Source organism: Numenius arquata, chromosome 12, assembly GCF_964106895.1.
Source record: "Numenius arquata chromosome 12, bNumArq3.hap1.1, whole genome shotgun sequence".
Lineage (NCBI taxonomy): Eukaryota > Metazoa > Chordata > Aves > Charadriiformes > Scolopacidae > Numenius > Numenius arquata.
Window position 1 is genome coordinate 34,426,876 of NC_133587.1, and position 133,573 is coordinate 34,560,448.

General features: G+C 38.5%; 1 protein-coding gene across 1 annotated transcript; it reads left to right on the plus strand.

The window, feature by feature from the left end:
* Positions 1-62,366: 62,366 nt before the first annotated feature.
* Positions 62,367-119,488, plus strand: VIPR2 (vasoactive intestinal peptide receptor 2). The gene is made up of 13 exons (XM_074157011.1): positions 62,367-62,417; positions 65,506-65,608; positions 81,326-81,433; positions 85,141-85,238; positions 98,652-98,749; positions 103,126-103,267; positions 106,223-106,373; positions 107,279-107,339; positions 108,670-108,739; positions 114,092-114,183; positions 117,383-117,512; positions 117,599-117,640; positions 119,315-119,488. The coding sequence occupies exons 1-13, from the start codon at positions 62,367-62,369 to the stop codon at positions 119,486-119,488; spliced, it is 1,320 nt and encodes a 439-aa protein (XP_074013112.1).
* The last annotated feature ends 14,085 nt before the right edge of the window (positions 119,489-133,573 follow it).

Below are 133,573 nucleotides of genomic sequence, written 5' to 3' on the forward strand. Positions count from 1 at the left end.
CTTACATCTGTGGCTGGGGACTTGACAGTTGGCATTTCATCTAGGCATCATTTCATCTTTTGGTTCCTTGCTTCGGTGATAGTGTATCTCCAAAGGAGCTTAGGTGCAATTCATGCATATGTGCACGACTGGGTGGTCCACCAAGAAACCATGTAATTCCTCAGACCTCTTGGTTCCTGAGGGCATCCTTAATTTTTGCCCTTACACATAAAAGTGTCTTTGCCACAGGAGAGACAAAAGGGTGTGTAGGTCTTTCCCTGCTGGATGCCTGTCTAATCTGTAGGGCACACGTCTGGGCACCAGGGGGCTTTTGTAGATAGCACCCTCCTGCTTAATTCCCTCAAATTACCCTGAATTTGATCATGATCTGCAGGAACAAAACCTTACTCATTCAAAACAGAATTAGGACTCAGAGCTCACACATCTCCTTGGCTCTAATTTTGACAAAGGGCTGCAGTGCCGATACACAGGACAAGAAACAGCAATAGCTGAGCAGCCTTTGTGCGGAAGGTCAGAAGAGGGTAAGTTACGTTTGCTCTTCTTGACTGAGATGTCCTCAAGTTACTGCTGCACTGTGTGGTTCTCACCATTACTTCTGTATAGTCACTACTTAACATCTTCCCAGCTGCTTTTGCAGCTCAGCTCAGAGCTGGGCTGATGTCTCCAGATTCAAACTGTCCAGGGAATTTAGTTAGATTTCAGTACTTGTACATGAACAACAAGAATGACAAAAAGGATAGTAAGAAAAAAGAGTGGGATAGTAATTACACTACTTTACAAAAATTACATTAAACCTCGGTGTTTCTTTCTGAGCTACTAGATTCAGAAGGTTGCCTTCCATTTCAAATAGTTGTAACTGATTTCCCTCTTTGAAAATTATTGTCCTATTCATACCATTCTGTGATATCAGAACCGAATTCATCTTCCCATTTGGTTCTCTTTGAACTTGCGTATTGTGTACCTTTTTACATCTCTTGTAGGACTCTTAAAGCACTGATGCTCACATTATTACTCATGTCCAACCTATATTTTAAGTGACGCTAAATTTGAGAACATGGACCTTGTATGTGTAACAAAAACATTTATCACTATTTAGCTCAGCTTTAAAAGCTCAGAAAGGTAAGAATTACCATAAGGAGAAATCCAAACAAGTTAAATCTGAAAACAGCATCTAGTGTACTAGGACATCTGTAAACCTATGCCACTGTGACAATATGCAATGACCCTATTCTCATGACTAAAGCATTTTATTATTATTTCTTCTAAATTACCTTAAACATTTTAAAAAGAATAGATGTTTCCTCTTTGTGATTTCCCTTCCAGGCATACATATGGTTATTTTAGTTCTACATTTTGCTGTCTATGTTTGGTGCCTTAATATGTTTTGACTTCTTTTAAGATGAACTTTATTTAATTTCTTCTATATAGCAGCCTTCATCTTATAATCACTTCAGTCTATCATCTGTGTTTCATTTGTGGAGCAGAACAGGATGCCTCTTTCTTTTGAATTCATCTTGTTTTGAATAAGTCTTGGGATAAAGTGGAAGTAATGAGGTTGAAAGCATCATTGTACCTGTATAGACATGTTGTAGAACCAAGGGAAAGAGAAATCATTAACAATACAGTCTATTTGGTCCTCAGGTCTTTCCAAGTAGCACAGGAGGAGACATACACCAGAGATAACAAGTCATAGTGCTTTTGAAGTAGACAGAGGAGGGAATGAAGCACAGTCTCTCCCTTGTGCCAATATGACACACATTTCTTTTTAGTCTCCTACTAATTTTTTTTAATTGTTTGAACCAGTATTTTGAATAGTTGGTTCAAACAATATCTATCAATTGCTAAGCAATGGATAGTTGAATTTTTTACATCATCTGGTTTGCCTTTAATTAGCACATTTTACTAACCTTTTCAGCAATTATTGTTAACCACTTTTGTAGCACCTTAATGATCTTGTGTGAGGACTTTATATTTTTCAGAACTAATTGCTGCCTTACAACAGGAGAGGAAAGTAGGACTCCAGCTCCCCAAGGTAAGGTTGAATGACAGCTTTTGCACAGCTTCTGATAAATAACACTCTGAGTCTCTATTGTGTTACAAAGGCCATTTGTCCACTTAAGAAACACTTTAAGAGCATCTGTCACTGTCTTTGTTTTGCTTCAGTGCACTATGCACTAAAAGCATTATTTCCACAAGGGAAATTAGAAGATCCACATGCAAAATTATCCCTATACCCCCAAGCTAGCTGGGGAATATTCACAGCGGCTTCTTGTTGTTGTTGGATTTGGTTAATCACAAATGTAAAATAAATCCAAGTAAAAATAATTAAATAAACTTGTGCAGTTTTCTTTCCTTCCTCTGTGCCCGACAGTTGCATTAACACTTAAACTTCCATTTCTTTAATGCCTATTGCATTAGGACAAATCATTTACACTTTTATAACTATGCTCAAAATTTACAGTTTTTATGCACTGTCAGTGCAAATTATTTTCTGCTGGGAAAAGAAATAAATATAAATAAATAAATTCTGACATAGTGTAGATACTTTATAAACATGTTGGTCAAAAACCTCATGTCTGTTTGATCTTTCCACTAGGAAAATTTTATGACATCCAGTACCTTTGCTGGGTTAGAGGAGATAACATGGTCTACTTGAACACATGTTCTGTGACCTTGGTGTTTCAGGAGCTGTACAGAAAACAAAACAAAGCCATGGTCAAAGCCCTGAGGATTTGGAGTCTAATATCCAAGAAGAGGCAGCAGATCAATAAAAGTAGCATAAGTGCTTGTCAACAGGAGAGAGGACAGTTGTCCCATGAAAGTACCAAACGAGTCAAGGGGTTGTTGAAGCATTATGGAAAAGGAAAATTTAGGGAAGAGATTAAAGACAGACTGAAAAGTTTTGCACATATTTGTAAGCGGTTGCTCTCAAACATTAGCAGCAGCTGGAAAGAAAGGATAAAGCTCCTTTTTGAAAATCTAGCAATCTAAAAGCGAGGCACATGCTCTGAAAAAGCCTGAAGCTGCCTTCAGAGCCAAATCAGAAGATAAAAAACTGTTATGTGATGGGAAGATCCTCAAAAGCCTTTATTTGATATGAAAGAGAGGGGGAACCTCAGAGAGAGAGAAGGAGACTAACAGCATGGATAAAGTAACAGACTTGGAAAATTATCATTGCAAAGGTCTTCTGGATATATGGGGGAAACAAGGGATTTACTCAGGTCCAAGAAAGCATGCCACATGCATGAGTTGGAAGCCTGGATAACAGTTTGAACTGCATGAAGGAAACCGAAACAGTGTATTTTAGAGATGGTAGACAGAAAGATGCTGTGTGTCAGGAATTCAAGAACATGAAGATCATATTATGTTCCTGTGTGATCAGATGCTTGATAGTTCTTTCCACAAGAAATAAGCAGAAAAATACTATGGAGAATGTTAGTTTTATATTAGCTATGTTGAGCCTAAATGTCTACGAAGAAGTGCTAGAGATAGACTAGGATTTTAGTTCGGACAAGAGAGTAGGATTTATCTCACCTAACCTTATCTAGCTACAATGCAGATATTACCCTTCATAGTGAAAGGAAAGAAGCACAGTTAAATCATTGTTCAGCTACCTTATTTTAGAGATCTTCTTTAGCAGTTGGATTAATTGCACCCTACAGTTCTTTAAATATTATTGGCTTGATTTTCAGACTGCAGAAAGAGCCTACAATGCGTGGTTCAGTAATAAATACTACCATTCAGACATGAATCCCACACACAGGGACAGAATACAAGAGTTAGAAGGGAGGCACAGAAGGAGAGGGAGAATTTATGCTTGCAGATGACATTTACTTAAAAAAGATGTACACAGAAAAGACAGAGCTGTAAAAGATCCCCAAAGACGAATGGAGAAAGACAAGGACTCACTGAAGGGACCATTAGAGAGGTAGGAAGGTTTATTTACTGGGGTCAGTGACTAGGGGCTGGGGAGAAACATAGGAAAGAGGGCTAAAGATGGTGAGTTGAGCATACATGGAAAAACATACCAGAATTTCTCAGTTTTCTTTTGGAATAAGTAAATGTTTTTTGGGAAGTGACAGCAGAAGCAGGCATAAGAGTTTGAGGAATGGGTCAAGTTTGTGAGAAAATTCTTCATTTTTTTCCAGAACTCAGTCTCCATACCTGTAAAATGGGACCATAGTAAATATTGCATCCTGAATCATCATGCAGAGCATGGAGATACTCTTCCTGAAGGCAAACGACAGCAGGAGCCAGAGCCACTCTGGGTCTTCAGCAGAACTTTCTAATTCTTTTTCTTCTCACTGCACTGTCCCAGCTGCTCTGTTATGACGAATCGACGTACTCTGTTTCCTCCAAGACCACACATTGTAGAGTGTGATGCTTCTTCATGAAGTGTAATATGGCAAGACAAAATTTCATTCATTCACTTTATGCCACAGTTCACATATGGTGCACATGAGCGATCGTGTTTCCGTGAAGGCTCTCCTCACTTTGTTTCTTTTCCATCCTCTCTGTCTTTCATATCTTCCATCTCTGCCTTTAGGGCAACAGCCTAGAAAGAAAAAACAGAAAAATGTGCTATTGCTTAACTATTCATTGGATGCAGTTAAAAAGTCCTGCAAAAAGTGAGCTGGATGATATCACAGATACATCAGGAATAAAATGAGTTAGGGCAAATTGTTGCCCATATATTACTGTTCTGGAACAAAAACGTCACAAGCAATGAGGAATGATTTTCCAGTAGGAAAAAGTAAACTGCTCAGCTTGAAACAGGCAGCACAGGTTACAAATCAGGATTCTCTATTTTCAGCATAATAATTAATAAATTGAAATTAAGTTTTACAGCAATGACAGTTGCTGATTCAAAGGAACATCCCACCACTAATGTCTGGGGTGGGAGGGGTTTTTTTTGTTTGACTTCTAGCACACAGCACTAGTATTTCATAACACTGTAATCTTCATCACTGCAAGATGATTAAATCTTTCTGTTTCAGTTTGATCCAGACACTTAAGCAAACCAGTGTTTTTGTACTACAGGAAGAATGAAAAATCCAGAGCAAAACTATAGGTACACTTTAACATGGGGAAAACTCAGGCTTACGTTGCTTCTTTGTCTGCTAAAAATAACATGTAGTTGGCTGTAAGCCTACTTGGCAGGGGACTTGTGAGGTTTTTCAGGTATGAAACTCTGCTTCAGGTGTTGATTGTCACCTGTTATCCTTTTGGCAAAAAATGGATACATGGAACTTGAGTTTTAGGCTAAAAGGGCTTCATGGAATTGCAGTAATAGCAAATTTACTTGTACATGCAGCTCTATTGAAACTTCAGAAAACCATTTAAAAGACTCCTGCCACTTCAGGGGTTACATTTACAGTGTATTTTAGTTCCAGCAAGGTTCATGTGTCTCTTAAAATAGAAATACTTGTTTTTCTTCCTTAGTTCAACAGTGAACTCTCTGGCTGGATTACTGGTAGTAACATGGACACTGATAAGAGAAATTTCAGGCAATGCTGAGGCCAGAGTTTTAGATTTTCTACTAAAATGGACTAATCAGGATAAAAAAGCAGGGAACTACTGGAAAGAGTCCAGTGAAGGGCAACGAAGATGATTCAAGGATTGGAGCATCTCCCTTATGAAGAAAGGCTGAGAGAGTTGGGACTCTTTAGTCTGGAGAAGAGAAGGCTGAGGGGAGACCTTATCAATGCTTATAAGTATCTAAAGGGTGGGTTGAAGGAGGATGGAGCCAGACTCTTTTCAGTGGTTGCCAGTGAGAGGACGACGGGCAATGGGCACAAGTTGGAACATAGGAGGTTCCACTCAAATATGAGAAAAAAACTTCTTCACAGTGAGGGTGACAGAGCCCTGGAACAGGCTGCCCAGGGAGGTTGTAGAGTCCCCTTCTTTGAAGATTTTCAAGAGCTGCCTGGATGCAGTCCTGAGTAACATGCTCTGACATGCTCTGGGCAATCCTGCTTCAGCAGGGGAGTTGGACTAGATGATCTCTATGGTCCCTTCCAACTCTAAAAAGAAAATATTCAGTGAAAAAAAATTCAGTGGAAACGCCAGTGAAAACAATAATATTTTTTGAAATTAAACCGATTTCTGCCATGCTGGATACATGTACCTCAGAGTATCACGCAAGTGCATGAGAACTACAGATTGACTTACATCACTTTGTGTTGTAAGATGAAGGCATAAGTTGCTTAGAAAGCCAAAAGGCATTTATTTTTAGACTCATGACTGCTCATGACATAAAGTAAGGTAATTTCAAAATGTTTTCCTAATTATAAAGGAATGGACTATTTTTCTGCATTAAATAGCATTTTCCTCCAAAATTTTCATGCGCTCTAATATATAATACTGAATTACTTTTATTTCTAAGAAAAACGTTTGAACACCTTTGAATCCAGGTCTGTGGACTTGGAATGCTAACATTTAGCACAGTAATCTTTTTTTTTAATATATCTTGCAGTTTATTTACATTACTGTGCTTTTGTGGGATTATAAATACATAATGTTATTACGTGTACAATAGTTTGTGGCATATGAGGATAAAACACCATAATAAATTGCACATTGTGACTTTTACTATATATAACACTCATCGGTCTATTTTCTTGTGCACAGTCTTCACCTTCAGTCTGCTTTGCATTTCTGTGTAGGGTGGCTGCAGTCATCACTGGCGTCCTCAGGTTTTTAACTGTGTTTTTTTTTTTTCAGTGCTGAAGCAGCAAATTTGGGAGCAGATATGATGCACTGTACATGGATAATACAGATAATTCAAACTAGTTCACTGGCCATTGATGCTTATTTCCCCTACACTGAAATAAGAAATCTCACTGAATTAGTTGATCACAGAATGACCTTGATCTGTTGTTATGGTGCACCCATCAGAAATGAAAGACAGTAGTAGGATTGCTGTAGCCTGGGTACTTTCTTTAGAGAAAGAGTAGTTTTAATGACATTATACAAGGGCATGGCTGGGACCATGCTGGAATACTGCATGCAAATTTAATCACCTGTGTTCTAGTCTCCATGAAAAAAGAGAAGCTAATGTTGAGAGTGAATATAATGGTTTTGGAAATGTAAGAGAGTTGAGAAAAAGCAAAGTTCTATAAATACAACTTAATCTAATTGACAAGACAGATAATGCAGACTATCTAGGAATATAAGTAAGCTGGAAGTCAGGATGGGTTTTATCCATCAAAACAGTGCAGTCTGGAACAACTTTCCAGTATAACAAATGTAGCAAAAACCATATATAGTTTAAATCTTAATCACTTTTTAAAAAATCGTTGTATATACTGAGCGTTCCCAAGCAATGTTTTATACAAAGGTATGAATCTTAAAAATGTGAGTTGAGGCTGCTACACAACTGTCATTGCAGACATTTACTAAAAGTTTTTGAGTTAGAAGAAACACCACTGTTTTATCTCAGGCTCAGAAAGCCCTTTCTGTCCAATGATAAGGAGAAAATGAAATCTTACCACAAGCTATGTCACTTAAGAATGGTAAATATGTATCAGAATTTAGAAGGTTTGGTAAAATCCTATGGCTACACATGTTTATAGTATTGCAGGATTCATAAACATTTTGTGCTAATTTGTTCAGCTACTGAGGCAGTTACTCCATTTATAATATTTATAGCTTCATTTATAACTTGAAAACCTTTGCCAAACAAATACTTCTGAAATGATCTGTGTTACTAGAAGTCTAAGATTTCTCTTTTATTTTTTTTTCTTGTGGAATACTAGCTTCTAAACACAATTCATAAATGTTTTCTTCTAACACTTCTTTTTACTCTCAGTATCTGAATGTGTATTACTGTTGATATTTTTTTTAAATTTTAACTTTTGCGCCAAGATATGTCTGACATGAAGATGTATGGAATGTTGGAGTTGAAATCAGGGTCTCTGAATAAACAGTATGCTTGATTCCATGAAACCACATGGAGAAATCAGCAATCCAACTTATAATGGTACCAAAAGGATTTTTTTGCAGATTGAAAAGGTCTCTGATTAGTGTCCCATCAGTGATTTCAAGTGAAAGGATGAAGACTCTTTATTAGTGAACACATCTATTCTGTGAAAAACAGTATTGCAAATACTGTACAAAAAAACCCTTATTGTTTGAATTATATTGTCCTGAGCAATAAGCACCCGGGCATTCTAGTCTCAGGTTCCAAAATATTCATGCACACATACTGGGATGGTCTGAAACAACAAACAGTATTTGAATCATACAAGTCATTTTAAAGGAGTAATGGAGAAAAGTGCAATTGAAACCGCAGTTATCAATAGATCTGTAAAAACAGAACATTTTGCCACAAAAGAAGTGATTGAAACTGAGCTTTATGCTCACTTCAATGGATTCAGCCTCTCTTCCACTCCTCCTTCTCCTGAGAATCAAAAATGCTGGCACAGCCCAGTCAGCAAAGCTACCAGGCAAAGCACTTCATCGTTTACTGGAAATATTTGAGAAAAGAGATTTATAGAGCTTTCTCTGTTTTCTGGCTGGTGCGGAGCTGGGTAGCCGAGGAAGTAACTTAGAGACTGGTGGAAGCAGTTGTGGTCAGCAAAACAGCAGCGACTCACAGACCTGTAGCAAAGACTTGCTGGGTCTGCGATTACCCCTGTGCTCTTTGAGGCTGCCACCAGCTCTGCAGCTCAGAGTATGCAGATGGTATAAAACCAGGAGGAGGCAAGCTGAAAACAACATCTTTTTTTTGGCTTATACCCTGCTGCGATTGTGATAATTTTGAGCATAAATTACTTTGCACTTTCCTCTTAACCCTTAACAGATATTTAATGCCTGCAGAAGCATGTGCCACTGTACAGCTTCCAGGCACTCCACAATTTGGCTGTTTTAAGATGTATAATTTATTTCCATTGATTCTTCTTGATATGCTGTCAAATTTTCCAAGCAGATTAGGACTCTGGTAGGAAAAGTCTTAGGATAAAATTCAGGACTTCTCATTCAACTTAAAACAACAAATTTCCATCATACCACTTCGTGTGTATTTTCTGTTCGTGATTGAACAGAAAGATTTTATATATAAGAAAAGATTTTTATATATATATATATATTTATTTTATATATATTTTTATATATAAGATTTATATATATAAGAAAGACTTTTTTATAGATTTTGTTACAGGAAGACTTCCTAAAGAAAGCAAACAACTAGTGAGTATTTCTTTGAGTGAGTTCTTTGAGTGAGTTAATGTGCAATTTTTCCTTAAGTACTTAATGTTCTTTAAAAGGTGTAAAATTTTGTCACCTTAGTAAAAGCAGAAACTCCTGCATGTGTCTTAAGTGATCAGTATTCAGGTGGCTAGTATTAGTTACTGTAGAGTCTAATCTGTGCGCAGTGTTAGGTAACCTGAATTAAAAATTACCTTATTAAGAATTTGCCATCTAACTCTATGAGATTGATTCGGTGCAATGACATTTAAAGCTCTGGAGCTCACTAGGAAAATTAGGTCCTGTCAGATGCAGGCAGTTGGTGCAAGGCGGGCTGGGAGGAGGGTGGGCTGAGCGGGATGCTTGTTGTCCACTTGCCTGCAGGACACATGGGGCAGATGGATGGACCCATGTCACCAGGAGCTGGGGACTTAATGCAGGGGCTGCACACTGGGTAGCTCTGTGTCCCTCTGTCCTACTGTCCAGCTCTTCTTCCGGTTGCAAAGGTGGAGATGGAGGCTTGCCAGTCTTTTAAAGACATTGACAGCAGCTGAAAACTGCCTTTTGGAGTATGAACCTGATGATTTGTAGTTTCTGGAATGGGCACTCTACATGATAATTTTGAATACGACCACCTTGACTCTGCCCAGTCCCTTTCTCTACTTCACTGTAGAGACTTTGCCACAACACTCTGTGTAATTCTAGTCCCAAACCACCCTCATTTTTTTTTGCAGTTTGAATGTTATCTCTTCAACATAGCGAAACTGAGTTTCTCAAGTATGCTTTGCAACTGATTAAGCCTTTGACCTGGTGCTGCCAATATTTTCTGGGCCGACTGCTTTAAAACAGGTCACTTTAACTTGATGATTTTTTCTAAGCTAATTTTCCCTACATTACAATTGCATAATAGTCTCAGATTGAACTGTCTTTAAACTTGGTGCTGCTGCTTTAATTTGAAATAAATAGATTTTATTTACATCTTTCAGTTCCTTAATTTATTTGATCTCAGGAGAATCAGTTATTCTTGGGCATTGATTCACATTTAAATTATCTACAAGAAATGCATTATTGAATATTAGGATAATAACACAATAATACTCAGATTAAGGTGGTAGTTTTAAATCTCAAATATAAATTTTGTCTTCAGCCTGAGGTTAATTTTCTGGAGAACATGTAGTTAGCACAGCCAGACTGGCTCCTTAACATAAAATGTTATTAGCATATAAAACGTAGAGTGAAAGCGCTAAGTATTTTATAAATATTATTGATGGGGTTTTGCATCCAAGAAAGTTCGTAATCATAGAATCATAGAATGGTTTGGGTTGGAAGGGACCTTAAAGATCATCTTGTTCCAACCCCTTTGCCATTGGGGATATACTAAGTCTTTACATTCACTAATGCATTCATTAATGCATGTGATTAGACACAGATATTTGCTTATAATAGAATCTTACTGAAGAGCTGTGAAAGAGTGTTTGTCTGGATGCACAACAGTTTAAATAATTCAAGGACAGAGGAAAATGTAGTTACTTGAATAATAGATAAATCAGCTGACTGTGAGGAAGAGAACTAAAATAAAACTAGTTATCTGACAAACCCTGTTCAGTGACAGGAGAAATAGTTTTGATGACTCAGAGGTTGTCTGTCTTCAGAAATTTAGTGAAATGGCTGTCTCAGAAAATAGTGGCCATTTGAGGATTTACAATGAAACAGTTATTCTGGCTATTTCACCACATTTTCAAATGTAAACAAGACTTGACTGCTGACGTATTTATGAATTTAGCTGCTTGTGTTTATTTTAAGTTGAGGATTGCAAAAGTTGGATGACTTAAATGATTAATAGTGGAGGCAGAGATTGGTAACTACAGCCATCCCAAATGTTTCCATGTAGCCACTATACTTTCCACAGTTGAGGTGTCAGCATGGGAGACTAGATAGTAAAATTATTCTTGTTATAAAGGTAAAAGAAATTAATTGCCTTCTTCTGACATAGACTTTACTAGCAGAAATCTAATTTAATCATGCATGTTAACACAGCTGAATAAAGTTGCCACTATATTTCAAGCTATAAATTGATAATGGAGAAGCATTTGGTGTATTCTTCAATGTGTTGCTGGATACCAGCCCAGGGACCTACAGTGCTGGGCTGTCTGTTTTGCTGCTGCTTAGTGCAGGTGATATTAAAGGAAATATTGGGAAATGTAGGTCTTAATATGAGAATATTGGGAGTGAAGGATTTTTGGATTCTCCATCCAATAAAACAAAGTACAGTTCTTAGAGCTGTTAACCAAATTCTGCTGGAAGGAGACATGTAAAATGAGGTTTATTTTCAAAAAAAGCTTCCACTGACAGGTAAAAGCCCAAAGTGTTTGGGTTGTGAAGGCTGGAAAATTTGGTCATGTATTTTCACAAGAACCTCCACACCCCCAACCCCTGCCCCCAAGCAATTAGTATGGTGATACATACTAGTTACTTTGTACTTTAGTGAAGCAGTCCAATTTGTTCTCTCTTCTAAGTGTATCTTGAATAACTCATTATTCTTGATAGAATGTTGTAGATATGTTTATCCAAACTTTAAACAGGTAGCCCAATACTGATTCTTGTGGGACATCACTGGTCAATTTCTCTCTCCTTAATGAATTATTTATAATTTTCCATTGTCAGTAGCTCACAAGCCAGCTTTTGATTGGACTAATTGTATTGTGGTCTAAGCCAAATTGATTTAATTTTCTCCCTAGACCTCCTTATCAAATGCCTGTCTAAAATCCAAGTATATCCATGGCACTCTCTCACTTTGGTTTCCTGCCTAAAAACTATCAAGCTTGTCTGGCCGGCTTTATTTTTAGTATTTCCATGTAGTTGTGTTTCCATGACAACAGTCCCATCTATGGACTAGACAGTGACAGCCCATCATCTGTCACACAGGGAGTACAAGGGCTCTGGGACACCTCCTCATAATATTTCTGAGCCTCACCTAGGTGCTCACCCAGGCCATGAGAGTGGGCGCAAGGACTGCTCTCCCCAAAGTCCTCTGAAAGAGAAGGGCCAGGAATCAACAAAAAGCAACGTTGGCTATGGCCCCCGCTCCAGCTATCAACCCTAAATGGACAGTAAATGCTTCCACTGAAACAGGCACAAAAAGAAATTCTCACCGAACATGGGGAAAGCATTTAGAGAATTAGGATTGGGAACATCAGAGGCACAATATTCCCACCCGGAATGTATGACCCAGCACGTTGCTGCTGTCAGGAGCTAAAGGATCCCCTGGGGACAGGACACAACCCACAGTAAGGCAGGTTGTGTTAATTTTGCTGCAGTCCAAGGTGATGTTGGTGGTGTTTGCTACAAGATGACCGGAAACTTTACCTGAAATCCAGGATGCGTGATGAGCCTGGATGACCATTCCTTGGTCTTTCAAGGAATTCAGGTTTGGCTAGAGGTAAAGCAAAGGTTCCTTTATGAGAGGTTATGCATTTGGGAAAAATAATGAATACATTCATGGTACATTTCCTATCATGAGTGCTAAAATGCAATAAGTTGTCACTCTATATAGTAAGGGAGGACTTGTTTATCAGATTAGTACAAGGTAATTTATATTATTACTAGATACATATTACCAGATATATATTACTAGATATATATATCTAGTATATTTTCTGAGTTTCAAATCTGACTCATTCTTTCTGACAAAGTCTTTTAAAAAGGAACCAAACATTGCGTGAATGACATTCAAAGAATGTGTTTTGTGTTTTGAAGCATGATAAAACTTTCTGTGTTAACTGATTAGATATAACAAACTATCTGTCCTGCAACAACTGCTTGTTTTCTTCATTGAAACAACTTCAGATTTTTCCCTTTACCTGCCCCATCAACATAATTTTAAAAGTGTCAAACACACATACTGAAAGGAAATTTAAAATAAAGATAACAACAATCAATAAATAAAATATAAGATGTTTTTTAAAACAGCTTGAAAAGCTCCTACTATATCACTCAAGGAAAAATGAAGGGAGATTTCTTTCCATGGATTGGGGTAATATGCTTTTCTCTTGAACCTTAATGCCCAACTTTAGCCATATGAGCACTGATCATTACATTTCAGTAGGGTTTTTTTTCATGTTGTTGAGGTCTTGAAGGAATTTTAGATGCAATGTTGACTTAATTTGAGTATTTTATACTTCTATGCCACTTGGTATGCAATAAGGCCAACTCTACCAGTGTAGTAGACAAGGTAGCTTATCTCTTCAGTGAAAGGACAAATTATAAGAGGAAAAAAAGTTGGGGCCCAGTACAGTCTCTTAAACATTTAGTAGCAACAACATTGTAAAGTGGAAGAGGAAAAAGTCCAAGGAGAGAAAAATAAGTGACATCACTGTTTTTTAACACAAAGTGAAGCAGAAACCAAGTCCTGTGTCTTCTGGCCCACATATGTGTCTTCACCCTCTGTGGGTAAAGTGCTCTCCAAGTACCCTCCAAGTGGTCTCCGATCAGTACATTCTCAACTCTTCTCTGACCAGCAGTCATTTAGGTGTTTTGTGAAAGAACAGATTCAGTGGGACTGAAGCAAATATATGAGTGTTTATGGGACTCACCTGCAAGGTGGGAGATGTTGGTTCAAGTTTCTATTCCAGTCAAGTGAAGGGAGACAGCTACCCCAGGTCTCCATTTTTTAGACAAAGTATCCATCCCACTGTGCCAGCCTCATCATCAGGTGAGTGTCTGTCTTAACAGAAAGAAAGGACTAAACAGATACAGATGGATGACTGCAGGAGACAGGTGCTGGCTGTGAACCTCAAAGTAGCTGTGATGCTTCATACTGTTGGGGAACAGCACAGGCCAACAGCTCCTGGCCAACAGCTCCACAGGGGAGCTTGGTCTGTACGTTGTATAGGGGATCCTGAATTTTGAATTCCCCTGTAATCAGGGTTCTCGCAAGATTAAATCTCTGTCCTTTGTCATAGCTGAATAACGGATAAACAAGTAAAATCAGTTTTGTTACCTCCACGTAGTATCTCATCATACACTTCTATACTGCTATTTATACAGCTCTACTTCATCACCTTTATGCTTTAGAAGAAGGCAATGTTTGTACTAGAAGAGGTATTCTCTTGGATATGTCCGAACAGTAACACTGAACATTCTTACATGACTACAAGTAGGTTTCTTCATCTGGACTCCTGGTTTCTGCTGGCCTTCAGTCAATGTGAGGGTCTTCTCTCTCAACATTTCATCTACGTCATTACTTTGTTCCAAAGCTATGATACTTGAATAATAGAGGCAAAGGTGAATCACATTACACTTCTTATCTTCCACAGAATTACCTGAGATACGTCAGACTTTTATGTAAATGAAATATTTGGTGTGCAGAATAATCTAGTAAGAGTTAACTCAGATGATATGTTTACAAGAATTATTTGCACTGAAGAGTAATCAGGTATGCTCTCATAATCCTCCTCTAACTCAGCTTTTATTTAACTAATTTGTTGTGTCCAAGTTGTGTCTTTTTATCTGTACTTGCTGCTATTAGCTCTGCTACGACTTCTACCTTTTTATTATGTTTGAAAGCTACTTTTTTCAGGCTACTAGTTAGAAGCCATGGGTCAGACACATTGATATACAAAACCACCACATGTGGGATGGATAATGGCAATGAAATTACCATGAAAATCATTTAGTCTGAAAGAGTGAAATTACATCTATTGTGCTCCCAAGGAGACAATACATGAAGTGCTAAGGGAAGGGTTATAATCAGATACTTTGATTCAGTTTATCAAGAGGAACACGAAAAGCTGCTATTATGAGTACCCATTCCCACAGTCATTGACAATTTTCATATTTAAGTTTTCAAACAAACAAACAAAACAAAATAGCAACCCCTCAATTCCTCCCCTAAATTATAAGAACAAGTAGTACCAGTTTAGGTCAAAGATAATGTTTGTTTCCAGTACTTGTAGTGAGTTAGGTATCAAAATTTTGGCTGTTAATTTCAGCTTAGATTAATCTAAAATCTCAATGTCTTTACTGAACTTCTTCAATCTTTAAAGCAGATCAGAAAAGACTGAAAGAATATGAAAGTATGCATGTCCTCCTTTTTTTTCAAACCTGCAATTCTGCCTCTTTCTAGTCAAATTGAGAATGTAGGTATGTCAAATAGATTTATCTAACTGTTTGGCTATCCATACCTTTTTCTCTTATGTTTTGATGTGAAAGACCTTCCTATTTCCAACCTGCTCCAAAGTGCCACTGTCAAAAACAAACCCTTTTTTTTCCTGAAAACTCTTTGCTCCCAAAAAGTATGAAGCTGTGCTGTCTCCTGAGTCCATTAAATCTCTTTCTGGATGAAAGCTCAGGAACTAAGTTAAGACAAACTTTCATGGCCTCTGTATTTTTTCCAACATGTCCAGAGAATGAGTACAGCTTGATAGTCCCAATGAAAGTGGCAGCACTCACTTCTGGAGCACAGTAGGCTCTCTTCTGAACATTGTTCAACATGGGAAACCTCTGCTTTGCACCGAAAAATCAAATTTATTTTGAAATTGAAATGTTGGAGATGAGCAGCCAGGACCAATGGGGGAGTCGCATGCTGAATTCTGTAGTTTTAAGACTTATTGGAGTGCTATATTACAAATGGATTGCATTTCCTTTCTAAATTCTACTTCGGTGTCTGGCTAAGTAAAATCTATGTAATTCATCTGATAATCCAGACCTAAAATCCCCCCTACTTTGGAAAAGCCAATTCCCCAGGTAAACTGTCTTGAAGATAAAATGAAAAAGTACAAGCTTTCTAATAATGTCTAATATTGTATTTTTATGCTATTTTTGTATAACTCAGAAACTAAGTGAACTTTTCTGCTTTTGTGCTGTATAGGATAAAAAACATTTGCCAGTTTATTGCAGGTCTGTCTCTAACCTGTTCTGCAATTAGGATTTTCAAATTATGTTATTTCTGCTATGTATAATACCCACCTGATCTCAATAAAGCTGTTTCCAGGTAATTGAAATAAAATGTAGTCCCTCTTGTTCTGCCTTTTAGAAGAACAAACCTATCTGAGCAACAGTAAGGTATAATTACATTGAATAGGTTGATTGCAAAGAGACTGTCAGTCCGCTGCTCTCTGTTTTGTGAGGCCTTTTACTGCTGGGAGCCTACAACCAAATTTACATGTTTAAAATGTTCATCTGGAAAGCACCAGATGAAATTTCAGCGACAATAGGCTGATTTTTCCTTTGCAGGTCCTTCCACTCTACAACTGGAAAAGTCACATTAGCAATATATAGATAACATTCTTATATAGAATCCTATAGATTCTTATCAGCCTACTTGGCTCAAATGTTTGATGCAATAAAGTAATTTGGCTTAATATAGAACTAATCAAGGCTCTCTCTTGACATGACCCAAGAAAATAACTATCTTCTAACAATCAGCTCCACTGGCAGTAGACAATTATGCTTTCTCTCTTGTAAAAATGTGTATTTATAGTGTAGAGATAACTGCACTGGATATATTCTTGGAAGCCAAGATAAAGCTCTTACTTTTCTGCACAAATAATCTGGTTTTGAAATGTTTTCCAATGTAAAAATGATATTAATAAGTATGCTGCAGTAACCTCCAGCAGCAATCCCACTGAAATTTATCAAGTAGGAGTTTAAAATGCCTACATCTTCATTTTCGTGATTTTCAAAAGGTCCATTTTGACCTCAAAGTGTTACTCTTGACTAAAATAACAACCTGTCCTTGAGGTTTGCTGAGTCTTCAGAAACTGATGAAAATTTTCTTCTGAACTGAGACAGCTTTCTTAAATCATGCAACTGGTTTGTCTGTCCATTCCCTATAAACAGATAATCTCCTGCAAATGCAGTTCATCATCTAGACTGGAAACTAAAACATTCGTAGGGTCTGCAGTTGTTTATTTCAGCTGCCAGGAGATCAAAAGAACTGAGAGGTTTGCTGCTTTGAGAGTTTCGTTCCTTTTGAGGCTTCTTTAAAGAATAAACTGTTACAAATTCTCCTTGCTGACAGAAAAATAAAACTTAACCTATGATATTTTTTTTTTTCATACTGTATTATAGTGCTGTGACATTCAGGAGCTAACTATGGTTACATATACTACTAAGCCCTCATTCATAGGAACAATATAGTGTTCAAAATTATAAAATATTTGAAAATAACATGGTTATGGTAATGGTTTTGTTTTTCTTCCTGACAGTGGAACTATTCTTTGCCTAAAAGCTTTAATTTCTTATGCAGGAGGGAATTTCTCCAGGGAAAATCACACACATTAGTTAGAGGGAAGGAAAAATTTGTACTCATAAATTTTAATGTGTAATTTATTTGCTTGTTTCTGTGGATTAGTCTGAAGAAAAATGTGAAGGGCAAAAGCCAGCATGGCATGATTAATGGTCCAAAAGGCCTTTCAGGGATTAGGAATCTGGATGAATTGTTTAAAAGGATCTAGAGTTTTAAGAAGGCCCTTCTAAATGTTTTAACTTAAACCAATACCTTTGTAAATTGCATAACAATAATTCTTACCATATGGTGAACATAACATAACTAAATTCCAAAGCCTCATTCCAATTTCACTTGCTCTGGTTTAACTCTCTGTTGAATACATGGCAGTTTATTCTTGTCATGTATAGCAGTAGATGAAATACAGATTGGTCACTAGAGATAAGAGAAACAAAAACATGTGCTACTGACCCCTAGTTCATATCAACAGTACAGAACTAAAAAAAGTCATAAAATATTTGAAGTTAACATGGTTATGGTAATGGCACCTCTGCTGTCTACCTCTGTTTAAAACAACTAGCTAGGTCCCTAAGAGGTCACTAGTTAGAAAGAAAGTAAGATCTAACTCTAAATTCAAATCAAATACTACATTTTAGTTGAAGAATTGGCAGCATTGGTTACTCCTACAAGTAGAGATTAAAGTTTATTTTGCAGACTTAAGTAAAACTTGATAGAGTGAGAATATGCAGTGAGGCTCTATTGGAAACAAACACCAGGTAGCTAGCTGGTACTCTTAACTAGACATGCCACCTCTTACTAGCACATAGTGTTGTGGCATGAGGACATCCTGATTACAAAAATTATGTTTTTTGCAGCTATATTAAAAAAAGTTATCGATAAATAAATATCTACCGTCAAAGACATTGTGAGAGAATAATTAATTTAAATAAATATTTACTGACTGACTATCTCATTCCATTCCTGTAATAGTATCTAAATCTAACTGTGGGGAGCTTTTTTTAGGTTAGAAAAAATTTAACAAACAAATAAAAAGAAAGAAAAAACAAATCTGAACGAAAGAAAAAATCTAGGCAAGAACTTTTCCCGTTTTCACATAAACTTGGACCCCACCTTATTTAGATAAGCGTACAGAAAGTAGGTTAATGAGGAACTTCAGACCCAGTGGCTGGGAAAACAACTCAGAATAAATGTACAAATATAGTATGAATTTCCAAACTAGAATGATGCATAGATGTCTGAATTGTTTCTGGCATGGGAGCTCATGAATTATATTTCGTCATGAAGAAATCCATGAAGTAATTTGGAATTCTCCCAACAGAGCTGTCAGGTACCATATATGTATTGGAAAAAACTTACATGAATATCTGGATATGCCGTGATCCCAATCCTCAAAACAAAAGATAACAACCTATATATGATAAGAAAGCAGATGAACCATAAGAAAACAAACCTCTGAGAAAGAAAAGAGAAAGATGACCATAACAGCCTAAGAATAGTCCTATTTACTGTAGCATTTTCAGACTAAAGTAAAGATTTCACATGCAGCAAGGCTTGACTCATTGAAAGACATCAACACTGACATCTTGAAGCCCTTTCTGTATGACAGTATCATAAATTCTTCCAGAGCAGCAATCCTTCAGCATGGGTAAATGAGAAAATACAGGGTTCTATCAACAAAAAGAAATCAGCCAAAATAAACTTTTTCAAAAAATATTTTAAAAAACTCCAACAAGCCCACAACTCTTCCACATGAAGCAAAGTCAATAAAAATCACATTCATGAAAACAGTACGGAAAAATCCAAGAGGATTTACATGAATAGTAAGGAAATTGATACAAATGTTGAAAGAGGTGTTAGTAAATCACAAGGCCTGCTTGCATTCATCTATAATATTCTTAAATTGTAAGGACTAAGTAAATTATGAAGTTCAACCTGAGAAAAGTTCAAAGATGGAATTAATAAGGCAAATATGCTACAAAAGCATCTTGAAGAGAATAAGGACAAAGCTTAGCAGCAGCAGGGTACATCGTAACCAGTCTTCAACAACATTTTCAGCCACAGAAGACTCTGTCAAAGATGCATCAAAAAACAACAAATACTGAAAATATGCACTACAGCTTTTAAGAAAGTATTTGTTAGCCTCTTTCTTGGAATACTATATAAACCAAAAGAAAATAAATAAAAGTTGGGTTTATACCAGGGTATAGCTTGCAGAGATGAAGTAGACACAGACAATGACAGACAACTTTAGCACTGATGTCAGAGATGTTCTCTCAACATGTCATTTGGCACTGAATTTATAAGTATTTAAGATGGAGTCGGACAGATAAAGTGAGAACAGAGTGATCTGATAGCAGAACTAAAATACAGTTCTTACATAAAAGATTCAGCTAACAGGCAAGCAACACAGAACATTGTAAAAAAAGACAGGTTAATGAGCAGTCATAAAACCAATACAGAGCACCAAAAATTTTCTAATTTTGGCATTGTATTAGATGGCAATGAGTATTAAGAAAATTTGCTGTCATGTAGATCTGAGAGATAATCAGATGGAAACTCTGTTGGAAGCCAGTTGTATCATTCATTCAATCAAATAAAATTTAGTGACCGAAAATTTAGGAACTCAAGACCAAACTAACTTTTGTTTCAAACATAATTTACAAATGTGCACCTAGATCTCTCCATAATTTTAAAAGCAAGTGCTTTGGGAAAGTAGTAAATATTGAGCAGAGATTAACTTGTCACAAATCCATAGGTTTATCCTAATATTCAATATTTCCAGTATGTTCTAAGACTGAAGCTAAGGGGTGTATCACTGCTTGACAGGAAAATGTGGAAAGGGGCCAATGAAAGTAACTTGTGGTGCAGCAAGACTTGGGGAGACTTAGAGAACATAAATGAGATGAAGAAATGGGAATAGAAAAGCTTTTCTTTTTTACTTTTTTTTCCCTAGCTTTTGTTTGACTGTATGGGAGAATCCAAATTCAGACAAAAACCAAACCATTGACTATTTTGACACTGATCTCTGCGCTGTTACTGTTACCTTTCATGCACTGCAGAAAAAGTTATTTCTGAAAGAAGCCGCTACCTCTCGCAAGATCCCTCATTATAGCTCCAAAGTTATGGCTGATTTTCATGAATGCAGTTTCCTTTCACTTTTATAACTGAGAAATATTGACCTTGGGTATTTTGAACCTACATTTATAAAGCTGATGATGCTGACAGAATGAATCACACACACTTGCATTTCCATTTCATTCATATATCTTTTGAATTGGGTCTTTTTTACACATCAAATCCTGAATGTAGACTTTGGAAAATTGAATTGCTAGTTGAATTATAGTGCTAAGTGGCACTTTGGAATGCCTACTGAAAGTTCTTCATTTTTTTCTGTTTGCTATATGCAGTACCAATTTTTGAAAGTCATTAGGGTTAGATTATCCTTCTGATGAACTATTTCTGGAAATGAAGAACTCCTCCTCCCTCCCCTCTCCCTGTGTGCAGCCCAGAAGGGTTGTTTTTGCTGGTGAAGCAATAGATGCAGAGCACATGAGTGTCGGAGCCACAGTGACCCTCCGCTGGTGGACAGGATCAGTCGGGGAATGCCGCCCAGGTCATTGCAGAATTGGCCTTGCAGGTAACCCACCAGGCAGGGGAGTTCCTAGGTGCAGGCGAAACAAGCAGTTCTCTAAAGCCAGTGTGGGCCCACAAATTATTTCTTTTGCCTTTGAGTGCTGAAAAGCTACAGTATTGCTGCATTGACAGGAGGCCACTAGGTACATAGCAGAAGGAAGGGCCTTCTTCCACCAGGAGCAGAACCAATGCTCCCACCTTGTCTTCCTGGCAGACAACTCTTTGTGGCTGTTCTTTAGCTCACCCCTGATCTCTGGCTTGGATTTTATCATGCTTCCTTCCCTATTTTTTTTCAGCAGGAACAGGCAGATCTGAGCCCTGGATCTTTAGCCTTGGAGCAGGAAAATGAAAATAAAATGGTGTCCACACTGCTGAGAGGCCCTGAGCTGGCACTGTGGACTGAAAGTACGTCCGTGCATGTAATGCAGAGCAGCCCCAGCAGACCTGGCTTTGGTCATTATGGGCTAGCATTACAGGCCTGATGGAAAATGCTCCCCTAAAATGATTTCCAGCCTGAAGGAAGCTTATGCCCAGCCAGGTCAGAGCAGCAACAGAGGAACTTCAGAAAGTCCAATTTGTCTACACTAGCACACTGCTATTTCATGAAATAATTGCACTGTATTTCGCACAGAGCAAAGTAGATGAGCACAAGACCTGCTTTTAATTACATTGGAGTAAGCTCAGTGTGGTACCACAGCCTCTTCTGAAGCCACTCAAGCGTTATGCCTGTATGAGACCTGTGCCAAGAGCTGGGACTGAATCACTTGAGCGTGGTGAACGGAAAGCTAGAAAGCTTGTAACCACTTTCTTTTGGGGCTTTCTGTCTCTATAGTACTGCTGCCAGCCCTAAGGGCATCAGTTCTTGCTTTGCTAATATAGCAAGCAGTTTAGTGTTCACTTAGTACTGGATGAGTCTATGGAATATCTATAAATATATATACCTTGCTCCAGGGCTAAGTCCCTTCTGAATGTGATTATCCTTGATAAATGTGGAAATTCCCAGTTCCAATCTGTCAGGATGCATCCCTTTTTTCACTTTGTGCTATACGGCTTGAATATGAAAGGATTGTTTTTTCATTCTTTTTCCAATCTGGAAAGACATGATATGTATTTATTTATTTATTTGAGTGAGTGACAATTTATTTTCCCATTCTTTTTATTACTATGTTTATTTTATGATTGAGGTCATCATAAAGGGCATCCTTGAAATGTTTTTCTTTCTTCCTGATAGCTTTTTGATACCTTTTTTCTGTGTGAAAATATTGCTTTTTAGTTGAGTGAATTCTGTCATTTCTATTGTCTTTTCCATTAGGTTTCCTTAAAGTGAAGTGAGGGAGGAGGAATTGGAAAGAAGAAATGGCAGTTCAGCCATCAAAAGAATATTCAGCAGCACGTTTGAGCTACCATGACTGTATCTACCATATTTCTATTGTGATCTGTTTATAAATGCCTGATCTGTTTATAAATTCCTGATCAGCCTCTCTGATTCTCTGAAGATTGTGGCTTTAACAGGTATGACCTGGCTCAGGTATGGTCCTTAGAGATAAACAAGTCAATCTTTTTCCCTTAGCTGCAACCTGTTCATTCTCTTTGTTCATGTATTAATTCAGATATAGATGAGAAAAAGGAGAAAGGTGATAGCTTGCTTCAAATAAATTACTTCTAAGGGCAAATTTAAGTTATAATTCCAGGAAAAAAACACTCTTTTTTTTTTTTTTTAACCTTACAGTAGGTATTCTAGATCTGTATGAGGAAATTAAAATAAGAATAAAGTCTTATATTTCTTAATTTTTAAAATGAGATTAACCAATACTAGAATTTCTCAACCAAAAGTTTGTTATATGCTCCAAAACTGAAGGCTCACAGAAGATCAGAAGTAAGTTTGTGTTTGTGTTGCTTTGCAATATCAAGTCATGTGGCTTTGGGCTATCTCTAATGTACATCATACAGGGCTTCCTTTTCAGCAAAAAATCTGCAAAAGGATTGTGTCATAGTTCTGTATGTATCATATCCTAGGTTTTCTGAAAGAAAAGCGTGTTGTTCTTAAAAAAAAACAACAAAAGCATCTAAATCAAAACCGGAAACAAAACAACAAAAGCATCTAAATCAAAACCGGAAAAAAGAAATTAAGTGTATGTAATAGATTATTTGTACAATATTTTTATGTATAGACTTTATTGCATAGGACAAAGGAATTCTGAACTACTTAGCTTGGGAAATCAATGAAGTCCCAGTCAACAAAGCAAACCATGCCAGTGGGATCTCATGAGTTGGTATAAGATCTCCTTGTGCAGCTCTCTGAGGGAGTTTGATCATAATAACTATATGATGAACTTCAGAGTAGTTCTCGCATGCAAGCAAACAACAAACAAAAAAAGTATAACAAATATCTAATATCTGCTTCCTAAATTGCTGATTAGATATGCTTTAAGCATAGTCTCATAGCAATCATATTTTGGTGGGGAGACTAGCCCATCTCCTGTGTAATATGATTTTGACAATAATAGATGAGACTAAACAATAACAAAAGAAATGGGGAAGTAAATATTTTCAAATGTGCCAGCTCTGGAGTTGGTATGGAGCATTTGTTGTGATGAATGGTTAAATGGGCACAAAAAAGCAACTAAACAAGCTAAAGTTAGTCATAGGCAGCTGCAGGCTGAAAGCTTGCCCAGTTTTTGAAGAGTGGAAAGATGAAAGGTAGTAGAAACTTTACTTGTGTTCTGTGTGTTTGTGTTTCCCTCAGAGAGTTATGAAGACTGTTAAGAGGAAGAAATACATTCATGCATTCTATATTGTCCACAGTTCTGTTGACAGTCTGGACAGTTTGCAGAAATCAAGAGCTTTAGGAGTTTTTTGTCTTTGATGTGTCCCAGAACTGTGACTTTCTGCATTTGCATCAATGTGACAAAATCTGTGCTCTTATTAAACCTTCTTCAAAGAAAATTTTGGCTATGCATCTCAAAACATAGCACCCAAATGATATTTACCCACTGTTAAGTGAAAGAAAAGTCTGTACTTGTTCTCTTTGGTTTACATCACGGTAATTCAGAGCAAAATTCAGCCAGTGTTCTGGGTACTTATTTTGCTTATTTTTCCTGCATTTTGGCAAGGTAGATCATAGTCTGTTTAGTTAATGAAGTCTTGTAACAGAAAATCTTGCTTCATCCATTTGCCGTTGAAAGTTGGTGATGTTCAGGGATTTGGACATTGATGGATTTACCATGAAGCATTAATGGATTTGTAAAAAAGCAAAATGAGAACTGGCTACCCTGCTTCTCCAATAGAGAGAAAAGTAATGAAAATCCGCTGGAGTGGTCCTGCCCCAATAGCAAAGACCTGAGTTATATTATTACTTGCGTGATCAGAGATTTTGTGAGTCCCAAGGCACACAGTCCCATATACTGGAAAATGTAGCCCTAGGGGAATGTAGCAGCACAAGATGTCCACAGTCTTTGTGCTCACAAAATAAAGTCAAATAATTAAATCTAAAAAAAAAAAAAAAAAAAGTTTTCAGGGTTTTGCTTCAGTAACCGAATTTCCCATGTAATCAGAATGTCCAGAAACTCTTCCCAGGGGTATTCAGGCTGCTTCTTCCTTCCTTAAACAGGGCATTAGTTGAAGTATAGTTGTGGCTTGGTGCATGGGCAACAGAGTAATTTGTATTAATGCCATTGTTGTAGATTGTGATTGGAATCCCTTTGCTGCTTTGTCTTTTGCAGATAGGAAGTTTGCTCCCCTAAATGCAATGGAACAAGAAAATGAAAGCTTCCTCTGTCATGCAACAGAGTGAGGTCCCAGAGTGTCAGTGCTGAGGTCTGTGTAGATGTAGAGTCCAGTGCTCCTGCCATTGCAGAACTGCTCAGATTTACATGAGCATTGTCACCAGAGAAGATTTTTGGGTGGTAAGAAAATCTCTGACTTTTTTAACCAGTTTTGCTCAGATAGAGAGCATAATTTTAATTTTCCATTGCCTTGAATGGAATTCTACTTCATTTGCTTGTCTGTTCCTTCTTACTGTGTCCAACATTTGTTCTAATACTCCTCCTGTGCAGACAAAGATTCTGTTGTTATCCAAAATACCTAGATTTCTGCACAGGCATTTTCACATTTAAAAACAGAGGAATAGAGCACACTGACAGCACTGTGAATGGGAATTCAGCACAGTTAATGCCAGAACCCAAACCTAGATAACAACTGCATAGACTTCTGATATTCTTATTATCTGTTTCTGCAACTAAATTAAAGTCACTGTGTGAACCCATTATTTTCATTAGCTCTGGAATTGACTAGTTTTTTTCCTTATATTAAAATATTTTTGTTACAAAAATTGAATTCTCATATCCAAAATTTTCTGAATCGTTTTCTGTTTTTCAGAAAAAGTAGGTTAAATCTTTTTAATCAGAAGATAAATGATTTTGATACGGTCAGAATACTACCTAGAATGTGTGAAGCATTTTTGCAAATAAACAGTCTAGGATTCATCTCATTTCGGAATCACCATTTAAAAGGTAGGCATGATATCTAGCACCCTTCACCTCAGTCATGGGACAAAGGCACCTCCTGAAGAGATTCAGACATCCCAGGCAGTTGGGATGAATTGCTTCTTCTCAAGTGCCTGTTTCTATAAATTGACAGTAGAAGGTGACTCTCAAATAGTAGAAGGTTTCACTCAAATACTCTGCTCTTAGGTGAAGTGAATCCCATCTAAGATTAATAAATTCAGAGAAATATTGGAGGGGAAAAAAGCCCAAACCAGACATTCTGCAATGCAGGGCATTTGTGTGCCTTCCCACAAGTAAAATTATGCTTTGGATAATAAATGTGCCTATAAATATCAGGTAGCTATGGGAATTTTTAAAGATTGTATGTTGCTGGAAGGATAAATAGAGACTGGCTGCCAGTGCTAGCAGGATGGTAATCTTTCTCTCAACAAAAAAAATTATAAGTTGCTATTCACACATGAAACATTCTAGAGGACAACACTTAAGAATCAGATATAATAGAAACTGAATTGAAGTGATATGCTTAACACTCTGGGTAAATTTTGATAGTGAACAAAAACTAGAGCCCACCAGACCCTGGGAATCCCTGAATATTCTGTAAATAAAGTTCATTTTCACCACATAGCAAATTATTACAACCTTAAAAGGAAGTTTAATTTTTACCTCAGTCTCAAATGACCCTTTTCCCCCCAGCTAGCCCATTGGGCAGCCTTATTTTTTCACATCTTCTGGGATAAGTAAACATTTAGAAACTCAAGCTTTAGGCACACATCTAAAGATTCAGGAACTTTATAGTTATGTGCTTTGATGTTGAACTGCTAAAGACTGGTCCCTGAACAGAGACCACTGCGCTCATCCTCACAGCGCCCCTGAGAATGGATACCCAGCTCTTGCCATACTCACCATACAGACCCCTCGAGCAAACGAAGAGTAAGCTCTGAGGTTACAGCTGAAACAAAGCCCACCTTGCAGTGCTTTTCACAGGGCTGTACGGAGGCACTGCTATATACTCAAGTTTTATAGTCTGTAACCATTCTTTGAAGAGGTATGCATAGTTCTCTCTTCCATTTTTCTTGCCTGAGTAAAACCCTTTTTCCCTCTCAAAACATAGGTACTTTCCCTACTTTAACACCTTTGTACTTTAGAGCACACAGCCCAAAGTGAGAAAGAAATTAAAGTGTGTGAACTTTGGATCCCATTAAACCAGTCTTTAATAAATACATTGTTTCTAGAAGACTGAGAAAATATCATCGGATGTTAAGGAGTTTCCTCAACAATTACTTGTTGATATTGATATCACTGTCCTAACTTTGTCCCGTGTGACTTAGAAGTCCTTATGCCAAGTGATCTTCTCTTTCCTTACCACAATTTTTGCAGAAGAAAGCAAAGATAAATACCATTTTCCTTCCATTTCCTTTGTGAGCATGAACCTTATAAAGGGATCAGAGGAAATATTAAAAGAAGACTATTGTCCCAGTGTTTGCTGTGTGTTATTGGGAGCTAAATGGAATAAACTGAGGAAAAAAACACGGCTTTGACACTCTGCTCTCTCAAGGCGTATACTCAAGAGTATTGCTTCTCTCCAAGAAAGATTACAATTTTCCCATTCACATTCCCTGATTCCTAAGAGTTGCTCATGCTGAGGCTCTAGTGAGACATCTCAGCCCCTGAGGGCAAGCTCCATGTTCAGTGAGATTATTTCTTTTTCCTCTTACTCTGGTCTATGACATGAAATTTCAATACCAAGCATACAGCTCTAAATTTTCAATTACACTAAATCAATCTGAATACCTGCAGCCAAGAATCGTTGTATCAGCAGCATGAATGCACCATCGATTTCTGGTATCCAACATTCAACACTTTTGCAGAGTAAGAGTGTACTCTTCACTGACAGTTCAATAAAAGAAAAAAAACCCACCAAATGTAAAACACAAGTTGTTTTGGAGTAAAGTATCATTTATTTTTTTTTTACAGAGTGAATTACTGAATTAAATTCATAAGCAACTTCAAAGTCTAGCGAGGTAAATTCTCTTCAGGCACAAATGAAGAATGGACAGTAGCAGCAAAAAAAAGAAAACCTTCCCCTAAAACGCTTGGGAAAATAAAGGTCCCTGATGTTCTGTTAAATATAAAGAATACTAATAGGTACCTGCTAAAATAAGCTTCCCATGTAATCTGGTCAATCACACCAATGATTTGGGCGTGACTTTGGGAAAATGGCAAATGGGTTTGATTAATGGACAATTTATGCTCCATTTTCTTGAGTGAGTCCAGCAGGAGCACATCCTCTACATTCACATGGTTTCTGTCCCCCTCTTACCAACGTATTATTCCACAAATCATGAATGTCAGTATGCTTATGACTATAAAGACTTTACAGTAAAGAAGACTAGTTATTTTCTAGATAGTTACCATCTACACTTTGAACAGATGTTACTAGCGATCTTCGTTTTAGCTTACAGATTGGGGCTTTGGGGAGGTCTACTCTCAAATGTCTGCACAAATTAATTTGTGTAGTAGCATTGGAGTAGCATTGTGGAGTAGCAACGAACACTGCTAGTTTGTGGATTATGAGATTATGAGATCAGATATATAAATGGAGAAATTTTGTTTCACTCTTGCCCCATTTAAGTAATTCCTTATCCTAGGAATGAGTCCACTCTTTGCTCCATGGTCTTTTGTGCCAGAGATTACTTCTGATCCTGCCATTCCTGTCTGCAGGAACTCTCCTAACACACAGCTGGGCCCTGTTCATGTAGTGTCACAAAAAATGAATTTCCATGGCACCCAGAAACAAGTGGGATAAATGCAGCTGAAGATCAAAAGCTAGGGTGTCTTTTTTTTTGATCACATTATTAAAATGAGCTGTTGTGCACAACAAGTAGGAGGATGTCAGACTTCACCTGTTTTTCAAAATCCTGGAGTTGATGATGAGTTTCCTTCCCAGCTTTTCTCTAGTTGTACACCCAGAGTGACTATAGGTGTGACTACTATCCTGAGCTCTTCAGACTCTGCCGATGTCAGACTTCAATGCAGTTTAAACCAATTTCTAATCAGAATACAACTGTTATATTTAAATATGAATCACTACATTTGGGCAGAATGAGCGTGGAAATCAGTTCATTTATATTTTCCAGGCTGCGCAAAAGTCAGTAGACAAGAGCACTATTTGTGTAGAGATTCTTGAATTAAATGAATGTGTTAGTCAGCATGTTCCTTCCATGGCATTCAAAAAGTTATTTCTTAGACTGTCTTCCAGCTGTTGTATAATATTCTGATCTCATTTATAATATGTGCAGTCACACAAATTCTGTTGACGTCAGTTGTAGTTCACTCCTTATAATTAGTGCATAATACTCTTCTTGTGTTTAACACAGAGAAGTGGAGGAACCATTAATTTTTCTAAAATAATTAAGTTGTCATCAAAATATAATGAAGATAAGAAAATTAAACAAACTCTCTTATGAGTCTGAATGAAATTTAAACTGAAAAAAATAGATGACTGTCTACATCTGGGTTTTTTTCCAAAAGTAAATAACCTTATTTAAAAAAAAGACAGTTCAGCTGGTGCCTTGACAAGTGTGTACATCTGTCACATTAAGAGCACCCCCAAACAAATAAATGTATAATTAAGGATATCATAAATCTTATGCCACCCACATAATTATGTCACTTTGGTAATGTGTCACTGCAGAAAACAATAGACTTGGAACAGATTCCTCTGGTGCAGAAGTAAGAGAGTGCTGACATCCAGCTTCAAGCTACCTTTGCCCCCCATCAGCCCTTCTCCTGAGCCAAAAATCAATGAAATTCACATTGAAATCGATGGAAAAACGCCCACTGATGCTAAAAAGCCTCAAAATAGTGCAGATCTCTTCATAGATGAAAGACAGGATCTAGCTTATTATTCTTATTCATGGCTAGTCTAAGCTTGAACTAGTAATTTTAATGTCTCAAGTAAAAACAAAACAAAAGTCTAGTCTGCTAGATTGTTATTACAGTAAAAAATGAAATTAAGCCTGGAAAAAAGAAGGTATGAAGGTAGTAAGTTAATTCTTGAGAAGGGGATCAGAAACAGCACGATCAATGCGTCCCTCATCATGCATAAGCTTCCACTAGTCATTCATTTAAACCTTTTGCAAAAGTACTTTGATAAAACTGTGCTTTAGGAAGAAATTTAAGTGCTAATGCCAAGATTAAACCACAGATGCTTCTTTTCTGAGCCTGCTGGAGGACTGAAAAATTTCTATTTTGCAGACAAGAATTTGAAAAAGTTTTCAAATTTCCTCTTCTTCTGGTTCTTCCTCCAATTTAAAAAAAAAAAAAAAAGACTACTTTTCATTGTTGAAGACCAAATTTGTATCTTTTGGCATGACCACAGGGATGGTTACATCTTGCAGATAACATCTCTGAGAGCTGCCAAACCTTGTAAGGACAGAAAATCCAATGACTAGAAGCATTATTTGTTTGACTGACTTTGAAGAACTCAATGATCCATGAGCAGACAGAAACAAAAAACTCATTTGCAAGGTATAGCCTTGGGTATGTGGGGCTTTCCTGTGCACTTAGTTTCAGGCCCAGTTAGCCCAGCATATACAGCTGAGAAATTGCAGCCTATTTTCCAACTTCTAAATAGGGAAAGACCTGGGACCTGATCCAAATCTCAGTGAAGTCAATGGGCATCTTTCCACAGACTCCAATGGACTTTGAACTGGGCTCTTTGTTCCGAACACTGCTAGTAAGCAAAGCTGTGAGAAAGTATTATGAGTGGTTGCTCTACTGAGCCTCTTTAGGAAAAAAACTTGTCTGTGAGATGTGGCTATGTACATGTGAGTGTGTGGGTGTGTGCACAAATTATATACAAACAGGAAAAAAACATTTTCATAAGCAAACCGCTTTCCTTACATGACTCCCTCCTGTCCCAGCTATTTTTAACTGAAAGTACTATAAACAGAGCAGGACAGATATTTGTATCATTTAGGCAAGGATTTCTCTTGGGTCAGCGTAAGAGCAAACATAATTAGGTCTCCTCTTGAGTGAGACATGGGATGTGTCTTGCTCTCCTCATAAGTGCACGCAAAGCTTTCCTTGTTTTTGTTGCCATCTTTTCACAACTACTTGACATCACCACACTGGCCATATATTCCCTCCCCACCTCCAAATGGCTGGTGGCTCCTTGCCATTCCTCCCTTCCACACCACTGCACCCAGATCCCACCTACTCTTCGGAAAATCCTGCCTGTATCCTCAATAAACTGTCTGTTTCTCCAGGTCAATTCTTAATGACCGAGAAGGAGAAACAAAAAAAAAAATGTTAAAAAAAAAAAGCAAAAAAAGCCAATGGGACTTTTCCATTAATTCTCAATGAATTTCCATTGAATCTGCCCATCTCTCCCTTCCAGGCTTCAACTCACTCTTTTTTAGCTGCATCTGCAATGGAAGATCTTTGCAAATGCGGATTTAAGCTTGTCCAGCCTATTTACTCTATCTTTTACTGCCAGGCTCCTTTGATTCTTGCACAGTCTAATTAATTTTTGCTCCACATATTGGTAGTATGCAAAGGGACAGTTTGAGGACTTTGCATTAACTTAGCTCAGAAATTAATTTTACTATGCCATAAACAAAAAAAAAGAAACATTATCCACACAAATGATAGGTGAAGAGAGCAGGTCCCCAAATTTGATGCTGAAAAAACCAGCGCTAACCTCCTTGTGTTTGTCTTGCTGAGCTAGTTGGTAGCTACAGTGTTAGCTGCAAACACACAAGTTCTGAGTTGTAACCTAAAAGGAGATTTTGTTTCAGCCTGAGTTTTGGCTGTAGGACATAATGCACTGCACTCCACCAAGTATCTTGTAATTCATCCTGAAATCCCCAATATTCACCAGCTTCACTGCTGTTTCTTATTCCATCCTTTTGTCGTAGAGTTACAGACTGCTCCCATACTGTTAATAGTCCATTCAATTCTTCTTCCTAATCACTTGTAGATACGTGATTGAAGGTGATAGGTATGACTCCAATGCAGGCTGCTTCTCAATATGATAAATCAGTCTTTGTTAAGATCTTCCATACCAGATCTTCCATACCAGTCACGGGTACCACAACCCTATTGAGTAGGCAGCAATCCCCCTGCTCAAAACTTGGGAGCAAAAGCTCATTTTTTTATAATATTCAGGGTTTTGGGTAGATTGTCTGGGGGGGGGGGGGGGGGGGGCGGTGTTGGACTCTTCTTGTACTCATGTCACTGCTCCAAATTTCTGTAACATAAGTTTTGTTTGTTCTTTAAGGGCACATCAAGGAAAAAGTTCTTTCTTGACAAAAAGAGAAATCTGGATCCAGCTAAAGCCAATGGGAGATTTGCCAGTGAAATTACTGAGACCAGTGTTGCACCTTGAGAACTGTAGATATCTTACAACCCTGTTGGATCTGTTCTTGTTACATCTGATCAGAAATTTCTTGTTAGGGAAAACATAGGAGCTAAAGCACTTATCCGTACTGGATCCTCTCCAGTATCAATTCCCTTCTAGCTTCCAAGCAAGGCATGAAATATTTAAAATGAGCACTCTTCTCACCTTCTGGACAGCCTCTCAGCCATCTGTCTGAAAAGCCACTATGTAGAAGCTTGAAAAATATCTTTTTCTTTTTTTTTCATAGGTGGCTTTTCTTACGGCCTGAAAAGCAAGTTTCACTTGTTGAGTGGAACCACAGTATTGAGACTTTCCACAGTGACTTCTCCTGTTTGGGGGCAAGACTTCTTTTAAACATGGAAGCTGAAGGGAATATTCAACACTCTAAACCTTAGGCATGCAGCAAGTGCCTGAATCAGGAGCCTGAGTCCAATGTGTCACCTCTGATGGCTCTAGAAGAGGGTGCAATGCGCATAAGTAAGGCACCTACTTCTCTTCATTGATTGTAAAATTCTCTGTGTTCAAAGAGAGGGGTAAAATTTACTTCCATGCAAGCAACCCAAGCTAGAAACAAATCTTGATCTCCTAACAGTGATATTTAATACAGATTGTGATCAGTAAACCATAAATGGTTGAAAAAGGTCAGGACTGAGAACCACCCAAAAGTCTGAATAGTTCTCAAAGCTACTCAGATCCCTTTTATCTGCTAAATTGGGTTGGACAGTCTTGTGAGAACTGGTTTTTTTATGAGTTTTTTTTAGTTCTTTCTGCTTCTGGATAAGCTGTAAATAGCCTGAGAAAAGGCTTTCTCATAGTATTTCGACTATTCCCACTCTAGTCCCAAGAGACCTGAGGCAGTGTGAAAACAAAGATGGAAAATAATTTTTAGGATTGCCTAAAAGCTTGAAGTTGAAAGAGAGGTGCATGGTAAGAGGGTTGAGGAGAGACGAGTAAGGTACATGATAAGGCCATTTTTTTGTTCTGAGATGGCTCCCCTAATAGAAGAAGTGATTGTCTTGACAGTTGACAAGAACATGAAAATGCAAGAACAGCTCTACTCAGACCAGATTTGTCCAGCCTGGTATCTGACCAGCAGCAGATGCCAAGTTAAAGGTATGAGAACAGCAGAAGCGTATATTCATACCTCCCTGGAGCTGCTCCCAGTGGCTTATGTTTTATGGCTTTCTTGAGCCAGTGACAGCATCCCAGTGCCAAGCTCTGCTTATTCAGGAGATGGGCTGTGCAACCCCTTCCCACGGGGTGCAGGGAGATTGTAGTTCCTGCACATCATCTTTCTACCTGCGAATTCACTGCCCGCCTACCAGCAGTTTTGCTCATAAGGCACAAACAACCTCTGTTGCTCCGAGCTGATCTTTTCCCGTACAGCAGACCATTCACAGAGTGTGAGCATCTTACCAGCAAAGAATATTGTGAGAAAATTTGTCTTCTTTATACCAGTTTAGAAACAATTCAAAACCACTGTGGGAAATGAGGGAAGGGTAGATGGAAAGATGGGCAAAGAACTTTCCTTCCATTGACTGCTACTGTCAACAACAGCTAATTTCTCCCTGTATTCAGGTCCTGGCTTGTGTGAACAAAAGCAGGAGAGCTCTGTCTCCCAGGAGACAGGCATCAACACAGAGAGAGGAAGCTATGGCAATTGGGAGGCAGAATTACCTGTCAGGAAAGCATTCAGTCAGACACACGTGTGTGCATTTCCTGTGAACATGCTAGCCCCGCAGCATCCATCAGCACAGCTCACCCCAGCCCTACAGCCATCGCTCGCTGCTCCCTGGGAGCGGAAGCGCCAGCCTGAGGACAGCAGAGCATCCATGCCTAGGGCTGAGGGTGACATGGAAAGTGAAAATTGCATAGAGCACTGTGTTAACAGCAAATCCCAATGTCATAAGAAGCAATTACAGTATTTTAAATCAGGATTAAGCCTCGTGAGGCAGAGAGGAAGGGAGAAAAGCAGTTGATCTTAATCCAAAGTTTTTATTACTGAAATGTGTTTATTACTGTGTAATATATCTGCATATTATAACAGATTATCTTACTACTAAAACAGAAATCACAAGAAGTCCTGTCAGTAAAAAGGAGGCAACTTTTAACTGACTTGTGCTACAAGTGCACTTTCTATCCTGACACGTCAAGTGGTCCCCTGGTAGAGAATGGGGTGGGAAAGGACTGGCTCAGTTGCTGTAAGTGTTAATTGGATGAAACAGAATATCTAGCCATAAGAGGTATGACTTCTATCCTTGCATAGCTGACTCAAGAAGGTAAGGCTAGCAGTATTAAGAAACAGAATAAACCCTGTGGCATTTATAAAATCCCGCTCAGCAACACAGTAGGGTGTAGGAATATTCTCCTTACAGACAAATTGTCCTTCCTTTAATGGCTAGGCAGCTGGCCAGCAGGGATTACTAACCTCATTAATATCTCATGTTTAGTTCTAGCTTATAAATAGAGCTGCAATTATGCATGTACATGGTCTATGCAACTAAGTGTTCTTATCGCTGTTTCCCTCTTGTCCTCTTCTCCAGTCTCTCCATTTATTTTATTTGCTTATTGTGTCTGAATTTAGACTGTTAGCTCTGCAGATCAGAAACATTTGTTTGTACAGTTAGCATGACAAGATGATCTTGTTCTGTTGGGAGCTGTTGTTATACAAATATAATACAAATGCTGCTAATTTGTTAATATTGTTAATCTCTTTGACAAAATCCTTTTGCAGATATTTTCCTAACAAAGGAATAAACGCTCTGGTGAGCAGTATCTGGATTAGAGCACTGGAGACTTGGGCCAGAAGCTACAGCACACCCTCACCTTTTCCTCCTACCTTCTTTAGATGATTGACACTGCAATCTCAGCTGCCCTTGTGGCTGTCTCTAAGTTCCTTGTGATCTTGGACTAAAGGCAATTGCTGGTTCCTGAAACCAGCTCACTTTATGATCATTCCCCCTGCTGTATGTTGGGGAACACAACCATGATACAAACGCTTACTGTGAACATTATCCTTTTTGGTAGATGTGCCAAAATTTAACAAACATTTAGGGAAAAATAATGCAGAAAGTTTTTTCCTTTTGTAGTAAGAAAAAATTAAGCTAAATTATGTCAGCTGTCCATCAACAAAATGTTTCATTTGAATATCAGGCATTTCCCTCAACCGTGAAGCAATGAAAACACGAGAGTGACTTTAACCTCTGTAAAACTGGGGGTAGGTCATTGCACTTGGTTCGAGTCCTTAGGTTGACTTCTCTGCTTTTTTTAAAAGGTTCCCACATTCCCTAACATGTTCTTGTCCTGCCCTGTATTAAGTATAAAATACCAATATTGTTACTGAGACAAAGACTGACTTTATAGGATGGCTGTTGCCCCTTCCCGTGTGCAGTCGTGCTTCAGTGACTTCATTTCTGTGATCAGTATTTTAGAGTTAGTGTTAGGCTGTCAACAGGGGAGTGAGATTATTGGAAAGCGGGAATGGTGGATGCAGATCTCTTACGGAGAAAGGGGAATTTGATGTATGTTTGGGTAAAAGCCTAACTGCTGTATCAAAGGATACAACTTCTTCCAGCATTTTGTGAATCTAACTGATGACTTCTCTTTCACTGCTTTGATCAGGTTAGGTCTAAAATAAATAGAAAATAAGTTATTAATAACTTTTTACAACATGCATTGTAAGTGTATAAAAAATAATAATTTTCTTTAGCAACTTTTCTCTGAATTCAATCTGCAATTACAAGTGGCTTGGGGTTGTTCAAAAGCATATTTTCTAATTAATAGATGGCTCATGGGAAAAATCATCCAGTGATAACATTAGCTATAGACAAACACAGTTCTCCCTTAGCTAAGATCTTTTCAGACTGTTGTTGGACTCTTGATGATTTCAGGTTGCAGATGAAACATGATGGTGACTGTGCTACAGAAAAGTAGTTAAACAAACATCTTGTAGCTGTGAATTTACACAGGACAGTAAAACTCAGCTGCATTGACTTCTTTTATAGTATCACAGCGCAATCCTAAGACTTTGCAGAAGTTTGTTGATATAGTCCACATTAATATTTCAGAGCATCTGAAAATGTTGTTTACTCTGTACAACATGACTATCATTGTATGCAACTCATGAAACAGCAACCAATAACCTCTAGCAGTCAGCAATCCAGCAAATCAGTTATTTATTTTTGTTTTAAGGAGGATTACTATAGCCTGAAGTTGTGAAAATAAGTCTTGCCACAAAATCTTCTCATATTACTTCAGGATATCTATTTAATTTCCTTTTTGCCAGTTTGTCTTTTTCCTACGCCCTTTCTTTTGATTTTAGACAGGCTGTGTGAGCAAAATTTTAGGGCCAGCTAACAGATGTCTTCATATAAACCTTCACTTAGGGAAAAAAACAAAACACACTGGCTGTGTCCATACAAACAGCTCGGCCTATTCTTGAACTCCAGAAAATGCTTCAAAATGATTTGTAGTCTTTCATAAAAGTCATCAATTCACTCAAAACTTCACTCCACCACTTGAGCTCTGCTTTTCGGTATTACTGGGCCAATGATGAAGACTAAAGTCTTGGCTTGCCATCTAGACATAAAAAGCAGTCAGGATGCTGGCTTTCATGTGAAGAATACACTTCTCACTGACAGCACGTATTAGTCCTGCTCCTCTGCATCCTCCTCTTCTTCCATCCCTGATTGCACTCTCACCCCAGGACTCCGGACTTGGACAAGTAGTGAAAGAAAGTGCTTGAAGTCCTGGCGGTTTGTACCTGGATCCGCAGAAAGTGCTGCCCCATTGTGCTTATAAATAGCACAATTTCTTATTTGTTGCATCTGTGTTCTGCCACAACACTGCAGACACATTTTTTTTTCTGTATATATTTACAAGTATTCCATCAGCTTAAAACAAATAATCAAAATCCTCCATCAGGCATACATATGTTTCTCGGCGTTAATGTAGATGTGGAAAGGGTGAAGGAAGTGGATTACTGAACGTAGAATAACACTGGCCAGGCTGTTACTCTTATAGTGAGTGATAAGTTAGAAATGTATGGTTCCTCTATAACAATGTGCCTGAAGTCAGTTATTTAAGGCTGTGGTTTTGTTAGCTTAACTACAGGTTAAAAAGCATTTTTACTTCCTCAAAGAAATTTTTAGGAATTAGCACAATAACCGTTATGGAAAAATTCCATGGAATTTAATTGCAATTTTAAAAATCAGAGGGGTGGATATATGAATTAAAAAGCTTTATAAAAAAGTATTTAAACTATAGAATTTGAAAAGAATAAAATAATTTTTTCATGATTTCAAATTTTTACAAAATTAATTAGATAATCATATCTCTATTTAAGAGTTCTCTGGGAAGTTTAAAATAAATTTAGAAATATTATTATTCTCTGTTTATAAAGGATAGAAATACTCAGTATGGATTTTTTTACTGACCAACAATGCTGTCTGTTTGGCAACCTCCTTGAGTTCATCGGCAATGCACAGATTTGATGACGATCATTTGAAACTCAGAAATATCAGCTAGAGACTAAACCAGAACAGAGCGAAAACAAAGGAGAGTTCTCTGTGCAATAACTTTGAAACAGTAAAATGCCTGCTTTCTTGAAGGCTTTAGTGATGTTGGTTTTCCAGATTCAAAACAGAAAAACTTATTTTGCTCTCACTGAGAGCTGGCGTCTAATTTGGGTTCACCACTGCAGTCTTTGCAAGGCATTGAACATGTTTAATCATTTATGGAATAAATTTATGTATAACTGTAAAGCTCTTAACATCTAGAGTGCAATTTTTTTTGGTTTTCATTTTATTCTACCTCAAAAAGTACTTACTGTTTCCAGTTCTGTGTAACTCACCAATTTCAGATTAAACAGGAGTACAAAGAAAGCAGATAAAACTCACTCAATATTGTTTTGTAACACTCTAAGAAACAGTTCCAGCACTTTCTGTGCCATACACATCCACAATTATTAACTGATAATAAAAGGTGCAAATATACTGCAGTTGAACTGGTTCGCTTGCTTGCTAAAAGCTCATCAGTGATGATGGTAAGGCTAAAGTAGCATTACTAAACATTTTTTTCTATATAGCTGTTCTGGCAGAAATTAATGTAGTCGTAGTTGATTAACGTCGACCAGCATTTTCCATTTAAGACTCTATTTGCAGTTGCCTATGATGTTTTGAGGAGAGGAGAGGAGAGGAGAGGAGAGGAGAGGAGAGGAGAGGAGAGGAGAGGAGAGGAGAGGAGAGGAGAGGAGAGGAGAGGAGAGGAGAGGAGAGGAGAGGAGAGGAGAGGAGAGGAGAGGAGAGGAGGGGAGACAAGGAGAGGAGAGGAGGGGAGAGGAGGGGAGAGGAGGGGAGAGGAGAGGAGAGGAGAGGAGAGGAGAGGAGAGGAGAGAAGAGAAGAGAAGAGAAGAGAAGAGAAGAGAAGAGAAGAGAAGAGAAGAGAAGAGAAGAGAAGAGAAGAGAAGAGAAGAGAAGAGAAGAGAAGAGAAGAGAAGAGAAGAGAAGAGAAGAGAAGAGAAGAGAAGAGAAGAGAAGAGAAGAGAAGAGAAGAGAAGAAGAATTCAAAAGGACCTACAACGACTAGAATTTGACTGCCTGACCGCGTCAGGGCGGACCAAAAGTTAAAGCATGTTATGAAGGGCATTGCCCAAATGCCTCTTAAACACCGACCGGCATGGCGGGGGCCAGGGCTGGTGGCAGAGGGTGTTGCTTAGTAGCAACTGCACATTAAAAATCCCACTGAGAAATTAGGGGACTCTGTGGTTTGGAGGATTGACCTGGCTTCATTCCTAAGTAAATCTTCCAGAATTTTGGTATGTTGCAAAGCTCTGAAAAATCAGTCAGCAATAGAAACTTTCTAGTATTTAATAGCTAGGTAGCTCGCCTGAGTTTTTATTTGTATGCAGTATGCTGCAATCCACGTCTGTACAGTTTGAGCTGTTCTTTCTTTGCAATTGCTCTTTTCTCTTGATGGTGCTGAAACATTAAGAAGGTTTCACTGTTCTCTCAATATACCTGTTGTATGGAAGAAAAAGTAATGGCATGGAAGGAGGGGGGGAGAGAGTTTGCATGAAGCACAGAAAAAGGAAACAAAAGAAACAGGAAAAAACGTTCAGGGCATAATATAAAAATAATGCTTAGTTAGCAAAACCTGGAATCCTGAACACATGCCAAAAAAACATGCTGAAATCCTTGACAAACACTTCAATGATATTAAGAGGATATCTGTCTATAGGATTTATACTGATGGTATTTTGCCATTTTCACAAATTGAAATGGCAAACAAAATTACCTTAAGTAATGTAATGGTTGAAAAATCAAGCTTTCCAAAGATAAGAAATACAAGAAATACAGAGTGGCAGCTCATGGCAGCAACATGTATGCTGTCCCCCCCTGTGGTTTTCACAAGCCCTTTGTGGCGCTAGTGGCAGGGTGCTGAGGCTGGAGCCTCCAAGCGGGCAGAACCCACCCTGTAGTCAAGCACCTCCATGCTCAGGATGCAACTGTATGATCACTGTGATGACTATTCCCTCACTATTTTGTTCCTTATACCTACACATCTCACCCCATTTGCTGTTCGCTTGAATTTTCTTCCTCCCTTCCTCTCCTGCCTCTCCCTCCCTTCTTCTTCCCTCTCTCCTTTGCCTCCTCCTGTCCTCTCCCCCTGCCTCCTGCCCTCTGTGAGTGCCTCTTCAGGTAACTGTGACAAGCTTTAACAGAAAGCAGCAGAAAAAGCATATCAGGAGTGATCTTTGCTTGGATACAATACCCACATGTAATTCCTGATGGTTTTCTTAAGCTCCCATTTTCCAGACTTTACGTTACCAATACGTAGCACAGGAGCACAGCCAGTGCATGGCCTTCACTGCCCACCCAGCGCCACCTCCCTCCCACACTGGTCTGGGAGGACTCACCCACACACCATGGTGACTGCAGAGCACCAGAGAGACATACAAGAGCGGGGAGAATCTCTGCCTTTTCTTTGGGTCTGGTCTCATCCCTTTTTTAACTCTCCACCCACAAACTTCTCTTCCCTTGCTCCGCTTAAAATTATGACAGATAGGTCTGTCATGGGACTTCTCATCATGCTAGAGAAGGAAAGGCTCTCTTTATATGAAGTTTATGATGGTTTCTTCTCCATTTCATTGCTTACATTCTGATGAGACAACAAGGTCTATGAATCACCCAGGGACCCTTCATTATATTTATCACAGGAACATTTTCGCCAAAAGACCTTTTCAGACTTTCCTTATGCCACCTCTGAAACCAGAGCCATGTGAGGTGAATGATGAGGACAATGAAGTGTTTGTGTGTTTGCAACAACTTGGTGGGCAAGGGTGCCAGCAGTGGAAAGGCTGCTGGAGGTGTGGGTGTGTTGTAGTTTATTTGATATTTTCCTATTTGAGAGTGGGTTGCCTTGTCTTTTTCTACCTGGTTCAGTTTTATGGGAGGAAAGAAGCCATTGTTTTGAGCTGAAGACTGAACTCCAAGGAGAGGGAGGCTTGAGCTAGGACTTGGTTGTCTGTTTTCTTGCCTTAAGTAACAGAGGAAAGTGGCTTCCTGGTTGCAGCAAAAAATCAATTAACATTTAAAGACAGTTATGAGGGCTACTTCTGTACCGTCACTTGTGACTGAGGAGGTCAGAAGTATCCTGTCCTGGCTAGTGTAATAACAGTTTATTTCCCAAGTATACCCCCACATACATAAAAACCTGTGGAAGATATCCTAACTGGTGTCACCAAGGGACCATGAGAGGTGCTGATGCATTTTGTTGGCTTGAGCCAGGCATGGAGGCTTCCTGCAGGAGGTAGCATCCAGTCCCTAGACAATGATGTACATGGGTCATGTTGGTAGGCATGGCCTTAAGGCCTGGGATATCAGAGGAGTTCTCTCCATGCTGTCTTTCAAAAGAGCTGAGGCCATGAAGGAAAGGGCCTGTAACCATCTTGCTGTAGGTGCAGGCAGGCCTTTGGAGGTACAGTGGAGATAAACAGTACCACAGAGGCTGAAGTTCAGTCTGGCTTCCCTCTCTCTCTGCTGCAAAAGTCTGGTTGACCATGTCGAAGGCAGGAGATGGCACCCCACTATGCCAGCCTGCATGGCTGGTCCCAGGGTGTGCAGTGAGAGACGAGAGGGGTAAGTGCCGGAAAGCCCTTGCTAAGGATGGCAGAAAGGCTGTGGGATAAACGCCTTTCTGGGAGCATCTCTCTGGTATTCAATATTCAATGTTGATTTCATTGGGACTGTCTGAAGCACTCTCACCAACGTTTCTTCAAATTACAGTTTGTAGGTTGCTAGAAAGCACTGTATGAAGTCCTAAACAATTAGGCTCCAGACATTTCAGCCTGGAACACAAAATTAGGTAGTTAGCTTTTGACCTTCATCTCTAGGTCCCTACAAAGTGCTAATAATAATTTAGCACCTCAGCTGGGTGCTGTGAAAATTAATCCATTACATTTGTGAAGTATCCAAATACTCTGAAACTGAGCACATCAGAACAGCTGTTGAGAAAACTGACAAATCTCTGTTATGAGGAGGGTTTGAATAGCATGAATTAAGTAAGATCTCTAAGGTCACATACTGAATAAAAATAAAAAGAAATATTATATATCCGTGCACTGAATGAGGCAGAGATACTGGGGGAAAAATATGATCATGTAATGAAGGTCTGAATTGTAATGCACGCTCCAGAAGGCAAAAAGAAAGTTACAGGCAATCTCAAGTCTTCCATTCTGAAACTTTTAAATGCTTAGCTTTCCGGTTTTGGTGCATCACTTCTTTTCACCTTTGCCTCATCCTGTCTCCTCTCCTCTCCTCTCCTCTCCTCTCCTCTCCTCTCCTCTCCTCTCCTCTCCTCTCCTCTCCTCTCTTTTCCTTTCATTCCATTGCAGGTTAACCCCAGGAGACAGCTCAGCCCCACACAGTTGCTCACTCCCCCCGCTCCCAGGTGGGATGGGGGAGAGAATCAGAAGGGTAAAAGTGAGAAAACTCCTGGGTAGAGATAAAGACAGTTTAATAGGTAAAGCAAAGCTACACATGCAAGCAAAGCAGAATATGGAATTCATTCACCACTTCCCACTGGCAGCCATCTCCAGGAAAGCAGGGCTCCATCACACATAGCAGTAACTAGGGAAGACAAATGCCGTAACTCCAAACGTTCCCCCTCCCTCTCCCTACTCCCAGCTTTTATTGCTGAGCACAATGTCATATGGCATGGAATATCCCTTTGGTCAGTTGGGGTCAGCTGTCCTGGCTGTGTCCCCTCCCAACCTCTTGTGCACCCCCAGCCTCCTTGCTGGCGGGGCAGCTGTGTAAGCACCGCTCAGCAATAGCTAAAAGATTGATGTGTTGTCAACACTGCTTTGGTCACAAATCTACAACACAGCGCCATATGAGTTGCTGTGAAGAAAATGAACCCTACCCCAGCCAAACCCAGCACACTTTCTTGTCTATTTTCCTTTTGTTTTCTTTTCCTTTCTTTTTCTATTTCCACCCTTTCTTTCTCCTCTTTTTCCCTTTTTCTAATATAGCATTTTTAAATGTAGTACCTTTTCTGTTACCATGACAATGAGTTCTACACATACAACTAACAACTTTTTAGAGGGAAATACTTCCAAGCATCTCAAATTGACTGGATTTTTCCCAGCTTTTTAGAGCTTGACAACATCCAGAAAAAAATCAGAATACTCAGATGTTTTTGCTCTAACATGTGCTGAGCGTGTGACTCATCTTTACTGTGCAGTGAGATCCAGCAGAACTTGGACCCAGGACTCAGGGAACAACAGACCAAAGTGACAGTTCAAGTTTGTTCGTTTATGTTTTGAAAAGGAATAAAATTCCTCAAACAACAAGAGAGATTTTGGGCTGCTGATCCATAGAGCTACACCAAGTGGCTTAGAAAATATTTAAAAACTACAATTGCAACCAGTTGCACAGTGCTAATGGGCAGTGCGATGGAAGAACTAGATAATACTGTAATACTGAGGTATAAAGTGGGATGAAAAATGAGCTTGTAGCTTGTATGTTTACCTCTGCACTGCCCAGCCAGCTGGGCCTGCACAGCAGGAGCTCCTCGTGCCCACTGGTGGGCCAGATGAGCAGACACAGTCACAGGCTGGCTCTGGGCTCTCTGCCAGGCGGCCACGCGGGCAGGAGACAAAGCACACTCGGACACTGCCACTTCAGGGACTACTGGTTCTGAGCAGCCAAACCACAGCCCCAACCCCTACCCTCAGTATTAACAGATACATGCAGAGAGTGTCTACTTGATGTGCGATTTTGGAGAAGTCACTTCGTGTCTTTTTGCTCACAGTTTTTGAAAGTCCGTGTCTGAACAGTACCCAGCATCATGGACCCCAGGACTAGGACTATCACAGGAGGTCTCTACGTGCTATAGTAACACAACAGCTCACCGAAACCACGACATAACTGTAGAGGTCTACTGAATCTTTCTGCAAATGTTTTGCATCCCTTGAAAACCACTAGTAATACTTCCTAAACATTTAAAGCTTCCATGTCACAGCAAACAAAGGACCTTACACCGAAAGAGTTGGTGAGAGCTCAGCAGTTCTGAAAATCTCGTTGTTTTTATTTAAATGATTACATGAAAGACTAGCTGTTCTTGTCCTGTCTTCCTCCCATATTTTTGTGAGCACTTTAAGAATATTAATGGTAGCCCAATGATAACTAAAAATCAGGTTAATATGTTTTAAAACTATAATGGACAGTTATTAATATAGATAGTCTGACTCCTTATACAGGAGACTAAAATTGTGCAATTCCTTCACCAGGTCTCACTTCACCTACAGCATCTATTTAAAAAAAATCTGATCAGATCAACATCTGTTTTTATTTAAAGATATCTATCCCCTTCTTAAATAAACTACTTAGTAGATGGTTACTAACACTGGTCAGAAAATACTTTTTCCACTGACAAAGAAATTTGAGGATGGGGGTAGAATTCCGCCTGAAAAAGCCAACGCAGAATTCCTAGGGAAATACATTTCAAGTACATTTTGCTTGCATTCTTTTCCATAAGACAGGTTACTGGGTTGAATTGCAAATTTCAAGATGCACTATGGTCTTTATTCTTCTCAAAAGAAGCATAGTATATCACTGGAGAAAAAAATGGAAATATCAATTGCGATGTAATTCCTGTTTCTGGGTGGCGATATAATGATTACACCGAAGCCAAAATATTTTCCATGCCAATATCTATATTCGAAATAATGTGAAAACCAGAAAAATGGTAAAAAATGTAAAAAGTGGATATAGTAGCTTATCTTTTGCAAATACTATTTTTTCTCAGTTAAGAACACCAAACAAATATGCTCTGTTCAAGGCCATGGAAGACCAACAGCCGGAAGGCTTCCAGTTCTGCTTGAACATTGGAGCAATGTATGATATTCCAGGGAGTCTCTGAATAAGATATTGAGAAAAAGGATAAAAGCTTGATGTTGATGTAGAATTTAGGAGACAGATGTTCAATTTCCTCATTCAGCACAGACTTCCTATATAACTCTGAACACATTTGGGTCTCGGTTGCAGAACAAGCTCCAATAGCCTGATGCTGAGCTGTGCAATGCCTAACTCCTAAGTTCCTGGTATCCAAAGTAGGAGTCAATATCACAAAGATAAGTTCTAGATCTCTACAATGCACAAAGAGAGCACAAACAGGATCATAACTGGCAACACACGAAGCAACGGGATGCCTAGAATAGTCAACAGGCTATAGTGAACGTATTTTGAATTCAGCCTCATGCTAGGTCCTTGCACAGGGCTGCAGAGAGGTGCCTCTTTTAAGATAAAAATAGTCTGGTTAGTTTTATCATCTGGTGTGCCAAAACTCTTTAAAAATTGTTTCAGCAATACGAATGGTTTTTACAGCTGTTGTTGTGCTCACCAATAATGTTACCTCCGAGATCCACATTTAGTTTCTTCCTTTGCTATATCTCTTGCATCTCTGGAAGCGCCCTAATTAGCAACTATCAGCTATTGGATGGACTGGGAATTCTTTGTCCCCTGAGTGAAACTCTACTGCTTTGCATAAAGTAGAGATTCATGGGGTAAGTGACAAAGTCTCTAGAAGCGAGTCTGCCATGGCAGGCTAACAGCTGGGGGGAAGGAGCCCCGCATTTCAGCCACTGCCCCGAGCACTCCTCACGCATCCTAGCTGAGAGTTGTTTAGGTAAAACACATAAGCAGGGTTCAGGAAAAATGCATAAGCAGTATTTTGGGACTCAGGACTGCCTTTCAAAAATGCTAAGCTGCTGAATAAAAGGGGCAGCTTCCGCCTGTGCTTTAAAAGAAAGAGCAGCCAAAATAGATTCATTTACTGGTTGGGTTTTTTTCAAGTTCCCAAACACAGGGGCAACAGATGAAGATATGTCTGATTCATGAATCTGGAACGGCCTTTGGGACAGGTAAGATCTGAGATGCTAGGGGACATTTGCAGAGCTTTGCTAAGCATCGTGCAGCAGGGAAGATCATCATCAAGAATGCAGAATCTGTGAGGTTCGGGCCCCTCCAACAGTAAGCAATGGCTGAATCAGAGTTTTGGGGATCACAGTTTTTTACTTGCCCTCTTTTTCCACTAAACAGCTTTTTCCTTCTATTGCTATTTTACTAGTTGATTCTTTTGTCATTTAACTTGTTTGTGTCTCAGTCTCTCATCTATGAACGCAGGGGGATGGGCGTACCTGAACTACCAGCTGAACTCTGACAGCAAAGGCTATACAGACTTTGCATCATTCTCGTTGTCATTAGGATGGTACAGCTAAGGTAGATACTTAAAACAATGCTAAAGATGAATATGCACATTCTTGGAGCCATATAAATAAATTCTCTCCCTTAAAAAAGGCAATATCCAGAAAAATATTTTTGGTTAATTCCATTTTTCCTATGTTTGCAGTGGGCTTCTATATGTAGCATAATATACTGAGGACAGAGTTTTTTGCATTCAAGTGTGAACCCCCCAAAGCCATACCACCTTAGTTACTATGGAAAGATAGATACTAAGTTGCCAGAAATTTTATGAAAATAGTTGAATCAAAAAGGGAAGAATTCTATCAGTCGATCAAGCCCCATATTGGAGAAGAATGCAGGCCTTGCTATAAAAAAGAGAATTCAGGGAAGACAGAAATGTTAGAAATGTTCTAACCATGGGAAAAATGTCAGTGGGAACTTTGCCTTATTAGGCATTGATGAATGCACTCCTCCCTCAGGAGTCTTCCTCCATGCGAGTTCCTTGCACTGAAGTTCTCACTTAAAGCTAAACACAAACCCTTAAAAAACCTGTTCTTTTCCATTGGTCCTCTAATTACTTTTCTTGTGGTTGATCCTATTCAGATTTTAAAAATCTAGGAGCCTATGCTTTTCTCTAGAATAAAAGTTCTGTAGTTTGGAAAATCTGGTTGCTGGTTTCAGTAGCAAGTTTTTAGGCAATTGAATCAATTACATTAGATGCTTATGGAAAACCTCAGCTCCTCCTGTAGGATTTACTCTGCTACATAACATGCTAAAATACAATTTCCTCTCTCTCTCTAGTATATGGGGTTTAGTGAGGTTATAACTAAAAAAAAAAAAAGGCATATCCCTTTTACTCTAATATGGGCAGACTCTAAAATCTGTCTGGAAAGATTAGTAGAATAGTGACATATCCTAGATCAGAAGTGACATCCCAAGACCAAAGGCAGTGAAACTAGAGCTATTCAGAATAGAAGGGATTTTCTCTCATGCTAACGAAAATGTCCTGGGTTTTCACGGCTCTTTATTATTTGTTACTTTACTTCATGAACTGAAGTAATCCTGTTAAAATATATTCAGCATTCATCCCATTTGAAAAAAAAAAAGTCATTAACTGATAAGAGTTTATATTTATGGGCTTTTTTAAGTTATACAGGGAAAAAAAAGAGACCACCACCCCCCCCCCAAATCTTCTACCCAAATCCCCATTTTTTAAAAGTAGTAGATAGCAGATACATGTCAGCAGTGTGATCACAAAGGGCTCACAGCCTTAGGAAACCAGATACAAATTTTCAGACTACCTTTAAAAAAGGGGCTTCAAATTTGCAGTCAAGTATCTCCAGTAAACCCCTTCATCTTAAATCTTAGTACGGGAGTTCATGAGAGATGAGAAGCTTTCTTACTTAAAAGGCTGAGACCTCTGTTGACACATGGGTACAGGCTATAACTGAACAGATGCCTCTCTCCATGTTCAGCCAATGAAAAGTATTATAAAGAAATGTGTATACAACTATGAGTCTAAAATGAAAATTTCAGGGTAATAGTCTAGAAATTGGAACTATGAAAACACTTTTTATTACTATTTTGAGGTCAGCTGATGTGAAACTGAAGTAACCTTAATCAAAATTATGTTGACACAGTCTTTCAACAAGTTTATACCATATTTTTCATCTGGCAATTTTAATATGGCTTGTTTTCATATCTGTATGCCTTTTGGGGCAGGAAGGGGTGGAAGATACTTTCCTAGCAGGGGTGGGAAGTGGAGGTTATCTTACATAGTAAGTTCATTCGTATGTGTGCCTGTGCATATGCAATGAAATAAAGAAATACAAGGCAGTAAATGAGACATACTACAACCTCATTTTGGAAACTGCTAAAATAAAGTTTACTTTTTGTTTAATTAGCAATTGGAATATACACAAAAGAGAATAATTGCATATTTTCTGCCCTACTGGGTTGTTTGGGAATGCAGTAACTATATTTGTTCAGGCTTTCCTCAGTATTTTGAGCAGATGCCACAATTTAACCTTAAAGAAATTTTAATAAGAGCATCTCTTAATTTTTTTGCAGCCTAGGAGACCAAGTCATGCCTTCAGGCTCAGGAGGGTGGGATTCAGCCCCTGGCTCATGGACTGACCTCAGGAAATCCATGTCATCTCGCTCAGAAACCTCAGCTTTGCTGCTTCTTTGGGCTGGCTGGGGTCTTGTGAATGTCGTGCACATTTCAACATGAGAAATGACAAGTGCTCCCTCACAGAACAAACTTTTTGTGAGAGACAGGCTAAAGACCAATTAGATACTATTATTACTTCATAATACTACTAATTAACAGATAGGGACAGGAAAAAGCAATGCACAAGTGTTTGAGAAACTACCAGAGGGATGTTTGTAACTGGGGAGAAAGAACTAACGTGGCACGGTTTGACTCAGGATGAGTAGGAACAACTAGAAGAAGAAAGAGCTTCACAGTGAAAAGGTTGTAAAAGGTTGTATTTGATGTAATAGAAGAAGAAGTTGCATTGGAGGTATTTAGAAATAAGAATAATTTCATCAAAATTTTTGACATTTCAGAAGTCAATGCATAGGTGTATAGGCTGGGGAGGGGTGAAGAAGAAAACCAAACAACTAAGAGGAGGATCAGAGATCAAAGTGAAAAACAAACTGTCCTAGGACTGCTATCTTCTACTCTGGCAGGCACTCCCTACAGTGTATTCAGTACCAATTTGGAGGCACGTCTTAAACTTTATTATGAGACATACTGCACATAGAAGCACAAAAGAGAACCTGAACTTTGTCATTTTATAATCAGAGTTATTTTTAGACAAAGAAAATGCTTGAAAATAGTGCCTTTTTATATGAATTAAAGAGTTGGAGATCTATAGACCAAATTCCTAAAATGAAAATTTTGCAATATTCATTCTGTCATAACTTTATTTGAAGTAGGTGATTGCAGATCTCGTAGAAAGGCATGAAAAACATCCAGTGGCTAATATTTGGTCCCATAATCAAGCATCAGTACCAAAGCCTTCAAACAGACTATCTGGGCTATTTCACTTCATCTGGAATGAGGAACTGGGAACAAAGGCCTGTGCTAGCATTCGGGAATGTATTTAATTTTCTTTGGCCTGATACCTAATTATATGTTTTGAAATCTGGGGGATAAATTCTCCATCTTCTGTTTGTGGATGCAATTGGTTTATAGCTATTTATCTGATTTGTTTATAATTCAGTAGGAAGGATTTGGAAATTAGATTTATCTTTCAGAGAAAGTTATTATAGAGGAATGAAGCAGTTTGGAACAGAAATAATAAACAAGGATATGTATTCATCTTAGCAATACTGACCTTGCAGGAAATTAATTTATATTTCTGTTTCTGGGTAATTCCAGAGAAAACTTTACTAAATAATACACAGCTTGTTACTGAAATACATTTTATAAGTATAAATATTTGGCGTTAACTCAACAGTTCGAGCATTTGTATTAGGACCCAATCCAGCCTTGTGGTGTTAAGGCTGCTTAGTCTTCACCTAGCAGCACGTTTTTAGGATGGGATCCTAAAATCATAGCCAAAGTGTATAAAAACATTGACACATGCTTTTGGAAATAAGAGTCTTCCAGGACCGTGAACGGGAGATGGGAACACTTGTCATCAGGACAGTCTACAAGTACGAGGATTGAGCCCAGAATTTTCTTTCATGCATTTTTCTTTTGTCCACTAGAAATTGGCATTGGGGATTATAGGAATGTTTCCTTTCAAAACTTTCCTTTTAGACATTCTTTGGTCAACATTTTTTAAACTTAGCCTCTGCTAGATATTTCTTGATTAAAAAAAAAAAAAAAGAAAATTATCTGTAAGAGAGGTCTGAATAGTCTTTAGAAATAATACAATCAAAGCCAGCCATATTGTCTTAATGAAAATTTAAAAAATTACCATTAAACAACATGTTATTATGTATCAACCTAGACAATTCTATGATTCTATCTTAAGATGGCCCTGACATACAATGTCTCTACAGGAATTAGTGCCATATCTGTACACGCCGATCAAGATTCAAGGAAGTGAATAGTCCTTTCTGTGTGCACAGCTTTTTTCCAAAACACTCCATACCTACTCTGCTACAGTAGCCAGACCAGCTCAAACTTATGAGCAATGTTAAAGTCTGTGAATAGGCATCCTGTGTTCCCACACCAACATGGAAGGAACTGATTCTTTCTATCAAGTTACTTACCTACCAATGTAGAAAGCTACGTGTTCCCAAATAACTAATTGATGTTGCAAAATTGGTTGCTTCCCATTTATTGGTAACAGCAACAACTGGCAGCTTTCCAAGGATGATGTTCACAGACTATCCCAAAGCATTGGTGACGTTCATGTGAGGACAGCTCCCCTTCAGGAGACAATCTTTGTGGATGTGTATATACACTGTGGGAAAGCAACGGAAGATTGGCAAGGAGGATTGTAAAAACGCTCAAGTGACTCGCACCTGGGGTGCTGGAAAACACATATATCACACTAATTGTTTAGTCTCATGAGCTTGTGAGCAGAACATTCGCACTTAGATAACGTAAGTCTGTGATGGACTCAGGGACGCCTTATCTTGCCGCTTGAGATTCCTGCCCTGTTGTGGAAGAAGATCAAAGCACAAGGGGAAGAACTATGCCTGCTTGCACCCTTGAAATACCAGCTGAAGGAGGGACTTGGTCCCCCTTTTTCGCTTCTGCGTGCTCTGGCTAACAGGGACTCTGACTAACAAGGACTCTGGCTAACCAGGACTCTCGCTGGTTCCGCAGTATCTACATCCCCTGCTTGCGTGTTTCTACATGGGTGTCATTTCGGAGACTCTCCGATTTGTGAGGTATCGAGATTAAATTCATTCTGTCCCTTTACCTGTGGTTTCTCAGTTGTTCCTGCGTCCTGCCTGCATTGGCTCACACATTCACACACCCGTGCTCTTGAGCCAGAGGCTTTTCAGTCCTAACAGTACCTGCAAAAGACATTCCTCCTCTGTGTATTCTGTACTTGCGCTGGGAGGAAACCTGTTTCTCCTAAGTGTGTTTTTGCCCGTAGCGTTACACTTCAAAGTATCATCCTTTTCTTCCTCATGTTCCTTTGCAAAATGGTATACTGATTTTCCTTTAGAGAGATATATTGCCTTTTTTCTTTACATTCTGCCTTCTTTTTGTTCCGTCACGTTGTAACATTCAGCCTGTGTAAGGGGTCGTGCTATATGGACATTCCTCAAATTCGTTTGACTTAGGAGAACATGATATACCACAGGAATACCTTTGGAACTAACTTTTTGCTACCTCCTTCAATGTGATTCTTCCCTTATGTATCCTTTCTGCACCGTCATGTCTGCATCTTTCTTCCCATCAGCATTAACATAATCAATGCACTCAGCCCTTGGCAGAATGGCAAGCCCTTTGTATTTCAGAGAAGCTACAAGAAAACACAAAACCATACCATTCACTTTCAGAAACACATAATTCTTTTCAGAAAAAACAGAAAGGCTCTTAGTTTCAAATTCAGTTAGGTAAGTGACCTCTATGAGCAATATATTCAAAACAAAGTAGTAATGAAGTTGCTGTGGCTACTGCAGTCAAAATCACAGCCGTTGAGTATTTTGAAATCCAGATATTGACCAAATATTGCACTGCCCAGGTAAGCTAGCATCATGGCTTGACAAGTGGGAGTTGGAAAATGACCTTAAGAAGCTGTTGAAGAAAAAAGAAGCATGTGAAAATGCTACCACATCTAGTGTCCAGCCAGAACAAGGTGGATAGACAGCAGCGCAGAAAGGACAGAAGACAAAACAATAAACAGTGAGAACACAAGTAGATGACACGTTGAACCTGAGCCCTGTAATTCATCATCACACTGCAACCAAAATACAAATTTAGCAGCACAGGGTGATGACTAGCAGCTAAGGGACAGAACTGCAGCAAAGACTTACAGGATGTGTGAGTTGAGGGCTGTTTCAAATAAATGAGTAACATCAACATGTGAGTTCAGTATCACATGAAAGCTGGTGTTAGCATTTGATCTTACGATCTTTCATGTCTTCCTGTGCCACTATGGACCGAGATGCTTCTAGTGAGTAGATGCAGTTAGTTTAAGCATAATGTAATTTGGAGCTCATTTACTTTAGAGCAGTCCATGCAATCAAAGCTCTCTGATGAAAGCTGTTTTTCAAATAGAAAACATCAACATTAAAGGTTTGTTACCAATTGGCATATGCAAATGCATTAAGAAAAACGGGGAAAAAGTGGATTGACTAGGAAGGGAAAGCGTGCACTGTGTACACTCTTGCTATGCTCTATTTGGACAGAACTTCAACATTTTGATCCAGCATTTAAAAAAAATATAAATAAACCTTAAAATCTCTGCAGACAGTTGCTCATAATCATCTTCTAGGACATTCTGAGCTTGTTCCTTTGATTTGGGTTCTTGTCTTGCTTTAACTGCTTTGCACCCTGTGTCATTGCTAACAACTATGGGAGGAATATGTAAAGTACCATCAAATTTGAAAAAATAGGACATTACATCCACTCCAGTCATTTTGCTCCAATGTAAATCACTACATAAGGTGCAAGGCAATAAAGACTGAGCACCATTGTATTTCCATAGCCTGACCTTAATATTAAATCCTATGACTGGTGAGTCAGTTTCTGTCTGGTATTTTGACATTTGCCTCTCACTAATCATTCTGCACAATTCCATTAAAAACAGTATATATTAAAGCAGGGAAATTACATCTCTTGGGATTAATTTCTAAGTTTCCAACCCAAAACAGCGTCACAACTGCGGAAAAGTTGAACTAGCATTTTAGTTCAGGAGTCTTGGTTAGCTAATTGCTGGCATATTTAGTTAGTGCATATGATTCCTCAATATATGAGATGCCCCACACTATAGCTACTATAAGATATTTAAAAAAGGAGGAGACTGTGCCATCGTTTCTCTGATGGTCATAAGCCCAGTCAGCTATGTGCTCACCTCAAAAAGAGCAGTGTGATTTACAGAAATTTTGAGCAATATTTACACGGTGTCACAGCCAAGTGCTTGACTGTGTTCCCAGCTGAAGCCAATGGGACTGTTGTCATTGATCTCAAGGTGAACAGGGCTAGGCCAGAAATGCAGGATTAAAGCTAACAAGGTTATATTCAGTTTCTCTTGAGGATTCAATGATTCCAGTTCTGAGCTTCCTCAATATCCACTCCAGCTACACAAACCCAAGGATGCCCAACACCTCTCTAGAATCAGAGCAAGAAATTCTGGAGTTAGATTCTCAAGCCTTGGTTAGTACTTGTTAAAGAATGATTCAGGAAATATGGGGCAAGATCCAGCCCACAGATACACATTTTTTCAGCAAAATGTAAACTCCTAGGGCCTACAAGCATTTTATTACATCTATTCAAAGCCATAGTTGGCAATACCATCTTTTGTGTAATGCCACAGCAATAAATGCACTTTCCCAGGAAGTGGAAGATGTGCATTTCAGGGGCCACATAAACCTGAGAGCGTTTGAACACACTAGCTGTCCAGTCTACCAGACTCTACACTCAAAGATGTCCTTCACGTGTCCTCTTGAAGCCAGGCTGCTATGCAGCCATGAATCTGGCTGTCATTTTCCATCCATCTAACAACTTTCAAACCAGTTAGATCATCTCAACCAAAGAGAAAATATCAAAGATGTAACTTTCCTCCATATTTCATGAAAATGGATGACCAAACAGAAGAGAGGCTTCTCTGTCACCAACACCAAGTGACAAAGAACAGCACGATCTCGGCCCTCCTCTGGTCCCAGCATGCCTCTGGGTTGGTAATCGAAGCACACTACTGCTCATTCACGACGATGGCTTTGATTCATGTTGAACTAGGGAAATGAAGTCCTGAAGTCCTCAGCAACCCTGAGGCTGCTGTGCCACAAGGGTTCATAGCTACTTTCTCCTTTGATGTTGCTTTTTGGGTGTGGGGTGTTTTTTTTAAGGGATTAATTCTGCTCAACTGGGCCGTTGTTTTCCACAAAGTTTTCTGGATCCTGAATGGACAAAGGCATCTAATCTCTAGAGTAGGACCGAGCACACATCTGCTCCTAATATTTCATTTTGCAGACAGATGCCTGCTCACCCAAACGCCCATCTTTCTTCACCCACTAACACTGGCAGCCTGTGTCATAATTGCCCTGCCTTTTCCTGCCTTTCACATGTTTTCTGTTTAACTTGGGCACCTGAAGTGAGTGGTATTGATTTTGTCTATGGAACATTCCTGTGGATTACAGGGGCTTGTTTTGTCAACATGTATGTCTTTTACCCTCCTGTTACGTGGGAAAATTCTTCATACAACCTTCAGCAATCCATTCTTGATTAGAGTGTCATTCAGATCATATTACACTGGCCGATTAGGCTTCACTTACTACCTCATGTTGTTGAATTTTTCTCTTAACAGAAACAGCCATTTTAGAGTTACACTAAAGACGAAGTTTCTCCTTTCATATCTCCTGGGTAGACTTGAGCTAAGCAATAGAAATCAAGCCCCATATTGATAACTACACTGAAATCTCATTTTTCTTCTTTCTAAATTTTTTGCTTATGTATATCTCATTAGGCTGGTGCTTATTCAGAGTTTTTGACAAAATGATGTTCTAAATTTCTAAAGTATGCCAAGCTTCAGCTTTCTCCTTGAAGTGTCAAAAAAAACCCCTCCATGCTATAAACACTATTCTATCCTAATGATACAAAAACATAGCAATTAAAAAAATCTCAAGCTGTAACTTACTCCAACTAAAACTTCACTATATATTTACTTGGCTCTATTTCAAGATTGAAAATTATGCAAAATTAGCACTCAACCTTTTGATTATATTAATGCAATTTCTCCCCCTCTGCCTTTATCAAGACTAGAGGTGTCCTGGATTTTTCATCTCTTTTTTAATCATCCTTTAGTACAAGTCTTAATGTTTCATTTTGCCCTGTTTCTGGAGAAAAGCCCAGTACAGGGTTGCTGATACAAATACTTCGAGATTACCAAAAAAGGAAGATCCAGATCCAGCTTTTGTAAATTGGCCTAAAATCTGCTTTGTACCAAGAAAAGGTTCCACTGACCAAAAAATCTTCAGAAAGTAGAGGCTGGTAGTCTTTTTTTTTTCCCCTCTAGCAAAATTTATGGTCGTTTCGAAAAGCCCCAAATGGAAAAATTTATCCAAATGCTAAATATTTGTATTTATGCCAAAAATAGTCATATTTTTGTTGGAAACAGAAATTTTCCACAAAGGTGTACACTTTGTATAGAAAACTACTTTTTCTGTGTAAAAAACAAAAAAAATCTAGCGATCAATTTTCTGTAGAACACTGATTTTCATGGAAAGGTTTGGAGAGGGACTATTTACCACAAAGTAGGATATGGGCTTGGAAAAGACCTGTAGAAAAATCTCATCTAATATTGGTGCGCAGAGCTACATTATAGAATCCTGGAATGGTTTGCATTGGAAGGAACCTTAAAGATCACCTAGTTCTAATCCCCCTGCCATGGGCAGGGACACAGACCACTAGAACAGGTTGCTCAAAGCCCCATCCAACCTGGTCTTGAACACTTCCAGGGAAGGGGCATCCACAACTTCCCTGGGCAACCTGTTGCAGTGTCTCATCACCCTGACAGTTAAGAATTTCTTCCTAATATCATATCTAATTCTATTTTCTTTCAGTTTAAAACCATTACCCTTCATCCTATCACTTGATAAAGAGTCCCTCCCCATCTTTCCTGTAGGCCCCCTTTAAGTACTAGAAGGCTGCTATAAGGTCTTCCCGGAGCCTTCTTTTCTCCAGGCTGAACAACCCCAACATTCTCAGCCTGTCGTCACACGGGAGATGCTCCAGCCCCGTGGAGAAGGGGTTGGAGCCTCTTTGTGGCCCTCCTCTGAACACACTTGAGCCATGTCTTTCTTATTTTGGGGGCTCCAGAGGTGAATGCAGTACTCCAGGTGGGGTCTCTCGAGCACAGAGTAGAAGGCGATAATCACCTCCCTGAACCTACCAGCCATACTTCTTTTGATGCAGCCCAGGATGAGATTGGCTTTGTGAGCCGCAAGCGCACATTGCAGGCTCATACTCAGTCTTTCATCTACCAATACCCCCAAGTCTTTCTCCTCAGGGCTGCTCTCAATCCACTCATTGCCCAGCCTGTATCCATGTTTGGGTTTGCCTTGACCCAGGTGCAGGACTATAAAATCCTTTTCACTGGCTGATCAAGTTCTGTCTTGAAAAGCAATTCCTTTCTTTGCCCTCACTGTTAAAATATTTGTCCAGAACAGCCACCTGGATATCAATCTATGCATTTACTCTCACTTGGGTTAATTTACCTGTTATTCTGCCAGATTTCCTTTCATCTACATAGTTCCTTTCCTGGTAGCATATTTAATCTTAGTTTATATTTTATCAGGATACCAAAGCAAGCATTCTCTAAAATCCTTAGGTCTTTATTTGCTTTGCACCTGCTGTATTCATCTTTCTTGACTGTGGATTGCTAAATTTATATGCAACACTCCAGATAGGGTCTGACCAGTCCTTTGTGTGTTACCTGGCCTCATTACTTTTCTAACTCTACAGCAAGTATCTCTCCCATATGTCCTAAGCTCACATTTATTTTTCACAGTCATGTCACATTAATACACGTATTTGCCACACACTGACTTGTACACACAGGACTTCCTGCTATTGCCCTTTACCTTATGGTTGTTCATTAGCACATGACCTTCCATTTTGCTCTATTGAATTTCCAACTTTTTTCTAGTACTTACTTTTCAGTTGATCCACTTCTGTAAGATATCCAGATACTGCTTAGTGTTGACAGTACCTTGAATCCTTAACAAATTTTGTTTTGTCAAAAATGAAAACAGTTACTAAAAATAGTAAAATAGGATCCCAGCCTGATCTCTGAGGAACTTCACTGTTATTCCCGTTTATCCTTTTATTTACCCATCAGCATTATTTGTCAGGTTCATTTAACCACATTTTTCATCAAATGAATTTTTCATTAAGCTCCATCATTTTGATATTAACTAGTAATTTCTATGGCACTGTATCAAATGCTTTACTGACAGCTACCTGGAATAAATCTCTTTTCATTGTGTAGAAAATATGTCTTAGTAAAGAAAAGTATTGGATTAAGCTGATACTGACTCTTCTTGATAAAGACTATTTTTAATCTACTCTATTTTTTATTTGTCTTCCCTTCTGCACTTTCTCTTCTCTACTTTTCTAATGCCTTGCTTGCCACTCTATCAGTTCATTCTTTTTTTGCAGTTTTTGAGTTTTGCCTCTAGAGTCTTGTGGCAAAGTCTATCCTTTAAATTATACCAAAAAGAAATTATCACCATAATAACTAACCATTACAAAACCCCATAAAACTAATGCGGACAATTTTCCTCTCATTGTATGAGAATAAAAAAGACGTCGAATTTTCAGAGTAAAAAGATTTGATTTTTTCATGTTCAGTAAAAGTCTCAAAAATCACTGATCAACCTGAAGCTTTGTCGTAAATCATAGCTGAAATGACATTAGCCAAGCACTTTCCATTATGCCAAAATCTCAAATTATTTATTTTATATTTAATTTATAAATTTAAAAGATTGGATTCTACTTCATCTATACATGTGAATGTAACAGAATACCTATTAATTTAATGTCTTCAGCAAGTATTAATGAAAGAACATACCTATAATGGAAATATGAAAAATAGAATACCCTGGCCAAGAAATTGGAAAGGTTCATTATACTGAAGGGACTTTTCTCACTCTTTCAAAATTACAAAAGAACTGGGAGACTTATAAATTTGAGGGAGAGAGGACAAAATTGCATACTTTACACTAAGTATTATAGACTGCACTCTGTGTCTTTGGTGAGCAATGTCCCTGTGTCACATCCTGAGGGAAGACTTCGCAGTTACAGACATGTCCTTAATAAAGCCCTTTAAAAGTCTCTGAGTCCTGAGCGTAACATACACACACACACACAAAGTTTCTTTGTTTTTGTAGAATTTCTTTGTGTTTCTAATCTGCTGAAACATATTTTTGAGTAGCCAAGCTACTTGCGCACTGTAGAAAGACCATTCTTCAGAGTTCTTCATATCACTATGTTGTTGGTTAGGAATATGTGCTGCTTGGGTGCATTCGGTAGCTCATGCTGCTTGGATGCATTCAGTAGCTCACCACGCAAAGCTGTTTGTGGAGCAGTTTGAGCACCATCACTAGAAGACATGCTCTGAGCTACAGCATGAAGCTACTCTTCATGCCTAGAGACAGCAGGACACTGTTGGGAATGCTGAAATGGAAGAGAATGAAAAAGCTGAGGTGACACTTAAGGGCAGCCTTTCCTTAGAAAATTCTCCCTCTGCATGGTATTGGTTCTTTGTTTAAGAAAGAAGCATAGGGTTCAAGATATTATGTAAACAAAGACGATCAGTAATGACGGCCAAAGTTCAAAATAATCAGGAGGACTTTTTGAACACCTGCTGGAACTGCAGATAAAATATTTTGGTGAGTTTCTTTTGTTTATTCATAGAATCTGCACTTCACCTTCTCCTCTTACTGCAGCTACTACAACATTTGGTGCAGGAGGGTCAACTGTTGGAGAATAGCAACACTGTGTTGCTTCTCACAGGATGGTGGTGTAGCCATATGTCTGCTAGAGCCCGTCCAAGGTCTGAATTCCCATTGTCACAAGCAGGACACATATCAGTTGACCCAGTCAGGCCTGCCACCTTCTTTCTTGTGCTTCCATCTGATCACTGAAAGAGGCTCAATAAGATCATCTATGTCAGTAGTTACTGATGCTAACATTTTGGGGAACTTTTCCAACGTAAAAGGTCCAAAAGTACATTAAAGTCACAATTCCTTTTCCTTGGAAACCCTCTCTAACATCTATTTCCATGGTAGATAAAATCTTCCCTTAAGTATTTGGATTGCAGAAAAAAAAAATCCTAACAAAATACAGGACGACAGTAGAGCGTGCCTTGAGAGATTTAGGAGTAACTGATGAAGACCTAGTGCCATCGCTAAGTGTGAAGACTTAGGAAAAGCACTCCTTTTGTAATGAGACTTTGATACAGTTTTCTGCATAAAGTGAAAGCAAAAAATCTCTCTGCCAAATCAAAGGCAGGACTCAAAACACACGAAATAGCTTGAGTAGCTCAAGAGACAGCCACTCTTGAAAGAGGCATGTTGCCCAAGATGGCCTGTACATGTGTTTTGAGGGAAATCCTTCTCAATTTTTCATGCATTTCAGGTATTTCTGGCAACTGTATGTTATGCATTGTGTAAACAATAATTATTATATGATTGGACAAAAGAAAATCTGCTTTTAAACAACGAAAGCAATGGTTTTTTAGTCTTTATACATGACAAGACCATGATTTGTGGGTAGAATTCAAATTGTCAAAACATCTTGAACTCCACAAGCAATTTAAATAAGTATTCAGCTCAAAGGAGATTGGTGTCGTTGCTTCAGTATGGAAAGCTTCTTCTCCATGGGCCTGACCTAAATCACATCAGCTACTTATTGCTAACACTGAGTGTCAGAGGACTCTAAAGAGACAGATGGCCAGGCAGAAGGTACTTGTTACTTAAAGCTCTACTGGCATGTACCTTTCCTTGGTAGGCAGACTTTTCCAACAGACAGAATTGCAGCAAACCTTTTGGCTCCTGCATGTGCCATGGGAGCAGAGAGCTTGCAGTACCTTGGCGTTGCTTGCTGCTAGGTCCATTACCTGCCGCTGAACTTTCCACTTCCACTTTTACTGCCCCCTCTGTAACACCCAGGCTCTGCTGATTCAAAATAATATCAATTTCAATCAAATTGCACTTACTTTTCTACCACCTACACTGTGAAGAGGGGATGAATTTCTCTCCGTATTTGGACTCCATCCTTTTCCTCCATGTCTGTGCACTTCTTCTGTGCTCATGGATAACTCCCCAAGATCTCTCTTTGTTCTTTCCTTTCAATTTGAAAGACCATTGTTGGAAAGGGCATCAAATCTACACTGACTGTCTAAATTTATATGACTCCTTGATTCCTTCACAGCCCTATCCATTCTTTGCTGCATAAGACTATCTGCCTCATTCACATCTATCTCTTTATATCAACAATTTTTTTAGTTCCATTCATGTTTTTTTTTTTCCCCTCTACATCTGCTATAACAGGGCACTGAACTGTGCTCTGTTTAAGCGAAAAGAATTTGAATCATGTTTTCTGGGCTTCATCTGTCAATAATCTGTATTCTTTTCAGGCAAAACAAAAGCACTTAGCTATATCTAAACAAAAATATCAGTATTTGATGCATTTCTTTCATCTCATATCTCTTTCATGTCAAAGAGTCACTGGGAACAGCAACAGAAGAAATGGTTGAGATGTAACTGATGATTTTTCTTTTCTCCTTAAAATGCTGATTCATTGAAAACAAAACATCACACAAATCTGACTCTGGACAATCTTCTGATAGAACGGATACAACTTTCAAAACTTCTTTGCCAGTTCTGGGGTATGCAGACTGCCCACTACCCAAGATACTAGTTTCTCTCATTCCACAGAAGGAATAATGATGACAGTTCCCAAGACTGTTTCTACACAGAATGTTAACACTAATTTGTTAATTAGTTTCCCAGGCTACTCAGCTTCAACAGCCTAATGAATCATTTGCTTGAAGAACCAAACACTGGGTTTTGGTGTCTGGCAACTCTTGTGTTCTCAGCTGCTGGGACAGTCTGTCTGACAGCTCCTCTGCGAAGGGATGGCTGTTGGGTTTACTGCTCAAGTACCTGAAAAGCCTCGACATGTACAAATTTCACTCATGAGAGTGACTGGATTTAAAGATTTCTTTCTTAGGGGGAAGCCAGTCATCATAAAGTGCAAGAAATCACTTCTAAAGAGAGAGGAGAGAGAATAATGCAATAATGACATCAGATTCCCGTAGCATATAAGATTAGAGAGCATGGTTTTAAGACTGCTATTTTGGAAAGACCTATAGATCTTACAAAATTGCTAAGAGCACCCCTAGACTGCATGTGTGAATATCCAGGACTCCGAAGAGGAACCCTGGGCACTGGATTCGGGAATCCGGGGGGTTTCACTGTGCAATCCTCCGTTTCCAAGAGGTTTGACATGAGAGTCTGCCCAGGAATCTCAGAGCTAGAGGCATAACCAGTTTCTTCTACAACCCAGCTGTTTTAGAAGTAGGTGCAATTTGGCATTTTGGTCCACCTATCACATACAGATTAAAGTCAATCCAAAGGGGTACTATTTTCTGTTAAAATGAAAATATTTTCATGACTTGATCATATGCCACCCTACAAATGTGGGTTTTTTCCTACATTAATGCTTCCCTCTGCTCTCAGCATGCAGGTTATAATACTGCTCATTACGGTTTGTAATATTTCTTTTTAATGATGTCACAGAGGTTATAATTAGGTCTTTCTTCTCAGTATATTAAAAGAACTTTTGTAAATGCATTAAAAAATATGAAAATTTTCTTCAGGTTTTCCCTAGAAGTGTCCTTGGTTTTGCTTATAGCTGGTTATTTTGGGTGACATAAGCTATTTAGGAGGCTTCTGTTGCCTGCTCAGTCCCTTTTAATATATAGTACTTAAATTACAACAGTGTAAAGACTACTCTAATTTATTCTCAATCTCAGCTAAAAACCACCATATAAACTGCTTTTTCTATAACAAAAGGCATGGGCTAACATCAATGTCACTTAATCACATATTTTATATGCCTTGTGAAGCAAAACCAAGATCAATGCTTGGTGTAAACTGCCAGGCAATAATATGCAGTTGCTTTAAACTGTTGGTCTTTATTGAGACCTCAAAAAAAAGCCCCAAACAAACAGCCTGGGGGGAAAGAAAGATTTTGTAGTGCAGTTGCTGGTCTGCCCAGTGATAAGACCGACCCTGCCAGGGATCACTTCACTTACCCCACATCTGTGTGGGGATTTTCGTGTCTGTCTGGCTTGGGGGCACCGTGCTCGGTTGTCTTCATGGTTTCACGGGCAAAAGGTATCCTAGTGCTGGCACCGGGACGCTGTCGGGACGGGCACCGGGACCCCTGTGGGTGTGTATGCGTGAGAAGAGGGGGCTTCCCCAGCACTTGGGGGCAGGCAGAGCGAGATAGAAGCCGTCCGTAGCCCGGCAGGAGCCCGGGATGATGGGGGAAGCACCTGCGAGTCGCTGGGATGGGCGAGGGGGCGTCCCGGCTGAGGGGAACGACTCGCACCTCTTATGAGGGGGAGCGACAGCGGCAGGGAGAGGGAGGAGGAGAAAAGGAAGCCGAGGAGAGGGGCTGAAGAGAAGCGGGAGGGAAGGGAGCCGGGGTCTAGAGGAGGAGCTGAGCGCAGAGAGGCGGCGGCGGGCAGGCACTCAGTCGGGCCGGGAGCTGACGGCCGCCGGAGCGGGAGGCGGCCGGGGGCAGGTGCGGGAGCTGCTGACAGCCGCAGGGCGGCGGCCGACCGCGGGGCGGGGGGGCTCTGCTGGGCGCCCCGACGGCGGCCCCCGGGCCCTATGGTGCTGCGGCGGGACCCGGCTCCTCCTCGCCGCCTTCGGAAGGGGCCCGCGGAGCGGCGCGGGGCAGCGCAGCCCGCCGGCCCCGGCTCTCGGCGGGCATGAGGACCCTGCCGGTCCTCCTCCTCTCCCTCTGCTGGAGCCTGGGGCGGGTAAGTCACCCCGCGCTGTCCCCCGGGCCCGGGAGGTGACCCCTGCGGCTCTTCTCGCCGCCCCCAGCCCTAAGGTGGCAGCGAGGACACCCCTCCCCCCGCCCCGGGCCGGCGGTTCCCTCACGGTTCTCCCGGAGCGGGGGCGGCGGGCTCAGCGGCGGCCGTAGCAGGTGCGGAGACTCCGGCCCCGCCGCGCTCACTTCGGGAGACAAGTGACGGCCGCCGCTCGCCCTCACCGGGTGTCCCCGGGCGGGCATCGGGCAGGGAAGGGGGTCCCGCTCCTGCCGGGACCCCCAGCTCGTCTTCGCGCCGCCCCTCCTGAGCCGGGCTCCCCGGCCGGCAGCGGGGGGCGCCGCCCCGCAGCCCCGGGCGCTCCTCGGGGGCTGCGACGGCTCCGCCCCGGCGGGGCAACGCGGGCCCGGCCCGCTCCCCGTCCCGACCCTGGGTGAGTGACTCCTTCCCCGCTGTTTCGGCTTTCCCCGGCAGCCGGTGGCCACCGCAAGTTCGCCAAGAGTTTTCACAGGGGACTGCCCTGTTACGGGCTAGAGGGTGGTTGGCAGTCATCATGTGGGGGAAAACCCGCATGATTAATTTCTCATTAATGCATGCAACCGGATAACAACGCACAAAGCCTTCAGAATATTAAAGTCTTCAAATTTAGGGCGTCTGCTTTTAACATCTTTATATTTTTAAGCGTTTCTTCGGTTGTTTGTAAAAAATCTATAACGTTGCTGGAAATGTCATTTATGAAAAATAAAAAAAATCTGCCCTTTAAATCTTTCCATTTTTTTTTTTTTGGTACTGCAAATTTAAAATAACAGATCATTTCCACCAGAAGTGAGGAAACTGACTTCTTCTGCTTGTCAGAAGAAATTTTTTTTTTCAGTCAAACTGCTGCTCTGGATGCTTTAAAAATTGTTAAGCCACCAAAACCACAGAGAGACTCCTCAGCTGGATTTCCAGCTAGCTGGGTACTTTTTGCAATGCTCAACACAGCACACACGGTTCTGCGTTCAGTGATTACAAAGGATAACCCAGCCTTGGTAAAGCAGAGGGAAAGACGGATGAGCACCAGCCCTGAAAGGTGGTTAGCGCTCTCAAAATCCACTTTGGGGTTCTTGATGTGTTTTGGGTTGTGGTCAGTGCCACACAGTCTTGAACACTCTTTAGCTTGGTGAAGTACATTTGAATGAAACTGGGGTATCTATATTAGAGTTTGACATGTGTGTCAGGTTTGAAAAATAACGTTGTGTTACCTTTGGGTACTAACAAATTGATGTTCTCAAAATAACCTTCGCTATTAGATCACTAATACTCAGAAATTTGCAGTTCTTCTATAAGTGTGAGAGAGAGAAGTCACTTATTCGGCAGGTTCCTTAACTGTAGTAGCTGCTTTCTTTTACCCCTCATGTAGTTAACATTTCCATTTATTGGAACTACCTTTCCAAGACCCAGTAATTATAATACTTTTTGATGACTAGGAGATCTGCTCTCAGTTACCAAATGTTTGCAACTGGAAAAAAAAATTCAAAATCTGTTATATGAAAGGAAAATGCAATTAAAAACTTCATGTATACATGAGACACTATTTTACGTAGGAGCTATCTGGAAAGTAGATAATACATAACAAAACACAGATACTTTCAATGTGACACTGAACTTTCTATTATAAGTGCTAGAAATCCTAATTTCTGTCTAGAAATCATAATTTATGTTAAGGATCTGTACAAATTCACTTTAAAAAGAATAAAAATTATCTGCCCTGGAAACATTTAATTTCAATTGTCAATATAGAGAAAAGATGACGAAAAGGAATTAAGGTTCTGATGTTTTAAGTGGTGAAATAAGACATTTGGAGAAGAGAGAGATTTTAGGGAGTTTTTGTAACAGCTCCTGTTGTTATGTTTATGAATATTAAGCTGTATTTTTAAAAGCTGTGCAAGTGGCTTGCCCACAAGGAGACTGCAGAATAAGCAGGTTCTCAGTCCCAACTCTGGGTCCTAGGTTCTGGGTCCATCATCATAACTTAGTTAATTAATATTGCCATTTAAAAAAAAGTGTCTCACAAATCAGATACTATTACCAGATTCTGTTATTAAATGTCTCCTAGAAAAAGTAAGAGAGAGAAAAGGGGAGAGAAGCTTGGAGAGAGACCACCCTTTTCTTGGTAGTACAAGTGTGAGGATGACAGAAGTACAGCATAGTCACATTTTATTTCATTATGATGCTATTTTATTTGCGCTAATCTCACTGTCCCTTCAGCTCTAGTGGTGTTTCCTATTTTACATTTCTTACCTACTACAGTCATTTTTCCCTTGCACTCTGTTATGGACTCTGCATGTTTCTGTTAGGCTCTGTCTGCCTCTGAGTCCAACTGACTTCAGTACAACTTCCCGGTGGCTTGTTTCTTTCCCCAGTACTGCTACATCCTTGTCTATTCCCATGGACATAAATAACCCCTTCTGAAAACCAAGGAACTGGGGGCAGGGCTATAAACGGGTAAAGGCAATAGTGCTTTCATTTTGAAAGGAGCTGGGTTTTCTTCCTATGTAACGCTTGCATCAAATAATCATGCTCTGGGACCTTCAGGAGGTAAAATATACATGGTGGAAAAGGGAAGAAAAGCAAAATTTACCATGTCAAAGAGAATGCAGTTTGATTGGATTTTATGTTCTGTGATTCATATTAAACTTTCAGCTTCCTAACTTACTATGAAAGAGAAAAAAGAAAATGTGTTTACTTTCCCTGCTCCAGTTTAACTCAGTTTTTCTGGAGGAAAAAGTCTCTTGATACAATATTGGTGAATGCACTAGAAAGTTAAATATTTTCTTGTAAATGACAATTGGCCTTGAAATGCTACAAGAAGGAGCCAGTGAATGCTCTAGTAGATTATTTTAACATTTTTCTTTGAAAAGTCAGTGTGTGAGAAGCTAAAATGGGCAATGACTGTATCTTTAAATGCCTAGCGCATACTTGGGCAAAACCCATGCCAGTTAAAGTTGTGGATTTCATTACTGGTAGTTGCATCATTTGTAAAGCATTTTAATTCTTGTTTCAAGACCCTGGCCTGTTTGTTAATTTGACACAGGTGAACGGTGTTCATCCAGAATGCAGGTTTCAGCTGGAAATTCACAAGGAGGAAACAAGGTGCATGGAACTTCTGAAGAACGCAAAGCCAGTGGACTACAAAGGTAAGAAAAGACAAGCTGTAATGTGGAGACAATGGGAGCATTCAAGATTTTTCTCCCTTTACCTTCTTTGCCGTTGTGGTTGCAGTTGCTGTATTAGTCTGTACTGTTCTTATAATTTTTATGTATTTTAGAATTTATGCGGATTTCGTGTTAAAGGTGCAGTTGCAGCAAGCGTGTTGTGAGGGGTGTGCCAGGCATTGGGTGGGACACTGGATGGGAGCAAATGCATTCTTGTGTTTCAAGCTGTTGCCACCAGTATTTTCTGACTGGCAGAGAAGCTGCAGGGTGGTGATGACAGGACCAGAAGAAAGAACAAGTCTTGAGGAAAAGCTGAAAGCCTTGGATTTGAGCACCTCTCTCAACCGATGGCTGAAAGTAAAGTACTAGTGGCAGGAATGATCTCTGGGTTTCCCAGGCAGGTGTTTCGGGTCTTCTGTCTCCTGTTTCGGAAGAGACAAGACTTGCCCCCAGAGAACCAGAGTCATGCAAAGGAAAAACTGGAGAGTAGTGTTACATTCAAAAAACAGATTCTCTCTGTTACTTTTTTGTTTTTATTTTCTCCCTACATAGAAAGATAAATATAGACATAGAGATATGGCTGATTGTAATTTAATAGAGGAAAGAAGGAAGAGCAGATGTAGTTTATTATATTTTTTATTTTAGATTTTACTAGATTTCCTTGCTACATTTTCACGTGAGTGAAAATTATGAATAAGATCAAGAAAAAATGTTATTTTTCTTGTAAGTTGGAGCTGCTGATAAAGCCGTTTGTTCAGCAAGCAAAATATGAAGGCGACAGATAAATCCACACAGCCAAATGAAAAGCAAATATGTAACATAAAGTAGCTAGGGCAAAACTTGTTTAACAGTTTTTGGCTTTTTAGGAAAGTTGGAAGTGTGTATTTATTAATTTTATTTTATTTTTTTAATGACAAAGGTATTAATGTTGTATCATTAGTATCTTTTGTAAACCATATGCCAGAACTTGTGAGCAGAAAGCAGTCTCTACTCACCTACACGTGAAAAGGTAAAAATGCTTCCTGGAGTGCTTTTTTTGCATGTTTCCGGCCCAGCGCTCCTCTGGTAACATGTGAAATGTGGAAGGGAAGGATGGACTTTCATTGAGACTTAGAACAAAGGGAAAGAAATTTTAGATCTAAAGGCAACTGAACATTTTTCAGTTCAAAATACAATTTTGATTTTTTTACAAAGTAATGTCACATCTAAACCTAATCATTAAATTTCTGTTGTCAAATGATCTTTAAGTGGCTGGAAGTATTTAGTTTCAAGTTAGTTCTTCAAAGCCCTAAGCCTCATTGGTGTCCTGCCTTTTGATACGGTAGTCCAGGTATGTATTGTCTCAGAATAACTGGGCTCCTTGGAATATTCCAGCTCTTGCAGTGCAGTTGTTTTCCTCGTTTTCCTTTAGCTGATCTAGGTGATACATAGTATATTTGTTTTTTCATATTCAGTCGGTTTTTAATGCGCTCTGAAGGTGATTATGGTTCCTCAGGGACCTACCATCTGCAGTGCCCTTTGAGCATAAACATAAGTCCCAACTCATGATGCTTTCTCCACCTCTCTTCTTGATTTAAATGTGTAACTCCCTCAGTGCATGCTCTAATATAAATTTGTATACAATAAAATAATTAAAAGGTTCAGTAACAGTCTGTATTTTACTATAATTTCTCCTTTTGATTAATCCAGATCAGTAATTAGAAAAATTATAATAACGGTGAATAATTTACATGGATATCTCTCCAAGCAAAATCTTACTGGAATAATTAATCTACATTTAGATTTTTTTATTTAAATGAGTGGTGAAGAGAGACGGCTGTTACATAAATAATACTAGTGTGAAGCCAGATGGAGAAATAATTACTAGCCCGGCTTAATGAATTAAATCTTGAATTAATAAATTCACTATTAGCTATTATGCTGCTTTGAAAGTCAAGCTTTCTTCAAGATCCACTTCTGTGATCCAGATGCTGGGCTGCTCCAAGGGTATCCTTGTGATGCACACCAGTTTTATTTTTGGTTCCCAAGGGGAAGAAAGAAGTTTTCTGTAAATATTTTCTTCACAGCCTCTTTTCACTGGAAGAGGGGTGCCTCCTGAAGGCTGTAGAACTTTATGTCTTGGAAGGAGACAGTATGTCTGATGGTGTTGATTCTGCCCTGCAGGTAGTGATAAAACAGCAGTGGAAGGATTTATAAATTTAATTGAATGCCTGGCTGAAACTAAGGGAATATTCCGTTTTGTAGGAGACTGGAATAAAGCCCCTCTGGTAATGAACCCTTAAAAACTGTGTTTAATCTTACAGCAGAATTTCTCTCATGCTTCATGTTATAGATACTTTTACCAAGAATCTGTTCAGAAGTGACTACATTAAATATATGCATTTTCATTTCCAAAAATATCTATTTGCTATGCATCCTTATTTTCCTAATAAACTCTCTGTATTCATACAAAAATGTAAGGAGTATTTTGAACAGAGACTTGCAGATTGGCACAGTGGTACTCTGACTCCTGATAAAGAAGAATTACTAATGAAAATTGGCAAGCTGGAACTAGTCCAAGTCCTAGCTCCACACCTAAAACTTGTAGTACACTTGAAACATAATTCATTACAATAAATTCACAAAACCTATTTCACTTCTTTTTGAATGGGAAAGATGGTAATACAGCCCTTTTCATGCTTGCCTAACTTTAGTATGTGCTACCTGCCTCACAAAAGCTATCATGAAATCTAGTGAAAGTCCTGTCTAGAATTTGGAGTTAAAGGTTCACTGAGATTTTCTACTGGAGACTTGGGCCTCAATTATCAAAATCAGTGGGATTTTTTTCATTAACTTCTTGGGCACCTGAGAAGCCTTCACACCTCTGTGTAACATACTCCAGAATTTGCCTGATAATGCACAGCTGCTGAATATTGGAGGATCCAAATTTTATGGGACAGGCAGTTTCTCCTTTGGCCTAGATGACAATTATATATTGAATACCTTCTCTAATCATAGAATCGTCTAGGTTGGCAGGGACTTTTAAAATAATCAAGTCCAACCATTAATCTAACACTGCCAAAACCACCATTAAACCATGTCCCTAAATACTTCTCAGCTGCTGTTTAGGGATACATAAAGGAAAGATTTAAAGGCAATTGTGGTTTGGCTTTTTTTTTACATAATGAAGTGATGTTATAGTCATCTTACCTGAGCTGCCTCATAATATGCACTGAAGAATTTCACTGAGTAATTTTTGTAAATTTGTAAATTTTTGAAAATCATTGACTGGGAAATCTATGAACAACTTGCTTACTTTATGGCTTAATAAAGAAATTGTGTTTTGCAAGGAAACACTGTATAAATACTGTGTAAATATCCTTTGAATAATGCTAAGGATATATTAAAACCACAGAACCCAATTTGTCTAAATTCTGCTCATTTGCCAATGTCAAACTATTAGACAGCAATCTGGACCTCCTGCTTTGCACCCTTTGGGGGATTTTCAGGCATTAGGACATACTCTTCCATTAGTGGAGAGCTTTGCAATCCATTTTGGGAAGAAAGTCACTCTCCAAAGGTCCGTGGCAGTGTCTTCCTCTCTGTAGTGCTCTCGAGCAAATCCGTTTATTTTATGAAGACTGCATTAGCTTCCATCCATGTTTGTTTTCATCTTTTCTCCTAAAATTTGACACCAGGAGTATTGATGCACCTTAACTGGAAGTCTAGGAGAGAATTTTTTTTTGCACTGCCTTTTTTGGAGGGCAGTTTAATGCCACTCTGAATAGCTCTGTAATAGCTACAGGTTTTGAGGTCCATATGGGAAAACACTAATTGATCTTTCACCTACTACCCATGGCTTGTTGTCTTAAAAAAATAGAAAGCTCCCAATAAAAGTTATTAAAAATACTTAAAAAATGACCAACTGCAAATTTGTGTCTTTGTTCAGTATTTAAATTTTGCCTTATGAAGTAATTGATTCATTTCAGTTCACTTTTAAATGAAAAGTGAAATCTTATGGTCAAAAATGTTAAAACTCAGTCAGTAGACTTTATAACAGGGTTCTACAATAAAAAGTTCTAAGATCTTATGAAAAAAGGAGGTCTGGGGTTTGGTTTTTTTTTTTTTTCATCTTGGACTGAGTGGCTGCACAGTTAAGTGAGTCTTTTCAGCTCTTGCTTTGCAAAATGTGTTTTTGTGAGACCCATATGCCAGACAACATTTTTAATTTTAGATATGGCATCTTAACTTTGAGGAAGGGAAGGAGATGGAAAGAGAAATGGCTTTTGAAATATTTTCATAAACCTCTCAAAGAGAGTCTTCATAATGCAGCTGGTAATGGGAAATTAAAACAGACAGGACTACCAAAATGAGTGTCTTATTCATAAATTTAAAGCAAGAGGGACCAATGTCGCTATGTAATCTAATCTCCCAAATTACACTGCAAGTAGAATTTCACTTAGTGATTTCATCACTGAGCTCGTAATGTTGTGGATGAAACAGAGCAGATCTTTCAGAAAGCTCTTCAGAACAGTGGGATGAGTATTCAAATGTTGGACACATGGCAAGTTATCCAAAAGTTAGTTTACCTGACTAACCTCTCCTGTGAAGGTTATTTCTTCAGTGAGAAAGGTGCCTATTTTGCATTTGAAGCCCACACATACACACACGTATATATCTCTGTATTGTTCAAAAGGAGGACTGACTGTAAGTGTAACTAAGCTAACCTGATGATCACTCTCTCCTTCACATCAGTATATAGGAGACTTACCTGAAGCCAGATGAGGTCTTTCTCCTGCTATGTGAAAAGGAATCTCCTCAAGGTTCCCCCTTTCTTAATCCTCCCAATCTCATCAAGGCCTTCCATGAGTTTTTGTTTGGTTTTGCAGCTAGTTTCTCTGTAAAATGAGCCAGTAGTTCAGCTGCAATGTTGCTTAGAGTTATCTGGGGTAGGATTAATGGTAGAATTAAATGAAATAGTGGGATCATGGAACTTCCTTTTATGCAGCACCGGTAGCTCTTGGAAGGACAACTTTAGTTTTCCTGAATCTCAGAATCAGAATCAGAATCAGAATCGTAGTGGTTGGAAGGGACCTCAGAGATCATCGAGTCCAACCAACAGTAAAAAAAAAACAAAAAACAAAAAAACAAAAAACAAAAAACCACCACAAACAAAACCACCACCCACCACCTGAACACACAACAACAACAACCAAACCAAAAACCATCACCCACCCACACAGCACCCCACCACAAACCAGTAATCTTGGACAATAGAGCATGCCCTGAAGAACCATGTCTACACGTTTCTTAAATACCTCCAGGGATGGTGACTCCACCACCTCCCTGGGCAGCCCATTCCAATGCCTGATAACCCTTTCAGTAAAGAAATGTTTCCTAATATCCAACCTGAACTTCCCCTGGCGCAACTTGAAGCCATTACCCCTTGTCCTATCATCTGTGACTTGGGAGAAGAGACCGACCCCCATCTCTCTACAGCCTCCTTTCAGGTAGTTGTACAGAACAATAAGGTCTCCCCTCAGTCTCCTCTTCCCCAGACTGAACAACCCCAGCTCCCTCAGCCTCTCCTCGTAAGACTTGTGCTCCAGACCCCTCACCAGCTTCGTTGCCCTTCTCTGGACCCGCTCCAGCACCTCAATGTCCCTCTTGTGGTAGGGGGCCCAAAACTGGACACAGTACTCGAGGTGGGGTCTCACCAGTGCCGAGTACAGGGGGACGATCACCTCTCGGTCCCTACTTGCCACACTGTTCTTGGTACAGGCCAGGATGCTGTTGGCCTTCTTAGCCACCTGGGCACACTGCCGGCTCATGTTCAGCCGACAGTCGACCAACACCCCCAGGTCCTTTTCTGCCAGGCAGCTCTCCAGCCACTCTGCCCCCAGCCTATAGCGCTGCCTATCTCTAGCAGCGCTATAGCCCTAGGGGGCTATCTCTGTGCTGCTGCTTTTCTAACTGTAGTGCAGACGTGCTGTTACTTTAATTGGTTCACACATTTTTTTTATCAGGGAAGCTGATTTGAATGTTTGTCTGTTTTGGCTTCCATTAATTGAAGTGTCATCGTTAATGACACCACATAAAACTGATCATCCTTATGGTGTTGACAATGTCTGGGCTTTGTGGAAGCTGTACTTAATTATTTGAGGACAGAAGAGAGGCAGAGCTGGCTTGTCTTTTGAGGAGGCTGGGCGATAGGTGAGAAAGAACGTTGAATGGAAGGAGCTGCCTACTGAAAAATAACCAACATGAAATAAATGATGAAGACCAAGAAAATGTCCTCATCAGCCTCATTGAAAAATCTCACATAATAAAGGTTACTAAGAGTGACAATAACAAACTATTTTGGAAAGAAGAGAGGCAACATGTGGCTACAGATACATTCTACAATTTTACAGGTCTGAAATTTCCAGCCCCCCAAAAACATAAATAGACATTCAGCAGTAGAGGTTAATAGATGGCATTTGGAGCCCTGAAAAAGGAAAGTGTGCAGCCATAAGTGAATTTATTGTGTTTTTCAGAAGATTCTGAAAGAAATACTGCCCCGCATAGTTTTGCGCTTAAGTCCTGATAAAGACAGCTGTGGCCATGGCAGTCTACTCTCCATGACATCCAAAGTTCAAATACCACAAGGAAGAAATCTCAAATACGAAAGCACTAAAAAAGCTCCAGCTAATGCAACAAATAGCACATGGGTTAGACGTAATCCAAACTAACAGAAATATATGAATCCAATACTTTGCAGAGACTTTTAATATTTTGTGGTAGGGTTTAGATGAACAGGAGATTGATATTTAATGGTATTTTATGCGTAATGTACAGCATGTCTAAATTGATGCAACACAAAGATGAAGGTACCTCTTATAGCTCTGACTATACATCCATGAATATCTTTCCAATATAATAGAAGATGGTGTTCTTACAGTTAGAGTGCTGTCCAGTCATACAAAAATAAATGCTGTTGTGTCCAAAGAACATTTTGAGTAATTGGAAAGCAGGATTTACTTGGTAGAAAATTTGGATGGAAATGTGCTTTTTTTTCAGAAGGGTTTTCTTTCAAAGTTTTTAGCTGGCAATTTCCATATTTCCTTACTGTACTCTAAAATTTGTAAATTACATTAAAAAATAAAATTTGCTTGTAGATTTCTGATTCTGCAATGGGAAGCTATTCTTCAGAAAGGAAATAAGGCATTTCTTCTGAAATGTTCCATTGAGTGAAAAGCCAGTAATCTAGAAATCTCAGTAACAGTATTTTTGCCATTCCTGGTAATAGGACTGGCTTCTGAAAACCTATAAACAGCAGACATTTAAAGTGAACATGAGATAAACTGTATTGGTTTTGTCATTCTGTTTAAGCAGTTAAATCTGATGTATACTGTAGCCTTCCCAAATTCTACTTGCTGTGTGTGAGTACATTTTGTTGACCAGTAATTTAAAAAAGTTTACATTCGCCCTTCCTCGGTATTTCTGAATCATCAGAGCTTGTATACACTCTGTACAATCCCACAGCAGTGCTTTAGTGCAACAGCGGCAAATTGGAGCTGCTTCTTGACCCTTCTGCCGCCAGTGTTCTCATTTTCACAGGATCGCAGGCCTCACCTCCTTGCGGAGGGGGATTGTTGGCCCCAGGGTAGGCAGGGCCTGTCCCACCCCAGCCAGGAAAGCTGGGGGACAGTGGGAACAGCCCCAGGTGTCAGGCACCTCCCTGGGGACAGGGCCAGCCAAAGACATTAGCCTGCAAGTGGGGGGTCAGGATCTGGCCTGGCACAGGGAACCAGGGCCCGGCGCAGGCCTGAGATGGCTGGGCAGGGCCGTAGCATTGGGTCGGGCCCAGGCAGAGGCAGACACAGGCACCGCTGTGGTGGAGCTGAAGCCATTTGCACCCACAACATCGCTGAAGGCTCAGACCTGAGCTTAGAGGGGACCCTGGGCAGGGGCCACTAAGGCCTATTAGTGCACTCAGGGCCCTGACAAAAGTGGACAACAAATAACTTTAGCAAAGTAGCTTGGAGCAACAGTATTTTTGCTACTGTCTCATTCCTATTACTGCTTTAAGCAGTTCTGCTGTGTGTTTGCTTTCCCTACCAGTATTTCCCTAGAAATAACACTAGCGCTAGCGCGCTATTTCTCTGGCACCTCCTTTTCCTTTCTTTCTTATTACTTGGATGAAAATGAAGAAAGAATTTCAGTCCGTATATGTTCATAAATTCACATGCCACCTAAATTACATGCTGCAGTGTTCAGACCTACAGTCTAGGAAACGTTGCCCATAAGAGGTGAGATTGCTTCTGCTTTCTCAAGTAAAGTACAAAAATCAAAATGTTTCCCCGTTTGAAAAACAAACCCTGGACTAGCTGACAACTTTCTGGCTGATTTTCAAAGCACTCTCTCTTTGTTTCACACATCAAGCACGCCTAGCCAGTTTAAAAAAAATGCTAAAACTCTTTTGAATTGGCAATTTCAAAAATCCAAATGCAAAGTGCCACCTAGTGGTTAATATATGGATAAAATGTATACGTGAACAAAACTTGCCAGTACAAACTCGGTGTCACACATTTTTATGGATGAAGAAGCACGTGTAGGTAAGCAAACGTGCTCAAAAACTGGATCTCAGATAGCAGGATGAGGAATGTGGTGGCAATACTTCTGTAAGCTGAAAAAATGAGAAACAAAACATAGTTTATAGTGTATTGCGTTTCCTTTCATCATGAAGTATTTGCAAATGCATCACAATCATCAAAGACTAAGCATTCAAATAAAGTAAGTGATCTCATTGAAACTAAGAATAGCATCTAGAACGTCATCTAGAGGAACAGGAGGGAAGAGCAGTAGAGGAGTGACACCGTGGACACACTTTTGAGCAAGTCATTGAGCAAAGGTTTTCTGGGAACATTGGTTGTCTCCTTGGCTATGCTGTGAATGACACACCAGAGCAAGAAATGAGGCAAATGTAGAGGTTGAAAAGAGATTTTTATATGTATTCTAGACACCACAGAAACAGAAATGAAGAGCCTATTTTTTTTTTCCTTTTTGCTAGCTTCATTAATAGCTAAAGAAGGAGGTAAAGAGTATAGTAGTAAAGATGCACAGGAAAAGTTGGGGAGCCAAGACAGATCAAGAGCTGGACAGGTTTTATATGTGTACATATCAGGGTGAAAGGACAAAAACATTCAAGGCTTGAGAATTTATTGAAGCTGGATGGAAACAGAGACTAAATCAATGAATGAACATAAAGGGATATAAATGTAATTATATCCTTTATATTGTGTTATTTATGTTATAATTATATATGTTTGGTTAATTAGAATAATTTTTTTAAAACGATGATAAGAAAATTGCAGACATGAAAATAAACATTGGAGCATTTTAAGTTGTATTTAAAATATGAGATATTTTAAATAGAATTCCTGGTAGAATTCTTATTAGAACTAAAACTTAAAACCTTATTTAAAGCTAGAAATAAGTATGTTTTGTATCTTAATTGATTAAGTAGATGGAGATAGTAGGAAACAGGCTTATATATACAGAGGATGTGTAAAAGTTCCAGAGAATAAGAGTGTACATAATGATTTTATGAAAAGTAGCACTGATGGATGACAGTCCAGAAATCCTAACACTGAATGAATTAATGGCTGGACAGAGAGTAGTACAGAGTAAGTGAGGAGAGAGTAGAATATCAAGCTTGATCAAGCTAGATATTCTATGTGCAGGAAGAGACACATTTAACAAAGCATTTATCACATCTTTGTTTTCCAACAGTGTAGGTATTTAGCAAGGCCTTTGATACAGTGTCCCACAGTATTCTCCTGGAGAAACTGGATGCTCATGGCTTAGATGGGTATACTCTCCGCTGGGTTAAAAACTGGCTGGAGGGCCGGGCCCAGAGAGTGGTGGCGAATGGAGTGAAGTCCAATTGGCGACCGGTCACCAGTGGTGTCCCACAGGGCTCGGTACTGGGGCCGGTTCTCTTCAACATCTTTATCAATGATCTGGACGAGGGGATTGAATGCACCCTCAGCAAATTTGCAGATGACACCAAGTTGGGTGGGAGTGTTGATCTGCTGGAGGGTAGAGAGGCTTTGCAGAGGGATCTAGACAGGCTGGCTGGATGGGCTGAGACCAACGGGATGAGGTTCAATAAGGCCAAGTGCCGGGTCCTGCACTTGGGTCACAACAACCCCAGGCAGTGCTACAGGCTTGGGGCAGAGTGGCTGGAGAGCTGCCTGGCAGAAAAGGACCTGGGGGTGTTGGTCGACTGTCGGCTGAACATGAGCCAGCAGTGTGCCCAGGTGGCCAAAAAGGCCAACAGCATCCTGGCCTGTATCAAGAACAGTGTGGTGAGTAGGACCCGAGAGGTGATCGTCCCCCTGTACTCGGCACTGGTGAGACCCCACCTCGAGTACTGTGTCCAGTTTTGGGCCCCCTACCACAGGAAAGACATTGAGGTGCTGGAGCAGGTCCAGAGAAGGGCAACGAAGCTGGTGAGGGGTCTGGAGCACAAGTCTTACGAGGAGAGGCTGAGGGAGCTGGGGTTGTTCAGTCTGGGGAAGAGGAGACTGAGGGGAGACCTTATCGCTCTCTACAACTACCTGAAAGGAGGCTGTAGAGAGGCGGGGGTCGGTCTCTTCTCCCAAGTTACAGATGATAGGACAAGGGGTAATGGCCTCAAGTTACGCCAGGGGAAGTTCAGGTTAGATATTAGGAAATATTTCTTTACTGAAAGGGTTATCAGGCATTGGAATGGGCTGCCCAGGGAGATGGTTGAGGCACCATCCCTGGAGGTATTCAAGAGAGGAGTTGACATGGTGCTCGGGGATATGGATTAGTGTTGGGTGGTGTGGTGGTGTGTGTGTGGGTTGTGTGTGGTGTGTTGTGTGGGGGGTTTTTTTTTTTTGGTTTTTTTTTTCATTGGTTGGACTAGATGATCTTAAAGGGTCCCTTCCAACCTAGGTGATTCTGTGATTCTGTGATTCTGTATTTATAGGACTGTAGGCTGCTCTATAGTCACAGGGGAGAAACAGGCAATTGTTGGGAGCAATTAATCCGGCCTATTTTCATGTGTTTTAGGATGAAGTGAATCATGCTCTGTCACCCTCTAACAATATTGCATATGTTATTGTTGTTGTAAAAGGATACTGTGATGGGTAAAGAGCAATATCTAGTTGAAGAACTGTGAAACTCACCAAGGTCTCCAGTTGTGCCACATTTTGAATTTCCAAGATCAGTGGGAAATTAATTGCTAGTTTCAGTTGTGCACAATTACGCTTGTGCTGTACAATACAGACATATTGTTGGGATAGAAGAGACAAATTGATGCAAGTGTAGTAAAAATACACTTGTTAATTGTATCCCACCTCTGTATAAGGGTGTGTTTTGCTAAGAGAAGAAAAAGTTATATGACGACAGTATTTTCAAAAATCTGTAGTAATAGGAGGGAGAAATGAGCAAAGGTGTGAGTTGAAAGCCCAGAAAAGTGCGTATTGTTAACAGTTGTACTTCGAGCAGCCCCTAGCAGCTCACCAGTAACACTATCATTTCAGCATTCAGCCCTAGACCAGTTTTCAGAAGCCCACTGTAGTTATTCAGTGACTATAAATGCCTCTAGGACATTTCAGCAGTTTTCTCAGATTTCCTGTACCATAATAAATAAGCTTGTGTGTATACATAAATTGAAACTTAATATTCTTCTTGGAATTCTGATGACAGCCACTCAAGTTTCATTCTCATGATTGTTGATGCATCTGAATGTAGTCTAGATGTAGGAAATATATCTTTTGTGTTATTTCCTCTATTTGATTTAAGGAGTCTGAAAAAGTATCATTCTCTCCTATGCCATAGATTCCTTAAAGTCCTAAAATACTGAGGAAAAACTGAGGTAAAAATTACATTCCCCAGAAAGCATTAGCGATGTTTTGAACTTGTAATGTTTTGAATGTCAAAAACTTGTATACTGATTTCCTTCCTGCAAGCTAACTTCAAGATCTGATGCAAATTGTGTTGATCAGTTTTGGTGGGAATAGGTCTTGAAGCTCTATTTTTCTATATAATATTTCATGTAAGTGAAGCTTGAATAAGAGTTTTGTGGGTTTTTGTGGAAAAGGTACTAATGAAGCTCTGAAGTCCATGTTGTTCAGCTGCCAGTTTAGCAAAACCTTAGCCCAGTCCATATAGCAGTGTAGCAAAAAATTATAAAGGCCTCTGAACTATTTGCAGATAACTGTAGCAAATCCAGCATTTTACAGAGGGTATACTGAATAAAAGGGAAAATTTGTGAAAGTCATCAGCTTTTATGGGTGTGCATGGACACTTCTGGGACTCATCTCAGCTCTCACTTGTTAGTGGGAATGGGGATGAACTAAAAAGGTCTGAAGTCACACAAGATGCTAATTATTCTTGTGTACTCCAGGGCTTTTTTATGCTGGCTCAGGCACTACATCCATCAAAGCCAGAAGAGTTGCAATTTGTCACTATAGTCCTGAGTGCTGGAAGATGAAGAAAATAGTTTCTTTGTCTTTCTTGTATGTCACGTTGTTGATGTTGTTTCTGGCTTAAACTCAATTGGGAAGGAAGCATGACCTGAATTGGCTGAAGTAAATATTCTTTTATTTTGCATAAGCCCTGGTATTGCGTCGTAGAGATGTAGGACTTGGTTTTAATCCAGTACTGCAACTCAGGAAGCACCTGAGCATGTTTAAGTTCCATTGACTTCAAAGGGTATGAAGTTGACCTGCTCAAATGTAAATCTCTTAAATTATATGTACATGACCAAGTCAACATCACCTCAGAGATGTCATTACTAATGCTAAAAGAAAAGCCACAAGTGCTGGAGAAAGTAGAAGGTGTTCAGATAAAACAGAGCATAGATAAAACTCATAAGTTAATTCTAAAGAAATATATATACCAGCTGTTGGGGCAGATACATTAGAAAGGACAAACCCTGCATGATCATCAGGAGAAAAGGAATGATTATGGCATTCCAAGAGTATTACATTCCGAGTCAGTTGCCAAAAACATTCAAGAGGTAAGGACCAGAAACCTGAAAAGAGTGAATTTTCAATGGGAACAGGAACTTCTCAGCCATCTGTGGAATACAGGTAAAAATAATGCCACTCTCACAGTTCCTAGTCCTAAATAAATCTCCCTTACCCTACGGTAAGGGTGGAAGAAGGAGTTTGACATATTTGTCTAGGAGTCAAAGTTTTAAAGGAACTAAAACAATTAGTCCTCTTCAGGTGACTGGAGAACTTGACAAGCTGAGGTTTGTCACACAGTATTAAGCAAATAAGGGTGGGATTGATTAGAGTAAAGACAGGTACCTACAGTCTAGATTCTGCAACCGAATTAGGAACTTCAGACTCTCTTGAGAAGAAATAAACATTTTTTAGGATTAAATTCTTCTGACTCATTTCAGGTGTTTGCTTTAGAAATATATTAATTTAAACATGACCCAGCAGTGCACCCTTACAGAGATGAGGTTTAGCCATATACTGTGCCACATGACCAAATTGGTAGATCAAGAGAAGCAATTGTCTGTCTCTTCAGCTCTTTTGAGACTGCATCTCAGCAGAGGTCTGTGTGCAGGTTTGGGCTCCTGTGAGCAGGAAAGCAGAGGGTATGGAGATGGCACTAGAATATGCAGCATATAATGATTGAGTGAGAACTGGGTTTGTTCAGCTTGGAGAAGAGTGATCTGATTGCTGTCTTCATCTGTGTAATGGGCTTATAAAGATGAAGCCAGACTCTTCTCACATGTGAACACACACACAAAAAAACCCAAACAAAAACCCAAAAAACACAAGAAGCAGCAATGGAAGCAACCTGAAGCAAGGGAAATCCTAATAAGATGTGTGGCGAAATTCTTCATGGAGTGTGTGTGCAGGTTGTCCAGAGAGGTTGTGGTAGATTGGATATTTGGAATCTCCAGATCTCTTAGGAGGTTTTTGGTGCTTGAGTGGAAAAGGCATTGAAGTGAGTATGGGTGAATGTGTCAGGTAATGAACAATGAACATTTGGTACATACCTCTTTGGAGGTTGATACAGCATACAAGGCAGTGGAGAGTAAGGCATTACATTTTGTCTACACACACAGATAATCTTCATGAAGTGTTCCCACTAGTAAGCCCTTATTTTTGGCATCATCTTTCTGAATATAGAACAGATGCTGCATTTAGAGCTGTATTATCCTAAGAAGAGTGAAGAAAGACCCAGTCCCCATGAACAAGTGATGACTCTGGAGAATAGCATGTCCTTGGGAAACTATATAAAAATGACTTTATGTAATTAGTGAACAAATGCAGAATTTAGCCCATAATCCTCCTCTCATCTTCTTTTTTAACCTCCAAACCCTATTCTTGGTACAGCACAGAGGCTGCCTCCCAAATATCACACTTAGTTGTCTTCCAAAGAAAAGCAAAGCCCAGGGGAATGCTATGCCACTGGTTCTCCTTCAAGCTGCAGCTGGGACATACCCGGAGGGGCAAATCCAACTGCGGGCTCTGTAACACGCTCTTGGGTTCCCTAGTTTACGTGTACTTTGAAAGTAACTTAAACTTTGAAAGTAGGCACTTTAAGTCTACACAAGCTGTCCAAGTTTAATTGCACTAAGATGGTTTAACACAAATATAGAACTTTGAAATATTCCTTTTCCAGCTTCATTTAACTCAGGTGGCTTGATTTTGGGCATGATTTTGACCACACTAGCACAGAGTAAATGAATAGTGAATTGCTAATACTATAAATATTCTGAAGAGTAGTATTATACATGGATGTGAATAGTTCCTTCTCCAAGTTTCATGTTCTCTACTGAAGAGAACAAACTGTCCCTCATACTTTCTAATATTACTGGTAGGATAAAAGTTTTGTTTCTCTCTCTAGCGTTAATTACAGATTTAAATTGTCAGTTGCCTTATTTGAAGACATAAATGCCCAGAACTTTGCACATGATCATTTTTTTTTGAGAGAGAACTTGAACTGAGATGAGTAACATTTCATTATTTCTTTGTATTCATAATTCTTTATAAGGCTTATATTCAGAAACCTTCATAACCCTTCGCTGAGCATTGTAGGTAGTCACCTTTAAACAAATAGAGCATGCTTGATCCAAGTGCCCCTAGCAGGCTATAGGAAGATTTATTCTCATTCACAAGGTACTGCTTTTTAGTCACATCTATAGAGACAGCAGTGTGGGCAAAACCATAATTACTTGTTACTAGTGCTACTATAAAACGTCTGTAACATTTATGACAGCCTTTCCTTAAATAAATATACAGAAGCATTCTTTGTTCAAATCTCTGTTACTTAGTTTAGGAGAGATGATTCTGTAAGTCCATGCCCTTTTTTCCAAAAGTTGTCCAATCAGGGTGCGCTCCCATTGTATTTGTGATGCTAAGTCCAATGAACTGCTTTTACTTTTTTTAACATTTTCTTAGCTTTTCTTAGCATGGTCTGTCAAAATAACATAGTTTTAACAAGGCATTTTGCAAACAATGTATTAACTGACCTAAAAATAAGCTGGTTAATTAACAGAATCTTATGATTCCCTTAACATTTTCATACAAAATACCATCTTTGCAACTTTCTTGAAAGTGTCTAATCTTTCTTGAACTACTTATCAAAAGCTTCCGCCAAGTCTTTATACGATAAATACAGAAGGGTGACATGGACCAGACTGAACTTTCAAGTCTGTTACTGCTGGTTTTGTTTCAGGATGTGTTGGAGTTTGGGATAACATCACCTGTTGGCGTCCTGCAAAGATTGGAGAAACTGTCACTGTTCCTTGTCCAAAAGTATTTAGCCTTTTTTCTGGCAAACCAGGTATTTCATTTTAAGGTGTCTTTTTGCTGGCTTCTCTTTGGTATTTTATAACATAATATGCTAAAAAGGGTGTGTGTGTATTGCAGTTTAAGGTTTTTATTTTCTTTTTAAAGAGTTAAAATAATAGATTCTTAAAAGAGCTCTTCCTGATACATCATGAAAAGACCAAATAATTGTCTTTGTGGTCCATATGGTGTTCTTTGAGTCAGATACAAAATATGCATTCTGATATAGTGACACTCATCAAGGCTGAAGACGTTGCTTGCTCTTTTTGACCTATTTATGTTAGTTATTAAGGCAGCTGAGCCTGACTGACATCTTTAACAGTTGCCAGCAGGTCACATGCAGTTTGTTCCTTCTGTGCTTAGGAGGGGAGCTCTACCTTGCCTTCATGAGAATAATGAGCCAATGTTAACACATAATATCTAAAAATTATCACTATTGCAATTTAAGGTAGTTATTATGAAACCTTTAATCTGCTTTTTAATGGAACTTGAAAAGAGCTCATCAGTGCCTCAGAACACTGAAACATTTAACTGTTTCAAGTCTACTGTCTTTTGCACCATCTTGTCAATATATCATACTGTGGTTTAATGTTGCACTTTGGCTTGTTAGTGTGGTTTCAAAAATAGAGGATGCACAGATAGAATTTCACATATGTATCCCAAAATGCAGCAGGAAAAATCTTATCCCCTTTGCTCAGGTGAGAAACCTTTGTCATGAATAGCTGGTGAAAGATGCAAAACATCACAGTGATTTAATTCTGCTTTTGAGGTCTCAGTGGAGAGCTTTTTAACAATATTACTTTTAACATAGAGGCTAACTTGGGGTATGACTAAAATACCTTTATTCTCAAAACTCTTGTTCCTGTAAAAAACAGATAACTAAAACAATCTACAGATGAGCAAAGGTTTTCATTCCTAGAGCTGGTGAATCTTGATTAGTATATCATGGACAGTCTAAACAGTTTATAAAGGGAAAAGTATGTGTAATCTTCACTAAATCTTGTGAAATCTGTAAAAGTATTTAGATGACTCAAAGAAAGATATTAAAGTGTTGTCATGAGTCAAGACAAACTTATAAATATCAAAAATCTAAAATCTGATTTAAATCACACTGCTTCTGTCTATTTGCCAAAAGCTAAAGCATGCATGCTCTCTCTGGAGTTTGAATGTTTGATATTTAACGTATATATTACAATATTACAATAACATTTTAATTTTCCTATAAAACAACTGCAATAAATATTTAAGTCTGAAACCTTCACAATGTATTACAACTCCATCTCACTTGGGTATAGCATCATCAAGGCTGAAGGATCACTTCCTTTTTATAGTTTGCTATAATTTTCCCCAATCCAGCTTTTTTCATAGCTACCTGTTTACTTCTTTCTTGTGAAACAAACAGGGTGGGTTTTTAGAGGTTCAATTAAGAGGATTTTTTAATCTCGTCTTTCTGTAATTTCTTCCTTCAGATATAAGACAGCAAACATCTTGCATGGTTGATTCTATTACGATCTAAGTATCTCAGCACCTTAAAAATTCATTTATGCTCAGCAATATATAATTTATTAAATTCACAGACAGCACATTTCAAATTCACTTGATTCTTACATCAGGAAATTATAAAAATATTTTTAAACAAGAAATATAACGCTTTTTTTAGCTTTATTTAGCCAGATTTCTGAGATGTATGTTTTACGTTTTTCAGGGTTTAAGAGGAATTAAAATTCTACTACAAGGTGATCCTTATTTTTTATGGAAGTACTCCAAATCATAAGTAGGCTTTTAAATAACATCAATTCTTTAAAAGATTTCTTAATTTAATTTGTGAATTAAAAAAAAAAACAGTTGTCTTCTCATCTTTACAACTTTTGGAGAACTGGCTCTTAATTTCTTCTGTGATGGTCAAGGTTACAGTTTAGGCATACCACATAATTAATTGACATATTAAATGACTTTCTACTGTAAAAGCAATCATTTTAACCTGTAATGTTTTTTCTTTATTGTATATAATGATGTGAGTATATGACTAGCAGAAAGTTATTCTGTGAATTTTTTATTCAAATGTCTGTGTCAAGTTATAGGTTTTAAATGACGTTGCTGTCTGAAATACTTAATTGCATGGAACGATGGTATAGAAATAAAAAATGTTTTCCACAGAACGTTGCCTAACTGTCTTTAAGTTAGAAGGTCTTAACAGTACTTATAGTAGAAAATACTTCAGCATCTTGAGTAGATAGAGTCTAAAACCCAACAGTCTTTTTCTTGCAAAAGCTGGCTTTGACGTAATTTGTGATTCTGTTAGCACATTCCTCTGCTCTGCCTAGTCAGAGAAGTTGATGTACTTTTAAAGTGATGACTCTTCAGAGTGTATAAATAGGTTACATTTTCTTTAAAAAATTCCGTGTCTGTGCCAAATAGCAGAAGTGGCCCTGTTGTTTGAGGAGACACTGTGGTTTCAGGTCAAGGCCTTGTTATAAGCTAGAAAGATTTGGTTATTGGTTGGTCAACCATTTGAAGGATATTTACAGCTTTCCACTGAAGACACTATGCAAAGAAGAAATTCCAGTAACCAATCAGCAAGATAAAAATCACAAAAGCTTTAGTTTGGAGTGTATATAAACACTTTTGGTCATTCTTGGCCAAAGCTGATCTGTAACACATAAATTTATTCTTGTGTGGTGAAAACCAGGCATCTTTAAGTAAGTTAAAGACGAGTGTGTTGTTACAGATTTGAAGTATCATGGATATAAAAATTGCTGTAAGAAAGTCAGAGGAAGTTACTTATGATTTAACATTGTAAGAGTAAGTTATAATAATTTTAATGACTATGCTTTATTCTGACATCAGGCTCTTCAGTTTTCTCCTATTGAAGCAGTTCCATATTGCATGAACATTAGTTCGTATTAATTAGATTAAGGAGTAGAATCATGGGTTGCCCCCATCTAATCTGCATGACTTCATCTGGGAAAAGAGTCAACTTCTTTGCTCAGTTCCAACCAAAAGATCCTTTCTGAAATTAATAGGTGTTCAAAATTCCTTTCCAACCATACTTGCACATCTCCTGTACATTCCTAGTGCTACGTCATTTCAGTGATTGGTTGAAAGAGTGAGATTCAGCATGCATATTTATTTCCTTGTTCTTCAACCGATCACATATTTTGACCTTTAAAGTGCATTACCAACTCTACCAACATTTACTGTAGCAGTAATTCATCACCATAATATCTAAGAGATTTTATAACTCTTCAGTAGATCATTTGGCATTATGTTCTCAGAAAAGCTTAAATAGGTTAGAACAACTTTCACTTCAATTACTTTTCTGTCAAATTACTTTACCTACAAATTATCCCCTTTAGAGAATGAGCTGAAAGACTCCCTCCAGAATACTTTAGATAAAACAGCAAAATATTACAGGGTTTTGCAGATGTAACAGAAATAGCTGTTATAGCAAAGCTGAAGCCTGCCATTGCAGCTTGGAATTAGTTTTGTTTTTCTTTAGTGCGAAGGCAATTCAGAGGAAGAGTAAAAGCCAAAGTAATATGAATGAAAAGCACGTGAGAGGAAATGGCTGGGTTGCTCTAACAGGAGTACTAAGAAATACAGCATGTTAACAGGGAATGACAAAGTTAGATTGTCTAAAGATTCATTGATGAGGAGACTTTTGAATCTTTCTAATTTAAACTCTCAAATTTTGCTTTACAGGAAATATTAGCAAAAATTGTACGAGTAATGGATGGTCAGATATTTTTCCTGACATCTTAAGTACTTGTGGATATAATGACTATGAGGATGATTATAAGGTAGGAAAAATACTTTTTCTATCCACTTAGATGCCGGTGTTCAATACAGCTATCAGACATACTCTGCTTCTAAATAATTCCCGTTTTACTTTATCAGAATTAATGGAAATCGTAGTAATTTTTGGAGGCATTGTTGCCATGTGCTTGGATTGCAGATGTCATATAAGATAAAATCAGAAATGTAGAATTCAGTGACTTTGAAACTCAAGGCTATCAACAGTTGGTAATTGCAGTAATACATCTGTATTTCTAATGTTGCAGTGTTACTGGGCTTATGCACAGTATGTTTTTCATTGTGTTATTTCTAGAACATTTCTATTATAACTATTTCTAGAACTATTTCTATTATAACAAATCCTAATACTGTGATAATCTGCTAATAATACATGCACCATATGATTGCTGGTATGTGCTTAAGTTATAAGTAAAATAGAATGAATTTAGGTCATTGGAATTATTGCAAATTTATATTGAACTTTACATTGTGTTAGCAGTTAGAAGTGGTTCAAAAAGCTACTAAGGTACCTGGAAAAATGAATTTGTTCACTTTGCAGATCCTATTTCTTGTTCTTTTTGTTAAGGGAAGTACTATTTCCAAAACGTTGTACCTATTTTCTATTTGTTTTTCTGCTGAGGGTAAAAGAGCAAGATTTTGTTTACAGGGATGCACTTGTAGTGTCAGTTAAACTCTTGTTGTCATGAACAGATGAAGTCCTCTCATGAGTAAAGATACTTGGGTGGTGAGGTTTTCTGGATTTCAGTATGTGTGGAATAGCTCTAGCAGACCTGTTATGTCTGGTTTGCAGAGATGTGCATGATTCTAGCTAAGACATGCAGTTCTTGCCATCTCTCTGTATTTAAAAGCCCATCCATTACTGTAGTTGAGAATAGAATAGAATAGAATAGAATAGAATAGAATAGAATAGAATAGAATAGAGTAGAATCATAGAATCGTTATGGTTGGAAGAGACCTTTAAGATCATCAAGTCCAACCATTATCATAGCACTGCCAAGTTACTACTAAACCATGTCCCTCAGCACTACATCTACATGTCTTTTAAATACTTCCGAAGAAAATGGATAGGGTATGTTGTTTTCCCAACTTCTCTGAGGACAGATTCTAAAACATTGGTGTTGTCTGACAGTTTGGGGACGCACATATATTACTGCTAAAACAGCCATTTTAAAACAGTGTCATTTAACGCAGACATTGTCATGTGGAGTGAAAATGGGTCAATACTTAAAAATTCAAATTAATAAAAGATAACAGTTCAAGTAGTGAGAAGTACTTAATTAGCAGATGAACTAGTATAATAGAAAAGCTGTTCTTGTTTGACATATTCATTAGTAATTTGAAGGAGAAGAATGACATGCAAGTTAACTATACTTGCAGGAATGACCCTCGAGAAGCTGGAAATAGGAAGTAGTAGCAACATTTACAAAAGCCTGGAAAGGAGCAAATAATAAACCAGTGAGGATGAAAACCAGCAGAGAGATGTGGAGAATAGGTACTGAAAAAATTATTAACAGAAGTACAATAGATAGATAGAATATCATAGATATGTAATATAGATAGTATACAGAACAAATGCATGTTGCAGGGAGGGAAAGGGGAATGCAAGTACTGATTGCATTTCAAGCAACATAGCTCAAGGGCTCTGTCTTTTTTTCTTAAGTACCAGTGTCATTGCTCAAGCAATATTCTTTGGCTGAGGATCATAAACTGGTCATTTCAGTGGGATAAGACAGTAATTGTTTTCTAACCTTAAAGTTGACAGGTCAAAAAGTGGATACAACAGTGCTGGCTTGTCAGAATATAAGATGTTCCTGTGCAAATATTACATATTTTGTAGTTGAAGAAAGCACAAAAATTACGAGGAAAAAAATCTGAAAAGGGTAACAGAAAAGCATGTTTTAAATCCATCTCTTCGTGAGAGACAATATAAAAAATGCAAGTATCATTCAGTTGTGAGATTTCAGGAGGCATTTAAGGTTCTGCATCAGACAACTGTTACACGGAAAGATGTTTTCTTGAATTCGGATCTTAGCGCTCAGTGGTAGCACCTCAAAACAAAAAATCTTTACACAACATAAATCAGTGCAGTTCATTTTTATTTGACCTAGAACTTGAACAAAAAGAATAAAAATTAAATCCTAAGTATATGGATACGAAATATTTTGTACACAAAAATACCATGCAACAATATCTTTGTAGGTGATGTGCGAGGTTGCCCTTGAAGTTACAGTAACTAAGGACATCATATCTTAGGGAAGGTGGCAAAATACTTTTCTTATGATAAGTTTTAAATTTTCTTCTGTATGCTGTCTCTGAAGACAATGGTAAAGGAGTAGGTAGAAACTGTCTCTGGTGTCAGTTTGGTGCCTGCATCTTCACTGCTGAATGAATTTCCATTATAGATCTAATTAAGTATTTATTCCTCTTTTTTTTTTTTTTTTTTTTTTTTTTGCTGTCTTTTAGGATACGGACTTGTATCTTCACTTCAAAGGGTCTTATTTCTATACATGTTTTTTCTTTATGTATATGCATACATGCAGACATATATATCCAGATGTGCATCTATTTTGGGTAGTTTTGAATATTCTAGAAAAGGTTTAAATGACAGAGTTTGGTGAGCAAATATTCAACAGGCAATTTATGAATAGGTACCAAATTTTTATGCTGAAAATGCACTGAAATGAGAAAGCTTATTTAAAAATACCACAAGCACGTCATCTGTTATTTCTCTGCCAAGTTGACTGATATTGTTCAGGGTGTGAAAGAACTTGTCAGCTTCTACAGTTTGCATTGATTTTACTCAGAGTTAAAATGTTCAATTTTTATGCCATGTCAAATGCTATATTAGCAGGTTCCATAAAAAGAAGCTATTTGCTTAACATTTTGAAATTAACTCTAAGTTCCTGATACAGCACCCTTGAATAGAATGTTTTATTTTATGTTAGGTCTTCTGTTAGTATTCTTTAGTGCTCCTCTCTGTATTTATAGGCAATCAATTTGACAACTATAAAAGTGTCTGAACAAACTATCTGTATGTTGTTATCACGTCAAACTGTAGATCTAAAGCTTTAGTGTATATTTCCAGTCTCTTTCCTATAAGTGAACTAGTTACTGCTAACCTTCAAGGTTTAGATTCATCAAATAAGTGTCTTTTTTTTTCCCTTTTATATTTCTGTTGAGGTCATGGCAGCACAATGGGAAAATGAATAGCTTTATCTGACCATGCTGGAAACACATGTCAAGGTGTGTTAACCCAATCTAAGCCTCACCACAGTCTTTCCTTTCATGTGGATATATTTTGACATCTTCTGTCGAGACAGAACAAGCTAGAGATGTGTCCTAGCTGTCCTCAGAGGGTATTAAACTCTCTGTCAACATTATTAATATACGGCAAGATGCCTGGTGCATGTAAAGGACTGAAATGTGTCCACTTTACTTAAAATAATGACTGGGTCAGTTCATATAGTTGTCTAATCTTAGTGTGAATTGGCCTGAGGTTTGTTAGATCACACAAATACCAATACATACAAGTTACAGGCTATGTGATTTGAATGCACAGGGTCATACAAAGACAAATTCGTAGGAAGATGCTCAGGGCTGTTAAATGGGGTGATATTGTTGCAGTTTGTGCAAAAGTAGAAGCATTATCTGTGGAAGAAGTATTCCCCTATTTGGCCAGTTTCCTGAAGCATTCACTCTTAGGCTGCTGTCACAGATAACATCCTGGGTGTGCTCCCCACCACCGGATGCAGATGCACCACCCAAGCCAAGTGGAGTGAAGCCAGTGAGGTCGGGACTGACACAAACAAACACTGTCTTAAATGTCTGTAGCTACCTTTAGAAAACAGATGCATTAGTACTGTCTGTGAAGTGGATCACTGCACTGGACTAATGGGTTGCTTGTATTGAGTATAAATTGAAACCTTCCCTCTCAACAAAACATAATGCAGGGCAGCCATCTACCAATGCTTTTTCTGTGTACCTATAAGTCATGCTATATTTATTTACTTTGCATTCTGCATTTTTCATTACTTAGTGATGCTACTATTATTAAGAGATACTTAAGGCAATACTGGTCCCATCTTTTTTGGGTGATGTTTAGGCTTAAGGTGAATTGAAGGAGAAACATATCAGAAAAGGGATATCATTAATTACTTGCATAAAGATTATTAAATACCATAAAGAATACCAATTTTACTATATATATGTTTTGGTAAGTTCTCTTCTGCTCTGGACCATTTAAAAAAGTGTTGAAGTGCCCAATAAGAAAAAAGTAAATTGTCCACAACATGTAATCCATCTCTTTATCTCAGTTTATATTTATTCTCTTGTAAGTAACTACTAGAAGACTTTAGAAATGGCTACTCTGTTATTGAAGTTCATTTTGCAAAAGCAAAGAACTAGGTTTCTTTATTCCACTTCTATTTGCATTTGCTCATTTCAGTCTTTCTAAAGCACTGAACTAATTTGCTGGGCCCAGTTCTGATTTCACAGTGTTTGTACAGTTTAAGATTTTCTGATATGTTCTTCTAGTATGAATATTTGGATATTGTGGAATGTACTCTGACACATGTATCATGAAAGCGTAAAACCAAATTTTAATATACTTGTAAGTAGTCATTTCTGTGAATGCTAAACTCTCTTACATACAGTGTTGCAGGAATATACTAGCCCACAGAATAAATAAAATGAAGAGCCACTTGGGATGATAATGATCATAAATACTTTAGTAGTGATCAATTATACTTTCCTTTAAATGAATAAAGAGGTGCGTGTTTTTCTTTTATGTTAAGGGTGACATCTGGTCAATAGCAAAACTCCTTCGGACAAAAAATCAAGCCCTAAACTTTCTTCAGAGCGTTTTGTCCTTCAGCACTGAATTACCCTCTCACCCCTAGAGGTCCTTCCAAACCAAGGCAGAGGTTGAAAGATCCACTGGGTAACTGTCAACTTTGCCTGGGAAACTTCTGTGCTATGTCTATTCTGTAAATAAACAGAAGACTGCTGTCTCCTGACCTTAGTAGAAATAACATAAAACAAACTTTAAAGGAAACATTAGCAGAAAAAGGTGTCTGCTCTAAGAAAACAAAACACAAGTTTGTGTAAGAATAGATTTTACAAAAAAGTGTATTGAAGATAACACTAATTACACAAACTTGTACTAATCCAATTTATTTTTATACATGTGGTTTTTTGTGCTTTTTTAAAACCTGTTAATGTTAGGTAGCCACAAAAATAAGGAAAAAGGGAAATATTTTAGGATTAGGTTTTTGTAGTCTAGAAAGCAGTTACAGATTCTGTAAACGTTTCCATAAAATTGTTCTGAAAATCATAAACCACTGATTTTTGCTGCGCCTAACTACCTATTGAGTTTAGTTTAGTGACTGTAATTTTAATATTTTCCTCAAAACTTTAAAAGTAAATTATTGGATTTCAGTTTTTGAATCAGTATTGCTCAGATAATCATGTGAATATTTTGCAGAGGCCAGCTGTTCTTAGTACTGTTGCAAAAGTACTATTTTTGTTAGACATGCAGAAAATTTCATGCTATTTCAATTTCTATTTCATAATGGCATTTCAGTTTCGTATGCATGACTTGCATCTATTTATGCTTTGAATACATTTACAAAACCTAAATGGGTTTTGATATTTAGTCTGTGTTAAAATCTTTTAAAATTTTAATTTAGTTTTAAATTCTGTTTTGGTCAGTCCATGCCTCTTTGCACTCATTTTACTCCTGCTAATCTTTCAATTTTTTTATTAAGTCCAGAGATTAAAGCTGAAGTTTAATTGAGAACTGGCTAATTATGGTTCACACAGAACAGTAAATAAGAAATATATGCCCATATATAAATAAGAAATATGCCCATCTTACATGAAAGAAATTGATTTTTATGTGCCATCACATTTGGAATTGCTTTGCCTGTTTCTTTTGCAGCAATACAGTATAAGGAGTTTGTTTCTAAATGGTCCTATGTAAAATACAGGGTAGTGACAAATACTTAATAGCTGTAACTGAGTCAATATTAATCTAAAGTAATTTCCTGGTTTTCAACTGCCACAACACAATGCAGAACTTAATCCTTTGTCTTTATGGGGGTTGTATGTATATTTAATAAACATAGAATTTCAGAACACCATTTGCTAATTTTTTTGTTCAGTCACTAGGAGTTATAGAGGTCTTACAGGCAAATCAAGACACTTCTATTTCCGCTCATACAGGAAATTCAAGTAGCAGTATGATTGAATCCTCTTTGATGCTGGGTCTGGTAAAGTGCTTCATGCTAATCATCTAAAATTTTTGCTTCCTTTTGGAAATCATAACACCTGAATTTACATATTTATAATTTTTGATGTAATGGATTCAAAATGTAGTAGTGTTTACTTAGCTTTGCAATAGTTTTAGTTTGTTTTTTGGTCAGTAGAAAATTTTTAAACATTTACCCATCCTAATGCTAGAGCAGTAAAATGGCCTGAAAGAAAGAAGTGAACTCACTAGCCACAATTTCAAGTGTAGAATAGAGAATAATTGAAAATCTGTGTTGTATGATACAATAATTTCAATTGTGTAATTGTTTCTATTTGCTTGTACTTAGTTTGAACAAAATGACCATGGTCGGTATTAAGGTAATGCTAAAATACTCTTGGCAGATCAGCTTCAACCCTGATTTATCCCTCCATGTAGCTATTCCATGTTCGTCCGTTTGGCAGATGAATAGCCAGCAGATAGATTCAGTCCTGCTGACAGGGACAGCTGTTATGCTGGACTAAAAGTACACAGGATTCTTGTTTTGGTTTTAGTGGTGTAGGGGTCATGCATCTGTACAGAATGCCAGAAACATTATTTTAAATAATGTGGTTTTTTCAGGAGGAAGACAACCTTTCCTCTTCTCCCTAGTGGGTAGAAGTGACAGGAGTAATTTTACATCCAGGCTGCCTGACAGTTACTGTGAAGCTCAGAGTACATAGCTAGAGGCTAAATTAGAGGCGCAGTTACATCAGTGTGGCTGGACAACTGAAGTTTTGTTAGAAAGTTCATATAGAGTTTCACCTTTTTTTCCTTCATTTAAGAATTCTGAAATCAGATACAAGTAAAATGAGTCCAATTTTACAAGAGTCAGTCAATGGAGTTTTTCTGCAATCAAATCTAGACAGATTTTTCAAGATGGTATAGAATAATAAGAAAAAGAAATAAGTCCAACTTTTTTGTTGGGCATGTTTCCATCAACCCAATGCTGTTTGAACCACAGCTACTCTCTTTATGCCAGAGTGCAAAACACTCTCTTATTATATAGTCTAGTGCCTGAAGAATATTTAAAGTAATATTTTCAGTTCTGTGCTATCAACACCTGCCATGTGAGTTTGTTTATAGACAGCAACAGTTTTGGTAAGTTTATGCAGTTGAATGCAATTTATGCATCCACATCCACAGTTGGAGTTATTAGACAAACAGTCCAGCTCCCAACTTGAATAATGGGGTTTTATAATGCCTTCAAAAACTGACCTTCAACTTTCAATTCTATGAACTTAGTGAATATATCTGGCATAGTTCCTACTTCAAGAGGTGATATATGGCTTATATAGAGAGGGTATGACTCTTGGGAGAATGTAAATATAATGGCTCCTGTATTTCCTTTCAGTGCTACAGAGTTGGCCTTTAGATGCTCTCTCAAGGACTGCAAGTTGATAATAGCTGAAGCATGAGAGAACTGGAGTAAAGGATGTCTCTAGTGGGAATCCTTTACTGCCTTCAGGGGATTTCTAGACTATTCACTATTCCCTTTGGCAGGTGCTTTTACTACAGACTTTCAAAATTTACTCCTTACACAGAAAAATAATCTCAGAAGTGCTGTTAGATAAATTTGTGTTGAATTTTGAGACTGCCTGCAAATCCATTTAAGCTGCTTTCCTTCTGTCCGAATGTTTATGAATAATTTTTTAAAATAACATCCTTAATTTTTTTCCTTCATATGTTATTCCTTTTGTCTGTTTATTAGATGCTTTTGCAAACTGAGAGCCTCCAAAGTCAGTTAACTTAGCAGCATGATGGCAGATCATAGTCTATCCAGGCCAGTCAAGAGCAGACCCGCAAGGAACATTTTTTCCACTTAACCATGAGCACCGTAGGGTTATGAATTAGATATAAATTCTCCGGGACATTGTGGAGGCATTATTACAGACAACTCAGTCAGGAACTTTATGCAGTGTACTTTATTGGTAAAAACAGCAGATAGTATTTTGTTCATAAGGGAAGGAGTCCATCAGGCAAAAAATACCTCTCAGTGATATTGTTTCTCTCTCCTTCTACCTACTTGACTTTAGATTCACATCTCAGGAATTAGAGGGTAAGTTATATGGTGATGCACTAAGGGGAGACATGGATCTAGGACATAGATTATAAGACAAAAAAATGTGTTAGAGAAGGGCTTTTAGCCATTATTGCTTTTATCAAAACTTTTCCTCAAACAAATGCAACGCAGAGATGCTATTAAAAAACAAGATTAAAATAAATATATTGTTTTCTTTTACATACTATATAATCATTCTGCACTACTGTCTTCTGCAAGTTATCCTTTAGGAGACAAGCACAGATATTCTGAACAAAAATAACATCTGCGGTTTACAGCAGCTAGAATTGGAGCTGTGCTCACTACATGCTCTGTGCTCTCTCTGTGCTCGCTTTACGTCTGGTGAGAATGACAGCTCCTTTTGAGCAGTGTCTTGCTTTCAATGAACGTAAATTACAACAGAAGAAATGATTAAAAAGAGTGAGGCTGAAACTCTGGCTACCTGAAAACTTTAATAAGTTTAACTATGTGGTTTTGAAGTAAGCTGAATTGATGAACATTTTATTTAATTTTATTTAAATTAGGTTTACTTGAATTGCCTTAATTTCTAACTGACTTCTAAAGTATACGTCATCTGTGTGCTGTACATACATATTAGAGCCCCTATCTATTATGAGAATGGTGCAACACAAGATTAAAATCCACAACTTTTTTATATTTCCATGGGGAAACAGTATTTAAAGCATAGCTTAATCAATAGCTTCTGACACCTGACCTTTTAGTAAATTACCCTTCAAAAATGCCTCCTCACTCCCTTCCATGTCATTTCTCTGTACCAAGCACTACTGTGGGTTTTTTCATGAGTCTTCAGCAGCTTTGAGATACACGCTTGTTATGTTACAGATTCACTAGGACTGTGTGCAGTTACCAGTAACAGTATGATGGCTGCTAATGTAAGGACACATCACAAACCTGGGATTTTTGAAAAGTAAGCAAAAAATAAGTACTTTTGCATGACTAGAATTACAAGTCAGATGAATTTCATCTGACTAGATTGTACAATGCACTCATCTACATTTAATCCAGACAGCGTAAGCCTTCTCTACAGTCAAAGGAGATCTAGTCTTTGGAGCCTGGGTGGAAATTATATCATCCTAATTTCTTTGAATTGCCACAACGAATCACATGAATCATAGTGTACAAGAGTGTTCTTCTCCATTGACTCCCCCCATCTTGGGAGACAATGAGTAATTCTGTTGAGTTGCCTACCTTTTAGAAAGATTATATCCCACTGTTAAATGTATTAAGCTAAGTGAGTATTACCTTATTCATTTCACCTAGTCATCAGTAGTTATTTGAAAGGTTTTAAAAGAATATGTTGTAGTTTTTCTTCATAATATTATTACTGAGAAAATAGACTTGTGGTATCAGAAATCCCTTGAGAGTAGGACCTCAGTTGGAAATTTGGAATTCCAAATAAAAGTAAAACAAATGCCAGACTTCAAATGTTGGCCTTCAAAACAAGATGAAAAAAAAGAATAAAGGAAAAAAATCTTAATGGAAATAAAAACCAAACTGTTGTAGTGCTTTTACTGCCCGATGGAAAGCTGACCAAATCAGTGGAGAAGCTCCTGGGACAGAGTCATGTTGTCTAACTTTAGACGTCTGTCATCTGTATCTGCACTAGTCTCTCTAGGTTCCATTCATACTTAATGAAGAATAAGTAGATGTTTTTGCTTCACTATCCTTCTAAATTTATTTAGATGCCTGTCTTAGGGTGACATGCTGCTTCTATTCATTGGTTATTAAATGAATCTTGATACCTAGCTCAGATGGCCTCATCCTTGCAAAAAATCAGTAGCTATTAGTGCATCTGTTTCTTTACTGTACTGTCCTGCACTTTATTCTAACTTGTTCTGAGGAGGTAAAGAGGGGCTGTGCTTTCCTGAGCATGGAAAACATTTACAGGAAGGCAAAATGGCTATCCTAAAATTAACATTATAGAGATCTCAAAAAAAAAAATTCCACAAAAAAATGAAAATATAGTTGAATTACATAAACCAGATAAATTTCAGTGTTTTTACTCAGTGTAATGGATTCCAAGAAAAGGGGAAGTAAAACACATATTGAGTTCAAATTGTTCTTGACATGAAGCAATGCAGAACATATAAGCAGAATCAAGGCTTTCCCATGGGATCATTGGTCTGACTGCAATTTCCCAATAATGACTTCTGGTCCAGAATCATTCCTATGAAAATCTTAACGCATGCCATCTAAATACTATAATAAGCGTGGATTGTTAGAGTCTGTAAATCAGTTGATTTTGTATTCTTAATTTGTGAAAGTATAATGGGTGCTCTGTCTAGGACAGGAGTGGGGGAAGGAAAAGAATGTAGGAGCAGGGCAATCATTCTGAAATGAAGATGGGCAAAAATATGGAAAAAGTCAGCAAAGGCAATGCAGACTAAACATAGATATAAATTTGATATACCTGGCACCAAACAATTTACATATTTCCTAAACAAAAACTTCCAAGGCAAGACAAAAATTAGGAGAATATACAAACTCTGGCTACATCTGGTATGGGTGGGCCTTTTAAAGCATTATTAACATCATAAAAATGCAATACATAGGTGAGGGGATTATATGATAACAAAAGTGGTGGTTGTTTTATAAGCAGTGAACTTGTTGAATTGAAAATAATTGCATCAGAAGAAGTGATCAGAATACAAGAGATTTGTTCTTACTCATTCAGAGTAGAAGACGAATGTGAAACATTTCACCCTGTGCATCAGGTTTTCTTATCTGGTGGGCACTGACTTGGCTGTCTGTGTTCAGAACGTCAGAGTAGGTGCTGGAACAAATTTCTTGGGTCTCTCAATCATGTCTGTGCCAACACAGTCAACCACATCAAATTCTTTCCAGTCATTTACATTCACATAGTTACCACATATTTTAAAACCTGAAAGGCTGAAATTTAACTTGCGAATCAAAGTTTCGGAAGTGGGGTATTTACCTGAGATGTAGGTGTCTAATCATCAGTGTGTGGAAACAGGGCTTGATGTGATGGCCCAAGCACAGGTATCTAGTGGTGTTTGACTCGTCACTGCCATTCCAGCAAAGAGGCCCTTTGTCACATCTGCCATGCAGGTGTCCTGGGTACTAAGGTTAACTTAGGAAGTGCGGGTTAGATGAGTGGACAGTGAGATGGATTGAGAACTGGCTCAATGGCAGAGCTCAGAGAGATGTGATCAGGGGCGCAGAGTCCAGTTGGAGGCCTATAACTATTGGTATTCCCCAGGAGTCAGTGCTGGGTCTGGTCTTGTTCAATATAGTAATCAGTGACCTGGATGAGGGGACAGAGTGTACCTTCAGCAAGTTTGCTGATGACACAAAACTGGGAGGAGTGGCTGACACACCAGAAGGCTGTGCCACCATACAGCGAGACCTGGACAGGCTGGAGAGTTGGCTGGTGAGGAGCCTAATGAAATTCAATAAGGGCAAGTGTAGGGTTCTGCATCTGGGGAGGAATAACCCCATGCACCAGTACAGGTTAGGGGCTGACCTGCTTGAAAGCAGCTCTGCAGAGAGGGACCTTGGAGTCCTGGTGGTTGTTGTGGTTTGAGCTGGGGTGGCCACTAAAACAAACAACAGATGCTCTTTACTTTTTTTACTTCTCTCCCCTTCAGAGAAGTGAGAGCATCTCCCTTTAGGGAGAGAAGGATGAGAGAAAAAAGAGACTTATGAGTTTAAAAAGAAATTAAACTACTCTAATGAAACGATGGAGATTCATTGTCATTGCAACTTCTTTTGCAAATTTACACAGTAGATGTTGAGTTTTTGATTTAGAGACCATTTGTACACTCAGTAGAAACGTGTTTTAGTGGGGTCTGCAAATGCAAACAAGTTGATAACAAATGGAACATGTTGTGGAATCGCTGTGCACCATTTCTAAGCTTTACACTATGTTTGCAACCCAAGATTGTGTAAAGATTCTTCATTTAGCATTTCGTTTAGTCTCTTCCATATCTGTGCAATATTTGCTAAGTGAATGTCCAACTCATTTCATCATGAATTGGGATTGCTAAAGTTACCTCTTCACTTGGCCTTTTATATGATATAAAAATAAATATAGTAAGTGATTTGCTTTTCTTTTTGCCATCTTAGTTTATTTAAAAGTATTGCTTCCTTGCTACTTTTTACAAACATTGTTTGAGAAGGTGATATAACCATGTGCACTAAATACTGAAATTCTGTCTTTTATACATAGCACATTCTACACTGCTATTAAAACCTTTAATTTCATAACTTAGTAAAAAACTTTACAAGCTTAACATTTTATCTAACTTCAGTGGAAAACAATGTCAGTCTAATAACTATTGTAGGCATAAATGAAGAAGCGGCTTAATTCTGAGAGTATTTAGCATTATTTTTCTTGATGTAATTCAAAATAGGGTTTAATGTAGTATGTTACTGGTAAATTTACAGATAACTGCAGTTAATCAGCAAACTGTGCACTTCAGTCTGTTTTTCCTCTGTTGAAAAATTTCCTTTCCAAGTTTTAGCAAATAACTTTACTAAAGAGAGAAAGGGTTGTTTGGGTCACAATTTAATAAAGTATTTGAACATTTAGATTAGGAAATTAATGAGACTTAAATGTGTCTTTAAAATTAAACTCATGTATAAATGCATAACGAAGTACACTGGAGCAGAAGGACTGAGAGAGATTCTCTCTTTCAGAGATAATCCATTCTTTCAAACTGTGGCTCATTCTTCCCAGTTTGATTGTGTTTATGGAAGTTGATGAATCTGACACTATCTTTGACCTCATTGACATGGAGTAATCAGCTGAAATTGTACCAGCTAAGTCTTGTCTAAGTTTTGAGTTCCTGAGGCTGAATTTTCTACTGAGATCAATTGGCTTGAGATTTTCCATTACAAAAATACGTTGGAATAAAGACAAAACATTCTCATCATGTACTGTAGAGCAAAGAGTGAAAATAATGCTATTTATTTAGCCTTCAGAGCTATTTAATGGAAAATTATATTATTTCACAGTCAATTTTACATATCAGTAAGTGGTTTCTGCATATATATTTTTCTGTGCAGGTCAACTTCTACGTAAGGGTGAAGGCAATTTATACTCTTGGACACAGTGTATCCCTGATTGCTCTTACAACAGGAAGTATAATTCTTTGCCTTTTCAGGTATGTATTTTCCATGACGTACAATGATAAGATGGTTTTAACTGTTATGTGATTGCTCAGATATTTAGAAAACACATCGGTTTTACACTTTTCCGAATCAAACAGCTGAGAATAATGTAATGCTAACTTAATTTTTGCTATCACCAGTCATATTAAAAAAATTCAAAGCACTTTACAAATTTACAGACATTACAGCCCATGTGAGAAAGAATAGTCATTTAGGAATGCATTATGTAAAACATTTTCTATTTGATTATTAAAATCAGCATCTTTAATTGCTCTTGAAAATTAGTACGATGCTGGTCTCAGCACTGGACAAGTGGGCAGCCATATTTTGCAGAAGCTTCTGAGTGGTCTCCAGGGGTACTATAATCAAAGGTAACCAAATGGGGTTGTAAAGGTATGGATGATTGTGCTGAAGAATAGTACTAGGTGTGCAATGTTTTCGTTAGGCAGTTAGGAAAGGCAGTACTGTCTGTTGGTTTTGCCTAATTTCTGGGAGTTTTCTGAGACTGAAAACAATCTCCAACTGGTAAAAGAAATTGTAAAATGGTATTATCAGTGTCATAGCTCTTCTCCGTTTCTCCACCTTCATGCCTTTATGTATCACTTCGACCTGTCTAATAGAATAGCCTTTATATTCTCCATTATAAGCTTCACACAACTTTTCTATTCCACTCTGCACCAAGAAAAACAAGAAAATGCATCTCTCAGATTGATAGAAAAGAAGTAGATATAATATGTAGAGGACAGCATGTTATTTGTCAGAGCCTCATTCCTCTGATGAACTATTCCTATGGTGAGTTCTGTAAGCCTTTCAGTCTGCCATCAATTTTCTCAATATTTAAATATTCAAAGGCTATTCAGAGCAGATACATAACCATAATTATATTTTGGAATATCTTTGAAAAAAAATGAATTGAGTCACTCATGGTTATCTTCTTTCTGCCAGCAAATGCTACAGGCAGACCGTGCATTTTCAAAACTGCTAAAACCTAGTAACACATTTAAGACAGTGTGTTGTAGCCATCTGGATGTTGTCCATCACCAGAAGTCAGTTATAACAGATCAAGAATTTCAGAGGTATAGTCAAACCCTTCAACTTCAGTTTAAATATCCAAGTTGAGAAATCCCCAATCTCTCTGTTGAGTCAGTGGAAAGACCCAGGCTTTTTTTCAGGGGGGAACATAGGGTCTTCTAAGTCTCCTCCTAAATAAGCCTGTTTCTTTGTTATCTACAGGGAGCGTAGGGGCCTCCTAACATAGTGAGTTGAATAAGGAACCCAAATAAGTTGTAAAAATTCAGTATATAGTTCAGTATATAGTTTCCCAAGCACATAGCAAGCAGACAGTTATTATGGAAGGCTGCAGCTGAAGTAAATTGTAGACTATCAATAACAGAAGTAAATGCAAATAACTATGTGTGTATGTCTGTCTCTTGGACATGTAGGGCATACCATATGTTATGGTCATTTTTAAGGAAAATAGGAATGTTTCTGTAAGTTTTAACTTTTTGCTACTCAGCTGGTTACACCACCTATCCAAGAAACATACTTTGCCCAGAAAGGTCCCAGGATTCTTTATAGAGAATGCCAATATACTGTTTATAAAGATCAGTCACTCACCCCTGAAACACATTCAGGGGTTGTGAATGTAACCAGCAAACTTTCGCCTTGCTGTGTTTAAAAAGGAGGACAAAGGAAAACTCTTCTAAGTGAAACTATCTAAAGGAGATTTGGTGGTTAAGTAGTGAGTTAAAAATCAGAAGTTACTAATGCAGTAAGGTTGTAAAAATCCTGACTACATCCAGCAGGATTAGGATTTGATCTCTGGATATTAGTAACACAACAGATTTTTAAAATTGTGCATTCTAGATTTGTATGTTTATGCTTCAAATTATCCTGCATTTAATCCTGGATATATGCAGTATTTTTAATGAAAAAAAAATGAAATAATGTGAAGTTTAATTTAGTTGTAGGTAATGTGTTCATGACAAGAAAATTCTTTTTTTTAAGTATTATGACTTGACTTCTGCAGTCCATTATATATTGTTATGTACTGTCTGGCAGAACAGGAACAGCCTCAGGGCTTTGAGGTTGTTCACAATATCACCTATAAGCACATGAAAGGCAGAACTGTTGGGTGGGGAAAGGAGAGTTATTTCTGAAATTTTCCATACCGTTGTGATGTTCTTTTTTACATTTCTTCCAAAGAACTAGACTTGACTTTAATCTTTACTGAAACATTATATGGGTTCCCATTATTAATATCTGTAAAGGACACATTTAGAAGCATTGTGAAAGGAAAGGATTTTATATCTGGCTAATCTTTTAATCTCAAAACAAAGACATAAAACGTGAATATCTGTAAATACCTTGCCAGACTAAACGGACAGCATTTTTCAGGTTACTGTTGTGCCACTCCCCACATAATACTCTATGTACTTATTATAATTAAAGCTAATTGGTAACTTTCTGGCACAATATTTTCCTGTTGTAGGTTGCCAACTTGTCAGGCGCATTCTTACTTCTGCAAACTTAATTTATAAATATCAAAGCTAATAATTTTGATTTAGTCAAAACAAGTTACTTTACCCTTCTTAGAATGCAAGTTTCTATTTCTTCATTCTGAATGTCTAAGTTTTAATATATCATGAAGTTTTAGAAAAGTAGAAATCAAAATGTTTGAAAATAAATAGTATTTTTCAGATTTTTTTTTTTTAAAAAGTTGGTTTGTTCCAACCCAGAGTGAAAATAAATTGTAGAACAGCGTATTTCTACATAACTGACATTCTAGATCTTGCTATAGATCTTACTATACTTCCTTCGAGGTTACTCCTGTATAACAAAACCTTCCCCAGAAATGTCAGTTTCTTTGATATGTGTTTTCTACCAAGGAGAAAAATATGAATCTCCGCAATTTCTGTAAGATGTGCGCTCATGTGCATCAGCTGTCTACAAATCTTCTTCACTTGGTAGTTTTGTATCATGAGGTAGTCATATCAAAGAAATAAACATGATAGATTTTGATTCATTGTTAAAGAACAGTATTTCTTTGTTGTTCTAAATCATCGTACATATCCCTTTCTTGCCCACTACCTCCAAAATGTTGGTTTTACAGCCTTGTATATATCCGACATTTATTATTTCAGCTACTGAATGGGATGAAGAAGTAATAATCTAAATTAGTTACTCAAGAAAAATATTTTCCTCTCTTTTGCAGCTTGCAAGTATCTGAATTCCATAGGAACATATGACGCAGTCCAAAGTAATAGCAGTATTTCAGTTTTTCTCAGAAGCCGTTTCAGCAAAGGACACACATAGGCACAGAAATCACTGATTTTTGTCGGCTGCTTTAAGTTCAGCCTGGTGTTCTGTCCTTTGCCAAAGTGGGGGCTAGCAAGATGGATCTGTTATTTATTTCCCTATACTCACTGTAACTTTGTGTGCTTTAGTAGTTTCAGAATGGATTATTTAGTGTTCTTTGGTAAAAATCAAAACATGAAGACTGCTTGGAAGCTGCCACTGCACACCACCATAACATCCTATTGCATCTTCATTCTTTCATTGCTCATGCTTGCTAAAATGCCCTGGCTCCTGGCTTATTTCCAGGTGCAGTTCAAGGTGCTGGTTTTGATCAAAAAAAACCCTTAGCAGGTTGGGTTCTGGGGCTTTGCTATAATAAAGTTCTGTAAACTGGGAAGATCTTGAAGGGAATGTCTTTTAAGTGAGAAGCCCTCAACGTATAACTTGCTTCCCCTGGACACTCATTCACTTACTTGGAATATTTAATTTGTCATTTGTTTGTCAGGCTTTCACATGGCTGCTAGACTAAAGAAGAAAAGTTTTACATCTCACTGGATAGAAAGGATAGCAATCTAATGCTTTGAATGCATTTTTTAATTGCTCCTGCATACACTCACATCATAGGATGAAAAGCCATTGTATAGCAAAATACAGGAGTTAAAAAATTAAACCAGAAAATAATGGATGAGAGCATATCTGAAATATATCCAGGATAATCAAAGTTTTATTTGGAAGAAAAACATGGGGATGAGTGCACACGTAGAAGGATGTAATAATCTATGTATATTGTCAGTTTATGTTAAAGTGTGGGAGAAATACCACTGGGATCTTTTCATCTTACTGAAAAGGAGTAAGAAATACTTTATTTGTATATTTTGGACAGCCTATAATGATGATGAGGATGATGATGATGATAAAACAGCAAGACAGCACTGACAATATGACAGAGGAGGAAAGGGTAGACTCTTACTCAAGGTTCATATTACGAAGAAATGACTGGAGAGTAATAAAAGTCTATTCAAGAGCTTTCTGTCTCAAAATCTAAAATGTTTGTTTTTAAATCTCTTCTTAGAAAACTTCATTGTACTCGGAACTACATCCATCTGAACCTGTTCCTCTCTTTCATTCTAAGAGCAATCTCTGTTTTAGTCAAGGATGATATTCTCTATTCCAGCTCCAACACAGCTCACTGTCCAGAGGATCAAACCTCATGGGTAATAAACCTCATTCGCTACTTGGTATAATACTGTTGTGTCACTAAATTTTCCTCCCTGATCCTCTTATGTATTTAGGAATACCAAGCTGTCAGTGTAGACAATTTTGTAGAGAATATAATGACTAGCAAAATGGTCTATTAGAAGTAGCCAGAGAAAGAAGGTTGCAGCACAGGAAAGAGAAGTTAATGTTGTTTTGCATGTCCATGAAGCGACAGCATGTCATCTTCCACAACAAATCGTGATCAGCTATAGCTCAGAATAATTATGGCCCCTACATTAATCAGCTGGGAGAGTTTAAGACAAACAGGAGTGCCATTAGCTGGGAACGGTTAAAGGCAGCTCGACTGGAAATGTTCCAGCAGGTTTATCAGGGGTCCAGGAAGTGGGCCAGTATCAATGGAAGGAGAGAAATGAGTCAGGGAATTAAATATTTGCAGGAGTTCTCTTTATTAACTCCTCTGTACTTCCTGGCTATGACAGAAGTGTTGTCATCTCCATTCTTGGCAAGCTAGTACATTTACTGCATTTTCATGCTAAAAAAGTCTCAAGTCTTGCTGTTAGAAGACTGACCACTATATGATATTCCCCAATCTCTGCCTCCATTGTTTCAGCAAAAGTACTGCAAAGGAACCCTTCAGACATTGCTGAATACCTTCTGAATTTAATTTACTACAGTTTAAGCTTGAGAGAAAAAAATTTAAGGATGATATTTTTATGTTGATTAAGCCATATTGTCCCAAAGCATAAAGTTCTTAGCAGTGACTACCAAGCTGCGTGTATGAATTCATAATCTGGGATATTTCTAATGAAGACAAATGGGCTCCAAGTTAGTAGACTCAAATCAGACAAATTAGTTAGTATGAAGAGTGCCGGGGTAATCAAAAGTTCTTAGGTCCTTGAAAGATTAGACAGCGGACTCTTAAAATACTACTTGATTTCTGCTATTTCTTTTATTCTTCAGTTATTTTTGGCTGCAAAGCCTCATACTTTCCTAGTTGAATATGTCCATTTTTGTGGACTGTTGAGCAATTTCTGTTAAATTATACGTGGGATGATCTGACACCAGCTTGGCAGGATGTTTTGTCTTGCATTGGTTGGATGCTGCCTTTCTTCCGTTACAGCATGCGGGGTTTGTCCCTTTTGTCACAGTTGTGTGATGTTCCACAGGTCTGCTGCATGCACAGATGTCTAAAAGCACACAATTCAAAACGTGATGTAACTAGGTCCTGGGTCTGAATGACACACCACCATAATTTTGGCTGACACTCTACTGAAAGATACCTTCGCTGTGCAGCATCTGATCTGAAAATACGCCTGATACAGGATCAGCTCCAGGAGGAAGGGAAAATGTTTTGATGTGGGATTCTGATATGTAAATCGAGAATATAATACAAGGGAATATTGGAATTAAAAAGAGATTACAAAAATTTTAGGCTTTCCTGTTAATCTGGTTGTAAGTGGTCTTAAGCGTAAAAGCAAATTTCAGCTTGCATTTTGAAATGTTTAACATTCTCCATGTTAAACTTTCTGTCCTATTACTGGTCTGCAATGGATATCCCTTCAGTGGATACAAAGTTCAGAGGGAAGATTAGCCTTACCAAATGAGATGACTGAACTAAGCTGTTTCTTTGGGCTTCTGTCTTTCCCGCTGCACAGTTTATCTCATCTGCTTTAAGACTTTTTCTGGACATGCCTGTCTCTCTTCATGAGCTGTTTGAGGAGCTAGTTGGCTAGTAGGGGGCTAGCTTTCACCAGAAACCTTGCTTGTAAGCAGCTAAAATTGGGTAAAATGAATTCAGCCCTTTGGGCTCTTACTTACTTGGCTATATAGGCACATGCACAGGCATAAATACAGGCATGTGTGCTACTTGGGATGCACTGAGATATGTGAGACACCACAAGGGACTGACGGATACAAAAAAGTATCTCTGGGATATGGTCTATGCCCTTCTGGCTTAGGAGCTGGTGACTGGGGTTCCTTGAGGGCATCTCACTTCATAATAGGTACCTATGTTTAGACAGGAATCAATCGCTAAATGAGTAAGTTACCTACTTAGTTATTTGGTGTGCTTGGAATTTTAGCAGAAACAGTGGCAGTATGAAGGGTATTTAAAATGGAGAAAGGAATAAAGCAGGCAGAAACTAGAAGTTTTATTTAGTCCATTTTGTTTAGTCTGTTACATTCACCGTATCATCACATTTCTCAGCTCGGTTTCAGCAGAAACATTTTTATGTTCAGTTCTCACATCCCAGATTCCTGCTGGGAAGTACCAGCAGCCAGCACTGTGGAACATCAGCAGCACAGACATCTGAAAATTAATTCTGAAGAGCATCATGCAGACTATAAGTATATTGGGGCTTCATTTTATGATACATGCTCATGTGTTTTGTTAATTAAAAGACACTAAGCCATTTTCTAAAGGGAAAACAATTTTTAAAAGTCCAGTCAACTTTATCTTCTAACTCTATTTAGAATATTCATCATGTAAAGTTAAGTTGTATTTTTCACACACTTTCCCATTTAGCCTTGAAAAATTAATAAAGTCGTTTCTTTCTTAATTTTCACTATGTTAGAAAGCCAGCTGGGATTTTAATATATTTATTAGCCTCCCAGTAGATGATTATTTATTCTAATAGCCATTCATTAACTATTGCAAATGCGTGCATTTATTCATAATCACCACCTTTTACAATCTTTATGCTATGAAGTTTTCAAAATTTGTGAACAAATTTTCTGAGAGCCATCTAAATAATTTTTTTATAATTCATTTTCATTTTATATAAAGAGTAACATTTACAATGTCTCAATTTGCTTGAATTAAGAAAAAAAAAATTCTACTGGACCTGGGTTACTAGTATTACATAGATAGTTAAGAGCTATAGTATATATCAATAACAGAATAATACAGCATCTTTCCTGCAACAACTTTGATCCCTATTCTCATATTTCAGGTGGGCTGCAAGGCTATTTTGGTGTTTTTTCAGTATGGTGTTATGGCAAACTTTTACTGGCTCTTAGTTGAAGGACTTTACCTGCACATCCTCCTTGTGCTAATATTCTCCCCAAACAGACACTTCATGATCTACCTGCTGATTGGATGGGGTAAGAACTTAAACAACTTCCAATAATATTCTTTGTTCTGTATGTATGTATTAGGTTCAATATTTCATACCACGGTAATCACACCATTTCTGTTGGATGACTCCTCAGGCTCACTAGTTCCTCAGTTCAGGTCCAGCACAGGTTACAGCCACTGTACCATGGGAGAGAGCACAGAACTGCTGAAGCAGAACTGCTAGCTTGCTCCTTGGCATGGCTCTGACCTGTGCCAAGCTGCACAGCACCCAGGGGTTGTTCAGGATATAGGGCTGCCACTGCAAAACAGATGATTGAGGCTGTCCTAATCTGGGAGGAAAAAGAAAGTTTAGCTGCACAGCCACAGCCTATGCTATGCTGTTTGCCTTTTTGGAAAGCCCAATAACATTGTCCCTCTGGTTTTAAATGCATGTATTCCTTTCATTTCCAGAAAGTGCAATGATATTTATACAGAGCACTTTAAAGCTTCCAGTAATAGGTGGTCATAAAACACTTAGGTATTGCTGGGAAATTGGAATAAACCAGTGTGTGGGAATGGTTCCTTATGAAATGATTTACACTTTGGTTTTATAGTGTAGTCCTTGGAAGTGAATTGGGGATGCGTAACTCGTATCTATCTCCCTGTAGGTCACTCTGACAACTTGAAAGAAACCAAAGAAAGGCATGTTCTTTGTGTGTTAGTCATTATGGCTGCATTTTTATAAGAAATGAACCCACTTCCCTGCAGTCTTTGTTTGTTATATGTTGCTTAACGTCATGTAGCTCATCAGATGGCCTTTCCTTCCATTCACTAAACCGTTTGCTATATGCTGTATATTAGGGGAATAATCGGTTACTATCAGAACTTTCTTTCTCTTTTTGTGGACTTATATTTTTGTAATCATCCTCTAACCCTCTTTGGGATTTTTCAGGAATTCCTACCATATTCATTATTACATGGACAGTGACACGGATCATTTTAGAGGACACTGGGTAAGCATGTGGGGGAGAGAAAGCTTAAAACCTCCAACTGTGCCAATACAGTCCTTGCCTTGGATATGGTGGTTTGCTGTTCCGAAGGGGAAGAGCACAGAACTCAAATTTCAGAGATGGCAATAAAGGGACAGGCATTTAGGAGCATTTCAACATGCTCGTTGTTTGCTGTCTATGTGAAAAACTCTAAAGGCAGGAGAGAGCAAAGAGAACTTATGAGTAACATTACCCCTTGAGACCCACATAAAGAGCTGTCTGCTTTGGAAGTCAAAATAATACTTAAAATAGCCGGGGGGGTGGGGGGGGTCCTTGGGTTCAGGGCTGCAATACAGTGCAGTAAGATGCTGGGCATTCTCATTTGCTAACTAGCAACTGGAAAGACTGAAATCTAGATAACTTTGGATGTATCTAAATTACATTCCCAGAAGTGAAACAATGTGATGTAAACATATGTAAGATGGATGTAGTTAGGTAAAATTATGACCAACTAGAGCTAGACCTGACTCCTGGCATGGGAAAGGGAACTGAGATAAGAATTTTGTAGGAAGATCAGACTTGCTGCTCCTGCTGGTCCCAAGGAATAGGAGAGCATTCCTAGCTAGTGGGACAAACAGTTTTCATGCTCTTTTTTTTCAACCTGACTAATATTTTTCAATTGATTCTGTAATTAAACTGAAAAATCATGTCCTACATAATTTCTAAGTTTTATTTGCAAGAACCTCTAACATAAACTGAAGGCTAACTCCTTTTTCCTTTGTCATTATGATCACAGTTAGAGGAATTCTGAAGGGTATTGCTCTTGTTTAAGATTAATCTTTCAGAGCACTTATTCTCAGAGTATTTGGACTAAAAGTGCCTACAGTGAAAATTAAATTTGCAGTTTTTCCAACAAAGTTTCAGGTTCAGTCTCATATTTTCCTAAACCAGTCCCAGTCATCTGTAACCTAAATATCCCACAAGGAAATTATGTCATTTCATTTGTATCTGTCAGTTGCTTTAGATCTTCTTGCTACCCAGCGGCTGGTGTTAGGTCCTTATTGGAAAAGTGTCCTTACACAAAGTGAAACTAAGCTTGGTTTCCCTGAAGGTCAATGTCCTTCATGATTTCTGATGGTGCAGTCTAGTGTGCCTGATTTTTCAGCTGATTTGAATATGCATAGTAAAACCAGGGAAATAAAATTAAAAGCAGAAAAAGATTGAATGCCAAATTCTAGGCTAGAGCAGGCATTGTTTTAGTGTGCTTTGACTTGTATATAAGAAATACTTCTCATAGGTGTTGCTTGCCAGATGATATTAATGTCAACATCATTTTCCTTTTTTTTTTTCATAGTTGCTGGGATACAAATGAGCATGGTGGTCCCTGGTGGGTTATACGAATACCAATTTTAATTTCTATTATAGTAAGTAAACTTTGAAGCATGAATTATAGATCAGTTTAGCATTGTGCACTGCATATAGCCATTATTCTTCACTGCTACTTACAGATAGGCGAGAATTCTGTTTTAATGAAAAGAAATTGCGCTGTAGGAGAAACATTAAACAGATGCCAAGGCCATTAAAATTTGTTGCCTTCAAAATTTATCTGCCTCCTATTAAATGAGCAGTTGCTTTTATTTGTATGTTGTTCTTTCTTTAACATCTCTCCTGTTGACGAGCCTGGGAGAAGCAAAAATCTAATTATACTTTTCAATGAATTGCAGATTTGATTTTGTTTGTAAGTAGCTAGCCCTGCAATTGAGAATCTGATATTATTGCAGCCATAAAAAAATATGGCTGCATATATCTTTCTTTAATTGGTAGCCTACTGAAACAGATACTGAACATGAAGTATTTGCAAAAGGATACCATTCGAGGATGTTTCATGCAGCTTTTCCTGTATGGAGTTGAGGAAGTTTCATGCGGCTTTTCCTGTATGGAGCTCATTAGAATTACTGGAGAAGCATAATAAAATTCCTGTTCGTTGTGATGATTGTGTAATTAATTTGGGCATAGTATACTATGGTTATATGTCCATTTCCAAAAACAGTCATGATGCAAATTTATACATTTCAGATACACTTGCTTTATTTTTAATATTTTAGTCAGAAAAATTAGGACATCATTAAATTACACAATATTTCAAGAAAGTCCAGATTAGCCCAGCACTTACACTTGGGCTCACCTTTCAACCCGTGCCTGCTGAAAATCATTTTGAGAGAACCTCCTATCATCTTCATCAGAAGGAATTCTACAGTGTTTAAAGAGAAAGCATACGAAGAAATGGGCATGCAACAGAACAGCAGCATGAGGAGAATATGCATACCTCAAAGGAGCTGGAGAATGAGGGATGGTCCAGAGTGAAGAAAACATGCCAAAAGATAAAAGCAAAACAAACCACCTGGTGTTTACAGAGAGATGAAATTCTAGTCTCCGGATGTTCACTTTAAACAGTTAGCTGGTAGACAGCTGACACTTCATGTGCCAGAAAGCAGTGCTTCTCCAAAAAAGTCTCAGACCTGGAAAAGGAATTTGTCCAAGTGCTCATTGACAGACTTGAATTGCAGCTGGATCTTAGCAGAGACTGGAAAATGAGTTTTAGGTTAAGAAAATGGAGTACTAGTCAGTCAGCAAAAGTCCAGTATATCATAAAATGTGAACCAGAATCACTGTTTGAGGCAATGGAACAGTCATTCTCCTTATTTTTTTAATTATTCTATTACTGATTTGATACAAAGGGATTGTAAGACAGGGAAACATTTTTCCAATGACCTTTTTTGACTTGCCGGGTACGCATTTAGGATCTGCTGTCTCCTTCCAGATACGTTTCTTCCCTTAAACAGCATGTTTTAGGGATGAGAACAACTAAAGATGGCTATGTGATTCTGCAGTGCCAACTGTGTGAAGCCACTTCTCCAATTAAATGATTCTTCAGCTGTTTGTTAAACTTAATTTTGCATTTGGGAAGTTAAGCTGTGAAAGAAGAATTCAGAAATACAAGTAGTTATAAAAGCAGTGATAGTCTCTCTTTCCTTCCAGATCAGTAACATGTCTTGTTGGAGCTTTGAACTACAACCAGCACGTTCATAGTGGCAGCGAGGCTGCTATGCAGACTTACTGCTGTGGAAAATAGAGTGTACATTCATAGAGCAAGAGTAGCTAATGAAGTGTCATGTAAAATTGATGACTGAATAATACTACATTCATGAGAAAATAATTTTCAGTATGCATACGCTGTGATAAACTCAACTTTTCCTGTTACCTTCTAGAAAAATTAAAATTCAAAGATTCAGATCTTTGGATACTGAGGTCAGTGCTGCCTGCCATTCAACAGCAAAAACAGATCACTGCAAGTTCTTTGGATGGGTGTTGTGAGAGTCATAATGTTTCTCAATGGAAGCATCATGTACTTAGATGATACTCACACAAAGCCTTCAGTCTGTTCCCAAAAATGTAGGAAGACTGGAACACTTAACAGAGAATGGTGACAACGATGATCAGCAGTAACAAATGGCTTCAGTAGTAGGAAGGACATTTATGTTAGTGGTCAATGAGGTGAATACGGGAAATCTCTGAAAGACCCTGAATTTCAGGAAAATAAAGGAGAGCAGAACACCTGAGCTGAGAGCTGTCATTGACTGTCTTATGTAATGGCACGAGAGAAAGCCCAGAGTATGGCTGATATTGAAAATCTTTAAGAGGAGGAAGAAGAGTGAAGAAAAGAAGAATAGAATAGAGCCTGATTGTGAAGATGATGCCATGAGTATACTTTTGAAAGAAGGAGGAAATCAAGCAAAGGTTTTAAGGAACAATGGTTTAACTGCATTAGATTGAACAGGAAGTTCACTCAGTCTTTGTATTCATCCTCTTCCATTGATTTCTGTGTTAACTCCAAAAATGTTCACTGCTTAGAAAATTATATTTTCTATGAGTTTATTATCCAACAGTAAATAGTACTGAGAGCAATAGGGAGAGCAAGTTCTGAAGTCACTTCTCAAAGTGGGAATAGCTTCAGTTAATTCAGTGTGTCAGAAGCCTCCCCTGGCATCTACTACTGACAATTTTGGCTTGAGAAAAGTTATTTGGCAGGCTTCCACACTTCATGCTGTACACATTTCAGAGTTGTTTAATTGGGGGTGACTATTCCAAACCGTTAATTTGGTGTACCATTCATATTCTTCATTAGTCAAATCAAATGCCTTCACAGCTGCCTTCTCCATACTTCCACTTGCATAAACTGCTCTTATTTGGGAAGGAGTGGTGTTCAGGTGGAAACAGTACTTCTGTCACATCAAAGTAATCAAAAGTTTATCTACTTATCTCACATTGCAGGTAGTGTAAGGGACTGAATAGCAGGAAAGAAGCAACACGAAGATAGTTTAAATGATACACGCTCAGACAATGTGTTTAGACTCAAAAACTTACTTTCAGAAGAAGTCAACCAGTAGAAAAGGGTATCAGCAGCATCTTGCCATTCCTCCAGTGAAGAGGCATCATTCGTCATGACCCTCTTGCAGTTTCTCTGCCTTCACATTATTTTCTCATTTTACTGGTCTTAGATATTCATTCAATGATATACATATTCTATTCAATTTAAAGTCATTATGCTGAAATGATTTGATGGGACTGAAAAGCTGCAATACTAAGAGTAAAATTCCAGGGCACTGCTTGTTTTATATTTTATTGAAATGTACTATTCTAAATCAGATATATACTTTAAAGAGTTTTGAAAAATGATCAATTCAATAGTAATCTAACAGAAATTAATTTGCTCCACTGTAGTAAGTCAACGGCAGTTGCTACCTTTAGATCTTAATATCCAGTTTCCGCTGGCTGAATTTGCAACCTCAGAAGTGCCAAGAACACTTACAAACTCCAAAGAATGTATGTTTTTCCTTAATCCAAGATCGTGTTTACAGACAGAGAGATGTGTTTGAAAACAGAGTTTAAAGTAATACATGAATGTCAGTCAAGAATGGGAGTCACCTGAGTGTAGTTTTGCAGCTAATTTGGTGCCTCAGAAACCAAATGGATGACAGTTTATTCTGTTACAGTAGAAAGTAGGGATGCCTGTCAAGAACAAGAAGTTATTCTGACAATCCTTTTGCAAGTACAGAATAAAGATTTCTTCTCCCATTTTGTGACTAAAAAATATACAATGAAATGGAAGCTCTCTCCTTGTCCAGTAATACTAGGTCCAGTGCGTATGGCAAACTAAATGTATATCTCTTGGTCTGTACACTCTGCTGTGATAAGTCTGTAGATACAACCAGAAAGAATACTTGCTTCTGCCTGTTACTTTTATACTTATCCTTGCATCAAGGAAAACTTCAAATTCATCATCTGCTTGTAAAATGTGTGTTTACTTCAGTAAAGGCCTATATTTTCTAACATTTCTTATTTATTTTTCTTTATTCAAAAATATTAGATTTTGTTTTCCTTATTTTTTATTTGATCACTGACAGTTCTTGTCACTTCCCATCACCTGTCATTTCAAACAAAATATTGAATATGGAAGGACATGTAGTTGCTATGATCATAGTTTATTTATTAACATCACTGAGTCTACTGGGTATTTCAGAGAAGACACTGAAATTCATTGAACTTGAAAAGCTTACAGACAAATTGTTAAGACTGGAAAAAGAAGAGTTCCAGCTATACATCAAGGCAGAGAGAGACAGAAGGTTTATAGCAGCGAGGCAGGCACTCTCTGGTTGGGTACCCAACCTCCTGATTTTGGGCTTTGGGATGGCGTTAGTTAAAAACAATCAAGTTCTCATTTTCACAGTCATAGAAATTTTTTCTCTAGGTTGATTTCTTCTAAAATGTGTGCATTTGATGCAGCTGTTTATGTAGCTGTAGATGTAGCTTTTAGCTCATATTGTTGCTGTGAAGGTGTGGATTCAGAGTGTTCCCTCACGTTAGTACAGGCATGCCATAATTAAAGTGCAGTTTTCTTGACTGCACCAAACAATTCAGCATTATAACAGCTGGTGAACACAAGATGCCAAAAGCCAAGGATAAAGAACTAATGGGTGTGAGATTTAGGATTTACTGAGTTTTATACTTCGATTTTCTAGATTGATCAATGTCTGAACGTAACTTTTTTAATGCAAGTGCCTGCATTGCCTTTCTATGAAATATAATATTACTGTTCTGTCTCAGAGGGCTGTTACAAGAATAAAATGTTAGACTGCAAGGATTCAGTTGCTTTAGTGATTATTTCTGCATCGATATCCAAGACAGTTACAGAGATACTTGTGAGAGGCCCTTCCCCTGCTTGATGTGCTGTGATCACCTGTGCAACAATCTTTTCTTCCCCAAATTCAGCTAGAATATTAACAGTAAAGGTGAGAGGTAAGAGAGGGTCAAAACTGTGTATGGGACTCACATTTTCCTTTGGGCTTGCAGTCATGAATCCACACAACAATTCAGGACAATGCTTAATTGCCCCAAATCACATCCAATGTCCCATACTGTAGGAAACCTGTCTTCAGCTGAGATTTTGGAAGGAGGGCATTGCTGACAACTGGAGCTTTCAAAGACTTTTGCCAGCCAGACTAGAACTGTTGGCCATGCAGAGATGCACTGGACATAACAAACTTAGAGAGGCAGAGACCAGACAATAGGTTTGACAGTGTAGAGTTTGATGTGTTCTGGCAGGAGGTACACAACACCCACTGCTGAGTTGATTTGTCTGACTTGATAAGCATTTCATTGTGATGCGTATTGAGTGGAGAGGTCAGAAATCACCATTATATTTGTTTTATTTGCAGGTGAATTTTATACTTTTCATTAGTATTATAAGAATCCTGCTGCAGAAGTTACGATCCCCAGATGTTGGAGGAAATGACCAGTCACAGTACAAGTGAGTCATATTTTTAGATATTATATACAGAACCAAAATAATCTCGGTAATATTTCCTATGCTGGAACCTGCTACCAACATTTGCTGTGATACTATAACTACATTTAATTCAGAAGTACTTTTATGTGTGGTTTAATGAAGATCTTATCACTAAGCTGAAATTAGAGATGAACATTGGGGGCTTTTTTTGTCAAACAGTAAATTCAATAAAAATATGCAATTTCATAAAGACCAACAAGCTATTCTTGAATTTGAGTTTAATCCACGAATGAATATGCTGATACAAAAAGCATGGAGAATAGTATCTTTCTTTTAATGTATTAATATTTCATTTCGACGTAACAAAATTTACAAGTTCAAAACACTTTGCTTCAACATCCTTAAAATTTTTTTTTTTTTAAATTTTTCATGTCTAAAATACTTTTTGTTGCAATATTTACATATATTTTAAGAGCTGGAAAGAAGTTATGTTGTCCCCAAAAAGTAAAAAATGAAATACAACGTTTAATGTTGATTTAAAATAGCATCTCTATTTTTCTAGAGGAAAACAAGTATTTCTGATTTAGATCAACTTCAGTTCTCTTTAGACTTTCTTTTTTTTCAGGTTTTGGTTTGAACATCAAATCCTAACATCCATTGTTTCCACAGCTTTAGAATCAAGGAATCTTGGGGGGCAATTTAAATACATTGCTAAAATTGGATTTGTTCTTTATTATATTGCCATATCAGTTACTGTTGTTTATTATAATAGCTCCTGGATACTGTAATCCAGAATCAAGAGTTTGTTGTAGTAGGTCTTATTTTAAAGCCCAGATATATCAATACTTCAGGATGTAAATATGATATTTCAATGACAGAACCTAACGTGAACACTGAAAGTTTAAAACATGCAAGTGGCCTTTGAAAATCTTCTCCTGGATAACACCTTTTCTTCATTTAGAAAATATTGAATTCCTGTCCTAAAAGCAGATAAAACATGGTGTGCTAAAGTAAAGCATATCTTTAAAGCCAAGAGAACTAGGACCTTATGTGTTCTGTAAACAACGTGGCACATTTGATGCAAAAAGTGAAGAATTCTGATGCATCATAGAAAAAGTGACACAACTAGATTGCCATAGAGTGAAAACGGTAATTTTTTGTGTTTGCTGCTTGAATTAACTAAACGGGGGGGAGAACCAAATCAACCTAGATGAGATTATGCAGTCACCACAGTGTTATTTAGGACAATGACTGAACTATGGGCAGGAAACCCCTCAAGTTTACTTCTCGTGACAGGAACTTTTCGTTGTTTCCATGTATTTTATGAAAAAGAGGCATTCCCTTCCTATCAGACCCATGATTTTCCACAGTTTACTGTAGCACTTCATAGTATAAAGTGTTCGTTAATAGCAACCTTGTCCTTCATTATTCAGCCCTGTGAATTCTTTGCTTTCATCATTTGATTGCTCGATTAAGTTTGGATTGGATGGTCTTTAGCCGATACCCATGGGAACAGTAGATTAACTTCCTCAAGAAATACTGCATCTACAGAGCAAATTAAAAGTCTGGAAGACTCATTTTTCAATATGCAAATGTATTTCTAAAATACAGAGAAGAATAAGGCTATTTTGTCTGTCCCTTTCCTTCACTAAAATCTAAGTGCAGTATGGAGAAAGTAATAGCTAGACAAAAATAATTAAAACACGAATGGAGTGAAAGTGAAATATGAATCTAAAATGAATACTACTCATGCAAGTCACCATTTTTCTTCCCTTCCTCTGTCCCACTTGCTTGTACCTGGTTCCATCTTTTTTGTTGCTCATTTTGCTTTTGCAGTGGGTAAGGTTAAGTTGAAATGAAGCATGTTTTCCATTTCCCTTGGGAACGCAGGAAATTTGCTGCCATCATCATCTCCTCCAGTTGTAAATGAATTTCTTCTGCCAAGGAAATCCTATTTGTCCCACTTACTGGTATCACCTTTAGATGTGAATGTTTTACTATTCTTGAGAAACTTTGCTGTCAGAACTGATTATTTCCACATAAACAGATGTAGCCTCTGGGACATTATGAACAAAGGAAGGCCTTGAAGACTGACACAGAAAAAATAAAACTGCTTGAAATACCTTGACTTTTCTGTTAAAATAGGTGAATTCACAACAGCATCCTTTCACTGTTGAATCAAGTTATATTCATCAAGACAGTAATGAATTATGGGACTCAACATTAGAACTTGAATTTTATCTGATACCAGACCTCCATTATCACGCATGACTGATCCTGTGTGATATATAAAACTGATGTTATTAGAACGAAATAAGTGAAAGATAAGGCATAATTAGTAATTCATCCTTTCAGTGGTTTCACAGGCAGTTGTCAGAGCTTCTCTGCTTAATAACTTAAAGTTCTTCCTTAACTTCAGTAGTGTGTTGTGCTAAAATGTATTATGTAAGTGACAACCTTGAAAATTAGTAATACCATCGGTATAGTTATGAGATTTTAGTATGTGCGGAAAAATCTGAAATTGCTTATGAAAACTCCCCAGTTAGGATTATTCTGGATTACATTTCCTAGGTATTGTTTGCATACTGTGTATGTGCAATGTAAAACCTAACCATACAGTTGCACATTTAAAGGAAATTAACATCAATTAATTTCAAGAGAGAGATTTTACCTTCCATACAGAGGATCTGTCAGTATGACTTTGCAGGAAGGCATTATTCCTTTCTACTCTGAACCCTTTGTGCCTGGTAAAAAAATATCTTGAGAGATCTGATGGCAGCTTGTGATACTTTGCTGAATGTTGTCCTGTGGAATAATGCGGTAAAACCCCACCCCAAAAAAACTGTGCCATGAAACCAGGCTGGGAACTGGATTTGTGTCAAAGACTCAGCAGAGGGTAGGTCCTACACCAGAGGGCAACTGAAAAAGGGTCTTTTAGTTTAGAGAGTCCCTGAAGCCTTTTGCCTGCGTTTGGGAGAGTTGAAGATCACCAAGATCAAGTATAACATGGAATTGCACATGTTAGTTTATGAGGTTACTATGTGGCTAATCTCATAGCAAGCCTGAAAGGAAAACAATTTGCAATAAATGACTCTTATTAAGACTGTTTATAAATCTGAAGTCTTACAAGGTTTTTGTAAACAGCATTGCATCAGGTTCTTATCTTAGTAAAACAAGAGCTTATTATTAACCTCCAGCTTTTTCTCTTTTATGTACCCAGGAGACTTGCAAAATCCACGTTGTTGCTGATTCCATTATTTGGAGTTCACTACACAGTGTTTGCTCTATTTCCTGACCGCAGTTCCAATAATTATAAAATAATTTTTGAGCTGTGTTTGGGATCTTTTCAGGTAAATTTTAAAATTTTTATTCAAAAGAAGTTTTATTGACCTAGGTTGGTGCTGTCTACTAACTAAGGAATATTGTCTCCTTCCAGGGGCTGATTGTTGCAGTCCTGTATTGTTTTTTGAACAGTGAAGTAAGTCTCACCTTTCCTACTGAGGGTGGTAAATACTGTTTTCAGTAAATGTATAAGTGCCCCTGTAATTCCACTCTGATACATGAAGCTGTTTTAGAAGATGTTTGCTTTCCTATTTATAGAGTATATATGTGGCAGTTTCTATGCAACAGGAGAAATTAGTGTATTTGGGTGAAGAGTTAAGAGCTGTCTGAAATCTAATTCCTTGCAACTGAGGTGTTAAGTGTGTCTCCATTATTTAACGTGATCTAATTCTAGCTCTGTTACAAGCAATGTGGGTTGTGAGGTGCAACAAATCTAAAAATTTATCCAAAACTTGAAACACCGTTTATTAAGTATTTAGGGGTAATCTTCTGACAGAATCTAATCCCCAAAACAGCAGCAGATTTTCAGAAGTGCTCAGCGTGTAGCATCTTTCCTAATCTCAGCTGAGGAAGATGTGAGGAATTCCTTTTGATGTCAGCCACTTTTTAAAGTAGAATATGCATTAAACAGCATGTGGAGTCTGACAGGAGGAATCTGTCTGACGAAGACACCTGCTTGCACAGGGAGTTGACATTCAGGTCTACTGAGTGCTATTCTGGTCTTAGATACTCATGAGATGCCTGATTTTGGGCTAATCATTTGATTCTATGCTTTTAAGTATGTGTGACTAATAGCTAGATACCAAAAGCTAATGTTGCAGCACAAGTGATACAAAACTGATTTTGAAAGTGGCCTTGGGGCATCTTCTTACAGACAGTGTAGATACAGTCTTCGCCTCAGTTTTGTAATCTTTGTAAAAACTGATTTGATACTCTAGAGGGAAGGGATGCCATCCAGAGGGACCTTAACAGGCTTGTGTAGTGTGCCCATGTGAATCTCATGAAGTTCAACACGGCCAAGTGCAAGGTCCTGCATGGGGGTCGGGGCAGTCCCCAGTATCAGTACAAACTGGGGGATGAATGGAATGCAGTCTGGCAGAGACGGACTTGGGGACACTGGGGTATGAAAATCGGGCATAAGCCAGCAATGTGTGCTTGCAGCTGAGAAAGCCAATTGTATCCTTCATTGGAAGAAGCATGGCCAGCAGCTCGAGGTGGTTGTCCTCAGTACAAGAATGACATGGACCTGTTAGTTTGAGTCCAAAGGAAGGCCACAAAAATTATCAGAAAGCTGGAATATCTCTCCTGTGAAAAGAGGCCAAGAGAGTTGAGGTTGTTCAGCCTAAAGAAGAGAAGACTTTGGGGACACCTTATTGTGGCCTTTCAGTATAAAAAGGGGGGATTATAAGGAAGGTGGAGAAAGGCTTTTTAGCAGGGCCTGTGGTGACAGGAAAAGAGGTAACAGTTTTAAACTGAAATAGAGTAGAATTAGATTGCATGCAAGGAAGATTTTTTTTCTATAAGGGTGGTGAGACACTGGAACAGGTTGGCCAGCAAAGTTGAGGATGCTCCATCACTGAAAGTGTTCAAGGCCAGGCTGGATGGGGCTTTGAGCAACCTGGTCCAGTGAAAGATGTCCCTGCCCATGGCTAAGGGGTTGGACTAGATGATCTTTAAATGTCCCTACCAAGCCAAACCATTCTGTGATTCTATTCCTAGAGGTTCCCATTTGACAGCCAATAAGTGTGGAGAAGTTCCCCACATAAAAGAACATTTTCAGCCCATCTTGTGCATTTTCTTTTTAACACAGGTGCAAGGGGAGCTGAAAAGAAAATGGCGGAGTTTGTGCTGGAAGCAGACAGCGGGCAGAGATTACAGACTCCACAGCTGTTCCATTTCTCGAAATGGATCAGAAAGTGTTTCGCAGCTCCACCGGAATTCAAGGGCTCAGTCGTTTATGCAGACAGAGACCACCATGATATAAATCAGATACGTCCCCCAAAACATGAAAAACTGTGGGATATATGTCATTCATTATACAGCTTGATGTGATATTTTATAAAATGTACAGTTTAGTGCTTTGCTTTTCTACATGTTGGTATTTGGGAAATTGGTTTGTGCAGACAACCAGTTAATAACAGACACCTGCCCCATGGATGCTTTCTGCTTTTTTTTTAAAATGGTATTCCTATTAATTCTGGTGTTCTCCTGCAGTTTACTAGCTGTAACTATTCAAAAACTCATATACTATACTGGTCCTTTTACCCTCCAACATGTCTACAAGATAGATGTATGGTGTCCTGCTTTGGTAGATGTTAAAACAGTTAAGATGGGAAACAAGAAAATTCCTTACACTTTATTTATACTTAAGGAAACATTTTTTTCCTTAAGGATTAGGAAGTTCTTTCCTAATTATGGAAAACAAAATAAAAATAAAGAAATATAGGACTATAATTAACCACACTGGGAGTTTAGTGTGCTAATCCAGGAAATCATTAACATTATACAGAGGGAAAAAAGCTGGTACTTCTCAGCTAATTGTATACATTTCAGAGATTTGTTTCTACAGAGTTTAATTCCAATCCTGCTTTTCTTTTCAGAAGTGCCTGGGTTTATGTTTCGGTGCAGAAAGTGGGGCTCCCTTTGCAGTCTGTACAGAAAAGGTTACTGTAATAGTTTTGATGAAAACATTATAATTTTGCAATAATGCTATTACAATCACCGGTTGTTTTTTTCTCTTTAAAATCAAAAAGATTTGTGTTGAACTTTTATTAAACACCTTTCTGAAGAGGTGCTTTATTGCTAGAGCTATCTGGCGTAGGATAAACAGCCTTGGATAGCATATTACCCATTGAAAATATCATTTTTATATAATATTTTCATTGAAACATGTCTCTAGAACTATATACTTGGCAGCTAAAACAATGAATATTGCAATAAAGTTACAACTCCCATTTAAGGAATAATGTAAATTCTTTTAGCTCAGTTCTGTTCTGTATCTATCTATCTGAGCTGTTTCAAAATTTAGTCCTGACCATGACTCCAGCAAAAAAAAATTAGACAGAATCCCTAAAAATTACCATAAAAGGCATAAATAAAAGGAATTCTAAACAACGCCAAGCCTCTTATGTAGCCACTTTGTAAAAAAAAAGGCAGGGAACTGACAGATTCTTATAAACACACACAGAACATTTACACTCTTTAAAAGAAATAAACCCAGTGATGTTTACTGCTCATGTCACGTTTAACCATGTCCACTCTAATTATTTGCATGAGTACCACTGAACTATAAAAGTAATTGCCCTGATCTTTTAGATCACAGATGTATGGAGCTAGCAGAATCCACAGTCCATCCTATTGCCAGGTAACGGGAAGAACAGCAGCAAGGGCATGTCTTGGCAGGCGTACATGTGCACTCTTGAAAATATTACCAGTATTGGGGGTATTGCTGGCAGCTGTCAATGTGTCCATACACCTCTCGGTCTGATTTAATTTAGCTATTTATCAGTCAAACACAATTTATTTTAATGGAATTACCCTGGAGTGACACAAAGTTACGTCAGACCAAAGACAGAAAAGGCCCCACAGTTCACAAGTCACACAGAATGAGTAACTGTGAATCATAGAATCACAGGATCATAGAATGGTTAGAGTTGGAAGGGACCTTAAAGATCATCGAGTTCCAACTCCCCTGCCATGGGCAGGGACACCTCCCACTAGAGCAGGTTGCGTTACACCAACCCTTACATAGTAGGTATTAGTTGGATTAAACAATAATCATATGGTGATTTTTTACTTTGCCAAATTTGGTTTTAAAGAAGCTATTGATCACCTCCAGTCATTCAGAGTGTTTTCTGCTGTCACTTGGTGAAGTAACTATGAGAATCTGGAGTGAAGTAGGCTGCCCAATGCCAGTCCCATGGGGTCTAAAGATACCTCCTACTTAAACTAAATATATTCCCAAAACTTTAGACTCAGAAACCACTGCTAAACATTAGTATTTTTCCTGGGTCTCTGAACAACCTTATCAACAAACTCTTAACTGCAAATATACGAAGATAGATTGGAGCTTTGGGGGCTGCTAAATTCAATAGGTCTGTGCACTTTAGGCTTCTTTATGTGAAGCAACATTGGGACTGCTTGGCTCCCTAAGACATGACATGCAGGATGTACTTTTCCCTCAAAATTTCTAGGGTAGAAAGGCACACTTGACAAGCATTCAGGCAAACTCATCTTTATGTTCAAAGAAGGCTTGTTGAGTGAGTTGGCACACAGACAGAGTGATGGTATAGAAATAGAGATTTCAAGCAATCGGTTCCACCAGTCTGTTCTGCATGATGCATCACCAATTATACATGTTTATAATTCATTGTATCCTAGGGAAAACTATCTTTGTTCTAATTAGAGAGCATGGAGAAAATCTGCATTTTAATGAATTCTGGATTTCAAGAGAGAAAAGCTTAAATAAGAAAATACATTTTAAGTTGCAATAAAACAGCATAGTTTCCTTCAACAGGGCACAGATGCATTTGGACTGATTCTGCTTCTCATGTCGGGAGTAATGCCATCTGAGACACTGAAGTTGCACCAGTGGGAGAACATAGATGGTATCATGAAATTTGTAAAGGACTATGCGAGCATGCAAAGAATAGAACACAAGGGAGAGAGGTGCTGCATATGTTTTTCTTTCAAACCAGTGAAAAGTGCAGTAATTTGTAGAACCTCACTTCTCTGTTAAAAATCATAGGATCTGAATACAGAAAATATGTTTTCTGTGAGGCAGTTTAACTTCATAATGCTTTGTGCAGGCATTTTCATGTCAGTAAAGGCCCCTCTGAAAAGCCAGTAGCACATCATGTAAAGTTACTGAACAAGAATGGTAATACAATTCATTCTCATACTGCAGATAATTGTTGTACTTTACTTTCCTTGGAGCTGCCAGGGCAGCACCATTCATTCTGAGTGATTTTTTATCAACATTACCTGCTGCTGATGCCTGAGGGACACCGTGACAGACTACTCTCCAATTGCTAACCATGATCAAAATCTAAATATATAGTGATTGTTGATTTCAATTTTCCTCTTCAGAGTTGATTTCAGCTAGATGATCCGTAGACTCAGGTGAAATTCATCTGCCCTGGTTTCGGTATCTAAAAGCTGGATGTATGTCTCTGAGCTAAAGATTCTTTTTAAGTGCCTTCCAAAGTCATCAGAGAGAAATAGGCACTAGTTGAAGATGACTCATCCCATGTTCAGCTGGGCATCTAAGTTAGGTAAGCCAAGTCACCTTTTTCTCTATGCTTACGATAAAATGGCTGGCTAGTATTTAGATTTCTCACTCTACATCTAAAATTAGGTAAGGTGAACTTCTTCAGAAGAATCCATTCAGTTATCTGGCTAATTTTACCCAGATACTCCTGTTTTAAGACAAGTAACTTGGTTGGGCCAAAGTAATCCTCCAAAAAAAGTACAGGATGATTCAAAAAGTTCAGGCAATGGGAGGACCCCTCAGTTCACTTGGTAGGGTGTCCGTGTGGTTGACTGCCTTCCGTGATAAAGCCTTATGTCCCATTTGATTTTCCTGGCTTCGTCTTTCAACAATTGTTTCTTGTTTTGGGTTAGGTGTTTGGCTTTTTGCCTTTGGTAGAGGGGTCATACACTAAAACAAAGTGCTTTAGACTACCAAAAGTTTTCTTTATGTGAAGTCTCTTGAAAATCACTCTTAATCATGTCTTGATTTCCTCTCTGAGAAACTAAACATGTCAAATATTTCAAATTCTGTCAGCGAGACATTTTCTCAACTATTCCTCCTCATTCTCTTCTGTGCCCTGTTCCATTCATAATAGCTTCAACAAAGAGAAGCAAAGGAAAGCAAAGACATTCTCCTCCTTGAGGAGTGCACACACCACTTACCACATTTCTCACTCCCACTTGCAGCTCACTTGGTCATACCTTTGAAATCTTTGACTTTACATACTCATTTTAACTGACCAGACCCTGGCTGGTGACAATGAGATTATTGCTGGCATGTTTTTTGCCATATAAGCTAGTACCTTTTTAAAATATGTTGGTCTTTTAAAAATATGGGTCAGGTGCATTAATGTGCTTTGCAAAATAACCTTAGTAATATGGAGAGCATCCTTTTAGCCATTGAAAGCAGTGCTGGCTTTTATGAAATTTTAAGAATTTGGCACATACCTAAGTGCGTGCTCCGTGCTGGAGTGACCAAGAGCCCAGCAGATCACAGCTGACCGGCGTGGTGATGGGTGCTGCAGGTACCCAGCTGAGGAACTGCCCACTTTAAGCATACAATGGAACTGTCCTGTAGTGACAATAACTAATTGGTGGCACAAAACATTACAAAAAGCCACCTACATTCAAGTTGAAGGCAGCCTGCCGCACTCTGTACCATCTACGTCATGTCCTGATGCACCCCAGACAGGTTTCCTTCTGCCTTTGACATGATGAAGGGGAAAGCAACAGGTAGAGGCCCTCAGCAAACCAGAGAATCTGTCTGGGACGGCTTGGTGAAATGAGGCATTACCAATTGCACGTATCTCATGCTCCACGTGTAAGGACTCAGATGAGTTGTTTCCATTATTTGTCTCCTATTTTTGTGAGTTTAAAAAAACATGTACTGTTGGCTGAATTTGTCCATTTCAGCAAAGCGATCGTGAGTAAAGTTCAAATTCACATTATACAGATTTCTTTCAGACATTTCTAATGAGAAATCAAGCATTAAGTATGTCTAATAAAAGGAAGAACCCGCAAGTAACCTGCAGAGAAAGCTGCTATTTATATAAGGGTTATTGTCCAAGAATTGCTGTCTGTGCATAGGGATTCAGGAAATACTTTTACTAACAGAAGTACCTTCACATTACCATGAGTGCCTATATAAGCTGTGGGCTGTCAGTACTACCCTGCCATAACCAAATAGCAGAAGTTAGTATGCAGTGCTATTCTGTTGATGAGAAAAATAATAATAATGTGTTCTAACGTGTTACAAGAGTACATCAGGATAACATTTAAAAGGAACATTCTGGGATATGGTTTAACCACACTGTGTTGAACTTGGTTCTGCCCAATAACGGTATGTAGTTAAATCTGTCTGTAACATTTCCATTGTCAACTAAACCAGTGGCTGAAATGCCCCAACCCCCTTTATTTCCCAAGGCACTGTAGTGAGTGTATGATAACCTGCAGCCTTTTTTTTTTTTTCCTGGCACATCAGTATGAGTATTGTTTGGAATTATCTTTTTTTCATCTTTATCAATAACTTTTTATCTGTCAGGTATGGTAAAAAAATTAAAGATGATGTAAATGAATGTGATTATTTTTTACTAAATGTACAGATTATGATGTTGTATAGATTAATGTGTGTAAATAGATTTCCTTTTCATACTGTAATTCATTATACGTTTCTTCTGGTCTTGCTCTTTTGGTCTTTTTTGTTTTCAGTTTTTAATGTCACCTACCTAACAGCCTTCTCTGAGATATGTTATATATAAAGCTGTGAACAAATAAGTGTTTACATCTTTATGCTATTAGAGATAATAGTAGTTAATAACACCATAATGGACTGAAGAGGAGTCAGAGAATAAAAATTTTAAAGGTTTTGCACAGAACTTCTTTTATTTATGTGATTGATGAGATGTTCTCACAGACCATATTTTCAGAACTGAAAGTGGTCCTGCCTGGGCAGCTGAGGGTTCCTCAGCAATGCAATTATAATGGAATTGTGTTGCACGGAAAATGAAAGGCTGGGGCTGCTCCTGCCATGGGAACGGGCACAGGGGAGAGACCCACTGGGGCAAGACTGGTGGTGGAGCACTGCTGGTGGGGCCAGTGAGGGAGATGGGCACATGGAGCAGGAGGTGGCACCTTGTGGGGCAGTGTACTTCCCCTGGCAGCAGCACCCAGCAGGGACAAAGGATGGAGTACCATTTTGCTGTCCCTCACGGACCAGGGAATGTCCCCTTCTGTGTCTATAGTTATCACAAAAGCTCTGTCACCGGGAGGGGTCATTTTTCCTTGGCAGTGTGTAAGGGAAAGAGCCCCTTATGGAGAGGATGGGAAAGAGCCAATCTAGCTCCTAATTCCGGTTCTGTTTGCTTGTACACGGGCAGAGGCTGGCCCTTAGGTGACGGACTGACAGTCTAAAAGGAGATCTACACACATCACAAGAGGCCTGAGAGCCTGTATTCGGGAAAAGCAGTGATTGCCCGAGCCTGTGTGCAGCTTCCCTGCAGCACCGCATTGCCGGGGGGAGTCTGGGGGTGGCTCGTATGGCAGGGACCCTGCGGCAGCACAGAGGTCATTCCAGTAGGCAGAGGGGATTCCTTGGACTGCACAATGTATGGAGTTAACACAAAGTTCCAAATAATCAGGCCCTATGTGTCCAGCTGAATAAAATATAATGCTTTCTAATAATTAAGTTCTACTGTTTATAATTGACTGTGTTTTATCATCTTTCCCTAGCAACGTAGGCTGGGATATATTGTGAGCTAGCTGACATGCAGTTTAGGTTGAACTATTGTATCAAGCCATTTAATAAGTATAGTGCTGTATCAAACCATTTAATAAGTAAGTATATGTTGTATCAAATTAGTTTTAGATTTTTCCCATAGGAAAAATAAATATTTTTCTAGTACTATCCTACAGAATATAGTCAGTGCCCTAGGGTATTCAATTAAATATGAATATTAGATTTGGAAGACAAAAGAAATAAAAATGAAGAGCTGTGCTTTATATTGAAGCTCTTCTGTATTTCTGAGCTGGTGTCTTTGTAATTGAGACTGCTTCTCAACACAATCCTGTTAAGCTGTGAAATTCTCTGTTCAGAAAGGCTTTATTTAGCCATAGCCCTCAGCCACTGCTTATCCCTGGTTTCCTGCTTACATTCTTCACCTGCTCTTAATTAGTGCCTTGGGGTTTGGCTGCCTGTCTCTGTAGGGTGTGAAAAAATACTCTGCAAATAATGAGGGAATCAGTAAGCAAGTTTATAACAATAGAATTAATAATGGATCCTGACTACGAGGGGACATTTTGTTACACAGAGCTGTATTCATGAGAAGCAACTTGAAAATTAAAATATAATTTGAGTAATGCAGAAAATTGTGCTGTAGAGGTTGATTGTTTCTTAGCCAGGTGATGAATTGGACAATTTAATCATTCCTGCAGGTTCTAGCTTCTGTTATTCAGATAAGTACCCAAACCATATGGCCTGTTTTAAAAAACACTTAACTTGACCTTATTACTCAACAATAAAAACATGAAGAAAAATACTGTTTCCCTCAAATACACAACATCTTTAAAGAATCATTTTCATTTTGCCTATAAAGACCATAACACCCCATTTCTTGGATTAGAACAATAATTTATCAATTTAGACACTTCAAAGTACCATTCTGTCTTGTAACATATGGAATTAATATTGTTAATAAGTTTTTTTTAAAGTTCCTTTAAAAGCCCAGGATATACCTGACGCAAGGTATAGCTTGAGTTACTCGTACTGGTGCCCCAGATCTGAGCTGACTCCAGCGTGGAAGGCACGGGCAATACTGGGGTTTTGTCATTTAGTCCCAGTTCATTTCTATCTAACTTTAAACATCTCAGCTATGTGTTCTATTTATAAATCCCCTTTTTGGCTTAATGCAAAGCCAAAAGTCCATCCTGAGCACTGATCCTGCCTCTGGGATATGTCACATCCTGCCCCAGGGGAGGGCTGCACTGAGGACCTGCCTGACAGCTGTAAGGGGCTGTAGCGGGGAGACCTGTGTCCCTGCCATGGGTTCAGCAAGTGCTGCTGCCCCTCACGCACACATTTCCTCTCGCTGGCAGTCTGACAGGGTGCTATCAGTACGTTGAGGTTTTCCCATTTTTTCAGCTGCTTGTGAAATCTGAATCTTAATTTAAAAAAGGTCATCGCTAGTTTTATTGTCCCACTCCCATGACATTCAGTAGGAAGACAGTCACTTTACAACCTTCTCTAGCTTCACTGCACTGAAATATTGAATTTATAGCAATGCTTTGAAACAGCTAATGAGGAGGGGGAGGGTTTTATTTAAAAGGATTAATGCTGAGTAACAACTGCTCTTGGATGCACAAATGTTAACGGAAGGAGGGTCATATGGTTCTGCTACCTATGCAAATATCCATACAAAAGTCAGATATTGGCTGTCATCGCATAAGCTGAGGGTGGAAGTTAGAAAGTTGTTTGTAATCACCAGAGGAGGGAGGTTTTGAAAAACCTTTGTGGCATCTAAGGAAAATTCCACTTCTAAATTCCTATTTATATGGCTTAGAGGGAGTAATATGGTATGAGTCTAAACTATCAAAGGTTTAGATCTCATGATCCATGCAGTTATACTTCCTACACTCCCATAAGACTATGAGAAATTAATGGCATTAATATGTCCAAAGTTTTGGAAAGAAATTGGAAAAATTATAAAAAAGTTATAAACTTTTCCAAATCTCAGAGTTTAAACACATAAATGAATCACAAAAATCATTAAGTTTTGATTTGTTATCAATTGCTATCATAAAACTCTCTATTAATGCTATTTCAGTCACTTGTTTCAGCTGTAGATTCAGGCTGACATGGCTCCATTGTGCCTGGATGAACAGAAACTGCTGTTGATGTAGATATTTTGGAAGAAAATGTGAGTACTATAAAGAGATTTTTAGTCTAAATCCATCTTCTCCCTCTGTTGTGCTCTGCTTTCATCCCCAGCCTAGAAAAGTTCTTCCAATTACCTATTCATATACTGATCCACGAATAGTACAACTGTACTTCTATATATGTTCTCCAAATGTCTGGGCTGAATAGTTTATTTCCTCTGAGTTGTAATTATTCATCTTAGCATTTGGCAATGTTTTTGAGTGGTTTTAACTTTCCTCATGCAATGTGTCATCAGGTTGAAAAAAATAGCGGTTGCTTTGGACAATCTGTATACTGAAATATTTGGTTGGCTCCTAGGGTGGAAAGTGGCTTCTGACCTTCACAACGAACTTGCAGTCAACTGCTTTAGTACATTTAAAAAAAAAACAGATTAACTCAAAATGATAAATTAAAAGGAAAACATACAGAAAAAGGATGTGAAGTTGGGGAATAAAATGGGGTCAAAGCTAGGATCTTACTTTGAGGAAACAAGAAGATGCGCTGGGAAGATGGACGGGTGCAGGGAAGCTTGGTTTGGGGGAGCCACATGTAGTATGAGGTGGGTGGAAAAAAGGTTGTGGTAGGAAGTCAAGAGCTTTGCTGAGGATCCCATTTGAGTCAATCACTACTTGGGGATCATTTTCCTGGGCAGTTGTGCATGGTCTTCCAAAAACCTTTCCGTTGTATGGAGCTAAACTAAAAGCTAAATTCTCAGAAGTGTGCACTGCATATAAAACCTGAGCAGTTTTGCTCCAGTTTACAGCTAAGTTATATAGGCTGAAAAGTTCAGGTATTCAGGTGCAAATCTACCTATCAACTGATGGTCTACATTTATGTCCTCCTAAATAGAAATTTTACATATTTAGGTGACATGAAGCCCATTTTTTGGCTCTCTACGTATGACAAAACAAAAACTTTTCAGAGTAAAGAATAGAATTGAGAAACACTGATTCATCTGCTAAGATAGAAAAGGCAAAAGCCTCTCACACCACCAGACCAAAAAAAGCGTTTTGACACCAATAAGCAAAGAAGGTAATACATTTGGGAGGCATATAATATAAATCACGGTTCTTGGTCTCATTACCAAACTTAAACACTGTGGTATTAACTATGTCAGTTGATGGATTATGTTTGATGTGATTCAAAAGCCAAAATCGGTAACGGAAAAATAAAATTCTCTCAACTTTCGTATGGCTTGAAGTATTTCCACTGTATCAGAGATTTTTTTCTGGACCGTGCATGGCTTTATTCTTCCATTCTCCCAAACCAAAACACAACAGTTTTGGCTTTCACTCTTTCACTAGTGTCCAGTTTGTACCCGTTTAATTGCAAATGATTCACTAACGGTACAATCCCAGCAGCCAGCAGGCTGCTAACCATCAAAGTATAGCTCAAAACCAGCTAAGCAGAATGCCAGTTTTTGATGATGACTCATTAATTTGCCCTTCAGTTTTCTACCTGTGAATAGTTAACACTTTATTTCTTTATTAATACAGCTTAAAGTTTGCCATCTGCCTTTGTCAAGCCACAAATTTCAGACATGCAGAGTCATATTCATGCAAGGTAACCTATTGGCTATCCCAGCCTCAACTGTGTCTCTGCTATTCCTGACATATTCATTCAATCTGTTCTTCATATCCCTGAGCAACAAGGACTAAACAACCTTTCCAGGGCAGAAATCCCATCAGGGAGGATTTTTGTCACGAGCTGTGGCTGGTGAAAGCCCTGTGCTTTGTGTACAGTCCTTCCTCCAGTGGGATCCACAGATGTCCTGGTATCATAGTAGTTCTTTGCAGGAAAATAATTGCTGCTCTAAAATAAGTCCTGCAATATGTTTTAGTTCAGCTTCTGCAATGAACAAAACCCAAAAAGCATCTGGATATATTTAACAGACACAAGCTGGAACACAGGAAGTTCCATCTGAACATGCAGGAAATACTTCTTTACTTCGAGGGTGCCAGAGCACTGGAACAGGCGGCCCAGAGAAGCGGTGGAGTCTCCTTCTCTGGAGATATTCAAAACCCGCCCGGACATGTTCCTGTCCAGCCTGCTCTAGGTGAACCTGCTTTGGCAGCTGGGTTGGACTAGGTGATGTATGAAGTCCCTTCCAACCCCTACAATTCTGTGATTCTGTGATATCTGTTTATTACAAAGTTTTATTGCTTTAAATATTCAAATTTTCAACTACTGCTCTACTGTATCTGCTGGGGGCATCAAGTGACAGTACGGTACCAGCCAGGAATATGTGCCCATCTCCTACAAAGGAACATTCTCTCAGGCCCATTCAAATATCTAGCTGAGTACATTTTGAGCTTTAAACCTATATTTAAGTCCTAAAACATCAGCAGATCTTAAGGAACTGTTCTGGGATTTTGCTGATCATAAACACGGTTTAGAGAAACAGTGCGTGTGCATCCTCTGCTTGTGCTTCATGGTTTCAATTATGTAAGTTATACGTGATCTGGAGAGTTCCTCACCAATACTTACCCATCTTATAGCATCTGTTTATAACTCATCTTTTGCACTCCCCCAGGATGTGGTTTCTTCTTTTGCAATACTGTGAATACTTCATGATGTTGTATATATCTCCCTTTAATTTATACTTGCTTGCTGGTATTCGTCTGCACCTTATTATTATCTCCGGATACATTTTCAGAATCGTTAGGGCAGGAGGAAAACAAGATCAGAGCTACAGCTGAGACGAGACAGTCATGAGACCTCCTGAGAGCAGGAAGCTGAGACTGGAACATGAAGCTCAGAGGGCGAGTGCCAAGGCAGAGAGCTGGGAGACCAGAGCATGTCAACATGCCACAGGAAAGAGCCTTGAGCACCCACGCTGCCATGGTCAGAACCTAGGAGATCCAACCAGAGCCTTCCACAGATGGGTCTAGAACCCTTTCTTAATGATCTTGGTGTTGACATAAATTGACAGCCCACTAGAAGAGCATAAGGGGAAGGCTTGGACTGGCTGCACCAGTGCCAAGGAAGCTCTTTTGAAGGCTTTAGTTGGCTTATTTCAGTGGGTGATCTCAAGGGACAACAACCTCAGCTGGGGCAGTTGGACAGCAGTTCAGACAGCTCCAAACTTGCAGGATGACCTCCCAGTTGTGGGTTCCAGCAGGATCTCTGGCTCATACATCAGAAAGTCTTGCTATCGTTGCTTAAGATTTCTGTTTATTATTTCAGATATCTTCTTGCGAATGTTTGTTTTAACTCCTGGCATGGTGTTTCAAGTACTGAGGTGATTGTTAATTATGGATCTAGTGTATGGTTTGAGATTATCAAGGAAGTTACTTAAATCAAGATGTTTCTTATCATAGTTAATTACAAAGAACTTGAGAGATTTGATTGATGTAGCACTACTTGGAATAGATTCTACCAGGCCTATAACTATGTTACAGTGGAAGAGGAAAGCTTGAGTAAATTAAAAACACTTTCAGATTTTGAAGATAGAGGACACACTGTGCTGTTCATGAAACATAAGAATGACCAGCCAAGATGCAGAGGGCCATTAGGCCAGATTTTGTTTTTTCTTTTCTTGGTGAATAGTAACTCAGAGCCAGCTTCTAACTGAATTTCATCTGACATCAAACAAGTAAATACTTAGGCAAGTCTGTCTAGGTCCCAGGATCACTTACCGTTCTTTAAAAGTCAGCCGTTGTAATGTAGATGAGGAATTTAAACAAGTGGAGAGATGAACCCACGAGATTTTCCTTCTAGCCTCCAGTGCAATCTTATTTTTAAAACTGTTGTATGTTCTGGATGGATAATAAGAATAGTAGTCCTGTACAGCTGAGTAATTCTGCATGACATTTACAGTAATTCCTGCTTCTTCCTACAGCCTTGCTTCTCATACATGGTTTCTTTCATCTTTTCTTCCCCACACAGCAATATTGTTTGTGATTTACCACATGCTGGTTAAGTACCAAATTAACAAACCCCCGAAGTGATGACTGGAGGCTGAAAAAAAGGGGATGTAAATCACTGACACGGGACACTGAGTTAGTGCAGAAGTTTCTATGCAATTAATGATTGTACTTGAGAATGGTACAGCTCATTTAAAGTACTTAAGGATCTGCAGTAAGTCTCACACCATCCAAATGAGACAATTGTTGTTAAAGTCATGTCTTTGGTGAAGAAAAATAAGAAATCTAGAGCTTGTGACTTTTTCCAAGTCAACAGCAATATCAGTGACTGAAAAACAGAGGTTTGCCTATGAACAAAATCAGTGTTCCAGGAACAGACTGGACTATGTGGACTTGTGAGGGCTGACTGTTTGTCTGTATTTTGTCAGTTAAATAGATTTGCTTCAAATACCATTTTACTCCAAGAATCATTCAACTGGATTCTGTGAGATGTCCCTGCAAAGGGAAATAATCAGTGTAAAACTGTGAGAAAGACTGCAGCCATCTGTTTGTTATAAACTGAGTATCATGTATATGTCTGCTAGTTTTCAAGTGGGTTTTTTTGTTTGTTTACCTATTTAGAAACATTTCTGAACGCGTTGCTATATCATAGATAGTACAGGGTGGCAGACAAGATCAAATCAATGATCTTGCAGTCATCTACACCAAACACTTCAGGAAAAACACATCTAAACATTGTTACTGAACATCTTCTGATTGGTTTCTTTCTAACCCAAAGAGTTAATGACACCCAGACACATGCAACACTCAGCTCCTTGTATTGCACTTTATCTATTCCATAACACTCCCCTAGGACTGATTTTTTTCCCACTCCCACCCCACTGTAGGCTGTCTGTTCTGAAGGGTAACCTTCTTTTCAGCTACCGTTGTTGAGCATTTTCTAAGTGCAATGTTTCTATGCCATATAATGCAACACTTGCAGCAGTCTAAAGTTCCCAAACTAAGACATTGCATTTCCTTATTGGTTTCTAGCCTCGGGGCTCAGGCATTTCTCTGTGTTTCTCCATGCTGCTTTGCTGCACACCAGGAGATTTTCTTGCTGTTGCTGATCACTGGAAGATGTTTCTTCCCCTTCCCCAGCCCTTAAGATAGCAGTTTCCAGGCTGCTTACGCAGACAAAAACACTGTGAGGTACCAATGCTTTTTTCAGGATTTCCACTCCCAAAGGAATGGAAAGCTTCATCACACATCTCAGACTCTACTGTTTCATAAACTTTACAGATTTGCAAGAGATAAAATTGCAAAATATCAGTAGGCTGTATTTAATAATAAAAGCCTTCCTTGGTTGCTTTCATTCCAATTTCATCCAAGACGGAATTAACCTATGATGTTAAAATGAAGTTTTAAGATTGCCCAAAGCAGTACCTTCTTCCTGCCTTCCCTTGCTTTTCTCCCTCTTCAGGGACAGGATGCAAAATGCAGAATTTTCGTATCCTCCTGCAAGCTGGAAAGCCTTATTGTGGCCATTTGTCTGTTACAAAAC

Excerpts from the sequence above, each read along its gene's own strand:
- VIPR2 (XM_074157011.1), top strand. The coding sequence starts at position 62,367 with ATGAGGACCCTGCCGGTCCTCCTCCTCTCCCTCTGCTGGAGCCTGGGG. Across the intron at positions 65,609-81,325 it reads AAAGCCAGTGGACTACAAAG|GATGTGTTGGAGTTTGGGAT; the intron begins GTAAGAAAAGAC and ends GTTTTGTTTCAG. Across the intron at positions 114,184-117,382 it reads AATGACCAGTCACAGTACAA|GAGACTTGCAAAATCCACGT; the intron begins GTGAGTCATATT and ends TTATGTACCCAG.